Source organism: Microchirus variegatus, assembly GCF_963457635.1.
Source record: "Microchirus variegatus genome assembly, chromosome: 10".
Classification (NCBI taxonomy): domain Eukaryota; kingdom Metazoa; phylum Chordata; class Actinopteri; order Pleuronectiformes; family Soleidae; genus Microchirus; species Microchirus variegatus.
The window spans coordinates 12378669-12503884 of record NC_139811.1 but is presented as its reverse complement, the minus strand read 5'-3'; the positions used below and the strand labels follow the sequence as shown (position 1 = coordinate 12503884).

Genomic DNA, 125216 nt, shown 5'->3' with positions numbered 1-125216 from the left:
AACATGTAGTCAAATCTAATTTTCTGGCAAACCATGGTTTTAGTTCAGGCATTGACACACACAAACAAGTAGGAGCATGAAAAAAGATAATTACTTTCAGTTGTGTTTTAAAGGTTAGTTTTTGGCACTTAAACTTAGATTATATACTACTTAATATAGACGAATATCCTGATTTTTGTTCATTAGCCGAGAGTGAACTTTGACCCTTGATTACTCCAAAAGAACTCAGTAAAAGTACCGACTTGTGCACAAGGTAGAAGAAGTGTTAAGTCCAATAAAATTGGAACCATAAACTACTAATAAAATTTCAATTTTCAACATAAATATGAGACGGGATAAGACGTTAATGTATTCGTCCCACGCGGGGGAATTGTGCAGTGTTACAGCAACCAAACATCACAAGGTAGAAGTAGAAGGAAATAAGATTTGTTATGGTTTGTTGTTTGGTAATGTGCCTTATCATCACCTAACGTCAAGGTAGAAGATGCAAGACATAATAGACTTTGCGTTTGTTTTTCATTGGAACTTGTTTTTCAAGATGCAAGAAACTGATAAGCCAAACAAAACAAAAGTTCTGGCAGACCTTACATTTGTTTTTCAGTGGAACTTGTTTTTCAGCTGAAACAATTGAAACAAACAACAACAGTGACTACAGTAACAAACACAGAAAAGCACTGTTCTAAAAAGGCTTGTTAATGTTTTTCTAATAAAAATGTAAAAAAAGTGCTGCTGTAAAAGTACCTCAGTTTTTGTCCTATATACTGTATATCCTCAAAGCAAATATGTGTCGTGAAAAACATTTTTATTCTGCTAAATTAAATGTAAGCATGAGTCAATGTCGACCTGATTCTGTACTTGGATCAACATATACTAAGTATTAGTACTTAGTTGTGGCAGAAAGAAGTAAAAGGTATACTAAAGTACAAGTATAAACTTTAGTATTAAAGGGGACATATTATGCAAAATCAACTTTTTATTCATTTAAAGGTACAATATGTAGTATTTATGGGTTTATATAACCCAAAATCCACTTTTTTATACATATTATGTGCTCCTGCATTGTCTAGTCGCTGTATAATAGTTTTTGTTTCATTTTCGTAGTGTTTCAATAAGTCATGTTAAATAACATGACCGCGGACGGCGGTTGCATAGCCACTGTTAGCAGCGAGACGCCATGTTTCTACCGGAGCCTGTAAGGACAAACGCGAGAGAACAAAACAAGCGTCTCTTTACTTGTAGCGGAAGTCCCGCCTCCTCTCTCTCCGCTTCGTCTGCTACGGCCGTGGTAGTTCGCCCTCTCCCTCACCTCACGAACCTCATCTGCTGACACGGAGAAAGACGACGAGGACGACATTTGACCAGCTGCGGACACCGTAGCGCTCAGGGAAGGGAGGGGGTGAGCAGAGCAGCAGGTCTTTGTTGTAAATTTCAGCCTCTCCTCTAGATGGCACTATAAACTACTTATTTCCCCTTTAAATCCTTATATTTGGGACTATGGGGGTTCTATCAGTCGGCAAAGTGTTAAAAAAAAGACCACTCACTCATGTTTTTGTGGTCATCCTCAGTCTAAGTACAGGAGATAAAACATGCAATGTTGACTTCAGCATTCACTGGGACGTCACAATGCGCTAAATTCCTGGAATTGTTGATCCATTCTTGGCTCCACAGTGCAGCACAGAGTTCTACACAAACTTACAGCCTCAGAGGATTTATCTGTCCAGTGGATACATGTTATATATGACAGCAATGTGCCTGCTAGAGCCTGCAAATGATCACTTTTCCAAATGCCAACTGCTGTTAGCTCCCAGTAGCCTCTGTGGCTGATGTCATTTCCTGTCCCTTAAGTTTCATTTTACTTTTTTTTTTTTTTTTAAGGTGGACCTAAAGAGATATTACTAAACCGAGCGTTCTGAACAGGGCTGTTTTGGCAGGGTGATTGAACTGCTGTGGTGCTTCATTCTTAAAGGTGCATTATGTCATAAATATAAAGCAGCTGGCCATAAAATCCTCCTAATATGTCACAGAGACTCAGGAATAATGTACATATAACAAACTGAAGTCACCAACAACGGTAGAGCCAAACTATTTGCATTTAAAAAAATCTTTGCAGACTGCAAATAATGTTTTGAAATCATGTTTTGGCATGTGGCGCCACCTACCGCCGTCTACCAATCATTGCAGTCAGTAGAGTCTCAGGTGCCGAGCAACCACGTGTTGCCAGTTACGTCAGAAAACGAAACCTAAAAGACCTCGGTATTTTGAATTTGAATGTAGTAACCGTTTTTGGCCACATTCTTACATATGGCACCTTTAAGGTATTTTGACCTAAGCATGTCACAGACATGTTCATTAGGACACCAGGGAACTATTAACTTGGAGAAATAGGGTATAATATTACCCCTTTAGTATAAGTGTGTCTTAGTATTAATGTACTTAGTCTTAGTCTTTTGTTTATACTTTTCAGTATAAACCAAGTATACTTCACTATACTATTCTTAAGAGTCATTGCACGAGAAAAAACCAGGCAAAACCAGGCAGAGGTGGGAAGATGGGGGTCAGCCAAATCGGCCCATACTTTGTATGTGAGATAGGTATGTGGAACTATGAACAGCCATATAATTAAAACCCTCCAGCTATTTTTCGTTATGGAGATCTGGGACCCCCCTCCGAGACCCTCCGAAATCAGGTTATTTACGGCTGAAAAATACTGAAGTTTTGATGGCTACCGTTAGAATTCTGATAAAGATATGGATATAAGTTTTATATTTCCACATAGCATAGGTTTCATTGTTTTACAGACCAAAAGATGAAGAGGAAGCATTGAAGTTAAGAGGGTGTGCTAGGGCGTTACCGAAACCAATTAAGGCAGAATTTTCATACCTATGAATATGAGTCATTTTCAAGGCGCATTATCTGCCCTGGGCAGTGGCTTTGGAGAATGGTTTTACTGTTGCTGGAGAGAGGAACATCTACTGATTCAAAAGCAAGCGTCGTAAATCTGGGCCACACATAACGCGTGCCGTGACTGGGGGGTCTTTATGGGGATTTTGGGGGGTTTGGACTATAGTAAATCTAGTAATGACGTCTCGCTACAGGGTATGTTAGGCCCAGTTTTTTGTGACAATGTGTGAAAATCATTAAACAATTGTTTTAAAAAGTCTAATTAATTAGTAGTATTGATTTGGGCTCTACATGTGGGATATAACGATACTTTAAATGAATTAATTGGTTAAAATGTAATTAATTTGGGTCAGACATTGCAGGCCTCGGGAGTTTGGAGCTTGTAGCTTGTAGCCAGTCTTATTTATTGCAAAATGCACTACCGTTCAAAAGTTTGGGGTCGCCTATACAATTTTTTCCATTAAAGGTGCATTATGTAATAAATCTAAAGCAACTGTCCATAAAATCCTCCTAATATGTCACAGAGACTCAGGAATAATGTTCATATAACAAACTGAACTCACCAACAACAACAGTACAGACAAAATATTTGCATAAAAATAAATATTTTGCAAACTGCAAATCATGTTTTGGCATGCGGCGCCACCTACCGCCATACCAATCATTACAGTCAGTAGAGTCTAAGGTGCCGAGCAACCACGGGTTGCCAGTTACATCAGAAAACGAAACCTAAAAGACCTCGGTGTTTTGAATTTGAGTCTAGTTTCCCAACATTTTTGTGGTTTCTAGCTACACGCTGAGAAACTAAGACAACGAATCGAGCTCCAGTCACTGGTGATTCAAAGTATGGTTCCGAGTGAAATGCCATTATGTACAAATTACCTCTGCTTCCATGTGGCATGTGTGTTAAACGGAAGCTCCGAGTCCTGGTAACCCTTTATGGGGGTCTTTATGGGGATATGGGGGGTTTGGACTATAGTAAATCTAGTAATGACGTCTCGCTACAGGGTAAGTTAGGCCCAGTTTTTTTGTGTTGATGTGTGAAAATTACTAAACAATTGACGAAGAAGCTTTAATGAATAAGGAATGTTGATTTGGGCTCTACATGGGGGATATGGGGATACCTGTAAATGATTTAGGCTAATTTTACACATTTTATTGATGTTCTCTTAGCTGCAGACAGCTAAATTATTGTGTACATTTACTTTGAGGTAGATGATAAAAAGGCTCTGCATGGGGGTTACCAGGACTCGGAGCTTCCGTTTAATACACATGCCACATGGAAGCAGAGGTAATTTGTACATAATGGCATTTCACTCGGAAACAAAAATGTTGGGAAACTAGACTCAAATTCAAAACACCGAGGTCTTTTAGGTTTCGTTTTCTGACGTAACTGGCAACCCGTGGTTGCTCGGCACCTTAGACTCTGACTGTAATGATTGGTACGGCGGTAGGTGGCGCCACATGCCAAAACATGATTTGCAGTTTGCAAAATATTTTTTTTTATGCAAATATTTTGTCTGTACTGTTGTTGTTGGTGAGTTCAGTTTGTTATATGAACATTATTCCTGAGTCTCTGTGACATATTAGGAGGATTTTATGGACAGTTGCTTTAGATTTATTACATAATGCACCTTTAATGGAAAAAATTGTATGGGCGACCCCAAACTTTTGAACGGTAGTGCATTTTGCAATAAATAAGACTGGCTACAAGCTACAAGCTCCAAACTCCCGAGGCCTGCAATGTCTGACCCAAATTAATTACATTTTAACCAATTAATTCATTTAAAGTATCGTTATATCCCACATGTAGAGCCCAAATCAATACTACTAATTAATTAGACTTTTTAAAACAATTGTTTAATGATTTTCACACATTGTCACAAAAAACTGGGCCTAACATACCCTGTAGCGAGACGTCATTACTAGATTTACTATAGTCCAAACCCCCCAAAATCCCCATAAAGACCCCCCAGTCACGGCCCGCGTTATGTGTGGCCCAAATTTACGACGCTTGTTTTTGAATCAGTAGATGTTCCTCTCTCCAGCAACAGTAAAACCATTCTCCAAAGCCACTGCCCAGGGCAGATAATGCGCCTTGAAAATGACTCATATTCATACTCCCTAAAAACTGCTGGGTTATTTCATCAACCCAACCGCTGGGTTATGAAATGTTTTACCCATTATGGGTTATTTTAACTCATGCGCTGGGTCAAAATCCATCAACCCAGGCGCTGGGTTGTTGTTTGTGCGTCGAACGTCATCACGTCGGCAGAATGTGACGCACACACCTACCTCTGAAAACCTCGAATCACCACCGGCGGGAGAACCTGACGAGGAACGAAAACGGGAACAAAAGGTTTGTACACACTCAGTGTTGCCAGGTGTACGATAATTATCGTATTTGTACGATAATTTTGCCCTCTGTACGATGTACGATCAATAATCCCAAAAAAGGCCAAATATACGATAATTTGACCATTCCGTGAATGTGTGGTTATAATCGGTTGTATTTAGCGTCGCAACTGTCTGTCGGAGTTTTTTTGTGAACCCTGAAGGCATCTGTTTCCATGTGACAAGCTTCCAGCCAATCGTGCTTTTCTAAATGTGAGCTACGAGTGACGTGCATTCGTTTGCCTCAGAACAACGGCCATGATTGGCTGAATAGTCCGCTGCGCACGCCCCATGAGTGAGGAAAAGAAGAAAAAAAAGAAATGAAGGAGAAGCAGAATTGGTTTGGAAGAGGCGCGGAAAATGAGAGAACCTGTGGAAGGGGGAGGAAGAGGTGGAGAGGTTATGAAGACTGCGGGGCAGTCGAAGTAGGTTACATTTGCACTTTATTTTAAGTTATAACCTGGTAGCAGGCACTTTTAAATTTGCATAAGTGCTGTTTTTGTTTATTTTATTAGTTGTTGTCATTTTTGAGGACAGAGACATGTTGTTGCTCTGAAAATAAAATGTTAATATGTGAAGCCAGATCTTTATTTTCTTGTCAGTTATCATGAATACTGTTTCTCTTTGTCAAAAAAGTAAACCTGGTGCCATGTCTATTTCCTAACAGTAGGTGGCCTCCACCTCATGATTTGGTCTCATTAGTTTATGGGGGACACTTTAGCCTAACGCAACTGTGGGGCTGCTGATGAATCCATTCTGTACTGACGCCACAAAGCTGCGAGTGCCTGTTAGACGCTATTCAACACTAGAGTGACTATAGCGCATCAATAGATTTGTTATTTTGGTTATGACGGGTGTACGATAATTTCCCTCAAAATACGATAATTTTATGTCTCTGGTACGATAATCCTACATTTCTCACCTGGCAACACTGTACACACTACATATCTAATTCACACTCTGTGTTGCGTTTCATATTAAGGAAATATAAAGACAATTATATGTAAGCAATACAAAGACACTATCGTTATGTTGTCGAGGCTAGTTGATTTAGATAACAACGTAGCTAGCCATTTAGCCGCTATCATGGAAGCACACAAGGATGGAGGCAAAAAATGGTATCGGAACGTCTATCCCTAAGTCATGTAAAGTTTATCACTCACAAAAATACACATACTCGCGCACACACACATACGCGCGCTCGCGCACACACACACATACGCGCGCTCGCGAACACACATACACGCGCTCGCGAACACACATACACGCGCTCGCGCACACACACATACGCGCGCTCGCGAACATACACACACACAGGACTCTCGAGTTTTGAAGTGAGTTCGGAGTGAGATTTCGGGGATGTAGGGTCGTGGGTTTAGGCATTGATGACAGATTTTTCAGGATATAAAATAAAAAAATAAATATTACAACCAAACTGTACTGTATTGAGAAGCGCAGCGTTGGGCAGGCTGTATCTGTCTATCTATCTATCTATCTATCTTTACACTGTGTTCACTGTACACCCACAAACAAGCTTGTTACCTCCACATGGATTACATTCTGCTGCTTCAATGCATTGCTTTTGGCATGGTGATATAAATTGTATTTTTTTTTCAGAATCCTGGGCATAAGGATTGGCATGTGAAGTTGCTGCCAACCCATGTATCCAAGGCCTCAGTGTGGCGTCAATACATGAGGTCGGCTAAGGCTCTTGGTTTGTGTATAAATTGATTTCTATACAATAGCCAAATGCTTATATAGACTGCTATATGTAATCTGTAAAATGTGATTTTTTTTGGGGAAAAGTAAAATAATTATTTTCATTGTGGTTCTTGCTGTCAACAGGTAGTGGAACACAGCTCTCCTGAAAGTCGCCTCAATATTCCGCAGCTTGTTGGAACGGCAGATGGCAGAGTGATAGTAAAGACCATCGACTGGCAGACACATCTGAGTCCCTACTTTCGGAAGCTCCCACAGATCAAGAGTTATCAGAACTTTAGGTATTTATATTCAAAATTCTGCATTTTATGAATAAAAAAATCACGAATGGACATGATAGTGTTCCATGTGAACAGTGAGCCATGTTTTAAATATCCTGTTGTGTGCTTCTATTCTGTCACAGCTTTGATGCCAACAGACCAGGTGTGATGCTTGCTCAAACTCACAGTGATGCAGAGCCTATCGAGTTTCAGCTACTGCGCAACCCAGGAGTTCTGCCCCCTGTTGACAGTCTTCCCGTCCTGGCCCCACCTGGACTGACCATGGACAGGCAGACATATCTTTTTGAAAAAATCAGGCCTTTCTGTTCTGATGAGGCAAAGTACTTCACATGCCCAGCACCAAAGGTTACAGCACAGAAGAGTAAGCAGAAGAGGGTGCGTTTGTGATGTCATCATTTAGTCCGCATATCAACTGTGATGGACAGAGTGGGTACAGCCACATTGTGGGGGAGGAACTGGTATTGAAGATGATAATATAGTCCATGGTCTGGAAAAACTCTCCTTCACACACTTAGATATATTTTATTTGATATTTGAAGTATGTATCTATCTTTCACCTTTCTTGTTTCTCATTTTTATTCAAGTGTTTTTTGTAACAGAAGAATTTCCCTCTGGGGATCAATAAAGTAAATTCTGATTCTTATCAGTCCACTGAAGTACTTACAGCAAATAAGACTACATTGACATGAACTACATTCATTCCTTTGTTTTCAAACTGCTACACTGTTAAGGCCACATTATACTTCTCCGACTGCGTATGCGTTATCCGTCTGCGTCACCACGTAGACGCCTCGAGCATTTATACTTCTGCGTCGTGGTGACGGACACTCGCTGCAATTTCCCGCCCGATCAGTAGGGGTCGCTGCGCAAGGTTGTTGTGCTTCTGGCTACAGTTAGTAATGGCGTCCGAGAAAGAAAGAGAGAGAAAGACTGTTGTTGTTGAAACAGTGGCCGTTTCTCACTTTTCTGTGTGACGGAACGCAGTTTTAAGATAATTTGAGGCGAGAAATTGGCCATTTAGAGTCTAAACATGTGTTGTGTGTGTATAGATATGACGTATTTATAGTTCGGCAGCGGCGTTATCGGCGGGGATCAGCTCCGCCTCTGTCAGGACGCCCGGAGCGCACTGAGAGCCGGCACAGAGCAACTTCGCTCAGCCTTTCCTGAGGACCAATCGCAGCTCTGTCTCCGTTGTCCCTTGACGGAGTGACGGACACTTAAAAAATATTTTGTGCAGACGGAGACGACGCAGAGGCTCTTCGACAGTCTCTGCGTCGACGCAGAGTCTCTACGTAGCCTACGCAGAGCACTTTACGCAGAAGTATAAATTGGGCTTTACTGTCCTGTGGGCTAACAGACATCAGATGTCACTGACAGCTAGACTGGGTGGGGGGTTGTGACCATGTTAATGTGATGCAAATGAGCAGCTATTGGCCTGGCTCCTCAAGAAGGTCGAAATCTTTCAGGCTGAATTTCTCCCTAAAGCAGTTTGAGGAGTGCCTACATTCAAATGGCCACATCTTCTTCAAAAATTATCAGATGGACATGTGTTTGACATTGTTGGAAAGCTTAGAAATCACACTTTCGGAACTAAATAAGTAAATAACTCTAAATGTCCCAAAGTAGACTTGCGAACGCTTTTGCCATGGCTGGACACATATATGTAGTTGAAACAACCCATTATTGTAGTTAATTTGACCCAGCATTTGGGCAGAGTATATAACAAATATATGTAGTTGAAACAACCCATTATTGTAGTTAATTTGACCCAGCATGTGGGTAAAATATTTAACTCATGTGTTGGGTTAAAATGGACCAACCCGTCTTGCTGGGTCAAATCAACTACTGTTGGGCCGGTGCAATAGTGACCCAGCACTGGGTTACTTACAACCCAAGTTGGGTTATTTTTCTGTGTGTAGGTATGAAAATTCTGCCTTAATGGTTTCGGTAACGCCCTAGCACACCCTCTTAACTCCATAACGAAAAATAGCTGGAGGGTTTTAATTATATGGCTGTTCATAGTTCCACATACCTATCTCACATACAAAGTATGGGCCGATTTGGCTGACCCCCATCTTCCCACCTCTGCCTGGTTTTCTCGTGCAATGACTCTTAAGTATATAAAATATAGTTTATAAAAAGTAAACTTCAAGTATACTGCCTCAGTTTTAGTATGAAATAAGTACAATTGTAGTACACTTGAATAAATTACTTTTTGCTCAGGGAGTATCTGCGCCTCGACATCAACTCTTCAAGAAAAGGACAGACCATAATGTCTGCCACTGCCTTCAGTCTGCTGGCTTTAACTTAAGAGCAGGAGAAACTCAGGTTTAGTTGAAGAAAACCTGCCAGCGAGCAGGTTAGGTTCACGGAGTATCAGAATTAGGCTGAACTGGCTTTTTGAAACCGAAAAACAAGCGTTTCCCACAGAGTTTTCACTAAAACTTGCTTTCTGAAACGGGCCCCTGGTCTTCACCAACCAAACGTATGAGTGTCACCGGAAACCACCATCTGTATTGTGAGTTTCAAGCTGAAGATACATTCTGCCATGATACCTCGTCTGTGCTCCAGGAGGTGCACTGTAAGATATAATAAGTTGGCTTTACTCAAAAAAAATGTGCAAACTTATTGCCTTAAACTAACTGAGTTAAGTAAACTTGATTAAGTAAGTACATGTAACTTATCAAATATAAGTGTGCAGTACTTCCAAGAACTTATTTATAATGAGTTTACTATACTAAACTAAACATGGGTATTTTGAGTTCACAGCTATTGAATTAACTTGTTTGTTATGATTGTATTTTACTAAAATAACTAATTTATTGTAACTTTACTGTACTGAAATAAACTTGTCAATTCTGAGTCTACAGTACTTAAAATAACTTTATCATCACCTAATTTTAAAAGAAAAAAAATACTGTGAAAAAGAATTTCATCTGCATTGAATTTATTTCAAATGGGCACAGAACAGTATGCAGATTTAGTGCTCACATTTTTTTATGTTGTGAAACATCACATTTCTTTTCATAACATTTAACACCTGCATCACAAAATGCAGTTTAATAAAAGCGTCAAACCTCTCTTTGTCATAACATCAACAGTATGCAGATTTAGTGTGAAAACACAGAATGTATGCTGGATTACCGGTATTTTCTGGCCACATTAGCCAATACATCACGTTTAACAATAAAGCTGTACCTATGCAGCTCTTAAAATGGTTCAAATAAAAGCATCAAACCGCTGTCATAAAAACATTAACAGTATGCAGTTTTAGTGTGACTCTTAACATCCTGGATTCCTGGTATCCAACATATCACACTTCTTTTTTACACTTACAAGTCCACTGCATTTGAAGGTTTTATGCTGAGCCAGTAGGAGAAGCAATACTCCAGACGTGTCCACTGCAGGGGAACTGAAGGTCAGGCTGGGGTTTGATAAATCTGAAATGAAAGAAAATTTGAAAATTATTAGAACATGTAATTGTAGCCTGAGAAATAAACACAGAAAGGAAGAAAAAAAAGAGAGAGAGAGAGAATCCTCACCTTGGATCAAGCTGGTTCAAAGCAGATCCTGAAATACTCCCCTCTTCAGAAAAGGAGGGAAACTGCAGATTCAACGTCAGGACTGAGTGAGAGAGAAAGAGAGAGAGCAAGAGAGAGTGTTTGGTGAGATGATTATTTATCCATAAGTGCAATCATTGTATTATTTGGGACACAAAATAGGTACTATGGATTCCATTAGATTTATTTAATTTGCTTTCCTTTTTATGATCATAAAATTTACAAAAATGCAATTAGATATTAATTACTGCACAAGAAGAATCATGAGAAAATACCTTTTACTGCTGAGATTGTACAATGTGTGGACTCCTCATTAGTTTGAGCCTGTGTTAGATACAGTTAAAAAGAATAAAACAACTCAACTGTTACTACTCAATATTTAAGCATACACAGTATTGCAGCCATCTTCAAATAATGACCAGCCTTTACAACATCGTTGGTCAAACACAAGTGAATGCTAAAACTATGACAAACACATTAGTCACAAGACAGTTCTAAGGCTGACATATATGCAGCTTATGATTTTAACAGTGATCCTGTTATCCTTAAAACATTACTGTTTGTCAGTCTTGGTGTTAACTAGGTAATAATGGATTTAATTTCAGACACACACACACACACACACACACACACACACACACACACACACTATGTGTGAAAACAAGTTCACATTTCAAGTGCTTAACATTAAAATACAATTACTATGACTACTATACTGAAATAAATACCATGTACATAATGTCAAAAAAAGTCTCTGGTATATCACAATGCAAACTCATGTCAGGTAGTAAGGCAAAACTATCATGTAAGCAAAAAAAAAACTTGTTTAACTCAATAATTATTTACACATGGATTGTAACATACAGTCAAATACAATATAGTAATAGTTTACTGGAGCTTCATCATTAGGAGCAGTCGAGTCATTATAGTGTTCAGTAACTTTTGTAGAAAAAAGAAAAAAAAAGAACGGCATGCATTCACGTTTCAAACAAGGCAGCGCCCGCTCTAACTTGTAACCGAACATAAAAAATCATCATCGATCGTCATATTTGCACTGACACGACTCCCAATCAACATACTCGACTTATAATGTCGAAAGTTTAAATACAGCGGGGAAGTTTCCCATCTTCTTCTCTGTTTTTCAATGTGTGGCAGCGTCACAGCGTCACAACAGCCTGTTATATGCACTACAGCGTGTACAACGTGTTTCACCTTAAGTATGTCAGCGATAACAACAAACGCACCTCCACTGACGTCGTGGGTTGCGAGTACGTTCTCGCATCTCCAAGCTAACCTCTAAGCAAATAACCCCCCTAATCTATTGTTTATAGCGGATAAGACTACACAGAGACACACGGCGTAACATCGTACATGATAGATAATGTTATCCATATCTCTATCGATTGTTTTCTCGCCGATTTAATCGAAAAAAATGCATTGGAGGACACTTGGCGAAACAGCAGAAAAGCGTGGTTAGCGAAACAGCAGAAAAGCGAACAGACTTTCATAGTTCCCCTTTTACTCAAGCATGGACTCACCAAATCAATGTTCCCAACAGCAGCAGAATGGTGACTCCCAGAATTGTGATGATGGCGATTGCTGCGGTGTCGAAGTCCAACATCATGTCTGCAGCGCGCCAAGAGGCAGGTGGTTGAAGACCCGTGTCAGTGCGCATGCGCAAAATTTTAAACGTTTGGGGTAAGGGGGAGGGGGGAGCAGTGGCACAATGTGGTTCCCAGGACTTGGTTTTTCTAAATGAATACAACTTGAGCATACTGAGTTTGGAAGGTTTTTCAACCCCAAAGTACAAGTAACTTATTCAAAATGAGTGTTAGCAACATGTTAATAAAAATTGAGTTAAGTACACTTAATATCTTTTATTAAAGCCAATGTTTAGATTTACAGTGTGGGAGTCAGGTATCAGACATTGTTGTTGCTGTTTTCCGGGAGTCAACCTCAGTCAGGTTTCTGTGCCACATGACTGAAACGTCTTCTATGAAGACTGAAGACAGTCTTGATCGTTACAATGGCAGTGCACACACAATTGTGATTTGTATTTATTTCATGTTTTTTTACTGCTGGCTGTCAATCAAATAGTTTATGTTCATTGTAACTGTCTGTGAGACAAATTTCATTGTTATAAACTAGAGTTCATTAAGTGTTAAAATGTATAAATAGGAGACCAAAAGGGCAGTACATTTATGCATAACTGAATTAAAACATGTTGGTATAATACCTTTAATTTCACTTAATTACATTGATGTGGGATCATTTTATTTTGAAGTGAATTATCACATGACTGGGGTCAGTTTGAGGTTGAACTGAGGGATTGTGGGTCAGAAGCGGGACCACTGTCATGGAGGCAAGAGGTTATGAGTTCTGAAGTTTTCTGCACTGTGTTCAAGAGGCGCACACGGTAATTGTACTTGTAAAATTGTCATTTGTATGTAATTTTCGATTGTTAAAATAAGCCTCAATGGACTCATATGGACTTTTATGTTTTGTATTTATAGTTTTCACGGTGTCTTATGATTTATTGGTGACGACGGCGAAGGAGCAACTGGCTACATTCATGTTCCTGCATCTTTACTTCCTTGTGAATGGGAGTAAACCTCAGTCAGGCTTTTGTGGAATTCAAGCCCAACTGTTGTCATCCTATATAAAGGGCTGTTACCTTTGAGCTGTCAGAAGAGAACAGACACCTGCTTGCAGCAACACAGGTGGGATTTTCATTTTAAACATTTTACTTCAGACCAGTATCATGTATATATACATTTATTCATGTCATCTTTTAAATCCAGGGGTTACCAATTGTAGGAGCCAAATATTGAGTTTATTTAGTTTAGGGTTAGTTATGGGTAAGTCATCAAAGCACAGTCGTGATTATTTTGTTATTATGTTTGAATATGTTTGTTTTCCTTTCTTTTAACTGTAACTGATCGTCAGAACCCCGTTCCCTTGGTAGGTTAACAACCTGTTTGTTAGTTTGTTAGTTAAGTAGTGTGTGGAATAAAACTTTGTGAAAATGGACAAACCCTTCACATAACTCTTTCTTGCCTTGGTGATTGATGATCGAGCCCCAGAGGAACCACTTTCAGTGGCTTTGGAATTAACTCTACTTTCGCCGTTACACCAATTTTTATTATTATTATTATTGTAATTTTTTTTTTTTTTTTTTTTAATAGAAGATGGCATCACAGAAGAAGACGGAGCCGATGCGTGTCCTGGTGACAGGTGCATCTGGATTGATCGGCAAAGCCATCGAGCACGTGGTGTTTAAGGAAGGTGGCAAACTTGGGGGAGAAGAATGGTTCTTCATCTCCTCTAAGGACGGAGATCTGACGTAAGTTACTTTTCATGATGAAAACCGCTGCAAATTTGCAAAATGCTGTTTGTTGACTGGCAAGTTAATTTTGTAAGGGTCATTTTAGTAGTGGTATAACATAACAATGGTTGTGCTGAAGTAGACTGTTTATTTGTTTTTTTTCCATATATGCAAATAGTGCAAGGCTTCCTGGTTACTACTAAGCAAATTATTTAGTATAGAAATGAAAGTTGAGGAAGCAAAATAATACATCATACATTGCACATTCTTTTATACCCTCTGCATACACTATGGGCCTGATTTACTAAGATTCCAAATAGCGAGCGCTAAATTGCTTGCGCGAGCAGAAAGACTGCGCCCGCTACTGGGTTACGTTTTGCGGGTGAACTACTAAGATTGCGGCCGCAATTGACTACAGGCGCAGAAGTGGTTAAGACCGCCCTATTTAAATGAGGATTTTGCGCGAGTCAAGAGTTGTCCACATGGAGAAAGAGCAGACTCAACGGAAGCGCTGAATTAAATTTGAAGCGACTGAACAGAAAGTGGACATATTGTTCCCCGGGTCCATAGGACCTTTTTATATTATTATTATTATTATTATTATTATAATCCTGCGTCGGTATTTTGGACAGCTCCATCATTACCTGACGTATCAAACAAAGAAAACTATGGACTATGGATGTTGCCGTAAAAAAAAAAAAAAGAAGGTGCTGCGCTCTCCTCCTGACAACGGCTTTTTAGTCCCAGTCCGTCCCTGGTTTCATCTGTGTTAATTCAGTCTGAGTTTCCATTACGCGTGCCAACAGCCTTTGATCTGACGTCAGAGGCGACGGGACAATCGATATAGATGATATATCTATAGCTGATTCAGATAATTACATTAAAAAGTGATTGTTGTGATTATTTATTGCATTTATATATGCCTGGAACTGTAAGGGTTAGGGTTAGGGTAACCTGCCTGTGAGGTTTTGGTGACGTGTGCGCACTGTGCCGCCTGCGCTTCGCCGTGTAGACCAGGTTAGAGCTGGACCCGTTAAGGTAAAGCGGTTCCCCGTTCCTCCGGTCTTAACCGGGGACATAGGTACGACCCCTCCTTGAACCACAAACTGCAGACCAAGGTAAGCCCATACCAGTACAAACACGCATTTCTCCTCTGGATATCTATGTTTAATTTATTCAGATATACCAAATAAGAAATGAATGTGCGTCATCGTAGTTGAACATGCTCTGGAAAAGTGTAATCTCCTGATTTACAAATATATATAACTATAAATAACAAAAAGAGGGATGCGCTCCTCGTTGCGCACTGTTAGTAGATCAGCATCAACGCTAATCTGCGTGTGCAATCCAGTTTGCACACGTTTTTGCACGCGCAAAGCTTTAGTAAATCAGGCCCTATATGTTTAAATATAGTAATGAAAATAAGCAGCCAGAATGCTCTGTGTTCTAAGGGTTAAAACCATCAGTGCAGCAATTCAGAGTCGGATTGATTGCTTGAACAAACAGGAAGTCAAACTGAGATATATTTTTTTGGGGGTCTCTGCTCAGAGTGATCTTTATTAAACAATTTATTCAAATAAAAAACAGGGATGTTGAGCAGACCAGAGCTGTGTTCGAGAAGTATCATCCCACTCATGTCATCCACCTTGCTGCCAAAGTGGGAGGACTCTTCATACACTTGAAGGAAAACCTGCAGTTTTTGGTGAGTTCATGTTGACGTGACATAATTATATTCCTATGAACCCTGCTGTAAAAGTGGAGTCTTGTATCTCTTTGGACTGTAATGGCCTGTGAGTGACAAGTCTGACTTCTTTACAGAGAGACAACCTAAAGATCAACGACAACGTCCTGCATACTGCCCATGAGACGGGTGTTGCCAAAGTCGTGTCTTGCCTGTCCAGTTGTATCTTTCCGGACAAAACTACATATCCCATTGATGAGACAATGGTAAATATTCACATTTATTCACAAGTGGAGCTACAAGTGTGGTGTTTTTCTTTTAAAGGAACATTTAAAGTAATTTACAAACACCTAAAAATAAAAAATACTAATACTAATAAAAAGCCTTATTCTCATTCTCCAAGATACACGATGGGCAACCTCATGAATCAAATTACGGATACTCGTATGCTAAAAGGATGATTGATATCCAGAACAGGTAAGCAGCTTTGTCGGTTTGTGTGTGTGTCTAATGCGTACATTCATCTGAGACTGAAGACAAATGACTGGAGGATTAGTGCTTGACCAGACAAACCAGATCACTTCCACATGTTGCCTTTTGTTACCTTTATTTAAAGGTGCCATATGTAAGTATGTGGCCAAAAAAACGGGTTACTACATTCAAATTCAAAATACAGAGGTCTTTTAGGTTTCGTTTTCTGACGTAACTGGCAACCCTTGGCTGCTCGGCAGCTGAGACTCTACTGACTGCAATGATTGGTAGACGGCGGTAGGTGGCGCCACATGCCAAAACATGATTTCAAAACATAAACATGATTTGCAGTCTGCAAAAGATTTTTTTTAAATGCAAGTTCCTCTGTTTTAATCCTATAGAGCAATGTCATGATCAACCAAAATATGGCTTTTACCGTTTTATTTCTGTAATTTAAAGTTTTTTCTCTTACATAATCCACTAAGATACAGTATTAGGTACCAGATACATGATACCTTTAATCTGCTAGTGGCTCAGTAAAGTTATTAGAATGAATACAGTGGGCAACATGTAGTCAAATCTAATTTTCTGGCAAACCATGGTTTTAGTTCAGGCATTGACACACACAAACAAGTAGGAGCATGAAAAAAGATAATTACTTTCAGTTGTGTTTTAAAGGTTAGTTTTTGGCACTTAAACTTAGATTATATACTACTTAATATAGACGAATATCCTGATTTTTGTTCATTAGCCGAGAGTGAACTTTGACCCTTGATTACTCCAAAAGAACTCAGTAAAAGTACCGACTTGTGCACAAGGTAGAAGAAGTGTTAAGTCCAATAAAATTGGAACCATAAACTACTAATAACATTTCAATTATTTTCAACAGAAAAATGAGACGGGATAAGACGTTAATGTATTCGTCCCACGCGGGGGAATAGTGCAGTGTTACAGCAACCAAACATCACAAGGTAGAAGTAGAAGGAAATAAGATTTGTTATGGTTTGTTGTTTGGTAATGTGCCTTATCATCACCTAACGTCAAGGTAGAAGATGCAAGAAACTGATAAGCCAAACAAAACAAAAGTTCATTCACAGGACATAATAGACTTTGCGTTTGTTTTTCATTGGAACTTGTTTTTCAGCTGAAACAAGTTCAGTGGAACCAGAATGTGGCCAAAAAAAACGGGTTACTACAAAAAATTCAAAATACCAAGGTCTTTTAGGTTTCGTTTTCTGACGAAACTGGCAACCCTTGGCTGCTCGGCAGCTGAGACTCTACTGACTGCAATGATTGGTAGACGGCGGTAGGTGGCGCCACATGCCAAAACATGATTTCTAAACATTAACATCATATGCAGTCTGCAAAATGTTTTTTTAATGCAAATATTTTGTCTGTACTGTTGTTGTTGGTGAGTTCAGTTTGTTATATGAACATTATTCCTGAGTCTCTGTGACATATTAGGAGGATTTTATGGCCAGTTGCTTTATATTTATTACATTATGCACCTTTAACCTATATCACCTTCATTTACCTTTTGTATTCCCTTAATTTAACTTCCTTAAAGCTTCAGCTGAATGCATGTCTGCTTCATTCTCTCGCTCTCTCTCTTTGTGTTGACAGGGCATACTTTCAGCAGCATAAGCGTTGTTACACATCAGTCATCCCAACCAATGTCTTTGGTCCCTTTGACGACTTCAGTGCAGAAAACGGCCACGTGCTGTCAGCAGTCATTGGCAAGACATACAAAGCCAAACGTGCGTAACAAATCCACAAATCCACATTCTATAGACAACGATCTATAGGAAACACGCAATAACTGTAAAGGGTTGGTTTTCTCCTTTGTCTCTCACAGGAGACGGAACCCACGTGAAGGTGTGTGGCACTGGAAATCCACGAAGACAGTTCACCTACTCTCTGGTAAAATCTGTGTGCTATTGTCTGATAGTTCACAGTATATGATTCATAATAATAATAATAATAATAATAATAATAAATGTATTAGACCACCACCCAAATGCACAGCATTGGGAATCATAAAAGTCATTTTGTATCTCTCTGTAGTTAATATATAATTATTCATGAATTTTCAAATGGACTGTTTTACAAAAAACTGGAGTTTTAGAGCCCCACCCTCTCAGAGACCACATACCAGCACGACGAGCGCCCCGTGTAGACAAAAAGAGAGAAAAAGCTGGAAAGGCACACTTACGCAGCCCCCCCCACCAAAATACTCTGCGTTCTAAAGGGTTAAACAGTTTTTGGAAAGATTTCTAAAATCTTTGTGTTCTCTGGCTTCTATGACAGGTGGTCTAATACATGTGTGCATTGCTATTTCAATGTCTTACAACAGTATAAACACACATCAGCATGTTGACACAAACTGATTCCCATTGTTGTGTTTAATCTCAGGACTTAGGCCGCATACTTGTCTGGGCCCTGAGGGAGTACGACGACGTGGAGCCACTTATCACGTCCAGTGAGTACACGTCTCGCTCTCAATACAATGTGAGAAAGTTGATGAACTGTTTAGTTCATTATTAGCGTTTGCCTAAGTTCATTTATTTCAATTTCAGTTGGGCCGGAGGAGGAAGTTTCCATCAAAGAGGCAGTGGGAATAATCACAAAGGCTTTGGACTTCAAGGGTGAAATAGTCGTATCCTTCGAACATGTCCCAGTAATCCAGACACCAACACCTGCTCCCACAGGCTGGATGCATAAATTGAGTGTTTTATTTTGAGCTAAAAACAATGATTGTTAACCTGTTAACTTACAATCAAAACAACACATCACAATGTTTGCCCTTGACACTTCACACTAGTATGACACCACTTTGTCCGATGGTCAGATGAGGAAGACGGCGAGCATTGAGAAGCTGAAACGCTACCTTCCCGACTTCACCTTCACACCTCTCGAAGAAGGTCAGAGTTCATAGTACAAGTGAATGAATTTGCATGAATAATTGCCTGCGGTTTTAACGTAACAGCTTCCTTTTATTTTATCTGTCCTTCCAGCCGTCAAGTTGACCTGTGACTGGCTTGTGGCCAATTACGACATTGCCAGAAAATGACGTGATGAAGCACTGAGCTGAAAACACTGCTTGTTCTTGCTGGTGTTGTTGTTGTTTTTCTTCCTCTGTGGTTTGGAGTTAATATCTGCAATACGAGCCAACATACGGGGGCCAACTTACGCTGTTGATGCAAATGTGTTCTTCCTATTTCCTGGTTAACTTCTTTCTTGATATTTATTAAATGATTTTATGGTGCAGGGAGGGGCAATATGATATAATATTTTTACAGTGATTATGTTTACATGTTAAATATCAAATGAAAGGAATCCTCTACTCAAAATATGGTGATATTTCACTTATTTCATTAAAATAAAATATGTGAACTTATGACTTGGTATTATCTCATAATACATTACTTATTATTTCATATATATGATTTTTTTTTTTTTTTTAAGTAACACGAACAGGCTTCCATAATTTGGAGCCTGTTGCAATCATGTAGATTCTCATGTAGATTCAGATAATAGCTTCACCCTGAATGAAAATACAGGATTTTTTTTCTCAGAAATAATAGACATACTGTCTTTGGCAGAACAGATTACACTATTGAAATGTTTCAATAAAGCACTAATAAAGGAGGATCCCCCAAAACATGGTATGGAGCATAAAGAAAAGACACAACTCAGTGTGAGGCATATAGTCCAGTTAGTTGATTATGTAATGATCTGAAAATATACAAATATAGTGGCTCAAATAACCAAATAAATGAGGATACTTCCATCAGGAAGGGCATTTGGTTGTGGTTCTTGTGACATTTTACAACAAAAGGTGGTTTTATGCAGCATACAGGACAGTCCTGTTGTTGGGTCCAGTCATCAGCATGTTATTGAGTAACAGCGCCACCCTATGGCTCCCGCGTGAACCCGCATCAGGATGAATCATCTCTCAACACTGTGTACGTCAGAAGTCGTACATATTTGAACTCTAACCGTGACGGGCGGGGGCAAACTTAAATCTGATTATGATGGTTCATGAAGTCTTGCTAATCCCCAAATCTGCCTGTTTTTTGAACTGCGGGAAGAAACCGGAGAACGTGCAAAGTACCGTTTTGATCCACACTCCATACCAGATGGTGGCGGTAATGCGCCAAATCGTGGTTTGCGGAACCCCCACAATACATTGCGCTTCCATCATGGCGTCTCTCAAATCTTCGTGACAACAACATCCGCCAACAAGACCTCGCCGCAACTCAATGAAGAGGGGGTGATACATAACCTTTCAGACACGAGGATGAGACTGTTGACGCTGTTAAAACGAATCCATAAACCGTCCGTTTACACCTGCGCTCAGCTTTGTCTGAGCTCACATGCTAGCAGCGGCCCGCTAGCTTCCGGAGGTCAGGCTTTAATCTCGGGCTCCAGCCGGGAGTTGGTGCAGAGTCTCGTCTCAGTCTCACAGGTGGAGGTGAGGACGGCCTTCATCTCAGAGGAAGAGGAGGCGGCTTTCCTACGAGAGCTGGAGCCGGGCCTGAAGAAGAAACGCTACGAATACGACCATTGGGACGATGTAAGTCACGGTTCTATACAAGGGCATGATCTGTCTGTATACATTTATGGCAAGTTTTCAGTAAAGTTACAAATATTTTCACAGATTCGAACTTTGAAACACATATTTTGAATCTTAATAATGAGATTAGACAGCAAGCTAATTCTGGGCAAGCGCAGGGACCATCTACAAAGTGCAACACACGAAAAAGATATATTTTAGTACATAACTTCAAGAAAGATACTTTCAATGAATTGGCAGTCACTCACTTGAATATGACAGACTGTAATTTCTATATATTTAAGTCTCTGACCACAACAGCCTTCGCTACAGGCTGTGACAAACCCAGTGATCCAGATGGATCCTGGCATTTAAAGAATTTACTTCCTATTCTTTGTCATTGTGTATTGTATGTTTTGGGAAACATCTACTGCACGTCTGTCCGTCCAGGGAGTGGATCCCTCAGCTGTGGTTCTCCTTAAGGTTTCTACCCTTCGTCTCTGTTGTAAGGGTTTTTTCCCTGGTAGTTTTTCCCTTACCCTGGTCGAAGGTCTAAGGACAGAGGATGTTACCAACCCTGTGAAGTCCTGTGAGACAAACTATGTTTTGTAAACTGTGGGCTATGCAAATAAAGATTGATTGATTGAAGTAATTGTCTTTTTAAAAGTTGCACACTACAGCTGTATCGCAGCCTGGTCTTCCTCAGAACAGTCACGTGATGTTACATGTGACATGTCTTGCCTCCCGTTTTATATAAGTTTGTCAGACAGCAGGGGGCTTGTTAACTTTACTTCTGGTCACTAACAATGACCACATCAATATCTGTGATCGATATACATGAATGGATTGATTTTAGACGTGATTTCATCTTGAAATACAGTTACATATTCAGATGTCAAATGTAGTTAAAGTAGCAGTGATGCTAACTTTGCTTTTCTATTACTTCTCGACATTTAGGCCATTCACGGTTTCAGAGAGACGGAGCGCCTGAAGTGGACAGCGACGTGTGAGGAGGTCTTGAATCGTGTCCGATCTGTAGCGTTTCCCGAGGGACGTCCACTCCTCGGACCTGTACATGTTCTAGATCTCGACGAGAAGGGCTTCATCAAGCCTCACATCGACAGTGTTAAGGTAGTTCATTTCTGTCTCTGCACAACATCTTCTGATAAAAGATTTCTCAAGAAAAACATGACAATTACAAATGATAAAAATGGATGCCGCTCTTCAGGAAAACATGCATGGTTAATGCTGTTGTCTGAGCTCTTGTCATTTTGTCTTTTTCAGTTTTGTGGCTGCACTATTGCTGGGTTGAGTCTTCTGTCAGACAGTATCATGCGTTTGGTGAAGGAGGACGCTAACAATGAATGGCTGGACCTGATGCTGCCTCGACGCTCCCTATATATACTGAGGTACCCACTGCAGTTAATAAATAGAATATCTTGATGTTTCTTAATTACTGTAGATGTGCCATACTCTCACAGAAAGTTCAGTAATGTTTTTATCTAAGCTCCAGTGTGGAGTATTTACTAAAACAATGTGGTCTCCACGACCTACTTTTTGTCTTCCCTTCTGTCCCCAACGCTGACACATATACACACGTGTTGTGTGTCTTTCAATGTAGAGTTACTATTCCAGGCTGCATCCAGGAACCTTGGAGTTGCAGGTTTGGGAACAAAATGATTAAAATATGATTGTGGAGCCCTACTGAATGTCCAGGTTTATGTTCAGCAGAGGAAGAAAAAAATTAAACTTTTACAGGCACTTCTTGGCAACTTCAGCCACAGTCCAACAAGCTGTCTCACTCCACTGGTGCTCTGTAGCTACTGCACTTCTGCCTTGCGTCGTGTGAAGCTGATCGGATCCTTCAGCATTGTGTGAACTAATTTGACAATGGTTTGAATGTAGCGGACATGTGTTTGTATCTAAAAGTTACGCACTGCAGTTGTAATGTTTGTGTTTTTCTCTGACAGGGACCAGGCCAGATATAACTTCACTCATGAGATCCTGAAAGATGAGGACTCTGTTTTCAACGGAGAGAGAGTGCCTCGGCAGCGTCGCATCTCGGTCATCTGTCGAAATCTCCCAGGCTAATGCCCTCTCTTTGTCGGATAATATAACTTGAATGTAAAGGACTGTGTCGGGGATCTTCATTGTCGAAGAAATCACTAAAAGACATGTTGGGAAGTAAGTTGTAGTGGGCTGTTCTGACCACTGTGAGACTGAGGAGGTCAGTAACACATGAGTGCTTGAATCCAAAGACAAAGTTGTGTATTGATTTAAGTCATTTCTAATAGTCATGTGTATGACTGTTTTATTAAATTAAAAACATTAATTTATTTAAAAAACTGTTTACTTCTGCAGTACTGTGTTAAAGCCACTGTTTGATTTGTTGTCTTAGCAATTCACCATACGGTATAATATATGGGGAAACATGTATGTAGTTTTAAGAGAACACATTTTTCAGAAGAAAAAAATCTGCTTAAGTGTCAAGTATTTAGTGTGAGCTACCGTCACACTTCAACAATAGCTTGACCCTGGCTCGCTGGAAACGTAACTGGAACCCCAATTAATCTTATTGGTAAAATCCTTTCTTTGCTACTATATCTGCTGCTAAAATATCTGCTGTGAGGTCTATTCCTCTGTCCTATTCTGTTTATTACTCTGCTTGAGCATTGCATACACAAAATGTATGAGATGAACTCATGCACAGCTTGCTATTATATAAGACCAACTTAATCATTCATCATTCATTTCAAATGCTAATGATCTTAGAATTTGATAGTTATCGCTGCCTACTCGGAACTTTCTCTGAGAGGATGACCCTGGTGCAGTCAATTGAGATCGGAGAGAAATGCAGGGAAATAAATCTAAAATGAAGTAAATAATAATGTAGACATCTGGAATTAAAACACCAAACATGCTTTCGTACGTAGCTAGTTTGCATTTGTGGTCCCTGGGCAGGAAAGTTAATCTTATCGATCATGGCAAAAAGGTTGCAAAGTATTGTTCATGTACTTATTAATAATCTCAGAAAACTTTTGATGTTTCCTCTTGAGTAGCGAAGACTTTGTTTGGAGGTGGTCCTTAACATCAACAGAAGGAATGTGTGCTCACATGAGCTCACCAAAATACTGCAGGTTCTGCTTCAAGTGTATAAAGAGTCCTCCCACTTTGGCAGCAGGGTGACATGACATGAGTGGGATGATTCTTAGAAAAAACACAGCTCTGGTCTGCTCAACATCTTCTGTTTGTATTTGAATACATTGTTTAAAGATCACTCTGAACTGAGACCAAACAAAAACGGAACTGTTTGACTTCCTGTTTGTCCGAGCAGGTGAATTTGCCAGTCAAATAGACTGAAGTTGAGTATAGATTTACATGCTCATGCTCACCACTCTTTCCCAATTCAAATTTTATTTAACACAGCACTTAAGATAAGATAATGTTAAAATATAGACGGACTGTGACGAGGAAGCTGAAGACAGATTTCCCGAATTTGTCCTAATGCTAATACTGAAAAACTGTGGCAACCATACGGTATATGTTTAGAATTTGGCTTGCAGTAACCCTTTTAAACACCGCAGGGCACTGTTGTACATGTTTTACATTGCATTCCCCCTTTGAAGCTTGTTTCAGTTGATATAGTGTGATGTCCTATTCATATATGAATTCTATTTAATTAATCATGTGGTATATCAAACCCACCTCTTTATTTATTTATTTACACTGCCTGCTATGCCCCCCCCCCCCTCTTTCACGTTTTTTGATTATGTTCAAATTGAATTGCCAGGAAACCATTTTTCAAACTGCCTGTTTCATTTTGTCTTGACGTCCAGCATTTGACCCAGTTTTTATTTTATTTTTCTTTAAGGCTGGGCAAAGGAATCATCACCCTTCCCTCCCTATAAAGGTGCACATTTCTGCAGCAGTAAAATAACACAGTCGACCAATTGTTTAATACGTCGGTAGCTTCTGTTTGATACTGAACCACAGTCGGGCTCTTTATTGTGCATATGTATCGACTGATCTTGCAGAGGTTTCACATATATAATAAGTCTGCAATGGCTTGGTGGAGGATGGAGTTCAGCAGGGGTGGAGTGCTCTACATGCATCCAGCCATTGAATTATTCAGTCTTATGAATCATTGAGTCACGAAACTCCTTTTTAGGTCCTCGCCTCAGAGCTCCTGCCTCATAGCTAACCACTGTTTATACATCAGTCAGACAAACAATCCTGATACAATTATTCATGTTTTTTTTCCCCACCAGGTTAAAAGAAACTGCATGTAGAAATGGATTTCATTTTACAGAACATGGGTATTTTTTAAAGTCTTTCCATATCAATTGTGACCCTAACCCAAGTCGGTATGACTCATTTGTTTGCTGTCCCTTTTTCAATCGAGTTCTAAAAGTTTAATTATCTTCATGTAGCTGTACGTAATCATGACGTAATTATAGGAGGTTGCCATCACTACTGCTTTCTCACAGTTTCAAGCACCCAGGCAGAACCTACTCAACATTACTTGGTTCCAAAATCTGCCAATGACCTCCACAATGCGAGCAAAATGCATGGGCATCGTGGGATTTTCTCTGTATCATGATTAGGATTGTAAAGGGGAAAGACAGAAGAAAGTAAAGTTACAGTTTGCTGGATTCAAACGTATGATATTATGGTTGTTAATTCTACATTATCAACTTTAAGTTTGGGTGTGATTTGCTATATTTGTATCACGCGTTGTCCTTCTCTCAGCTGATGCAGAGAGGGATATTATTTCAGTCAATGACAAATGTAGGACAGTTAACACAAAAAGACACCGCCGTATAGGACAAAGATGCCTTATCATGATGCATGTACACCATGTTTATCGTGTATTTCTATCTACAGAATGTGTGCGCAATGTTTTATGCATGACTTGCTCTCCGCCGCTTCTTGTGCTGGCTGTGTGGAAGATCAGGCTGCTGCTGCTGCTGCTGCTCCTCCTCAAAGGCTCCAGCTCTTCAGGGTAATGGCATCATCACACCCAAGTGTAAAAACATACATTTGTGAACACACACATATGGGGATCTTTTTGGTCAGTTTCGCAACAATCTCCACTGTCTTGGCATTTTGACACGCCAGTTGTAAAACATTGCACATGGCTGAACTGTGAGAAGTGTCTCCCCTTAAAACTCTCCTGAACACTCCTTCCTTCAGTATTTGCAGCTCATAGTCGTAATTTTACACGACACGATTTAGTCAAGCACCAGCTGTAGTACTTGTGGTTCTCATTTGGATGAAAAAAAGCTACATATGATGAGTGTTGTATTACAAGATTATATCTTCTGTTGAAGAGTTGTCCATGATCCTGACATTATAGCACAGTTTATTCTTGGTCGCTGTCCATGGTCCTGAAACAATGTCACTGAGGTTTCCCATGCTGCCTGATTTCGGATTTAACCCCTCCTCCCCCCCTTACGATTAATTCACTGTTCTAGGTCTTTGGAAAACCTGTGGAATTCAAATGTGTGTTGGACTCATTCTCCGGAAGCATTGCTTAAGTGGACACAAAGCAAAAAAAACGATCCCGTTCTGACATGTCAGATAGACATTTAAGGGTTTTGCTGTTCGATCGATTTGGCGTTTGCGTTCATGCAGGGTTTCTCTCCTGGCTCAAGTCTCGTGGAGAGGTGAATCAACTCTCGTGGTCACCCCTTAAATCTGTATGCTGTGTATGTGAATGATCACTTCCCATTCACGGAGACTGCTATTGCTGGACCGTCAATTAAATCACATAATAGATTAAGACAATGTCCTGTGATGTGTTCGATCCTTCGGGTGTTGAACAAAACTATTGTGTACACCCCCCCCCCTCTTTGTCCGCCTTACCTACAGTAGCCTGTGTTCAGTTATGTAAATAAAAATACGTATTTTGCCCGTGATTAAGTACATGATCGCACCTTGAACAGGCGTCGCTGTTTTGGTGGAACGAGGAGAGGAGAGAGGAGAAGAGTTAGGAAATAGGAGAGGAGGAAAAACGACTCGTCTTCGGGGAGGGAGGGAAGGAAGGAAGGATGGAAGAGTGAGTTCTCTTCGTCCATTAATTTCCAAATGACTGTTGCTAAGAATAGCCTCCCCCTCCACCTTCCCTAACAAATACAGACAGAGTCGCGCGCGTCCACTCTGACGCGCGTATACTCACGCCCCTGTGCGAGCGCAGTTATTGTCAGACCTGGGCTGCAGTTTTGTCTCCCCCCCCCCCCCCCCCACACACCTGGCTGAACACACGAAGTCTTCCTGAAATGGAAGGGAATAACAAACCACACATTGGCACAGCAGCCGTGTACATGTGACTCCATCGTCCTCTCTGCGCCAGCAGGCTGTTTTTACGCATTACGTGAAAGTGATTTGCGGTTGGACGGCTCCATAAGGTCCAGTCCAACTGGGGCAGGGCCGTAGCCCGAAGCGCCCTAAAATAAACAGGCGGATAGACGGGTGCCTCCATGCATCCGTGAACTGTGCGGTCTGGAAGTTGGACTCGCCTCGTGCGTCATGTGAAGCGCTGCAGCCGCAGAACCCGCCAAGCACGCGAGCTGGAAAGGCGACGGTTTCGCGCGCAGTGCGATTTTATTTTTCATTTGTTGACATATTTATTTGTCTTCTTGTCTCCATCCATTCACGGATCGATCCATCCTTTCGTCCGTCCGTCTGTTTGTCCCTCCCCTCCTCCCCCTGAGGCTGCCGGAGGAAGAGAGAGGAGAGAGGAGGCCGTGAAGAGCGCGCTACCGTACTCCAAAGAGAGAGAGGGAGAGAGGGGGGAGAGTGAGATAGTGTGTGTGTGTGTGTGAGAGAGAGAGAGAGAGAGAGAGAGAGAGAGAGAGAGAGAGAGAGAGAGAGAGAGAGAGAGAGAGAGAGAGAGAGAGAGAGAGAGAGAGAGTGAGTGAGTGTGTGTGTGAGAGAAGGACGCGTTATTGCGGACGTAGGTAGACCTTTCGGGGCGGGGATGGTGAGGGACTTTCTCGGCACAGCTGCACCTCGAACAGCCAAACCAAGACCATGAGAGGGTGTAAGACGGCGGAGAAGCGGCCGTTAAACCCTTGTCTTTGACGACACCGTCCGTGTGTCCCTTCCTCTTCTCCTGGATGGCGGCGCAGCAGCCAGGTGACGGACAGAAGATTGCGGTCGCAGCAGCGAAGGAGGATGCAGCAGAAATCGTCTGAGGCAATTATTTCATCCACGGCGCGAGACAACAATGACACCGAGATTGCAAAGGGAAACGGTATATTTTTTTTCTCCCCCTCTCTCTCTCCTCTCTTTTTCTTGTCGACTCGACGTTGTTGCGTTCCGAAAATTGCACTCGTTATTGTCGGATGAATGAATGAATGAATGAATGCAGAACACTGTTCCTGCTCTCGGGGCTCGTCAGAGCGCGCTGGTAAGAACGGCAACGCCGAAGAGCCACATTATTCCCACGTACTGTAGCAAACATTGCGGATATTTTCAAAAAAATAAATAATTAAATAAATATCAGTAGTCGCCCCCCTCCCACCCCCACCTCTTCATTTTCTCGATGCCTTTTAAGTCTTTGGGAACGCGGCTTGTTTCCCCCAAAACGCCAACTTGATCGTCAGCACTAATGGCTGTGTATGTATAGGCTGTTAATTATATTCAGTTTAATTTCTCACAATCTGATCGACTGAGGCCCGCGTGATATTTACATTGCCGTTACGCACGCCATCATGACAGTAAAGGAATAAATCGTTGACTGAGGTGGAGGAGGAGGAGGAGGCTGTGGTGCGCTCTGATACAGGCATGAACCCCGGAGAGAACATGGAACATTCATGTTAACTCACCACGGTCTCCCCGTGATTTCATGTTGGGGGCGAACCTTGTGTACGGACACGCGAACGGACCAGGACTGAGAGACACCGCACACATCCCCGTAGTGCGCCCTGACAGCCGAGCCAATCACACATTTAATTTCCTCACACCCACAATTTGGCCGTTGGGCTGAGGCGCACAGAGAAGAAGAAGAAGAAGAAGAAGAAGAAGACGGTTACATGGGCGTCCTCGTCTGCTGACACCGAGAGCTGCGGAACTGTGTTCAGCACACATCTCACAAGACAACAACCCCCCGTTTGTGCATATGAGACGTTCCGATCCGGATGGGATGTAATGTTGTGTGGCTGCACAGCTGAGCATTGGTCTTCTTCTCCGCTGCTTCGTGAAGATTGGCTTTCGGTGTCCAGAGAATGGCGCGGTTCGGAGACGAGGTACCGTCCAGGTATGGCGGAGGCCCCGGCGGAGGGGGCCCGGGTGGCCGCGGCGGTAGTCGGCAAGGAGGCGCACACGGACACGGACATGGCCACGGACATGGCCACGGGCACGGCCACGGTCCACCCGGTGGGCCCGGGGCCCAGAGAATGTATAAGCAGTCGATGGCGCAGAGAGCCCGGACTATGGCCCTCTACAACCCCATCCCCGTGCGGCAGAACTGCTTCACTGTCAACCGCTCGCTGTTCATCTTCAGTGAGGATAACTTCGTGAGAAAATACGCCAAAAAGATCACCGAATGGCCATATCCTTTTTTCCCCCCTGACATTGTACAGTGAGTACACAGTGAGTACACCGAGGATCAGGTAGGATTAAAGTGCAGACGGATGTCTGACTAAATGCTTCTGTAATTCTATACATTGATGCAAAATGACTAAGGTGTAAGATGCATCAACACAAAGCCTATATATGAGTCAGAGGGTGACAGGGAATGCTTTTCATGTCAGCTAATTTATAGTTAATTAAGAGGAAGGGGACATGGAGGAGGGGGGGGGGGGGTCTCTCTTTATGAGGCTGTGGATCACTGTTTGTTAGTAATTTAATGTCACAGTCGTTTGGCTCTTGCCTGATATACATTCCCCTTGATTGTGGTGGTGGTGGTGTGTGTGCATGTTTGTGTGTGTTTGTGTGCTGCTGATGTCAGCAAGTAGGCTACACTAGGTTAAAGGCCTCTTGCTGGTACTTGAGGCATTAGCAGGCTGCAGGTACAATGGCGTGTGTGTGGTGCTCTTCCACGTAAGCCTGGTGCAGGTTTCTTTCTAGAGCAGATCAGATCAACGCACATTTTATTCAAACAGCCCAAATTCACAAATTCCATTTTTTACCTCAGTTCACATAAGGACATCCTCTGTCCTTAGACCTGTAGTTCAGGTAAGGTCAGAACAACCTTAAGAACACAATGTTGTGTGTGTGTGTGTGTGTGTGTGTGAGGATATAAGAAAAGCTTTACTGTCATTGTATAAAATATAACAAGATAACAGAGTGCTGCTCCACTGGTCAGTGCGTTTTCTTTCTTTTTTCAAAAACGTGCTGTAAAACTCCTCTATAAAAGCACCACAATAGAGACAGCCATACATCCATTGGCCATGGCTACAAACACAATTCTGCCATCTACTGCAGAAGTTATGGCAGGATTAATTGAGTAATAACACCATATACATTTCGGTTAGTATTGCACATATCTTGAAATGTCACTGGTTGGTTTGCTGTTTATTGTTTGTGAGTGTTTTCTACAGCCTTAAGTCCAAAGGCAAGAAACTGTTTTTTAGTTTTGTGGTGCCAGTTTTAATGGAGAGGACCTTTTATTTTTAACACAATAATAGGTTATTTAATTTCTATTCCCTTCTTAGATTATATTAGTATGTGTGTATGTGTGTGTGTGGGTGTGGACAGTGTAAACCGTACAGCAGTTTTCATAACGCACCAATTTGGGGTGACCATTATGGAGGATTTTGTGTGCGTGTGTGTGTTTATCTGACACCACGAAGGTAAGTTTCCGCGTGCTAATGGCGGGAGCGGAAATTGGAGGAAACGATTGTATTGATCCATTGTGATGCTTGAGTCGTGACATAACTACACGCACTAATTGGGCTGATGGGGAGAAAATACAGGAGCTATTTAAACTGCCCTTGAATCACATCTAGTCACCGTTCTAAATGGCGAGGTTTGCGTTACTGAGCGAGCGCATGTTGTGTGTATTCATATTCACTCGAAATACTGTCTCTAAAGTGACTCCAGCTGGACCCAGTGTGGTTCATTTTCACATGAAGGGGTGAATTTATGGGGAATGTTACTGAATGAAAAGCACGTGTGTGTAATGACGGACGAATTCCATTTAGCTGCATGCGATTCAGGGTTCTATTAATGTGCAATCTGGCTCTTCTGTCATGCATGTTAAAAGTCCGATTTTAGTCAGACTAATACAATAATTTGGTTTTCTTAATGTCATGTAAATACATTAGTCGGACTACAATCGAGCCTTAGTCGGACTAACATACCTGGATTCATAGTCTGATTACTCCTGCTTAGTCGGACTGGACATCATATGGCGCCGTCTTTCTTTGGACAACACAGCAGTCTAATTTGTATCACGATTCGCCGTTCGCTGTTTGTTTTTCTGTGACGTAAAGGTCTACAGGAAACTGATTCAACACGCACTGGCTAATAGAGCGATACGGCGCCACCTACAGAGGTGGAGTCGGACATACACACGGCCAATAAATGGATTTTCTCCTCCCCATGTATACAAGTTGTCCAATTGCCTGTGTTAGTCAGACTACAGCCTTAGCTTGATTAAACTGTGCTGATTGTTACTGTTCTTTGTTACAAATGTGAAAAATTTCTTGCAGTAAAAAAAAGAAAAGAAAAAAAATCTGAATCTTAACATCTTCACTTGAGATTTTTGCTCTGGATATTCGGTGAGATGGGGAATGTCCACAATGGAAAGCATGAAAGCAGACAAGACCAAAGACTAGGGTGAATGAATGAATGAATCGTGTCTTTAAAATACTGGCATTCATTTCACAGTACGTGAACTGTAACTGAATGAGAAAGATGACAGTAATTGAGAGAAAGAGAGACATGAGGGAAGATGGTGGTGAAGATACCAGTCAGACATAGACCCAGAACACCAGGACACCACATCCTCCAGTGTTTGTGTGAAAAATAACTGTGAACACAAGTAGAGACGCATGTGTTGTCTGTATTGTGTAAAAGTGTGGAATGAATAAGCTAAGCAGTGTTGATCTTTAATTAGCTTCTTTCTTCTTTTTTTTATATCATAACTGTACGTAGTTCATTGTAAGATTTCAGAGTGACTGTTACGTGTGAATGAGTGGGACTAGTTTGGTTGTTCCTGATTTGGAAAGCAGCTGCTGTTGAGGACGGTTTCATGTTATAGGCAATTTATGTTTTCCTAAAATGTGGAATCATCATTTTGTATGCACAGTATGTGGGACATTTGTGCAGTCTTTACGATGCACACCGCTGGCATTTCATACACACATATATATAAAATATATATATATATATATGTATATATATGTGTATGTATATGTAATATCCCCTATTCCCTAAGTAATATATATATACATGTTATATACTGTCCATATTCTCTATAATGTGCTGTGTGTTAAACATTTATGTATATATATATGTGTGTATGTGTATATATATACATATGTATGTGTATATATATATATGTGTGTATGTGTATATATATATACATATGTATGTGTATATATATATATTATCTCCCCTATTCCCTAAGTAATATATATACATGTTATATACTGTCCATATTCTCTATAACGTGCTGTCTGTTGAAGCCTAACTAAGTTTGTCATAAAGATGATATTATAATATATATACATATGTGTGTATATATATATACGTATATATGTATATATATATACATATATATGTATATATATATATACACACATAACATAATAATAATAATAATTATTATATATGTATGTATGTATGTATATATATATATATACACATATATAATAATAATAATATTACTAATAGCAATTAGTATTATTATTATGTGTGTGTGTGCGCGTGTATATATATATATATATATACATACACACACACACACTACTGTAGATCACAATCACAGTCATACAGTATGTGCTGTGCTTTGGTGTCGATTTTCCTCTAAACGCAGAAATAATTTACAACATTGACATCTTGTTCTATTGATGAAAACCTGTAACGAGAGATTAGGACATGGAAATGTTTGCTGTTTGTTAAAAACCAAGTAATCAAGTAGTGGCCCCTTTCTTTTATTTTCCCAGAGACTTCCTTTGATTCATTCCTACTCATTTTTAATTGTAAGTGTTTTGTTGTTGTTTCTGACTGTTTAACAGTCGTTTAACTATTAATCTTATTGCTCAGAACGGCGACATGGCTCATTAAAAAAAAATAAAAAAATGAAGGAACTGTGATTGATTCATTTGCTCCTACAGGCACCTAGATAGAGAGAGCGTTACCAGGTGCACGGGCGATTTAGTGGACTCAGCTGAAAGTGTTGTTTGTTTCGCCGGATGTGTGAGTCTCAGTGGAATCACTGTTCAGCAGAATTATGACCCGCAGCTTTATTTAGTTGTGTTCAGACCCCCGGACCCATGGGAATAACATATAAATGTAACTGTTTGCTTACATCCACTTTTAGACACGGCAGATGGATATTTCATTATTTAATTGGGATTACCACACTGCATGGTTCAGGCCTTTTTTTTTTTTTTTACTTGAGTTGATAAATGGTGCACTCTTAAATATAATATCCATCATTTTTGTCCTCATTCTTGTGTTTTAACTTTATATCTGAGTGAGTCTGACGGACATTGTATATGTGCTGTGGCCAGATAGGTTGGCATTTTGAGGTTTTTCACCAGTTTAGTAAAATATTTAGTAGTATAGGTATTTTGAAGAGTATTAGTGTGATTTTATGTAGTAATTACTATGTCACTGTGTTATCCCTTGACTGTGTGACCTTCCTTTCCCCTGAAAACAAATCTGCTATATGCATTCTGCATAGGACAGTCTGCATTAATCAGATTAAGAGGGAGAGGGAAAATAATACCCAAATGTTACTAGTACCAATTTCATTCAGTTCTGACTAAAGTAAAGTGAGTAAAACTATACTGTTAGCATCAACTGAGCCACTGAGGACATGTGTTGTTCAGATGGACGAGCAGAGTCTGTGACTATACACTCTTAGAAATAAAAGTGCTAAGTAGAACCATATAAGGTTCTTCGGCTTGTCCTCATAGGAGAACCCTTTTTGGCTCCAGGTAGAACCTTTTTATAAGGGTTCCACCTAGAACCCTTTTAAAACCCTTTATTCAGGAAAGGGGTTTTCAAGGGTTCTCTGGATCAAAATGGTTCTTACTGGAGGCGATAGGTGCGGGTCTGTTCAGTTCTAACTAAATCAAAGTTTAAGATGCAGCGTGTAACTTTTGGTGATTTTTGTTGTTGATGTTATTATTCCGCCTCTGTCAGAGCAGATTGAGGGAGCCTTTGTTTGTATGCAGCAGCAGCACCGCAGTGGCTGGCCTTTCAAACGGCTGAAAGACTGTGTTTTGGAGCAGTAGAATTCACTTATGGACCTTTTTTTTAATGAGCATTTCATTCCAATAATATTAGTAATACATGTTTGCAGCTGGCTCACACTATCTTCACAACGCTGCCGCTGTCACTTCCTGTGCGCATCATGTGAATGCCACTTGACTGAGAGTCACAGGGAGCGTCCCGACAGACTGAATCAGCGTTTTGTCAACTCGTTTGACATGAATTTGAATGTAACAGACATTTATTTACATTTAAATCATTTTTGAAATCACCATGTTACCTTCTTATCCGAGAAAGAGCCAAACGCACAGTGCTGCAGTATTACTGAGCTCTGGTGACAGCTATTGCACAGTGTGTGCAGCATATGTAGCGATTGTGCTCCCGGTGTCTATATGATGTTCTTGGACACGTATCATGTTACATACAAGCGGAAAGCTGAGACTAAAAGTGTTATCTCAAAGGGGCCTAAGAAATGAAATCCTTATCGGCCGTTTTTTTTACCTTTGACCCCAAAATGTCCATTTGACCTTGCCAAATCCATACGTGCTACCGTAAACCCGACAGATTCTGTGTAAATATATAGGGACCATCTCCAAATGTCGTAGCGTGTAACTCTGCAGGACAGAGTGTGTAGCTCCTTTGAGCGTGGACATAGACGCACAAACGCACGTACGCAACGTCGTGTGTGTGTTTTGCACATGACGGTGAAGATGCCTCGTATCTTCTGCTGTTGAAAAAGGAGAGTAAGTCAATATAGGCTCCAGCTATCTATAATAAGAAAGTGTTCAATATGAAACACAATATAAGGCATTTATTATTTTTCTTTGTTTTTGTAATTAAATACATTTTTTATGAATGACATTATGTGGAGGATGTTCAGTTACCGAAGGCCTTCAGAATATTCTTGATTTGCAAGAGAAACGTGTCAAGAAGTGAATGTTGCACAAGCCACATTTACAGTAATGTTGGGTGTGAATTTCCGTCCTTGTCTGATGCTATTTTACCCAGAATCAATGAGAGAACGAATGACCTGGTCAAGACTTTTGAGATTAATCTCTTGGCGCAGCCGTTTCACTGAGCCGTCAAACCCCTCAATTCCATTGTATATGTATATATATCTATATATCTATATAGATATATATGTATAAACGTTATCAAAATAGACAAATAGAGAGAAAGCAAAGGGGAAACAGAGTTAGATGAAGAGACACAGAGGGTGTTTTTCAGGTGGTTGTGGGGAGTCCACATTCACTGCAGAATCTAAATTATTTAGAATTAATATCACCTGTGTGTTTATGTGTGTGTGTGTGTGTGTGTGTGTGCGCACTTGTATGTGTTACCTCTCTAGGAGATTTTCTGGCATAATCACTGACCATGCCAGGACCACTACTCCTCATGGAGACCAAAAACCTGAATGCAGAACCTAATTTTCTGTTCCGGGGAATTGGTTTAAGATTTAGGTTAGGTTTAGGCACGGTTTACTGACTTATTACATATTCTCTTATGCTATGTATTACATACAGTGAAGCCTATTGGTTTACTACTATTTTTCACTTTCAATGATAGATAGATAGATAGATAGATAGATAGATAGATAGATAGATAGATAGATAGATAGATAGATAGATAGATAGATAGATAGATAGATAGATAGATAGTGGTGGATGTAGAGATAGAAAAAAAAGAAGGTGGGGGGGGGTTGAGTCAGTATATCAGAGACATTATACAGAGGGATAGACTAATGAGAAACAATGGAGAGGAAGAGAGAATAAAACTGCCTGTCTGCTTATAAATCATTAAACACAAGGCGGTGCAGAAACAAACTCTCAGGTTTGTTGCAGCTTTGCTGCAGCCAGAGGACACACACACACACACACACACGCACACACACACAAACCTGCTTTTGTCACGGTATTCATGATTTCTAACCCTATGTCACAACAGCGACAGGTTTGGGTTTTGTGTGGGAACAGATTCTCAGAACCGCACACATACATGCACAGTATGTGCAATATGAGCCAGTGTTACGTACTCGCCCAAATATATATATAATTATTACACTGCATCGTGTCCTGCCTGTATTTGGCCTTTTTAGTATTTACTATTGTTAAGACACAAATTTTCCGACATTTCGGGGGAATATCTTGACAACTTCATGTCTTCCATTTAGTTTACTCAGAATGTCTGGAGAAGTGCATGTGTCAGTGTGTCTGCACATGTGCTATGATTCTTGTTCTGTGTGTGTGTGTGTGTGTGTGTGTGTGTGAGAGGGAGAGAAAGAAAGAGAGCGAGAGCCCTCTGGGCTCAATCTGCCTACCTCATACCTTTGACTGTCTGGTAATAAATGTGTGAATTGATCCGTATCCTGAGACCCTACAGGCAGCCTCAACGGGTTTGCATGCGAGCACACGCACACGCACACACACACACGTTAACACTCAAATTTGAACTTATAAGAAAACTTAATCCATTTAGATTGTTTCGTGTTTTCCCCCTACATTCCAATTTTTTCCCCAATCCTCATCGACAAAAGTAACCCATTCATACCTGTATTTTTGTTTGTTTTAGAATATAAAGTCTGATATTTTCCATTCAAACGGTGACATCTTTGTATATATATATATATATATATATATACATATATATATGTATATATATATAATTATTATGGCTGTATTTTGTGGTATTTATCCACTATAAGGAAGAAAGTGTACTTAAAATAAACTTAGCGAGCGGTAACATTCTGCCATGTGAATGAATGTGTAAGTGATTAAATGCTATTTAATGAAGGAGAGGTGGAAAGGGGGGTTCAAAAATGCAAAGCTACACTGTTCTCAGATTGTAAATTGAGCCTCTGAAAATCTGATAAATGCATTGCGTTTGCCTTTTTTTTTTTTTTTTTTATATATACTGCCCCTGTAACATACATGGCAATTGAGCCATGGAGGCAAAAATCAATATGGAAACATGCTGCTGTGTAGCAACTAGGGCATAAATCTCAGCAGGAATATACTGGTACCAGTTGTTACTGGCAAAATCTGCTGACTGGCTGAGTCAAACCGTGTGTGTGTGTGTGTGTGTGTGTGTGTGTGTGTGTTTCAGTCTTAGTGCATTGTTGCACTTTTATGGACTTCGAAATCTAAAACACTGATGGTGTCAGACGTTACCATAACATAGAAAACCCAGTTACAGTGAGGATGGAGAGTCCGTTCAAATGTATACAATTTAAATGATGATGCATGTAAGCAAACATTCACATTACTAGTGTTGCAACCCTTTAACCTGTCGTAGTCACAGGTAATATTTGCTCATCTGTGCAGATTGTATTTTTCTCTCTGTCCCTCCCTCTCTCTCTTCTTTCCATCTTTCCATTTTTTCTTTCTCATTCCATTTTCTCTTAGCTGTGCATTCTGGCTCTTTATGAATAATTCAGTTTCAGTTGCAGGCTAGTTTGGACTTGGGGGCAGAGCTATTTCTGGCATATGGGATATGAGGATAGAGAGAGGAAGAAAATGTAAAAGTGATTTTGATTGTGTGTGTGTGTGTTCTTAAGTCAGGTGTTGCAACTAGATAAACACTCATGTACACATGCACTTTAATCAGTAAGTACCGACAGGTGTAATAAACATTTATAGCAACACACCTGCACCACGTTCCTGTACTAAAATGTCACATGTGTTACACCGATACACACACACACACACACACCAGAAGCAGCATCTCGCACACATGACAGCTTAGCTGTGTATGTGGGTGAAGAGCGAGAGGCTGTGGCAGAGGTGAGATAGAGACACAACATATGCCATATGGAATAAGCAGTGAGGAGGAGGAGAGAGTGACTGTATACACTCTGACCGATGATGAATCAGAATGAGGGAGGCCAAACAGGGCTAAACTGGCCTTCAGGGCAACTCCCATTTGTTGGGTGGCGCAGCCCAACATGACGCTTAGGTCGTACAATTTGTTTTCAGAGCAATATTGAGACTTTTAAGAGCCTGTATTAGAGGTCAATCTGATAACAAATAATGATCTATGACCAATGTTGCTCTTAAGAACTCTCCATCTGGTATACTATAAGGGTTTAAATCTATATCGCATGCGCTATAATATAAAATAATGTGTGCTGTATTTGAACCATTTACTCTCTCTGTGATTCTTAGTAGGCATGGCACGACTTTAAACACTTTACGTCACAATTATCCTGACCAAAATATGTGCGATTAACGGTAGTTTAGCGCTGACTGAAAGCAAATGTTTACATTTTTTTTTCATACAAAGTATCGCACCAGTAAAAGACAGATAAGCAACTCATAACTCACCAAAGTTCTTAGCAAAAACCCAGACAACTCTCCCTCTCTCTCTCTCTCTCTCTGTTTGTGTGTGAGAGAGAGTGAAACTCGGGAAGGGAGGGGTAGGGGGTGAAAAAAACTAGGTCATGGAGAGCGCAATGTTATGCTAATTACTCTGAAGTCCTCAGGGGGGCGATAGAGGTTCTGCCCTGGAGATCTAATTATAAGAATGATATTTAACTTATATAAAATATATACACGGTCTCTCCAACGCACGTTTTGCGTCTGCATTGCAGCGCACTTGTAATGTGTGTAATATTTTTATCTTTTACGCTGGAGCAATTGTAATAAAACCAATTTCACCTTGGTGGAATCACTTAAGTATTTCTGATACTCATCCGATAATAGGAAGGGAAACCTTAACAGGAATATCCTTTGACTGCTCACCTTTGTAATGTTTCCTTTAGCGTCTTTCATTGAGAGAGGTGTTATTCCCTGACCTAAAACAAGAACACAGCATTCGCAGAGACAAAGTCCAGAGCCGCTGTGACGTTTGAAGTTTATAATATTCGCTATTATCGATCCACCATTTTCTTTGCAAACATTACAAGGGAACACTCCATTATACAGTAATTTCTGTTTATTAGAAAGAAACCAAGTAGTTAGCGAGTGCCGGAGGGAGAAAGGCCTGGGCCATCATGCTTTTTTTTTTCTTCACATAATAGCGTGTGTACATACTGCTTTTGAGGTGTTGTGGTGGTTCACCATGTTTTTTTGTGTGTCGCATTCAAACCTGTATGTATGAGACGATGAAGAACATTTCGCACGTGTAGCAGCGCTGATGTGATGGGACTGGAACCGTGTGTTTCAGTTGTCGGTCCGTACGGTAGAAGGCAGTATGTGACAGTATGATGTATGGTCTCCCACACGTTTCGCCTACCCCCCCCCCATCCCTTTACAGTATGTGGTGTATATATGTGCATTCTTCCACTAACCTACTTTTGACAAAGAGCATATGGAGGGTATATATCACAGGAGGAGAAACTAAAGAAACAAACGCGTTTCTTTCTCAACACTCTGTCAATCTCGGAGTTTATCCCTCATTCAGCACTCCTGCTCCTCCCCTCTTCCCCACGTCTGCTGTCCTCCTCCATCTCTTTTTTTATTCTTCAACACTCACTCTATTCAATCATTTTGTGCCCACAGGAAATTGTCCTTCCTTCTGTCCACCCCCCCCCCCCCTCTCTTTCTGCTTCTCCGTATATTACCCACTATGCAACCTTATTTTTTCCATCCCCCGCCCCCATACTCTTGCATCTTGCTGTGAGCATCCTCATGCATTTGCTGACATGGCATCTCTGGCTCCGTCTCTCTCTCTCTCTCTCTCTCTCTCTCTCTCTCTCTCTCTCTCTCTCTCTCTCTCTCTCTCTCTCTCTCTCACATTCCTTTTTATCAAATGGCGATGGCGTAATGCAGGTCTACGGGCCAGGAGAGAGAGACGTACTGTAAGAGAAGAGTGGGGACAAAGAAAACGCGAGCGGTGAGAAATGAAGAGCCACATCTCGCTCTCTCAAACCGCAGATTATTCCCGTTTTATCTTATGTGACTCAGTCTAACTAAAAAGCAGATTTGTTTGCGTGACGGAAGTGTTTCCATCGTCAACCATTAACTGTGCAGATCACTCAAGGGAAGACGGCCAGGATATGAGAGAGTGGATACAGACCAATGGGTTGGATTCTTTTTTATTTCTTTTTTTATTTCTACCAATGAGGTACCATGAATGTGCCGCCACATACACATACATCCAGTCTTTGTTACCAGTTAGTGCTTACTAATAGATTTAGCTCCACTCAGCCCCCTGTGCCAAAAATGGCATCAGCACAGCTCCTATATCGCTGTAGCAATGAAAGATTAGCAAGGGTCAGTCGAGGAATTATAAAACTTGGTCGGTTCTTTAAAAGAAAAGATATGTTTTTTGGCATTTTTGCGTTCGATTAACAGGGCAGAGTAAGAGTGTAAGGCCAAGGACTGCAAGCTGGAATCAAAGTTAGTCTGCTTCCCCAAACACTCATATATGTAAAATATGCACAACGGAAACGGTTACTTCCAAATCCAAAACATTGTAGAGCGTAGGCTGCCACCCCCACAGAAAGATTCTGAAACACAGAAGGACCCGTCTTTATACCTTGTGTTACAATAGCCGTGTTTCCACCAAGAGAAATACTTCGGTTTGGTACATATTTTTCCATTTTCCGGTACCAGAGTAATGGTATGCTATGGGTGGAGCTAGACCCATGACAGCCAGCTAATTGGGCAACAGAAACAGTCCGTTCTCATACAAAGCTTGACATCTTGTCGATACCGAAACAAACACAAAAACGAGCTGCTGGATATACTCCATTGTTGTCTGTTGTGTCGCGTTCAATGTCGTCACACTACATGTCTCGTTGACACGGTCGAAGCTACTGTTCTCAGTCAAAATGCACGCCTGACTGAGGGCCTTTACTGTTCCAAATCGCTCCGTATTGTACCAAACCGAACTGCACCACGACGGAAACACGGCTTTTGTGTTCATGCGCGCATAAATAACTGTCCCACTCGCTGTTTTATAGAAACATTGAACCTATTTGGTTCATTTCCACGTGTCAGCAACAGGCAAAGATAAAAAGTGAAAGCAACAGGATAATCACGTGATGAGAGGAGATAACAGCTAGCTGTAAAAAACATTACATACATTAAATGTCCACCACGATGAGAGAGACACAGCGAAAGAGCACGATGTAGTCCGAAGCTTTCTTCTGTTTTGCTTTCCTGCACGGAAGAAATGTATTCACAATGGCATATCTGTCTTTCTTAAATTGCCTCATCAATTTCAGCTATTTTAACACATCTCCACGACAGACACTCTTTTTTTTTTTTTTTTTTTACCCCTCTCCTCTGGTCGAGTGGAAAAAAAATCCCAAAACAAAAAAGACAAATTTACTGACCCGTAGCTGCAGTTTACTCTGCTGGCAACGTAGGTATCAAAGTGCTACAAGGTGTGTTGTTGGGTGGTGGCGCAAAACAAAACATGAACAGAATTTGTGGCATTCAGATACATAATATCATGGTCATTTAAAAAAAAAAAAAAAAAATCCATTAAATATTAATACTATATATTTAAATAAATATATATATATATATATATATATATATATATATATATATATATATATATATATATATATGCAAGCTTAGTGAAGTAGTATTATGCCATGGTGAAATATATATTATAAATATATATAAATTAAATATATATATATATATATATATGAAAGCTTAGTGAAGTAGTATTATGCCATGGTGAAAGACCTTGGGAATTTCATTTGCAGACATACAATATCTTTCTATTCACATATGCTAGATGGTTGGTGTAAAGCCAAACACACACACATACACACACATGCACACACTCACACTTCAATACACACATGGGGCTGGGGGCAAGTGTGCTTGCCTGGGGTGTGTGCTCTCGTATTGTGTGTCCTTATAGGAGATGCCCACACAAACACCCGCTCACATTGTCGGGTGGGGCGGGGGTCAGGCAGGCCTGAGTGACATCGTGACTATAGACAAAAAAAAAAACAACAACAAAAAAAAAAATAGCACTGCGTTTAAGAAAGGCAGACATGTGCATGATGAAATAGACACAGTGTACACACACACCCCCTACACACACACACACACGGTGAATGTATCCATAAATAACTCTGCTCTTTCACCATTCAATCTGTCCCCCTCCTCCCCCACTGTCGTGGGAATGGTTGCTCCCAGAGGAGGCAAGCAAGTAGGAAAAAGGAGACGAGGAGGAGGCAGAGTGGCAACAAAGTGCCTCCTTTGTGTGCTGTCAGTATACATACTACATGGTAATAATTCATTATGATGTCCTCACCTTTTTTTTTTTTTCTTCTTCTTTTCTCCTTCCTCTCTCCACTCCACCCCCGAGCCCTCGTTCATCATCATTCCCACTCGGTCTCTATCTCTCTGTCCACTCGCTTTGACTCCTCTGTTAAATGTAGCTCCTTATCTTAGACAGATGGATTGATTTAAAAAAAGACACTAGTGTTTGTGTGTGTGTAAGAGAGAGAGAGAGAGAGAGAGAGACTGCATGTGCATGGTAGGGAATGCGATAAACAAAATTAGATATACAATGAGATACTTCCTCCTCTGTCTCTACAGAGCTCAGTTAGCCCTCAGACATTATGTATATAGAGCCAAACGGTGATGTCACAACAAATCTCACTCGGGCTCCAGGCACATTATCACACACTAGCACGTTAATATAGCCTGTGCTTCTGTTTTGTGTTACTTTTAGTGGGTGGTGTGTGTGTGTGTGTGACCAGAAAATATTTAACTGAGTCATTGTGATGGCTCATGTGTGTGTGTGTGTGTGTGTGTACTTGTAGTTCTATTTAGGACAAGGTATGTATGCGTAAAAAGGCGCATAATGCAGTGTGAGGCCATTCTGCAGTCTCCTTGAGCTCCTGTCCCAGCCCACAGCTTGCACCTTGATATTACCATCGTTGTTATTTGACGTTAAACGCTTGTTTTGTCAGAAAGCCCAATGGGAATTCTCGTGGAGGCGCACTTGACACCTGACCCTTATTGTTGATATTTGATTGTTGAAATGATGTCACTTTTAAAGTGGACCTAGACCGGAAGTTCCAATTAACGCTGTTTTTTTGGTGTGTATCTGCGACATTACCTCGTTTATGAAGCCCTGAAGGTTCGAAACAAACAGTTCAGCCACTGCTGAGAACGCTGTGTTGTAATGTATTGTAATCTCGGGCTCAGCGAGATTTCTCAAACAGCATTTCTCACAGCGGATCCTCCACGTCCGGGCACATCCGGTTGCGTACATTGTACCGCAGAAGAAGAACGTCCATTGTGGAGGTGTTTCACGAGTGACAGTGTCTTCGGTGTGTCCGACTCCGGGTCAAAGTCGTAAAAGGGACTGCGGCATGGAGTCGTGACGAAGCCATTTTTAAACACAGTTAAAACAATGTTTTGATAATGAGTAGCAGTGCATCCACCGTTCCAGAGGGGGGAGCTGGGCTTCTGACAGCTGGTGTGCTGATTACGTCACTTCCAGGTATTGGCCAATCAGAAGACAGTTGGGAAAGCTCTCGCTGGCTGGCCAATCACAACACAGTTCTGTCTTCTGAGGGTGAGATTTCAGTCTGAAACAGCACGACTGACGAGAGCTTCAGTGAGGAGAGATTTTTATCGGCTCGTTTCCAGCAATTCTGAGGTTTTTACCATAAAAACAAGTTAATGTATGTAAATAGACCTCTATAACTCGCATATATGTGCGATAGGACCACTCTATGGCTGATTTAGTTCCTGACGCTATTTCAAAATGGTGTTCAAGTTCAAAGGTGTACTTTTGGTTTCAGGGACACACACTGGAGCAAATGTGTATTTGTTGGTTGTATTTAGCTTAGTCACTGAATGTATTATAAGTTGTTGGAAAAAACGAAAGTTGACGCACATTGTGTCCCGATTAAGTACATTACTCATCATGATGAGCAGTATTTTACCACCTGTGTAGATTTATGTGTATACGTGACGTGTATTTAATCCTTGACTGACCTTCCTCACTCCATTTGAGTGGATGATTCTCGCCACCATCATTGCCAACTGCATCGTCCTGGCTCTGGAACAACATTTACCCGACGGAGACAAGACGCCGCTGTCTGAACGCCTGGTAAGTGTTCAAAAGCACAACAGTGTGTGTGGGTTTTTACGTAAAAACATGGTGAAGTTCAGAGTCTAACGACACAAATGTTCTGCAACAAAAAACATACTAATGTAAGGTTTAAAAAATAGTGATTAACAAATCGAATTTCCAGTCTTGTCAAATTAACTGTAGTTTTACCCTAGAATAAATGTGATTTCTTAGGGGTTTTATTGCAACTCAAGTTGAGCTGCAGTTTTCTGGTCTAATTTATCCTCAGCAGAAACACACAAGGTTGTCTGAATCATCTTTTTTGGGAGGGGGAGAGAGAGAGAAATGAACAGGTTTCTTTTTTCCAGTGTCAACAAAATAAGAGCAAAAGCCGACAGGTGGACCAGACACAGGTGGATGACATCTGCCGCAGCACTGTTCACACACACGGGGGCATCATAGTGTAATTAATATGTGCTCCTTCTTGACACTTTATTGTATAATACATTGAATTATTATTATTATTTTAATGTAGAATGGTGTACGGAGTTCAAAAATGTATATGAAAATGCATTTTGTGAAGCCAAACAAACTTTTCCTTCCACTCCTCCTTCACTTGCTGTGCTCTCTCTGTCTCTCTCTCTCGACCTCAGGATGATACTGAGCCGTACTTCATTGGGATCTTCTGTTTTGAGTCTGGAATTAAAATCCTGGCACTCGGTTTTGCTTTCCACAAGAATTCCTACCTACGGAACGGATGGAACGTCATGGACTTTGTGGTGGTACTCACAGGGTAAGTCGACTGATGTGTGTGTGTGTACACTCTTAGAAATAAGGGTTCCAAAAGGGTTCTTCTACAAGGGCTGAGGTTCTACCTGGAACCATTTGCTTCTGAAATACCCTGAAGAAAGGGTTTTTCAAGGGTTCTTGGTAACACTAAGGGTTCCAGTAAGAACCATTTTTCCTGAATTAAGGGTTTTAAAAGGGTTCTTGGTGGAACCCTCCAAAAGGGTTCCAGGTGGAACCTTTATAAAAAGGTTCTACCTGGAGCCAAAAAGGGTTCTTCTATGAGAACCCTGAATAACCTTCAGGGTTCTATTTAGCACTTTTAGAGTGTATAAGAATGTGCAATACAGGCATACACAACATATAGGTGATGATTTATTTTTTTTTAATTTTCACCAAATATATAAACACACCGGAGCAAAAAAAGTACTCAAAATGTATCAGTTAGGGTGTTAGCGTTAGGGAAAAACGAAATGAATTATAACTTTGACTCAACAACCCATAAGAAGACAACAAACCCCTGCATTTTTTAAAGCCTGAATATGTGGTCTATAAACACACACACACACACACAGGACGTCCATATAAGGAGTTGTGTATTATCCCCACAGCAATTTACCGTGGTTGCACTTGCAGCACAGATCTGTATAGCATGAGCACTAAGGGTTAAGGGCTAACATTTGTATTACAGATATGTTAAGGATAACACTTCTTTTAGGCTGTCTAAAACAATGGAAATCAAAGCGAGTCTTTAAAAGGACAGCTGTGCGAACCTGTCTCTCTGTGTGTGTCTGTGCACGCACAGTCATTCCCTGCTCCTATGCTCTAATGAATGGCCCCCATTCTGGGCGAGGCAGCAGCGAGATCACACAGCAGAACTACAGGCAGCCAGCAACCTGGGCAGTGAACAAATGTCACCACAATATTCACAGAGACGGGGGGTGGAGGGGGCCACACGGGGAACAGGAAGTAGCGAGGAGGTCGGAAAAGATGACGTAAGAAAGAAACTGGCGTTGGGGGGAAAAAGTTGGAGAAATCTGTTGTTTATCAGACTTATTACCTGGAACAGCTTTAAGAGTTTGTCTAGTTGTACTATGTCTGTAACCAGGGCGCATTATTTACAATCGCTTTGTTTTTCCTTGCATGCGCTCTGCGTACACATTTTCTTTTTTTAAATAAAGCTTTATTCAAACACGTATACCTTACAACAGGGGTTCTCAAAGTTTTGATACCTGAGGGCCAATTTAGGAACCCAACATTGGACGGAGGGCCGCCAAAGGAAAAAAACCAGAAATAAATCCCATTTGTAATCATTTTAATGACCAGATTGCAGTTCTACAGTTTAGCTATAAGTAATATAAGCGCTAATATAATAACATATAATAATAACACTTTATAATTTACTGGGCAATTACCCAATATTTTGGCCATTGTTCTTACCTTCTAATTACAGGTTAATACCAAGTAACACATTTATAGAAAATACAGCCCCCAAATAGAAATTGGGGGCTGTAGCTACCTGCTTAGTAACAGCTTATAACCCAATAATACACTAAAATTCACCATATAGAAAACATTTAAATACTCTATTTTTGTTTGCACTTATTGGTCTGTATCCAGTAATGTCCAATAAACATTTAACAAGCTTAGTACCTCCTGGATTAAAACTATCAACTGTAATTCACCGCTGGCCGCCAGAAATGTTTCTGCGGGCCGCCATTGGCCCCCGGGCCGCACTTTGAGAACCAATGCCTTACAATGTAGACAATCACAGAAACGGACACAGAATGAACCATGTTAGGGTCGAGTAAGGAAAGACACGAGTTAAGTTAACGTGAAGCAAATTGAACGATGGCGAAGTTAGCGACAGCAAATGCAAGTGCAATAGAGACAGAGAGGACTATGACATCGTTGTCAAGTAGCAAATTGGTTGTGTTCGCAAAAATGCAAGGGTGGCGTTTTGAGATTCCTCCGCTCGGCCCGTGAGTCATTATTTCCAAAAATAGTGTTCCAGTGCTCCCGAAACGCCGTTTCTGTGTGGATAAAAAGTTATATGATAAAAGAAAAAACAATTATACGGTAAGATATGACATATCTTAAGATATGATAAAAAAACAATTCATATACAAATATGTATTGTTATTACTACTAACACATTAACAGCAGCATGTTTGTACGTTATTGTACCGACATTTTATTGTACACCACTGACAGAAGACTGAAGGCAACATAGCCACAGGGCACTATAGAAAGTGACCATTAATTATTATGTGCATGTTCCATGATAAGGTGAAGTTGAGACCAGTGAGATGAAGTCTGAGGACTGGTGTCAACAGGGTGACTTGCATGATGGCATTAGCACGCTACGGTAATAGCATTACTGATGAATGCATTCTCACACAGCCTATACAGTCCCTGTGGACAATTTCAGGAAAAATGTCTCGATTTCACTTCGTCATATATAAAAGCTACTTTATGAAAATGGCTTTCCTTCCTTAAGGCCCTAGAATGTGCGTGTGCAGTATATCGCTGTGCAAAAGACTCAGGGCACCGCCAGCTTTGTTCTGCTTCTGTCTGTCAAATTCAGTGATCGTTGACATTTGGATTGGAACGATGTGACTGGAAGTTGGTCATCGCGTGTGTGTGTGTGCGTGCGTGTGTGATACTCAAGCATGTGTTGAATAAACCGGAAGTAACGGACCGTTTTTAAAGCAGATATTTGCCGCCATGAAATAGTAGGATAAACTATAATAGCACTAAAAACCTTTGATAGTTTCATATTTGAATACTTCATTCATGTTTCCCAAATTTTCTGGACGTGTTCCAATAAAGTGACTGAGAAATAAGTAAACTCTATGGTCATCATAGTGCTTCTTAAAGGCGCCATATGTACACTCTTAGAAATTAGGGTTCCAAAAGGGTCCTTCTACGAGGGCTGAGGTTCTACCTGGAACCAATTGCTTCTGAAAAACCCTTTCCTGAAGAAAGGGTTTTTGTTAACACTAATGGTTCCAGTAAGAACCATTTTGATCCAGAGAACCCTTTAAAACCTATTTCCCCAAGAAAGGGTTTTTCAATTCACTTTTATTTCTTAGAGTGTAAGAATGTGGCCAAAAACGGTTACTACACTCAATTTCAAAACACCGAGGTCTTTTATGTTTCGTTTTCTCCGCCATTGTAGCTCAGACGTACTGTAACTGGCAACCCGTGGTTGCTCTGCAGCTGAGACTCTACTGACTGCAATGATTGGTAGACGGCGGTAGTTGGCGCCACATGCACAAAACATGATTTCAAAGCATAAACATGATTTGCAGTCTGCAAAATATTTTTTTTAATGCAAATATTTTGGCTGTACTGTTGTTGTTGGTGAGTTCAGTTTGTTATATGAACATTATTCCTGAGTCTCTGTGACATATTAGGAGGATTTTATGGCCAGTTGCTTTAGATTTATTACATAATGCCCCTTTAATTAAATGCCTGTAAAATGTGTAATGTTGACATACACAAAGCTGATTTCCCCCTTGAAACTGTAAAAAAAAAAAGGGGGCAAAAATTCAGTTGACATCGATTCTGTCTCTTAAAACTGTGACAGGAAATGAATACATCTTTAAAGCATGTTTTTTTTATCTTATAATTTGGTAGTACAAGTACAAGTAGTACAACAGTTAAACAGTGTGAAATTGAATTTTTTTGTTGTTGTTGTTTTTAGGTCATTGCATGTATGTGCAAGCATGTGACGATTTAATGGTTAACATAGGAACTTAACAAACCTTGTGCATCTTTGCTGACAAAGCTCCAGTTAAACTCATGATTGCCCACACACACACACACGCACGCGCACACGCACACACACACACACACACACACACACACACACACACACACACACACACACACACACACACACACACACACACAGTCTGGTATATCCCGATGCTTTAATAAGAGCAATCATGAAGTCAAGTTTATCTCAGCGAGCCACAACAGAGTGACTGTAAAAGAGAAAATGAACGTTGGGTGGGGTGGGGGGGAGCCTAAGCAAGGGAAGCCATCTTTGAAACTTTTAGCGCTCATATAATCTTTTAGAATGGGAAATGTCCTACGTTTTGAAAATGTAAGCCTCTGAGCAAGCATGACGCAGCAGTTAAGTAATCTGCTCTAGGCACAGGAGGCATTACTGGAGATGTTGTAGTGGAGATGTTGCTACATCGTTTTTTTTTTTTCTCTCAGTTAATGTGTTGACCACATTAAAGCGTACATGTTTCCTGGAACTACAGAGGAACCCTATGAATATTGTCAGTGTAAGCTACTTAAAAAAAAAAAGAAGAAGATTTGCTATGTGGAGACTCTTTAACCATCTCTGCAGGCTGAATTCAGGTTTGCAATTGCAGTAATTTGACATTCCAGTTCAGACAATAGCTTGACTTTAGTGTTTAAATCTCACAATTATATTTTTTACTTATTATATATACATTTTTTTTTACACCTGTCCTGTCCAGTAGAACAGATTTAGAATAAATACATAAACTAATCATAAAATAAATAGCAACTGTTGAATAAGAAGCAAGAGGAGTTGACAATATCAACAAAGAACATACTGTAAAGATAAAATGCTAATTCAAAGGTTTTTTTGGTGCAAACAATGCATTTATTTGTGTTTACATATATAATATGTATATGTATAAGCAACAGACATAAAACATACTGTAAAGTCTTTTTCAAATTCAAATTCAAATTTTTTCACCTGAAAAAACAGTTGTTCAGACAAAGATGCACTCTGCATTTCTCACAGTACACATGGGCAAAGTGGCCTATGCAGCGCTTGCATCTCGGGTTTTTCAGGTGAAAAATTGTCACACTGCTCATGTGGAGGGCTCAAAATCTCATGTATCACATACGATACATTTGGCGTTATAGGGTTAATATGCAAAAGGAAAGACTTACTGTATATATTGGTTGTTGTCCTATAAGCACATATCGGCAACAATCGTGCATCCGTACTGTTTTTGCCGGAACAACTTGATTTAGTCATGCATGCGTGCATGTGACATGTTCAGTGGTTGAGTGCCACCTGAAAATAGGGCTCCCCCAAATGTCACATTGTGCTTGTTATTATTTATAGTCTTGTTTTCTTCTTTAAAGCTGCGTTAAGACACGTGCTGTGCATTCCCATGGTGCATTTTTATACATTACATACACTGTAAAGTCAGCACACACACACACACACACACACACACACACACACACACACACACACACACACACACACACACACACACACACACACACACACACACACACACACACACACACACACACACACACAGCTGGTGGCCTCCCTGATGTGGCATTTCTACCTTCATCATCATCATCTCTTCTTCTTCATCTGCTTCCTCCTCCTCTTCTAAGTATTGTCGTCCTGTATGTACCCAGGCATGAATGGTGGTTGTGTTTTCAGCTGAACCGCTCTTTGAAGATCAAAAGGCTACTTGGCCTTTCTACCCACCTCTGGCTGAAGCCTTTGATAGCACACACGCACACACACACACACACACACACACACACACACACACACACACACACACACACACACACACACACACACACACACACACACACACACACACACACACACACACACAGCCCCCTCCTTAAAAAAACACACACAATGACATTTAACATGTCTGTAAAGATTAACTATTCACTCTACAACCTGTGTGTGTGTGTGTGTGTGTGTGTGTGTGTGTGTGTGTGTGTGTTTTGGCTTATTTGTTGTAGTAAATCCTGAGACTTGGCTCTGGGAATAAACAAGTTCTTTTTTATGCTCACTATTGATTATTAGTCCAATTACCCTTAGTTTACAGATATTCTTGCGCGGAATCCTCCCCTCCCTCTCCTCTGTCTCCGTGTGCACTTGCTCATTCGATTGCGTTGAGCTATATTTGGGAGTGATGTGTCGTTGACGTCTAATGACTGATCTCCAACCTAAAAAAAACCGCGAGAGAGCGTTTGGAATTATGCAGACACGTTTACGCCTGAAATGGTTGAATCAGGCTCGCGAAGGGAAGCACAGAGGCAGGAAAAGCTGAGAGTCTGGAGAAATGAAGCAGGTTGGCCAGTGATGCGGACAAAGATAATTAGCTACATTGAGCTGAAGTCAGCAGGAAAGCAGACGGAGGGCGGGAACAGAAAAGATTGTGTTTGTATAATGTGTTGAATTCCCAAGAGAAGGGGTCAGTGAGAGATTGTGTAATAACAATATTGCTTAACCCTTTAGCACCTAAGCCTCAAAATGTCCGTCTGGCCTTTTTTGTTGTTGTTGTTGTTGCTTATTGTACCCATAAAAGGGCCAGAAAATATCCTTTGAGTAAGTGCTTTCCATTCACGGCAGTAATTTACAATTTACTCACAGTCAGGAAAAAACTAAACAAATTAGATTTTACTTTTATTTCGTGGAAAAAACAGTCGGTCAGTATTTTCATTTTGAAATGTCAACGGTATAAAACGTAATTACAGTAGAATTTGTCTAAAAATGTGATATTTGATTAAATTGGCCGATCTCTGCTCCATTTCTCCGCCACTCTGAGTGTGGGGGACAAAGGCGCTGATTCGCTGGCTTCCTGCATTACCGTAATAACCGCGGGTTGGTGATTCCACTTAATCATTTGTGTTCCTCAGGATAAAGTGCATGTTCTAAGTCTCATATGTCTCCGACAAGGGGGGGAAAAAAATTGCTTTCTATTAGTCATGACCTATACTGTGAATGTGCAAAGAGAATTTTTCCTCTCTCAATACGTTTGATCTCCAACCAGAAACCTTTAGTGTGTGTTCTCTGTCACCAGCGCGCACGTCTGTCTGTGCGAGTTGTGATACATTACCATTAAAGAGAGAAGAGCAAAGGGATGAAAACAATCAATCAGGCTCCTCCCTATTACCAAGGTGATGCAGAGATTCTATCAATGAGCCAAGGTCCCTGTTGCCATGGAAACCCTTATGAATGAGAGAGGGCCCCGTCACCGTGGAGACAGTTTGAATGAGGAACTGCCCTAATCGGAATGACACTGTTTGTGACAGCGGATGCTATTAAAAAAAAAAAAAAAAAAAAAAATCTTCATTACTACCATCGTCGTCTTTATTGACCTCATCATTCTTACGTGAGGGATTAACTCGAATGGATACAAACGACACACTATGTGTGTATGTGACATGCACATGAAGAGATCATTTATATACATATATATATATATATATATATGTATATAAATATATAACCGATTCATACGATTCTCGATTCAAAAATTGATACAATGCATAGTGTGTTAAGGCAAATTATGGCATCAAAACAATACAGTTTGTATAAGATAATGTGATAATGTGATCACACAAAGGCAAACTTAAGACAAAAGTTGACATTTATTCATTCAAAACAAATAAAAACTTGCTAACTGTACAACAAAAATAAGTTAAATACATAAATAAAAGCTGAGGCTAGCTGCCTTTTTCTCCCAGAAGTTGCAAAAATAAACTGTACACAAATAACACAAACTGGTGTTTTGTGTGTTTTTTCAAAATAGAAACTTTGAAAAAAAAAAAAACCCGATCAGCGTACAAGCACTGTACCTTTAAAATGTGTACTTGTACCTCTAAAGAAACATTTCTGCACCCCTAGTGTCAAAAAAACGTACCTTTATGTCCTGGTACAAAAATTTACTGATTGGTACACACTGAGAAAGGTACAGTGCTTGTACCCTGTACAACTGGAGTGACAGCATTGGTACCTTTTTAGGCACAGTCTCGTACTTTGATTTCTTAGTGTGCAGGTATCGGATGTTATTCTGGAAATATGGGCAAAAGCACTTAGTCACAGGACATTTTCTGGCCCTTTCATGGTTAAAATAAGCAAAACTGTCCAGATGGCCCAATTTGAGGCTTAGGTGTTAAAGGTTTCAAATAAATAAAGCTCCCTCTTGGCAACAATCGGCCATTTTCCGTGCCACTTTTCCTTTCAGGTGTCACATGGAGAGCTGTAGCCAGTGCCAGGCCAGCATTTGTAGATAAATGTCTATACGTTGCATTTACTTTAAAATGAAAAGGTCTGGCTCATTAACATTGATATTTGGGGCCAATTCCTATTCCTATCTTAACCCTCAATCTTAACCCTCAATCTTAACCCTCAAGCTCAACCCTTATCTTAACTAACCCTCAAAACCAAGTGCTAAGGGTTATTTTGTCACTTAGAAATGGGACAACCCTTAAATGCAGATATGTCTTCAGACTGAAGGGGCAGAATACCGGGAAAGCTGCGTCCAGTCTGTCAACTCCAAAAAAGAAGAAGAACGCATTTACGTCACGATTATTCATTACGATCCGTTTGTCAGTCAAGTTATTAGGTTGTCAGTTAGTTATAAGATGATACTCATAAAAATACCACAACCACGGACATATTCACCTGACAGTTACCACACACCACGGCTTATTGAAAAGTAAACGATAGCAAAAGATCACTTATCCGCACCGGCCAGCTATTGACAAAAGATCGTAAAATTCAAAATTAATGTTACGCCAAAATGACGTCAGTAATCCATAATATGGGCCTAAACTAAGATAATACAATGGTTTTCATAATTTTTTATATCTCTATTAACAAAGAAAATACTTAATTTGTAGCGTGCTCGTTTTGCTGCTTTCGACGCCATCTTTGTTATGTCAAAACACGCAATGCATTCTGGGTAGCCCTTGCTCCCAAGGGTGGTCTCGGAAAATCTCAATATTGAGGGCGATACAGCCCTTAAACTTAATTTTTCTGTGAATCGGGACAGCACTTGCACTTGCACTAGCGGGAGTGCGCATTTTTGAGATTGAGGGTTAATATCGAGGGTCAAGCAAGGAATTGGAATTCACCCTTATACTTCTTTAATGGCAGAATGTATTGTATATAATACGACACACTTTTTGCCACATTATTTACATACAGCTGAAATACAGTAACGCCTTGTGACCAAACCAATACCCTCTCGTTTCTAAGTCAGCCTCTGATCAGGCATTTGATATCATGCAATGTCATTACAAGGACCCCTGGCCTACACACGTGATGGAGCACCTGCCACTGGGGGGCGTTTGCTGGTAATGCAATGCTGCACTCAAAACCACAACCGAGTATATATCTTCATCCATAGATCCTGGGCCGGTATTACGTTTCGCTTCTCGTCAATTTTTGTGGGTTTCCAAGCAAAGTAGGCCGACTCCAAACCTACGATTAAGGTTGTGCTGTGTCACTGGGCCTCTTTAGCTGAACAGTGGAAAGTAGAAATGTGTCAGAGATGGGATGGAGGGGGGTGGGGGGAGATGATTCACGGCCGTGCGTCAGACCATTGGACTGACTGGAAGTCTGGTGGCGCATGGGAACATCTTAACCCTCACAGGTACACACACACACACACACACACACACACACACTCTGGCTGTTTACAGCTCTCTGTGCGTGTGACGAGCAGCCGTACAGGTGCTGCTGTGGCACGGAACACAGCGCGTTTACTCGGTGGTCTGACAGCTATGTGTCGTGGAATAACTTAAACGTACCGAGATTAAAAATAAGCAGAAAAAACAGGCAAGTCAGCATCTCTGATACTCCCCATCTGCCACTGCTCTCTCTCTCTCTCTCTCTCTCTCTCTCTCTCTCTCTCTCTCTCTCTCTCTCTCTCTCTCTCTTTGTCCTTCTTTTTCCTCTCGCTCTGTTTCTCCTTGCCTCGAACTTTCTCTCCCATCTCCCTCTTTGTCCTCCCCTTTTCAGTTTATTGCCCCTCTCTCATCCTGATTCCCTGCGGTATTGATCAGGGATCTTCTGGGATTTACATACAGTGCTCGCTTGTAATGACCTGACACAGGTTGGTTGGTGTTAACATGTCAGCGTGTGTGTGTGTGTGTGTGTGTGTGTGTGTGTGTGTGTGTGTGTGTGTGTGTGTGTGTGTGTGTGTGTGTGTGTGTGTGTGTGTGTGTGTGTGTGTGAACCTATTATGACCTTGTGAGGACATTTTGGCTGGTCCTCAGGGTCATGGTTAGACGTGTAGTTGTGATGTTAATATAAGGGGGCTGGGGAATATATTATGTCAGGTTGTCCTCTCTAAAAATCCTGTACACTGTGTGTGTTTACTTGTATTTATGTCTTTGTGAGGTCCAAAAAAACATAAAAAAAACTATCTTTGTGAGGACATTTGACCTTGTGGAGAGCTTTCTTAGGGTTAAGACGTGGTTTTAGGGTTAGGGCAAACTTGATTATCTTAAATGTTGATTCTCTCTGCACACTTTTGTGTGATTTGTCTCTTTCCCTCCAGGATCCTGTCCACTGTGGGTTCAGACTTCGACTTGCGGACCCTCAGGGCGGTGCGTGTATTGAGGCCCCTCAAACTGGTATCTGGAATTCCCAGTAAGTACACGCTCTTTCTTTGAAGTATGGCGAACAATTCCTTTTTCTTTTTCTTTTTTTTGCTATGTCCCAAACAGCTCACTGTATTTCTTTATTAAATTACTCTTCTTAAGTGCAGAGCAGGTTCAGGTTTGATTTAAGAATCAAAATAGCACGGCGAAGCAGTTTGTGTTTGATGCAGCTTCGGTGTTTTCTGCATAATGCACCCAAAGTGTTCCAACCGAAGCGATCCTTCGATGCACTCTGCCCATTTTTTAACTGTAATAGTGCGTTCCAGCACCACTGCAGTGTTATTAATATCTCTGACTCCTCTACAGGTCTGAACAGGCAAACCAACAAGCTTACTCGTCATAAAAGTCACTTAGCCTCCTGTGAAAACCAAATTAGGGGTCTATTACAATATGTGATGTATAATTCAAATATTATTTGAAGGGGGTGGCCATTTTCTACAAAGCAGTGTAGAATGAAAACTCACTGCAGACTTTTTACTCTCAAGCTTTTATTTGTTAGAAAGAACCCTAACCCCTGGTAACAGGAAGTCATGGTGAAAGATTGTGATGTCATCACAAAGTAATGGTCTTTGTCTTGTCTTATATTGATGACACACAATGTGATGATGATTCTTAAGATGCCAATACTGTGTCAACCGTTTCCTCCAGGCTTACAGGTGGTGCTTAAATCCATCATGAAGGCCATGATTCCTTTGCTGCAAATCGGCCTGCTGCTTTTCTTTGCCATCCTCATGTTTGCCATCATCGGCCTGGAGTTCTACATGGGCAAATTCCACACCACCTGCTTTGACAATCACACAGGTACAGGATTGAGTTTCCGGGGTCTGTGTTAGAATAACACATTTGGTCTTAAATGTGCACGTTTATATACCCTCAATCTTGCGTCATTACACCAAAACGTGTGATTCCAGAGGGTAAAATACTGCATTATTTTGACTCTACGCATGATTTCAATTTCCTTTCTGCTCAAACTCAGGTGAGATCAGAGAGGAGTTTCCATGTGGGAAGGAGCCTCCGTCACGGCTGTGTCCAGAAGGCACCACGTGTAAACAGTACTGGCTAGGACCAAACTATGGCATCACCCAGTTTGACAACATCCTGTTTGCTATCCTCACCGTCTTCCAGTGTATCACCATGGAGGGCTGGACTGAACTGCTTTACTATGTATGTACTGCATCACATTCGCACACTCAGTGACCGTCTCACGATCCAGCTCATTATGAGCTTCAGAAAACAGTGTTTGTAATATAGCAGTTAGCCATCAGGGAGTGAATCCGTCGGGTTTTTATTCCATTGCAAACTTTGAATGGAATGGAATTGAGCCTCTATTATACATAATGGCAGCTGTGAAGGAGTTGAGTCTCAATTGCTTCTTTCCGGTCTGTTTCAAATAGACAGTGACATATTGCCTCTGCTTGTATATACAGTCTATGACCAGACCAGTCTTCCAGTTGAAAGCTGGTTCTGCACCAGTGGTGGTTGCTGGTCATCGAATGAGGGAAAGCTTAGGTCCAGTCGTTCATACACAAATTCTTACCTAAATTCCACAACTGGGACAAGGAAATTCAATAATTATGTCAAACTGAAATGCTATAATAGGGTTTTTTATTTTATTTACAAATGAAAATGGTTGACAAGTCCTCCTGTCACTCCCAGACAAGCTGAGCTTCCCTGGAAGTGACGTTTTTGCCACATTTGTCCAATCACCGTCCAAACTCACCACAGTGAGAACAAAACCCTATTATATGCTGTCCCATAAAGAACAGTTGAAGCTGAGCTTCAGGCGGTTTAAATGCGGCGACTGCTACGGGAATATAAAGATCACCTAAGACGATCCGTCATCCATGACAAACAGCTGATTCTGAACGTTCTAAGCGCACGTTTATTATTCAAATGTAAATACAACACAGTTCATATTTGACAACGTTTTAGAGGAAGCTGAACTTGGCTGTGCCTATCTCAGCTGAAAAGGACAGCCTGGACAGGTCGCCAGAGACAAACAACCATCCATTCTCATAATCACACCTACTGTCAATTTAGAGTGTCCAGTTTACCTAATCCCCACATTGCATGTTTTCGGACTGTGGGAGGAAACCGGAGAACCCGTAGAAATCCCACGCACACACAGGGAGAACATGCAAACTCCATGCAGAAAGGCTGCCATTAACATGCTAGTGTTAATTTGAATTGTTACAACAAATTGACTGAGCTTCATGGAAGTCCTTGTACCTTTCATAACTCTCATCAAAGAGTTCTTCTCCAGAACTGAAGAAGCCTCTTTTAACAGAACTCCTGCGTGTGTGAGGCCTGTATCTACACGTGAAGGTGACCTGGACCTTCGCTTTACATCTTACCTAATGAATAATAGCCTTCACTCATTTGCCACGCAGTTAAAAATGCATCAACATGTTCCCTCTTATTTCTTCCTGTTGACTGATACAACATGCGCTGCACTTGTCCTCTTAAAAGAGCACTCGCTGTCAATGTGACAGATGCTAATGTAACTCATTTAGAATCAGCTTTGTTGTTTCCACTTTCAACTGTTTACCCTTTTGAACTAGAGTAACCGTTGCTCATTTGTCGCCACAGCTGCGAACATCATTTGCTGTCACCCTGTGCTCTCGGAGTCTGACCTCTGCTCGCCGAACCTGCGTCTCTTAGTTAATCGTGTCCCTGTTGTTTTTTTAATTGTTGTCTCATCGTTTATTTTATATTCTGCACTTTTCTTGTTCTTATTTTTTTTTGACTTATTTTAATTCTGTGCACAGCACTGTTTAAATAGTGCTATATAATTAAAGCTGGATTGGATTGGATTGTATCTCCTGAGCAGGAGCACACACTTGTTTACCATGCCTCTGGCAACCTTTGCTTTGTGGCTCTTTTCCAACAGACAGTGGAAGTTCCCACGACATCAAAATCATCAAGTCAAGTTTCCAAATGCACTGTAACATTTATCACTAGTAAACCAATACAGCCTATATCACAATAGTGTATTTACATATTCATTAATTTACTTATTGAGATACTCAAGTGATAACCTCCACATTAAAGGTCCGATATTATGCAAAATCAACTTTTTAATCATTTAAATCCTTATATTTGGGACTCTGGAGGCCCTATCACGCTAAAGTCTGAAAAAAGATGACTCACTCATGTTTTTTCTGGTCCTCCTCAGTCTAAGTACAGGAGATGAAACACGTGATGTTGACTTCCGCGCTCCTTGGGACGTCACAAGGTGCAAAATACCTGGAATTGTTGTTTCGCGAAGCTCCGCTTTGTCCGTAAAAAGCACCCGCGAGTGCTGGCGGAGGGCAATGGCATCCGAAAACAGGAAGTCTGCGAAGTCCACGAAAAGTTCTATTCTTGGCTCCGCAGTGCAGCACAGAGTTCTACACAAACTTTTGGCCTCAGAGGATTAATCTGTTAAATATGACGACAATGTGCCTGCTAGAGCCTGAAAGTGATCACTTTTCCAAATGCTAACTGCTGTTAGCTCCCAGGAGAACTCTGTGGCTGATGTCATTTCCTGTCCCTTAAGTTTTTTTTTTTTTTTTTTTTTTTTTTTTTTAAAGAGATACTACTAAACAAAGCATTCTGAACAGAGCTGTTGGCAGGGTGATTGAACTGCTGTGGTGCTTCATCCTTAAGGTATTTTGACCAAAGCATGTCACAGACATGTTCATTAGGACACCAGGGAACTAGTTTAACTTGGAGAAATAGGGTATAAAATGAATTTAAAATGAAAAAAAAAACAGTTTAAGCCCAGTTTGTATAAACCATCATTACCTACAGACTCTTCATTTACTATCTTATATGAGTTACAAGTTACAGAAATATAACTCCTAATATTATTGTAACATATATTATTTTAGGTAAATTGAATGCTTGTGGTGTTCAATAAATCTCAGGAAAAATGCTACAAAATAAAATCAGCACAGTTGTTTGGTGACCAGACCCTGAACAAGGGCCTTTCTGCATGGTTTTATCCCGGTTTCCTCCCACAGTCCAAAAACATGCAGATTTGGGGATTAGGTAAAATCTAAATTCACCGTAGGTGTGAGAGTGGATGGTTGTTTGTCTCTATGCGTACAGGCTGTTCCCCACCCTGAAAACCTTAGAATTCCATGTTTCTATGACAGAAGATCAGGGATCAAGCAGTGCAGATGATAACTGTATGGACTGCAGCCCCCAAACACCTAAACCAGAGAGTCAATAGCTAATCCATTTTTGTACAAATCACTGCCATTCAATGTCTGAAAGAAATTCAATAACGGTTGTCACTTTTTTTTGCACAAAATCACTACCACTTTTACCCCAGATTTATTCAAATCAAATGTGCACATAGTGTAGCATCAGAATTTGAATAGTGTCATTGCTCATGCCCAGCACTATATCATTCCCTGCTGTCTCTGGCAATGGTTGCCATGGAGACCAGAGGTAGATGAGGGTTGTTCAGTATTACTGTAGTCATCTTTTTTTTTTCCTCTTCCCCCCTCCTTCCAATCAATGCAATTCATCCCATTGCTCTTTTTCTTCCTTCATTCCTCTTTCAAATCCCTTCTCCCCTTTTCCGTCTCCATTTCTTCCTCTCTGTCCTTCTCTCTCTCTCTCGCTGTCTCTCCACCCATGTACCCTTCTTCCTGGTGCTGCTCTATATTTAAAAAGGGCCTGTTCAGCCCAAGTTATTCTTACAGCTGGTGCGGAGGGGAGCGATAAAAGTTTAATGGTTGAAAAAAAAAAAAGGGTCTGTGATACGCTGGGCACAGAGCAGCAATGCCAGCTTGCATGTAGGACAAAGGAAAGATGGAGGAACGGAAAGAAAATGTGGCGGCTCTGAGAGAATCAGGAGGTGAGAAAATGGCAAATGGGGAATCAATGTCTGTGCAGTGAGTGGGGAGAAATGCAGAGGTTGCACAAAGGACGGGAGCGATTGGTGAGAGGGAAGAAATGAATGGAAAAATAAAATTAATTAAAAAAAGATTCAGCAAGAATCGAAATGAATGAATAAGGTTGGTAAAAGCAGGGAAAAGGGTTGCGAAGGAGACGCACGGAAAGAGCGTAAACAATGATCGAATAAAGAAAATGGAAAGAGTGTCTGGGCAGGAGGATGGTAGAGACTGAGAGGAAGGGAGCAAAGCATTCGTTATACATTATTTACTCTGTGCTGAGCAGCGAAATAGAGTGGCAGATATGCATTTACTTATTGAGATGAGCAAAGTCACGTCAGTCCTGCTGTTGTTTATATTTCTAACACCAGTGGACAGCACTTCCTGCAAGCGCCGACCTTCCACTCTCCGCTGCTCTTACTGGACACTTGATGGCAAATTTGCATTTGATGGTCGCTCCAAATGTGAATGAGCATTAAGGAGACTGTACAGACTGTCTGGAGATACAAATACTGTGAATGCATCTTAAAGGTGCATTATGTAATAAATCTAAAGCAACTGGCCATAAAATCCTCCTAATATGTCACAGAGACTCAGGAATAATGTTCATATAACAAACTGAACTCACCAACAACAACAGTACAGACAAAATATTTGCATTAAAAAAATATTTTGCAGACTGCAAATCATGTTTTGGCATGTGGCGCCACCTACCCCCGTCTACCAATCATTGCAGTCAGTAGAATCTCAGCTGCCGAGCAACCACGGGTTGCCAGTTACGTCAGAAAACGAAACCTAAAAGACCTCGGTATTTTGATTTTGAATGTAGTAACCGTTTTTGGCCACATTCTTACATATGGCACCTTTAATTCGACCCCTCGGGTTAATTAATGACAGATATTTTCTGCAGCAGGGACTGACTTTAACATTCCTGTAACATAGGGGGTTCAAAACATCACAGTTGATTCATGTAGTAGCAGTTGTTTTGCGCAATATTATAGTTCACTAATTTATTATATGTTATATACATGTGTGTGTGTGTGTTTCCAGAGCAACGATGCCTCAGGGAGCGCATGGAACTGGATGTATTTCATTCCCCTCATCATCATCGGCTCCTTCTTCATGCTAAACCTGGTGCTGGGTGTCTTGTCAGGGTAAGTGTCTCTTTTTTTTTTTTAAGAGTGTAGGTTTCAACCGTTCGAAAGCGTTTGAATCCGCTGTGCAACGTTTGCGTTTCATCGTATGCGGCACTGTGTCTTTGCAGGGAGTTTGCCAAAGAGAGGGAGCGTGTGGAGAACAGGAGTGAGTTCCTGAAGCTCAGACGACAACAGCAGATTGAACGGGAACTCAACGGTTACCTCGAGTGGATCTGCAAAGCTGGTACATGCAAATTAAGATCGCAATGCACTGCTGTATCATGGTACAGTTTCTCTGTATTTAACAAGAAAGAGCGATACAATCTGAATCATTATCAGATATTAGCACTCTACATTGGTTTATTTATCAATAATAGAATAGATAATAGAACCTTTGCAGCTTCAGATCCAGAAACCGATGGAAACAATTTTACCTCTCACAGTAACAGCGTATCTCACCTTTTAGTTTAGATTTAAACCGCTGTTTCACCCATTTTTTCCCCTCCTTAGATCCTTGTGATGTCACTGTGTGTGTTTATTTCACATTCTCTGTCAGTGCTGGAATATTATTTATGTATTCCCTAATTGAAGATCCTTTACTCATAACACTTGTTATAATTGAGCAGCGTAGGGCTTTTATTGTCTTTAAAGGAAGTGCCTTTTTGGGGTGAAGTGTCCTTTTAACTCTTTAAAACAAACATATTCGTGACTGGGCACTTGTGCAGTAACAGTTAGCTAAATGAAGATGCAGTGCTGATTAAAATGACTCTTGGTTGATGCTTGAGACTCAGCCTGTGCCCTTAGTTCTCCAGGCAGTTCTCTGCTTTTTCTTTGACTGTGTCCTGTGAGTGACCGATACAGAGAGGATGGGAGGAATGGAGAGGTCAGTGTTGGATGTTGGATGCTGGAAGGAGTGTATAACGTGGCAGATAGAAGATCTTTGATCTTCTGGAAATGATAATCTGCATAAAAATAAAGAAGCTAAAAACAAAGGACGGGTATTTATGAGTAAGAAGCACAGGTGCAGGGCTAAAGACGTTTTCTGGTCCTGCTTTGATTAAAATGAGAGAAACAAAGGATTGAATTGCATTTTGGAAGTCATCAAACGTGCGTTAAAACCTTTAAAGTACGCACCAAGAAAAAAGTAAAGGATAAATAATTTCTTTGCATGTTTTATTCACTTATGATAACAATAATGACAATCAATAAATATATATATTTTTTAAATTAGACTACAATATTCTAATATTATATATTCAGATACAGTCCTCTACCAAACGGTTGAGACGTCTGTTCATAATAAAAGTACAACATTCAGAGAAGTCACATTAAGTGCAATTTCTTGATCAATCTTGAAGTAATCATTTTAACAACACTAAACCTCCCCCCCCCCCCCCAATCTTACCAACACCTTTACCATAAAATGACAAGTCAACTGTTTGGTAGAGCATGTTTTGAAAAAAATATTAAAATTAAAGTGTGTTCGACCAAATAGTTGAGTAGTACCTTAAAGGGTTAATGCAGCTTTTACTCCACATTGACATGTTTTTGTTTGTGTGTGTGTGTTTTGCAGAAGAGGTCATCTTGGCGGACGATGAGAATGAAAATGACTATGATGGTATGAAGTTGCGCCTCTTGTGGCGTTGTTTGTGCGTGCACATTTTTTTTTTTTTTACAAATGTATTTTTGCACAATAATTATTGAATGTTTTGTTTCATTATTATTTTTTTTCGAACACAGGATCCCGCAGGAGAGCCACCAAGAACCATAAGAGCAAAGCCGAGCTTCTAAACCCAGAGGAAGGAGAGAGTGATCTGGCTGTTGGTAAGAGAGCTTCACGCACGCACACACACACGCACACACACACACACACACTAGAAGGCAAACCACAGGTACAAACAGATGCTATCTAATCTTGCATATCAGCATTACTTGACCCTGCTCCACTCCGCCCTCCCTCTCCTCTCCTCTGCTGCTCTGCACTTCTCTGCTCATGTTACAATTTTTTTCCTCCTCGTCTTCAATCTCCCTCATCTTTTCACTTTCTCTTGTCCAAACTGCCTCCTCCCTTTTTCCTCTCCTGCAAACCCCTCTTTCTCCAGCGTTTTAGATACTGGTCTGCATGTCCACATGCATGTACATAGTTCCGTTCATACTAAAATGTAAATCCATATCAGTCTAGCGTTCCACTAGTTGTCTCTTTTGGTGCTTGTTGTCATCCATGTTGGTCCAGAAAGTACGACCTGATCCTTAAACAACACATCAGAATGTATAATCTAGAACAATATCTATTTCATAATGGTTACCATTCTGTGTCTCCACTAGTGTCAAGTAAAATAGCTTTCAGTCATGAAGCAGGAGGCATTTTCTTTGATGCACACAGATAATTGTACACCGTGTACCTTGCTTGCCCTTCCAGGTTCACCGTTTGCCCGCGCCAGCTTGAAGAGCTCCAAGCTCGAGGGATCGACTTTCAAGCGGCGGGAGCGGCGTCTGCGCTTTTTAATTCGACGCATCGTGAAATCCCAGGCCTTCTATTGGACGGTGCTGTGTCTGGTGGGCCTCAACACGATGTGCGTGGCCGTCGTGCACTACGACCAGCCGGATCCACTTTCTGACTTTCTGTGTGAGTAGGAGGGGGCGGAGGGATACGTAATGCAAAGGGTAAACGAATTGTTAATGGGAACGACATCAAACCACTTAGCACAAGCACATCCTAACATGCAAAGCTGTGTTTCGCTCTCATACTGCAGTATCTGCACTATATACTGTGCATATAAAATAGATGTAAGAAACAGGATATGCAGTATAGTATGCAAAAGAACACATTTAATTTCTATTGGAGAGTAAACCACTTTGTGATTCAGACCTGTTTTGAATATTAGATGAGAAAGATTGGGTCGCAGTTTCATGCTTCACTCAGCCACAAAACAAGGCCGTGCAAAGGTTGAGCTCAGAAGATGATGTGAAAAATACCTTTAACTTAAATCCATATGTATAACCCAGGAAGAATGGTGGAAGTAGCAGTTTAACCACCCAAAAACTTACGAAAACTTAAGTTCCGGTTCAAATTTGTCTTTCAAGATACATACAAAAATATGTCAAATCCATAATCAAAAGCACTGCTCTTTTGTGGATGGATGGATGGTTTGCAGGTTGAAGCAAACTGATGTCTCCCCTCTACTTTCTCCTCCTTCTCCTCCTCACCTCTCATCTTCCTCCTTCCGTGTAGATTTCGCCGAGTTCACCTTCCTCGGGATATTCTTGACTGAGATGTGCGTAAAGATGTATGGACTGGGCAAACAGTCCTACCTCAACTCCTCCTTCAACTGTTTCGACTGCATTGTGAGTCTCGCACTCGCGCACAAAAACACGCAAGAACACACTTTGCACATAACGTGCTCACAGCAATCAATAATAAACCACGTGTTTGCATTTTCATCAGGTGATTTGTGGCAGTATATTTGAAGTGCTGTGGTCCATCATCCAGCCAGGCACGTCATTTGGCATCAGCGTGCTCCGAGCTCTCAGGTTATTGAGGATCTTCAAAGTGACCAAGTGAGTTAGGTTGAATTCAGTTTTAAAGAGTTAAAATAATGTCTCTTTTTTTATATATAAAAGGACTAAACACACGCCGTCTCTTTGTGTTTGTCAGGTATTGGGCATCTTTACGTAACCTTGTCGTGTCTCTGCTCAACTCCATGAAGTCCATCATCAGCTTGCTCTTCCTGCTCTTCCTCTTCATAGTTGTCTTCGCCCTGCTGGGCATGCAGCTCTTCGGAGGACAGTCAGTGATGTTTTCCTTTACTGCTACAAAGCATTCATCTCTGTTAATTGCCCTTTTGACGGCTGTTTCATGTACTTGCAAGATGCTTTCTGTTCTCTTTTCTCCCTCCTTTCCTTTCCTTTCCTCCTCTCTGCATATGTCCTCACACCTGTCCTTTCGAACTCTCTTGTTCTTGTTTTTTTTTTCCTGTTAGGTTTAATTTTGAAAGTGGCACTCCTCCAACCAACTTCGATACATTCCCTGCAGCAATAATGACAGTGTTCCAGGTGAGGACGATGTACAGTAACGGGGGAGGGAGTAGGAGAATTAGGATTAGGACTATATGATTAAATGACAAAAGATGATTTAATTCTCTGTAGAATTATCTGTAGAATGTGTCAGAAGATTATTCTTATCTACATTTTCAAGGTGTGTGTCTGTGAGAGAGTCAAGGTGATGAATGTGTATCGTTACTGAGTGTGCAGTTAAGTTAAAGCACCAATCGGTCATCATATCACTAAATAACCTTGGGGCGGGTGTGGTTTTGTGTTACCACGTGTGTGTGTGTGTGTGTGTGTGTGTGTGCGTGCGTGTGCGTGTCTCAGATCCTGACCGGCGAGGACTGGAACATGGTGATGTACGACGGCATCCAGTCTCAGGGCGGAGTCAACAAGGGCATGGCCTTCTCTGTCTTCTTCATTGTCCTCACACTTTTTGGCAACTGTATCCCTTGACAGCGGCAATGAGAACACCAAGCACTCACCCATGCACTTACGATGCAGACAGACACTCTTAGGCCCCGTCCCATTTCTCCCCCTTAAAATTTCCACTTGGTTTGGAGTGCCCTCAGCTGTAAATTCCCCTCGGCTTCCCTATGGAATCGGGACACCACTATATGCAAATTAGCTTAGTGAATGTAACAGACGTGCTAACCTAAGTCACATGTTGACCATTCTACCGGTGGAGCGTGCTACTATTTTCAGTCGGGAAAAATGCCAGTGGATCCAGCTGTTGGGTTGCCTGTTGCGTTGGCTGTGTTTTTCTCCGCCAACGCCGTTTTTTTTCTCCGTCCTCGTAAACGCTACATCACGAATGGGATTGAAATCTGACAAGTTCAGGGTATTTGTGTTCAAATACGCCGGTACGCGCATCCAAAACACTGACAAAACTACCCAGATGTAGCACGTAGAGCTACACGTAGGGCAAACTCTCTCGAAGCACTCGGCAAATAGCAGCTAGCTAGCTAGTTAGCTATCTGCTCTCATAAATCAGTGTTCAAAGCTCAACGGTCCTTTGGATGTATATCAAACCAACATATTCTAACACATTTCGACATTGTAACATGGTTATTTGCAAAAAAAACTTATTACAACGAAATTGTTCCTTTGCAGATTTGACCGCCATCTTTGTTGAAAAAAAAAAAAAATCAGCTGGCTCACTGAATTCACAAAGCATCATGGATAATTTCATTGTCCACTTCGTTTTAAGCTTGCATCAGAGCTCACTACATTTTGAGGGTTGATTCATGGGTAATTTTCTCGGATGTGGTAGCCGCTTCTCAGGCTCCCTCCCTGGAATAGAACCCTGATTCCCCGTTACACGTGGTCACCATGGTAGGCACAGAAAGTACCATTGAAAATTGATAGGGCAGACATTCGAATGAGACGTCGCCGCCAACGGAGGGCCAGCGAACCCCGAGGAGCATGGGTTTTGGGTCTGAGAGCCAGCGCTGGTTGGCATGTATTAGCTCGAGAATTGCCACAGTTATCCAAGTAAACTTGGGAGCGATCAAAGGAACCATAACTGATTTAATGAGCCATTCGCAGTTTAACTGTACCGGCCGTGTGTACTTTGACTTGCATGGCTTAGTCTTTGAGAAGCATATGCTACTGGCAGGATCAACCAGGTAGCCCCCCTACTGCCGTGGGGGTCCACACGGGGCCCAGAGGCTCACCGGCGGGACTGGAGGGGTTGGGCGGGTACGAGGGACCGCGTAGGGCTGCCAACGGCCAGAGCCGGCGTTGGCCGAGGCTTCCTTCTGGTGAGTGAGCCCCTGCGGTGCATTCTCAGGCCACCGCGGAGCTCGGTTCATGCGTTAGAGTTCAAGAAAATGTGCCTCGGGATCACCCGCTGCGTGTGCTCGCATCCCCCTGCATCAATCAAACAAAATCGCGCTCCCGCTTCCTCCGCCCTACACAAGAACGCTCAAAATGTATGGTTAGGGCAAAAATGTAGGGTTAGGGGAGGTATAGGGACGGGGCCTTTCTCTTTACAGTTAAGCCTCCGGTTGCTCACATTTGACTGAATACACAGATGCACAGATACTTTTGCAACACAAACAATGAATATGTGGTTGTGTGTGTGTGTGTGTGTGTGAATTGTACACATTATGTTCAAACAAACACCCACATGCTGGATTTTCCTTTGACTCTTTGTTCAGACACTTTGCTAAATGTGTTCTTGGCTATCGCTGTGGACAATCTGGCCAACGCACAGGAGCTGACCAAGGTTCACTGCAGTCCAGTTTCACTCGCCATCTCAATATTGTTTTTTTATTTTTATTTTTTTTGCAAAATTCTCTTTCTTTAATTTCTTTGATTGCCTCCCTCATCCATTACCGTCTCTCTGCAGGACGAACAGGAGGAGGAGGAGGCTGCCAGTCAGAAGATTGCCATGCAAAAAGCCAAGGAGGTGGCTGACGTCAGCCCACTGTCTGCCGCCAACCTCTCCATTGCAGCGTGAGTTCCTGACTCACATGCTCGTATTTGTATTATTATTATTATTATTATTATTTTTTTACACATGGCAGGAATTTCATGTCACAAATCTTTGAAGAACCTCACTCGTTGACGAAGAGTCAAGACCATAATCAGGATTTAAAACCACACGTAGACACAGACCTGGAAAGTTGTCACTCAAAGTTTGCCATCTGTCACTTTAGCACATTCATCGGGCATCAGACTGATATTAGGGATGCTGTTGTACACAGTGATGTAACGTGCAAGCAATACATCTACTATAAGAATTCAGTCCTTTAAAACATTGTCTTATTTCCTCTTTTTCATTTGTTGCCTCCTTTTACACACACACACACACACTTACACACACTCATACACATAGTGTTGGTTTGATGTGGGCTCTTCCCTGGCCAGGAGAGTCCGAGACTTTGATCCTTTTCCTCTGTAAACACGAGGGTCTTTCCTTTCACTCCCGGTAAAGTTCACACACTCGCGCTCGTAGGGACACACACAATCCACACTGAAAAAAAAAAAAAAAAAAAACTCAAGACAGGTCTGACCTTTTGCCTCCTTCACATATCACACATACACACACAGTGCTACACAATCGCGCACAGATGCAACGAACCATCGTAAAATCATCATCTTCATCATGTTGTGAATCATACTTGTTGTTACTATCTCTGCTGTAAGTTCACTATGTTGTGTCTGTGTCTCAGTAAGCATTAGTTTAGATGGCAGCACTTATTAAGGTTAAATATTTTCAATGCAGTGCAGGTGTTTGTGTGTTTGTGTTTGTGTGTGTATTAAGGGTTGCATTCCAAAATGCTGAATCTTCTTGGCTAAAATTGTTCCCGTTTATTTAGTATCTGTTCAGTTTCTGCCTGTCAGGAATGTATTTTCTTTTGCTTAGTTGAGTGTGTCAGTGAACGCAGCACGTTTATTTTGAATAGCAACCTTCGTCAGGTCAGAGAGAGAGATTTTTTTTTATTTTTATGGTGGATGGATAGCCCATTTTGGAATGAAATCCTCCCTCTGTTCTCTCGTGCCATCTCACTCACCAGCTGTTTCCCTCCTCAGCAACAAAGTACACAGTGAGTGTCAGAACGCTACCGACCCCTTTCTGGACTGGTATTTATTTATTTGTTTATTAATTTCTGAAACCCTTCTGTTTAATGACTTTACAACCATTTCCTCGCTTTCTTTTGTGTTTTCAAAACACCCCGCCCTTTTTTTTTCCCTTGTTCCGTTGTTTTTGAAAGTCTTTTTTACAAATCACACACACACTTGGCTTTCTTTAGCTCTTCTTTGTGTTTGGCTCATCTTTTTTTCCAAGTATATTTTCTGTTGCCTGCACCTCGCAGTATGGCTGTTGCTTTACTGTGGTTGACTGTTGGCCGTGAGCGAAGGGGGAAGTTAAAACGTGATAACTCATAGATGTTTTGGAGATCGGGGGGAAAAAAAAGAAAAAGAAAAAAGGAGGTGATCACAGGCAGTTCCTGTGCATTTGTGTACCACGTAGGTTCAATGGCAACTTGCCAATAACAGACATCCAGTAAGGCTCAGAGGGGTTGGGGTTGGGGTGGGGGTGGTTGGGTGCCCTTTTGGCCATCTGTCCCATGTATTAGACATGTATAATGTAAATATTAAGGTGAATTAAATTAGTTATAGATTATTATTACAAATTTTGGCCTTGCCTCAGTCTCAGTGTTATCCTCCATTTTGTGTCCCTTCATGGTTTTCCAAAGCGAGGCTTTGGCAAGCTGTGTAGACACCCATAATCTTGTTTCATTCACCTGGGTCCAGCCAAATAACCCGTTACATGTCTGTGGTCCCCAGTGTCTCTCTATGTCCTCGCTATTTTACATATTATACTTTGATGATGGTTTTCACATCCTTCTCATGTATTTCTTTGTACAGTATTTTGCGCAGTATAGTGTACATCTCTGACCCGGTCTGTAACGCTTGCCAACCCCCCCCCCCCCACCCCCTCCTCCTCCTCCCTCTCCACCCTGTTACATTTTGCAGTAAGGAGCAACAGAAGAACAACATTAAGGGAATCAATAAGTCAGTGTGGGAACAACGTACCAAGGAGCTGAGGAAGCAGACTCTGGTGACGAGCCGCGAGGCCCTGTACAACGAGCTGGACTCTGACGACCGCTGGAAGGCAAGGACAGGGAGGGAGGAGCAAAACAATGTAAAGGACAAGGCAAACAAAAGCCACTAGACTTGTGGTATCAGTGTACACAAGTGAAGGCAACGACTGCATGATGAAAAATTATGTTACACGTTCCTAACCGTGCTCATGTATTAAGAACTATACATTGCCAGATGTGTTTATAATAATACAAGGTTTCACACGTTTCATTCAGCTACAAAGACGCACAGTTTAACTTCACATAACTCCTCCTCCTCCCTCTTTTTCTGTATCTTCATTCTCCCCTGGCTTCCTCTCCGTCTTCTCCTCTCCTCGCAGGTGAACTTTGCTCGGAACGTCCGTCCAGACATGAAGACCCACCTGGACCGGCCCTTGGTGGTCGACCCCCATGAGAATCGCAACAACAACACCAACAAAACCACTGCCAACAACGCCGATCTCTGCTTCAGCCAGCGCCATCCTGCTAATGAGCTCCACAGGCAAACGCACCTCCACGAACACAGCGGAGACGTAGGCGGTGGAGGTGGAGGGGGCTCGGGGCCAGTCAGGCCTCCCATGGAGAAGGGCGAGTCCACAGAGAGCAAGCGGAGCCGTAAAGGTGAGCACCACCACCACCACCACTCCTCTCACATCCGACTGGATGCTACAGTGATACCTGGGCCGGGGTCCGAGGAGAGGCCGCCCAGGCGCCATCATCACACTCGCAGCGGCAGTCGAGGGGGAGGGCAGTCGGAGCACAGGAAGCCCAGGTCACATCGGAAGAACGCAGAAGACGGTGAGGACGGTCGCTGTGGTGGGAAAACGGGGAGACACAAGAGCAAAGTAGTCGATGGAGGTGGAGAAGGAGGAGAACAGGAGGGAGCTGGTGATGGCCGTGAGAGGAGGTCAAGGAGAAATCGCCATGGCAATCAAACGGACGGTGAAGGGAAGAGAATGTGCCAGAAAAGAAGAAAGTAAGTCTGACGCACGTGGCTTTAGATATGATGCAAATAAGATATCTCTTCCCTCCTCTATATGATCTTTGTTCTGTTCTGAATATCTTTCGTCTGCTTCTTTCCCCCGTTTTTTCTTTGACTGTCCATCTGTCTAGAGATTGCAGCGCCCCTAACCTCTCTACCACACGACCCATCCAAAAGAGCCTCTCGAGGCAGGACAGCCAATACAGCGAGGACATGGACAACCTCATGAATACCAAACTGGTCTCTGGCTCGACCCAACTGAGCGAGGGTCACCCCAATCCAATTGCGGGTCACACAGTTGTTCCCAGCTATGGATCTGCCCTCCACCTTGCCAACAATGGCACTCGCGGGAGTTTGGTCACATTAGATAGCCACGGAAACATCGGACATCACCGTGCCAACAGTGTCGTCGGGCTGCACCACCCTGACTACACAGCTCTAGATATGCCAATTTTTCCATCCACAAACGCCATACTGCAGGGTAATATGTGTTTCTTTTTTTTTTTTTTGACCTGACTTGACTTATTTTGGTAAAATGTGTCCATGCACATACATGAGCGGTGATTGCTTTGAGACAGCAAGGGAAACGGCTTCCTCCAAAAAAAAAAAAAGGTGTATTTACATTTCAACACTAAACGTGTGCGAGAACGCGATTGGAGCGTGTCACTATTTCGTTCAGAATCAACGGTTTTATCACAGATGACGGATCGTCTTACGTGATTTTCGCATTCCCGTAGCAACTGTTCTCTTGGCCTAACCCTAACCCAGAAGCCCGGCGCAGACTCTGGATGATGATTGGAGGAGCTTTCTGAAAGGCGGAACCAGTTTTTTGATTGACAGCGTTGCAGAAACATACAGTATAGGACAGCAGAGCCTTTTCTGCTGCAGTCGTCCTGTGTGGATTCTGCGAGGGAAATCTGTAGACAAACAGCTGGAGGTTGGGTGTTATTGGCTCGGCGATATAGCCCATTTTCATTCATAAGTATACACTGTAATCAAAAGACACTATTATAGCATTTCAGTTTTACATAATTACCGCGTTTTCCTTGTTCTAGATGTCCGTTTGCAGAGTTTATGTTTAGATAACTGGGCCTGAAATGAGCTTCCCCTGTTTCAAAGACCAGCAACCGCCACTGACATACACAAACGCAACGGTCCTACCGGAAAGTGTGTCTGCTCCAAGCAGCGCCATCGTCACAGCGGCATACAATTCCATCTATAAAATATAATATATATACAGTATATGTTAAATATCAACTGATAAGTGTATGAGAGAGAAAGCAGTGGCTAACCTTTTTTAATTTTGCCTCCCTGATTTGGAGAAAATGATCCTCAGCAGCAGGTCTGCCTAAATCTCCACTGCAGACCCTTGATTTGTTTATTCTCTCATTAAGATTTTTTTTTTTTTTTTTTAAAAGGATTAGAGAGGCTTTCCAGGTTTAATGACAGTCTGCATTTCCAACCCATAGCATCAGGTCGCTGTTCTGTTCGCAACCAGGGCTGTTGAATTGCGACATGCTGCATTATTGGGCAGGTGGCCATGGGTGTTGCAATAGACCGAAACAGGGTTAGAGGAAACTACTCAGAGCATTTCTTGATTTTAAATTGACATGTTTCCTTTATCTCCGATGACATTATGACATATTTTATACATTGTTACACATACTTTAATCTTTAACTAAATAAGTCTAATTTTCCTCACCCAAATCCAGTCAATAAAAATGCCAACACAGAGCCTCTGCCTGCAAAAGAGGATAAAGATGACGATGATGATGAGAAGGGAGGTGAAGGAGGACCCAGGCCCATGCCTCCCTTTAGTTCCATGTTCATCCTATCAACCACCAACCCGTAAGTGGAAGGATAACAAACAAGACTTTGTTGTTAACCTATGGATTCAGAGCTAAATCTGAGATGAAATCAATCTACTATAAAGTGTAAAACAGCCTGAGATCCATAGCAGAAACATAAGAGGCAATAATAATAATAATAATAATGATGTGTTTGCTTCTAGGTTTCGACGGGCGTGTCACTACATCTGCACCCTGCGTTATTTTGAGATGTGTATCCTGCTGGTTATCGCCATGAGCAGTATGGCCCTGGCTGCTGAGGACCCTGTGTGGCCTGATTCCCCGCGCAACAATGTAAGACATTTAGCAAATGTTATGCATCGGTGCTTTTGCCATCCAATACTTACATGCTGCCGCTTATACCTATATTTTTATTGTCATCGTTGTGGTTTTGCTGTAAAAAGAAAATCACACTCCAATGTGAAATGTAACATCAGAACTGTAGCTCTTTTCCATGCGTAAATCATTCCCTTTTTTCTCTTCTTGCAGGTTCTACGCTATTTTGACTATGTTTTCACAGGGGTTTTCACATTTGAGATGCTCATAAAGGTAAAAAGAGAAGTTTAAATGTTGAAACCTCAGGTCAAATCACTCACTTTGTCTTAGATACCGTGCTTAGAATGTCCCCCTGTGCTCGCGTCTCATAATCATGCTTTCATCTCCTCTTACAGATGGTGGATCTAGGGTTGGTCTTGCACCAGGGTTCTTATTTCCGCGACTTGTGGAACATCCTTGACTTTATTGTGGTTAGTGGTGCTCTGGTGGCCTTCGCCTTCACGTAAGTCTCCCTCCTGCTTTGGCCCAGTCCTCTCCTCTTATGTTTCTTCTCGCTCCCCCCTCTGTCTTGCCTGTCTTCTACCTCACTGGCACCTTGGAGTAACAGCCCCTCCTCTTCTCCATTGACCATTGCTCAATTTTTCCTCTCTCTATGCTCTCTGGTCTGGCTTGTCACTCGTTTTCTTTGTTTTTGCTGAGCATTTCTTCATCCTCTTGGCTTCTCCTCCAACAAACTCTTTCTTACATACTATGCTTACAGATGGCCAACCCTCTATAGCTGGCCATTTTAGTAGCTTCTCTCTCTCTCGTTCAGCTTTAGTCCCACCATTTCTAGTCCCTGCCATTTCTAAGCCCCAACCGCTACCAACCCCCTATCCCAGCATTCCCCTCTTCCCTCTGTGAGACGTGAGGACCACCCTTTGCACTCGTAACCCTTTAGTGCCCAGGGTGTTCTAAAATTAAAGGCCCCATGCAAAGCCTGGCCAGGTCATGCTGGTCAACCTTTTCCACGACAACTCAGGTACTATAAATACCCCGCAAATACTTGTATAAAAAATATAAATAATTTGCATGCTTGTTGTGCTTATTACAGTTTATAATGTTAAGTTACGGCATAGATCAGTACTGTGCAATGTGCAACGCATGCGTTCAGTCTTAGTATTTGCTGTGCGTCTCCTGCACAGTTGAAAGGATTGAAGCAGACCCGCAGTGTTAAATGCAATGCAATACTGTGAATGTATGAAGATGCAATAAGTCTATATTAATACTGCATAATCAGTTCAGCCATAACATACAAATGTATTGATGTATGTATAGACATGTTTATGAAGGGGCCTGGCACACATTTAAGTAAGGTTAAAGGACATGGTCTCTAACATCTGGACTTTGAAGAACAAAAAGGATAAAGTGGTAGAAGATGGATGGATGGATGAGAACGTAACCATGAGGAGAACAAGAGTGATGCAGTGAGGTTTTTCAAGATAAGGGCCTCAAAATTAGATTGTTTGTTTGAAAATTGCTCACCATGAACACAAGCTCTGGAGGAAGCTGATAAAATCATACAGACAGGACACATAATGTATAGCTTTGTGTAACTTTCTAGCAGCGTTTTGAAAATCTAAGTCTTTTAGAGGCATAGTTGTAGTATCTGAGACAGGGTGAGCAAAATCAGGACCTCAGAGGTTTAGTGCATTAAAAGCTTTGTCTGATACCATCTATCTTTGTTTGATGCACAACTAAAGACAGACAAAGTAGCTGTACGCTCTGAGTAAACTTTGTTCATCTTGACCCTGAGTAAAACAGGAATGTCGCATCAAAAAGGAGACTGTCCTTGCTTTGTATGGAAGGTGGAAAGTTTTGTTTCCCCCCTCCATTGTGACAGCTCATAAGTCCATTTATCTGCATATTTAGCCCGTGAAAGACGAGGAGATGTAGCTGGGAAGAATCCATTCATCTGATTTAGATGACCCTTTCCAAAAAGACCAGCAACAAGTGAAGCATTGGAGGCCATAGGTCAATTTGACACAAAACCTTTGGACCCCACCATTTCAGTGCCAGTTGCTCTTAGAATCCATGGAAATTGTCAATGGAGCTCATTATTTTTGAGCAGTGCATACAGAGGAATTGTTTTATTGCCTCTCCATTTTCATGTGTAATCAGAAAAAAAAGCCATCTTCTTGAAGGGGTGTGGCATTTTGCAGGACTAGAATTCTTATATAGAACACTTGTTACTCAGTGTAGCAAGGGTTAAGAGATGGTTGGCACACTTGGCAGTGGGTGGACTGTATTGCTTAGTCTTATTATGATCAACAGACGTCTCGTCAGTCTTCATTTGCTCGTCTGGCGCCACAGTCTGCTGTGATTCCATCCTTTGTGATAATCTGATGTTAACTTTAGCAGCTTTAATAGACTTGCTGTTCACCCCCCCCCCCCTCTCATTTGGTACATTTCCATGCAAGGTTAAGTATGCCGTCGGACGACTGTCCAACATGACTATGCTAATGGACTACTGTCCTTGTCCAAGTATACAAGTACAAGTGGGGAATCAATTTATGACTAAATGAAGTGCATCCACCTTCATGAGGCCATAGGTGGCAACACGCCCATTTCAGCTTGTTAGTATGGGGTGATTTCTCGTTTAGCTGGCGGCTAGTTGTTAGCATATCGAGTGCCATTCCGAGTCTACCTACCATCCATGAGGTGTAGAATATTTCACTCTTTAAGCTGACAGAGCATTAAATATGTCTTCTCGTTAGTCTACCAAATGTACCATGTATCAGCTTCTTCTCTTTATGCAATTTATGGGTGATTAGTCCTACTTAGGGTTCCGGTTAATTTGATTTAGTACGATTTCAGTTGCACTAACATGTTAATATATATATATTTTTTTTAGTCCAGTCTCGAGCCATACACATATTCCTCAGCTTTAAACATCACAGTCTGTGCTTTTTGTGCAAATGTAATCTGAATGACTAGGAAACGACATCTGTGCAATTTCTGTCTCCCCAATGTTAAGATTTGGACGACTTGTGTGTGCGTTTCACTTGAAGGTAGTTGCGCAACGTTAGTTGTATTTGGACAGGAAACAGCAGAGCGTGCCTTTTTAATCACAAACGAGGAAAAGGAGAAACGTATAATTGCATAGGTGACCAGCAGGGATTCTTCTTAAAAGCAAATGTGCTATATTGTGAGCCTAGCGGCTGTAAATATCAATATTCAGAAGTGTATTCAGAACTTCAGTGCAACACAGTATGCTATGATGATATTGTCTGTATTTCAGTCATGGATTTTAACATTCTGTGGTTTTCACTTGTTCAAAGATTTCCAGAAACGTGAACGTCCACAGGCCAGAGTCGTGTTTTCAGTGTGGTTTCTGTTGCATTGATAATGGCCGAACACAGTTAATGTCTGTTTGGTAAGATTGGACCTGTGGACCTGTTCAGAGGGAACATTAACACATCTAGACATTAGTTTGCTTTTCATAGTGTTACAGTTTATCAAGGTGTTGACTATTATAATAGCATCTACTGCTGCTTTGTGTCGTCGTGCACTTTTATTGATCCCAGGCCAGCTTGAATAAATGAAGCACAAACACGGCAGGCGCTCCAGGGTTCTAGTGATGGTGCCACATCCACAGAACGAGCTCTTGCCCCTGTCTTCCTTTACAAATCATCTCTATGTGTCCCCTTTTTCACTAACTCTCTTCCCCCTTATTTTGAATATATATATGTGGTACACAACGTGTGTGTGTTTCTGTTTACATGTGTGTATATTAGCTCTGTGCCTGTCCTTCTCTCTGGGCCCTCTGAGCTCTTTGTGTTCAACAATCATCGGTGGGTCAGCGATAAAAAAAAAAAAAGTGACTGTAGCTCTCGCTTTGACTTCTGCACTGGCCAAAGAACGTATATATATAGACCAAAACATAGATTTATGCAGTGACATCATAAAAATGACTGAAGAAAAACAATAAAACTTGAAGTAACTAAATTCAAAACCAAAACATACACGTTTACACAACTGTATAATAAGTACAACTATCAATTTAATCGACCGTGTGGTAGTGTAAGTATAAATTCACAAGCAATCAATTAATCCATGTTTAACCAATACAATCTGATTTCTCTACAATGGGGGATTAATGACTAATCCATGACTGGGGAGACCAAAGCCAGTCAGAACGGTCCCGTCCAGATACCACCGTAATTCAATTGTTGTGAATCAAACAGCATTTCAAAAGGGATCAGTAGTCTCATTGGAGATGTTTATCGCTCCTTAAATCTAATTAGTCTGATCTGTGGGCTGCTGCTGGTGTCTGGAACCACTGTCCTGCACATTACTGCAGTTGCACGGAGATTTATGTCCACACAGACACGCTGGCTACATGGTAACTGACAATAATGTGTGGTTAGCTTGAAGGGATTGCTTTGACATTTTGAAATGTCTTTTCACCAGGCTGTTTGTCTGAGTTTGTATATTATGTGTGTTATAAAAAACACGGGGTCATACGTGACCACACTGCTCTGGCATTTCCACAGGTCCTTCCATGTGAAGCTCACACTTTTGAACACAGCATTCATTTCCAGATATTAAAGGTTATACTTAAAAGTCCCATATTATGCAAAATCAACTTTTTCAATCATTTTTAATACTTACATTTGGGACTCTGGAGGCCCTACCAGTCGGCAAAGTGTGATAAAAGATGACTCACTCATGTTTTTGTGGTCCTCCTCAGTCTAAGTACAGGAGATAAAACACGTGATGTTGACTTCCGCGCTCACTGCGACGTCACAAGACGCTAAATTCCTGGAAATGTTGTCTCGCGGAGTCCGCGAAAAGTTCTATTCTTGGCTCCACAGTGCAGCACAGAGTTCTACACAAACTTCCAGCCTCAGAGGATTTATCTGTCCAGTGGATACATGTTATATATGACGGCAATGTGCCTGCTAGAGCCTGAAAATGATCGCTTTTCCAAATGCTAACTGCTGTTAGCTCCCAGTAGCCTCTATGGCTGATGTCATTTCCTGTCCCTTAAGTTTTGTTTTACTTTTTTTTAAGGTGGACCTAAAGAGATACTACTAAACAGAGCTTTACTCGCGCTTATTTTTTAAATTGTGCGTACAAATGTTTATTTGCATGTGTATACTTGAGTTGGTATCAGTAGTTTGTGGGTGGGAGGGTTGATTTAACAAAAAAAGCAGGCCTTGTGTTCTCTTTTTTTTTCTCTCTCTTTCTCTCTCTGTCTTTCATGTGGATGTTTTCTCTTGAAGTCCCTCCTTTCTCTGTGTCCCATTCCGTTTCTGTGTCTTTTTTGTGTCTCTCTTTGTCTCACTGTCTCTCACCTCTTTCTCATCTCTCCGTTTGGATCACCAACAGCGGCGGAGGGTAAAGTTTCTCTTTCTATTTCCTCCTCATTTCTCCTGTCCCCGCCCTCTGTGCCCGTTTTCTGACCTCACATCTATTCCCTTCTCATCCGAGTTGACTCCTTGTACTTACCTCTGTTCATTGTTCGCCATGGAACCATAAACCTGCAGCGTTAACCTGCATCGGGTTCTGAACTGAATCTCACCTTATGTTAGATGCTGTGGAATTTTGGGTCGCGTCATTACAGACACAACCACACACCTACTTCTTGAATTCAAGACAAAGCCTACTTACACACAAACACCAGCAGTCTACCATCTGCTATTAACAGCTGTAGACACATGCAGCGCTACACACAGCTGCCTTGTCTCCAAAGGAACACTTTGTGACCTTTAACCGTAATGAATTATGAAAAAAAACCACACACACAACTATGTTAGATATATATATATATTACATTAGATTTAGTACAGCCTTCTTTACAGTTGATTTTTTAGTGTTCATTGCAGCTTAAGTATAGTATCACTTCCACTTTCCTCTTATTCACATACCCAGAAATCTAAAAATAAGAATGAGGTTTGGCTCAGCATTTTGGTAAGAAATGCTTGCCAAAAAAAAAAAAGAAAAAAAACATTTTTGTCTTTGCTGAAACAATCAACAAGACAAGATTCCATGCTGTCAGAACAATGCTGTGAAAAGCAGCCAGTCCCAGCTGTAGGATAGAGTTCACACTAATTATCCGGTTGAGTCATCAAAAGAGAGAGTTTGGCAGTTCACTCGAGTATTTTCTAGTCACATTTTGACTTAAATGTAAATTTCTTTTGGACTTTAAGGATTTACTTTTTTTATTTTTTTATTTTTTTATTTTTTTTTAAACAATCTACAAGAATTGTTGTTATTTTAACTGCCACTCCGCTGCAGACAGATAAATATGTTTGTGTGTTCAAGTGAGACCTCGGACTAAACTCTCTCTGTAAATGTCTCTGTGTAGAATAGTTGTTCATCATTCAAACTGCTGATTAACAAAACAAATAAAATAAATTGATTATTTGCAGCATGGAGAGCAAGGTTTCAATGCAGCATGAATATATTTCTGGGCATGTGCAAGACAAGGCTTTAACTGTCTTTGCAAAGCATTGAAATACATTGCAAAGTATTTTTTTTAAAAAGTGTGTAGCTACCAGGAATAATTCAGACAGGAATGGTATGAGTTGTTCCTATAGCATGTACTATGGCAATACACCATTTAACTCTAGCATGTAGCTACAGTGCTAATCTCACACATAGAAAACAAGGCTATACTGTAATATGATAGCAATGCCGCATGCGTTGCTATATGTATTCAACCCAGACGCAGTTACTCGTTTTGAGTTAACGTGGACACCTTCATGTAATGGCTGCCCACTGCCGTTGTGGAATCCGGGGGACGACGTCTGACAATGATCCTGCTGACTCATTTAATTTGTCTGTGTGACCTTTTTTTGTTTTGTTTATTTATTTGTTTGTTTGTTTGTTTTTGTGTCGGTGCGCGCGCGTGCGTACACGTGCAGGGGGAGCAGTAAGGGGAAGGACATCAGCACAATCAAATCTCTGAGGGTTCTGCGAGTGCTTAGACCTCTGAAGACGATCAAACGTCTTCCCAAACTCAAGGTAGGTGACCTCAGATTAGAGTTCTTTTTTCTGTCGTTAACATCACGGCGAATCGTTTGCCTTACACAGGGAGTCCGCGGGGTCTTAAAAAGTATTAAAAAGTCTTAATCACGATTTCATGAGATATTATATTATTAAAAACAACAATGTGCATGCATGCTCGCCCCATCGGCTCGGGGGCCGTGCACGTGACTTTGCGCATCTTACGACAGCGAACGCGAAATAATATCCGAAATTGCACGAAATAAACTCCTTTAAAATCGCCAGACATGGGAAAATGTAAGTTTATTGCAAACTAAAACTGTTGTAAGTTAAATATTTGTTGCTGATTACAGCTTGAAGGTCTTAAAATATTTTGAAAAGGTCTTGAAAAAGTTTTAACTTAACTTAACTTCAGGATTCCTGCATATGCCCTAAGTTTATCGTTTAATAGCATTTGATGCCACAATTTGCGGGAATAAGAGTGTTTCTTTAAGTGTTTATTTACAGTCTGTGCCTTTCCCTCTCTTTCAATACTCAGGCTGTGTTTGACTGTGTGGTGAACTCCCTGAAGAATGTGTTAAACATCCTGATCGTGTACCTGCTCTTCATGTTCATCTTCGCCGTGGTGGCTGTGCAGCTCTTTAAGGGACGCTTTTTTTTCTGCACCGATGAATCCAAAGAGTTTGAGCGCGACTGCAGGTGAGGTGGTGCAAAGAAGGTTGAGTGAAGAAACCTTCATGCATATATAGCAAATTCAAGGGTATCCCTTACTGAGCGTCTTTAGCTATCTGCTCAGAAACACGAACATGTTTGAACTTAAATGTGCATTTCAGGGGCGAATATCTTGTGTATGAACGTGATAACGAAGTGAAGGCGCAGAAGCGGGAATGGAAGAAGTACGATTTCCACTACGACAATGTGGCTTGGGCCCTTCTCACCCTCTTCACGGTGTCTACTGGAGAGGGGTGGCCGCAGTGAGTGATTATATGAATAAACACAGCCACATGCAGCATGCATGATTTTCCCACAGCAACCCATAAAAAACCTCATTCCTTCCCACCTTTTTCTGTCAACAGGGTGCTGAAACATTCAGTCGATGCGACTTACGAGAACCAGGGCCCGAGCCCCGGATACAGGATGGAAATGTCCATCTTTTACGTGGTGTACTTCGTGGTCTTCCCCTTCTTCTTCGTCAACATCTTTGTGGCTCTAATCATCATCACCTTCCAGGAGCAGGGAGACAAGATGATGGAGGATTACAGTTTAGAAAAGAATGAGGTGAAGGGTCACGGAGATATTGGGGATGGAAGACGATGGAGGTTTTAACTGCTGGGATAGAAAGACAAGCGAGAGAATGATATGACGAGACACTGTAAACCAAACCGTTTGTTTTTGCTTTGTGTTTTTTTTTTTTTTTTTTTTGCAGAGAGCCTGCATTGACTTTGCCATCAATGCCAGACCTCTGACGCGACACATGCCCCAGAACAAGCTGAGCTTCCAATACCGGATGTGGGAGTTTGTGGTGTCGCCGCCATTTGAATATACTATAATGGCGATGATCGCGCTCAACACAGTCGTGCTGATGATGAAGGTAAGCTGCATCTGCAAAACTAGCAGTTGTTGAGTTGCATTTTGCACTATTTCCTCTGATTAAAACCCGGGATCCCGGGTTTGAGCCCAGGTTGGAACAAGGGCCTTTCTGCAAGGAGTTTGCATGTTCTCCCTGTGTGTGCGTGGGTTTTCTCCGGGTTCTCCGGCTTCTTCCCACAGTCCAAAAACATGCGATATGGGGATTAGGTGAATTGGACACTCTAAATTGACCGTAGGTGTGAGAGTGTGAGTGAATGGTTGTTTTGTCTCTATATGTGTCCCTGTGATGGACTGTCGAACTGTCCAGGGTGTACCCCGCCTATCGCCCCAATGTCAGCTGAGATAGGCACAGCGACCCGCCGCGACCCTCCAGTGGAGGATAAAGCGGTAGATGATGGATGGATGGATGGATGTTTAACTTGGAATAGGGTGCGGTGAACTGTGCGTCTCTTTCTATGTCTTTATACTCACTTTCCTTTCTGTACCTGGTGGTGTGTGTGTGTGTGTGTGTGTGTGCATTTTTGTTTCTAGTATGATGGAGCATCTGACACCTATGAAGCTGTGTTAGGAAACCTAAACATAGTGTTTACCTCCCTCTTCTCCATGGAGTGTGTACTCAAGATCATCGCCTTTGGAGCACTGGTGAGTGTTTGTGTGTGGGTTAGATTCTTCTTATTATTATTATTAGTCAGAGAGTAAAGGCTGCTGCGGCCACAATGACCAACCAGGGCCTCGGTTTCACACAAAAAAATAATTATGGTTGTATTTTGGTCGAAAGCACGTGTGTCTGATGAAAGATCCAGGCAAGGCATGTCGGGGGACAACAGCTCTAAGTGAACCACTCACTTCACTTTTTATGAATACGGCCAGTGATGAGACAAGCTCCCTGACATATTACCTTGGTTCAGAGATTTGAGTGATGCACCGCAGCTCTATTGCTTGAGACTGTGATTTTAAAGATCAAAGTTCACCAAAGGCCATGCTGCACATTATTTTTTTTTACTCCGCCATAGGAAGCATATTATGTTTTATTTGCCTCCTTGCCTGCACAGAATGGAAGTGGATGGTAGTTTTGAACTGATGCCTTTGCATATGTGTGTGACAGTGCCGTAGATGAAGAATACACTGGAGTAAAGGGAAAGGGAGAACGTGTGGAGAAATGATGAGCAGGAGGAATACTTTTACAGCTAACGAGTAAAAAAAAAAAAAAGCCAGGATGAATGAATGAGCTCTTTGAAAGCACAACGATCTTGTCCATGCTTTTAATCATTTTAAAGTAAATTATTGTTATATGCTGCATATTTTATGCTCCATTTAGATTTTTTTGGTACTCTATTTCCACTGTAATTCTCTGTGCTGTAATTGTCCCCGACCATACGAGTAAACAAAAAAATGGTGGTCGAGTGCATTAATGGATGTAATGCAGGGATTTTTTTTTTTTTTTTTTACTTTTAGATTTGTTTATGATATACATTACAAATATATACAGTGTGCAATATTTAATGGCTGCTTTATTCTTCTGATGCAGAACAATTTGTCCTCAGTCTGCCTGCTGGCATCCGTCCAACATGGCCTCACTGACGGTCCATTTGTCTCATCTGATTTCTTTCCTGTTCCTGTCGAATACTGATATGTCTTCTTCTCTCACTTCATTTTCTTCTCTTCCTCTCTCTCTCTCTCTCTCTCTCTCTCTCTCTCTCTCTCTCTCTCTCTCTCTCTCTCTCTCTCCCTGTCTCATTTGCTCACTCTCAATTGCGTTGTTTGTTTCCCACTTTTGTATTTTTGTTTATGCTCGAACGCTGCTATATCCTTTTTCCTCGTTGTTTTAATGTTGTCTATACGTTCGCTCATTTGTCTGTCAATGTTTCTCAAACGGTTTCCTGTGTTGTGGTTAATCCACGTCAACTCATCACCACAACATCCTCCCCCCCCGTGTTGTTTATTCCTCTCCCTCTTTTCTGTCTCTGTCTCTGTCTCTCTCTCTTGCCTTGACGACAGAATTATTTCAAAGATGCCTGGAATATCTTTGACTGTGTGACAGTTCTGGGCAGCATCACTGACATTCTGGTTACAGAGCTTGGGGTAAGTAACAGGATCTGAACCATGGGTTTGTGTGTAATGTTAGAAAGATCTGGGGGGTTTAAATAACATAGATATTTTCCAGTTGAGTGTATGTTTGGTGAACAAGTAGGACTGTCTGTGTTCTTGCATATCTGCCACACTGTCTGAAAAACATACCGTAGACGAGACGAGGAGGAAAGCGAGAGCATAAGTTAGAGGCCACTGTTGAGGCTTGCATTGCTCAGTCATGCGTGAACGTCTTTTGAAAGTCTTATATAATCGTCCCAGTTGGGAGGTGGAACGGGATAAAATGACTGGACTACCACTGAGCCGCTGCCGGAAAAGGCAGGAGGCGTGTTCTGCGGCAACTTCTTGCAAGAAATATAATCTAATATTTAGATTATAGGTTATATCTCTCACGTGGTCAGTAGAGTGCATCAGATTTGTTAAAAGCTGAAGTAGTGAAAGGCCGTAACACACACACCTGAAAGAAATGTTATACCCTCTTAGAAATAAGGGTTCCAAAAGGGTCCTTCTACAAGGGCTGAGGTTCTACCTGGAACCATTTGCTTCTGAAAAACCCTTTCCTGAAGAAAGGGTTTTTCAAGGGTGTTCTTGGTAACACTAATGGTTCCAATAAGAACCATTTTGACCCAGAGAACCCTTTAAAACCCTTTTCCTAAATAAAGGAATTTTAAAGGGTTCCTGGTGGAACCTTTATAAAAAGGTTCTACCTGGAGCCAAAAAGGGTTCTCCTATGAGGACAAGCCGAAGAACCTTATATGGTTCTACTAAGCACTTTTATTTCTAAGAGTGTAGATCTTTCTTTTAACTGAATGGATTAGGTGCTTTTGCCTACATTGCTTTAATCTAGTGACGGTAAGATGGTCATGCAGTTTGAGTCGTGAATAAGTGAATAAGTTGCAATACTTACAGTCAGTCGCTTGAGGTTTCTCATGCACTCTTAGAAATAAAAGTGCTAAGTAGAAAAAATATAAGGTTCTTCGGCTAGGGTTCTCTGGATCAAAATGGTTCTTACAGGAACCCTTGAAAAACCCTTTCTTCAGGAAAGGGTTTTTCGAAAGCAAATGGTTCCAGGTAGAACCTCAGCCCTTGTATAAGGACCCTTTTAGAACCCTTATTTCTTAGAGTGTGGGACAAAACAACAATAACAGAGGTGATTTCACATAAGGAGCCTCTAATATGAATGCTAAGTGTTGACGTTTGTATGTCTCTATGTGTTATGTCCGAGAATATTTAAAGGTGCATTATGTAATAAATCTAAAGCAACTGGCCATAAAATCCTCCTAATATGTCACAGAGACTCAGGAATAATGTTCATATAACAAACTGAACTCACCAACAACAACAGTACAGACAAGATATTTGCATTAAAAATATATATTTTGACTGCAAATCATGTTTATGTTTTGAAATCATGTTTTGGCATGTGGCGCCACCTACCGCCGTCTACCAATCATTGCAGTCAGTAGAGTCTCAGCTGCCGAGCAACCCACGGGTTGCCAGTTACGTCAGAAAACGAAGCCTAGAAGAGTTCGGTATTTTGAATTTGAATGTAGTAACCGTTTTTGGCCACATTCTTACACATGGCACCTTTAAGTTTAACTAGTGCATCACTGTGACGTTTTATCGAGCAGGACTGTCTGAGGAATCAATGACTCAAAGCTTAGATGTATGCTCCTCACCAGCCAGGTTGTAATAAACATGTTTGTGGGGTCATCATATACTGTTATGTTAATTATTATTTGATTTGGAACATTTTGTCTTGACCGTTGGTATCAGTGCTGTGTGGATGTATGGACAGATTATGCAGTCAGACACGTGCTGCTGTGCTGAATTACCTCTGTAATGTCTCTTTTCTGATTCCTTTCTTGTTTTTTATCTTTTCACATGCTTTCTTTAAATCGTCTACAAACTTAACGACGATCCACTGTAATCTACTTCGCCCCGCCCCCCTTTCTCCCCAACCAACATCTACTACTTCCTGCGATTCCACCCAATCAAAATGCACTATGAATCCTCTGTGTCCACCCATGACAACCGGATTGGTCAATCTCTCTGGTTGTTCTTCGAACCAACCAAAAATCCAAACATTTGCTGCTATAAACCATATGTCTGCAACATCCACATGTAGATGGTTTGTAATTTTTTTTTTTTTTTGGAGATCTTATTTTACTGCATCTGTTTTAAATGCATCCCAGCCAATGTTATGGTTGTGAAAAATGCATGTGTTGCTTGAGCCCCCACCTCCCAGAACTTCAACTCAAAATATATGGAATTTTTTTTAATTTGTCATGTTTTTATGTTTTTATTTTTTTTAACAAACCTCTCTTCCAGTCACTGTATACTGTATTTAATCTTATATGTTATTCAGCCATAAGTTATCCTGCCCATAATGTACATCCTTTATAGTGAACTAGTGTTGAGTTTGTAAGGAATTAGAAATCCCAGTGTACGCACATACAGTAAACATCGCCATACATCAGACAGTGACTGGGAGAACGTTTTCGGCGATGATGGAGCGAGTCCAAAGCTGCGCCCCTGGCAGAGAGAACAAGTGATGCATGAGGAACCTTGCATGTCATTGACAGGAACCCTTTATTTTCACACAACACCAACCCCCCCCCCCCCCCAGCCCCAGCCCCCAACCCCCAACACACAGAGCAAATGTAAGACATGCTGTATTGTGACCTGCACGTGCCTGCTGCCAGATCCTTTTAAGCACTTTGAGTCCGCAACTGCTGTGATTTTACATTTTACTGTGGTAAATGGTTGCGTATTAAAATACCGATTTCATTACGCCTTATATCTTGGCATTATTGTGTCTCAACCCAACTTTCACATTCTAATAATGATGAGAGTAGAAGTACACGATGGTCCATCGGGCCACCCCTTAAGTGCTTATTTGACTGTGACATCACTATAGTATGTCACGTGACTTTGTTAGCCAATCCTGTTGGATTGCCCGTTGTATTAGTGCCCCATCTGCATGCTTAGGTGCTTGCTTTATTTTTGAGATATTGCATATTCTGCCTTGAGAGAATTAGTGCATTTGGTTGTCCTAAGAAAATGTCCTGACGTCCCTGCACACAAACTACTCACTACTCCTGCCACAAATAATCCTCCATAAACCAATTGGATGAAACTAGATTTGGATGAATTCCCTTCCCTGTGTTGTTGGTTTGGTTTTGTCTAACCTAATGATATGAGACGCTTGTTGGAGCCTTGCTGATTTGAGTTTGGTTTGCTTTGACTTGTTTGGCTCCTGACTTTTCTGTTTGTGTTTGAGTTTGAATCTCATTCAGTTTTTTTTTTTTTTTTCCTTTTTCATTTTGTCATTTTTAGTTTGTTTAACGCGAGTGCACTTTGCACTTGGACTAACTTTCCTTTTGTTCTGACCCTCAAACCCCAACTCACTACTCCTTCCCCCTTTCACCTGCCCTTAATTCCTTCCTTCCTTCCTATTTGCTTCCCCTTTCAATCCTAATCCTTCCTACACCCCCTCCCTTCCCTCCCCCTCTCTCTCTCTCTGGCTCTCTTTCTCTTCTTATATTGTTGCTCTTCTGTAGAATAATTTCATCAACCTAAGTTTCCTGAGGCTGTTCAGGGCAGCTCGACTCATCAAGCTGCTGAGGCAGGGAGAAACCATTCGCATCTTGCTTTGGACCTTCGTTCAGTCCTTCAAGGTTTACACCTAATTATTCCCCATATCACACTGTACTCTGTGCTTTCATCTGTCTGAATTTGACTCACATAAAACATGTCATCATGTTTTATATATATAGAGGATGCCTCGTTCCGTGCACAGAGCTCTCATATGAATAATGTGTCTCTTCTCAGGCACTGCCTTATGTCTGCCTCCTCATTGCCATGCTGTTCTTCATCTACGCCATCATTGGGATGCAGGTAGGAGAGCCTCATGTTCAAACATGCTATAGTGCTTATGGGATGCAGGAAATATACTTTATAGGATAATGATCCTGAGTAGGACAAGGAGAGTGAAGATGATGAAAGCCTTGAGATCCGTTGCATGTCGGGATTTTGCAGCCAGAAGTTCTAGTCTCCTACTGGATGATACCATCTGTCATCAGACTGGTGTCCACTCATCAGTGTCAAGCTTTATCTTCTGTTTTTTCTCTAAATGGGAACATAATTCACTCAGTTGAAGGACGTAACATTCTGAAACTGTAGCGAGTGAGTTATGAATCAAGTGAGAAAGTAAGTTGGCTCAAATCTCACATTGACTTCCATCCAGAGCCTGTTAAACATCCTTATTCCCTTCGTTTGCTTCAAGAGGAAAGCGTACGACGTCGAATCAAGACGTCCATTTTCCCAACAGCTCTGTGTTCACCGTGTGATTGTGTTTCACAGCTCTTTGGGAACATTGCTATTGAAGAAGACGGAGAGAGTGCCATCACCCAGCACAACAACTTCAGGACCTTCATACAGGCTCTCATGCTTCTCTTCAGGTGTGTATGAGTGTGGAAATACACGTGTCCAAGTATAAACGTAGCTATAAGTACTTCGTACGTCAAAGACTCTGTGCTTGTGTTTTCGTTGTAGGAGTGCAACGGGGGAGGCATGGCACGACATCATGCTGTCATGTCTGGGGGGTAAGGAGTGTGACCCTCTGTCAGGGAATCCAGAGCCGGAGTGTGGCAGCCAGGTTGCCTACCTCTACTTTGTCTCCTTCATCTTCTTCTGTTCGTTCTTGGTGAGCACACATTCAAACGCCTGGAAACAGATCAGATAGAATGAGTTTATTATTTAACTATATATATATATAGGGCCAATTCCAATTCCTATCTTAACCCTCAATCTTAACCCTCAAGCTCAACCCTTAACTGGCCCTCAAAACCAAGTGTTGAGGGTTATTTTGTCACTTAGAAATGGGACACCCCTTAAATGCAGATACGTCTTCAGACTGTGGGGGGCAGAATAACGCGAAAGCTGCGTCCAGTCTGTCAACTCCAAAAAAGAAGAAGAACACATTTACTATTTATTACGATCCGTTTGTCAGTCAAGTTATTAGGTTGTCAGTTAGTTATAAGATGATACTCATACAAATACAACAACCACGGACATATTCAGCTGACAGTTACCACACACCACGGCTTATTGAAAAGTAAACAATAGCAAACGATCGCTTGTCCGCACTGGCTGGCTATTGACAAACATTAAATTAATGTTACGCAACAATGATGTCAGTAATCTATAAAATGGGCCTAAACTAAGATAATACAATGGTTTTCATAATTTTTATATCTCTATTAACAAAGAAAATACTTAATTTGTATCGCACTCGTTTCGCTGCTTTCGGCGCCATCTTTGTTATGTCAAAACACGCAATGCATTCTGGGTAGCCCTTGCTCCCAAGGGTGGTCTCGGAAAATCTCAATATTGAGGGCGATACAGCCCTTAAACTTGCCCCTCAACTTAATTTTTATGAGAATTGGGACAGCACTTGCACTAGAGGGAGCGCGCATTTTTGAGATTGAGGGTTAAGCAACGAATTGGAATTCACCCATAGTTTTTTTTATTCCAGCAAAATCAGCTGTATTACCTTTAACTCGGGCCTGTGATCACGTGTAGATGCTGAATCTGTTCGTGGCCGTCATCATGGACAATTTTGAGTATCTGACGAGAGATTCATCCATACTGGGACCTCACCACCTGGATGAGTATGTCAGGATATGGGCCGAGTATGATCCTGCTGCCTGGTGCGTAATAACGTGCATCGTCTCGGGTGCACACACACACACACACACACACACACACACACACACACACACACACACACACACACACACACACACACACACACAGAAATATTATGGTTCACATTTTTTTTTTTTTTATAATCCTCATACAACCACAAACACGTTAAATGCTATCATTTTCCTGTAATGCTTATCCACACAGACTTTTCTTTGTGTTCTTAGTCTTATTTGGTAACTTTGTCGAAGAATAACAATCAGTTATCTCTGTCATGTCATACTCGACGTACCCCTCCCTCAACGTCACCCTTTTCTGTAAACACTCTCACCCACCCTCAACCTTAACTATGTCCCTCTTCTGGAATCTGCATACTGCCAAAACTTAACGTAGCAAACGTCTACAATCCAAATACCCCCCCCCCCCCCACCTCCTTGTCTGTTTAAATATACTGTAGACATGCTAAGTTTCACGGTATCTGTATTCCAGTGCCTGTGTGTTGCCCTCATGCTCTCCTGCAGACACAAAGGATATTACAAACATTACCAATTGGAATGAAAAGGAGGAAAGGGTAACGATAGAAGGAGTTAAATCGGCCTTTGCCCCGCCCCCTGTCATAGTGTTGCCTTCATGGAAACTGCATAATTGTGGAGACATTCAGTATGTTTCCAATGAAATGGAGTTTCTGCGTCCACTAAACTAGCTGCTGATAAGCCTCCTTTTAGCTCATGAGTGCTGTTTGGCTTCCAGAACACGTTGTTTTCCAGCACCATTTCCCGGCCAGTCTCCCTGTCGGTCACTGAGGCTTGATTTTGCGATGTTTCTTATATTCCTCCATTATTTTTGGGTGACTCTGGTCAAACTGAATGCATATATTATGCAATAATTCCCAATTGCATTGGATTCAAATTTGATTTAGTGCCATTTTAGTGCCAGACTGACATGTCTGCACGTGTTTTAAAAGTCTGCGGGTATAAAAAACGGTAATTCCCTTCTTTCTTCCCCCCCCCCCTAATGTCGTAAATACAGTAATTGCCTTTCGAGAAACGTGCACTCTGTTTTTAACCTTCTGCATAACTGACACACACACACACACACACACATGCACACACACAAAGCTGACACTGAACACATATTTAAGAGGGAGGTGATCTGCACAACACAAGCAGCTATTAAGCATTTGACTGTTTACCAAAGTATATGCTTTTCTATTCTGTTAGGGATTCCTTAATTATATTGTGCAGATAATCAATGACGGGTGTAAAGAGGACAGAAGTGTGTGTGTGTGTGTGTGTGTGTGGGGGGGGGGAACAGAATAAAGGGAAGTGTGTGTAGTGTATGCATAGCTGCACAAAGTCTGTTATTTAAAGGAAACATATTGTTTATTTAGATACTGTGTGTATACTTGTCAATCTTGTGCTTTTCCTCCCAGTGTTCTCTCTTTTTTTTCTGGATGTGTTTGTGTGTGTGTGTTTTTTTCCTGTTTGTGTGTGTGTGTGTGTGTGTATATCTGTGTCTCTTAACTCCCTGTATTCTTCTTGCAGCGGGCGCATTCATTATAAGGACATGTACAGTTTATTGCGAGTTATCGACCCGCCTCTCGGCTTAGGCAAGAAATGCCCTCATAGGGTGGCCTGCAAGGTTTGACTTCCATTCAAACAAAATCTCTCAAGCACACTTGCTAGCCACAGCATCCAGGAATGGAATGAATGCTGCTTTATTTATTTTTAGTTTTTTCTTTGATTTTTTTTTTTTTAAACTTGTTTTCCACCATTTTCGACTTGCATTCTGAACTGCTGAGAGAATGTGTGGGACAATGCAGACACCCAGAGAAGCATGTCAAATGCAGTAAATGAAATTAAAAAAAGAAATAAATACACATTAAGACGTTTTACCACGCTGTAAAATAAGTCTTTTTTTTTTGATGAAACGTTATTTTATTTTGCTTGCTGTGGAGCCATGGCTATAATGTAGCAAGCTACGGTTGCCCACTGTAGTGTTGCATTGTTCTTGGTTTTTTGGGGGTTGGGGGAAAGACAGAAACTGCATTGACACCCCTACCTCTTCCTCCCTTCTTTCTTCGTCTGAGCAGGAGCAGCTTGGCGTGTGCTGTCAAGCTCTGCCTTGCTCTTCTTCTCACATACACACACACGCACACACGCACGCACTCACGCACGCACAACTTCTTTTCAGAACATTAACTTCTCAAATTCCAGTCCTTATCTTCCTCCTGTTGTCTCCCTCCCCCCTGTCATTTGCTCCCTCTCTGTCTTTGACATGGATGTTACAGTACTGTCGCTCGTAGAGGAGCCACATGGTCACATTTTGTCCAAATCAGCCCAATAACCTTGTCTTTCTGTTTTGTTCTTTTACTTTTGTTTTGTTCTGGTCTTTCCCCCCTTTCTATCCCTTCCAATCCTCCTTTGAAACTCCATCCTCTAACCAATCATCTCCTCCACGTTTCTTCCATTGCATCTGCCTTCTCCTTACTCCTTATACCCTTCCCCCCCTCCCCCCCTCCCCTTATCAATATTTCTGTCTCTCCCTCTTTTCTGTGCTCTTGTTAACGGGTTGGTGACACTGGCTGATGATGCAGTGGCAGGATCAGTTGCAGGGAAATGTATGACATGCTGAGGCACATAAGTCCTCCTCTAGGCCTTGGGAAGAGGTGTCCAGCTCGGGTGGCCTACAAGGTCAGAAAGGACCCCATCTAACGCCATCGAGTCTCTTACGGGTGTTGGGAGGGTTTTTGGGGGTCGGCCCGGGACTTAAGCGCTCAACGTGGTGTAAACTTTAGTGTCGTTGTTTCTTTTGGTTCTGTTCCTGTTTCTGTTTCTTTTTCGTGGTAAAGTGGGGGTGGGCTTTATTGGTGTTGTGGCGTTGTGTGGTGGTGTGGGTTTTGACGGGTGGAGGTGAGCAAGACGATTAATCAGTGTGAAGGGTTCAGGCAGGTTGTGTATCCACAGGAGGGGACGAGAAGAGGGACCTTCTCAGCTCGTTTGCACTGTGTATCATGGACACTCGTTAAGATATATACAGTATACACAGTATATAGTGAGTGTGTAGAGAAAAAAAACAATTATTTAAACATCCAAGCACAAAAAAAAAAAAAAAAAATTCCCACACATGAAGACAATACTGAATACACGTACTAAATATGCATGTGCAGCAGGGCTTGGAAGGTCCGCCAGACTTATGTCCTCTGACTCTTTCTGTCCTGTGGATGGGGGCAAACTCATACACGTTTACACACATGAGCATAACACAGAATGAGGTCACATCAAACCTACACATAGACATTTTTGCTGTTACTTCTCATGGTAGAGAGAGCAGAAGGCCTTGTGTCAGTGATGTGTTTTCCCTCAGAGAGCCTCTGGTTGCCATACAGAGGCCGCTCTTTTTCTGTCACCCTTCATGTAGCAGCTCCAAGCCCCCGAGCAGGCTTTTCTATCTGCAAGTCCAATCTTCTCTTTGTCCTTTGGTTCTGTCGTCAATGCAGTTCTATTCTGTTTCCAGCCCCCCCCCCCCTTCATCTCTGCATATTTCTTCCGTCCACACTCCATTTTGCCCTCTGCATGGCCGTCAACCACCACGACCACCTCCCACCTCCCACCTGCACATGCCCCCCTGCCTGTCAGATCAGTCAACGCAGGCATACGTTGTTATCAGAATGGAAATAACGCAATGTGATAACAAAAACACCTCTTTACACATCACAAAATCATGGCAAATCATTGGCGGATCACTGTGAGCCTCAGGGGACAGTCGGCCAAACAGCCTGTAGGCACAGGAGATCTTTGCTTCATCCGTCCTCTTTTTCCTCTTTTTCCAACAGACCTGGAATAAATAGTGCTCATATTTTGTACTCCTTATACTTTTTTAATTGGAGAGTAATTTATAATGTAACAGCCACAATTTAACCCAGGTTCTTACACCTTCTTAATAATCAACCTCATCCATCCTTTCATCGGGTGCTCTCTTTCTTCCTTTATCTTCCTTTAGTTTAACCCCACCCTGTTTTCTTAAAAGCCTCCTCCCTGGAGTTCAAACTCCTAAAGTTTCCTCTGCTCTAAAAACCCTCCCCAACATGCATGGTTTTGGCAAAACTTCCAAAACATCTTTATCTGCTCCTCGATATATGTTAAACCCCCCCCCCCCCTCTCCCTGCCTCCACTTTCCCTCCCTCAGCATCTTGCCAATGAGAGAAACCAAAGCTTTACATTCAACCTTGCCACCAGTCCACAGAACAATGACCCATCTAGCTCCACTGCTTTTAAACTCCTCTCTGTGCTGAAGCGAGGCAGCAGAGCCTACAGGCAGGACTGCTTTTATTAATACTCAGCCAACAAAGTATGGCGTATTGTTTTTCCCCTCTTCCCCCTTGTCTTTTTTTTGTTTCGTCTATTTTAGGCACCTGTTCTCTTTACATGCTCTAGCTCTTATAAGCTATTGACTTTTTTTTTTTTTTTTCTATCATCTGTTTCCCCCCCTCAAACTTTCCCTGTCAACTTTTATTATATCTATTGTCTGGCAGAATCAATGTTTTCATTCTATCGCCACATATTACACTTGGATGACGGTCACCTGAACGATCATGCAGCACAGCACCAAAACAACACATCCATGATGCTTGTTTCTTTAGTTTCCTTCTGTCTTTTTTTCCCCCCCACAGAATGCTGCTCTCTCTCACCTAATAACCTTTAAGTCTGTGCCCATTTCCCCCCCCCCCCCCACACATCGGACATCTATGGATAATTAGTGATAGAGCTCGGTGCTCTATTGTTACAGCTCAGCCTCATCGTCTATAAATTTTCCCAGCCAAGAGCAGCCACGTTAAAACAAACTCACAAACTCATTTTTAATGTTGTCAACAGGGGATGCTTTCTGTGTTCAGCTGCGCAGCTGCTTGTCCTGTGAGGCATATTGTGTGCGCATTGCATGCCGCATGAGGTCGGGATGGGCGGTAATTGACTGGGGGGACTGGAGATCTCTTTGAGAAGAGAGAAAGCTGATGCAAACAAAACAAACCGGGATAAGATGGGAAGCATGAATTCGCTGCACGTCTGGGTTGTCGCCGTCTTCTGTCATCAAACACACACAAACGTCACTCTGTCATCTGTGAGTTGGTGTGTGTGTGTGTGTCTGTGTTTCTTCTGTCTCTGTTGTAAACCAACAAGACCAATAGAGTTTCAAACCAATAAGCAAAAACCACAGTGTCCCTCCTCCTTAGATCAGAGTTGTTTTTGGTTCATTGGTTTCACCATCTGGTCTCTGTTGTCTTCACTGTGAACCTCCAAACCCCTAGAGGGAGTTGTGGATCATAGTAGCTGCCGCTCAGCCTGTTCTCCTGATTTCTCAGATTCAACCAACCTGTGAGATCTTCAAAAAAACACACCATCATAACACTTTTTTTTTTAAATAAAATAAAGTAATATATAAGAGACAATTCTGGATATTCACTATCATCCTACACCTTGATACTCACAGGTTCTTTCACGTCAAAAACAACCCAAAATTCTGCATGTGAATTTGACGTCACTGAAGCGCTGCGTTCACTTACACGCAGCCTCGCCCTTTATCGAAGCGAAAGTGCGTCATTACAGGCAGACAGACGCAATCAGAGCACATTTGCAGATACTAAGCACAGCTCCTTCAACCGCCTTTACCCTAAACCCTCCCCCCTCCTCTTCCTCCTCCTCACTCCCTCTCCCCTTCCTGCCATAAACCTCAATTCCCCTCCCTCCCCCCTCCCCTCTGTCACCTGGAGGTTTCACTGTACATGCCGTCTGAATTACGTCCCGGTTTTCTCACTCCTCGCCCCGTGATTGGCTCTCCCACAGAGACTGCTTCGTATGGATCTGCCCGTGGCAGACGACAACACGGTCCACTTCAACTCCACTCTCATGGCCTTGATCCGCACCGCCCTCGACATCAAGATCGCCAAGGGTACGGAAGGTTTGGAATCCCGCTTTCCCTCTAATCTACTTATTTCCAGTGCAGCGCAGGCCCTTCGACTGTATCTTAGGACACCAGATCATGTGCATGTAGGATGTGTGTGTGTGTGTGAAGCTGAAGTTTGGTATCCTGTGGAATTCCTCAGCATGTCTACAGCTTCCACTGAAGTTATTACTTGATCTGTATTTCGACGCCGTAATAACGTATTCTCTCTTTTGTTTTCATGTTTCTATGTTTTCTCCAATATCTCTCTGTGTCAATGTGAATGGGTGTGACTGATTGGTGTGTTTGAGCGATATCCTTTGTGGTGTGTGTTTATGTCCTGTGGGTCTGAATTGTGTGTGTGTGCTTGGGCATGGGCGTGTCTGCGTGTGTGCATGCGCGTGTGTGTGTGTTTGTCAACTATGCCTATAGGTGGTATTGACAAGCATCAGATGGACGCAGAGCTGAGGAAAGAGATGATGGCGATCTGGCCCAACCTCTCCCAGAAGGCTCTGGATTTGCTGGTTACGCCGCACAAGTGTAAGTTGCAGAGTGTGGGTGCAGGCGCAGCGACGCGGCTCGGACGCAGCCACCGCGCGCCACCCTGTGCTCCAACAGTGTTTCTCTTCACACCACCTGAGGACCGCTTCTCTCAGTCAGACTCTCTCTCTCTTTCTCTCTCTTTCTCTCTCTTTCTCTCTCTTCCTCTGCTGCACCCTCTGAATCAGCTGGCACATCACTTCACTCATGCAACACCCACACGCCTCCTATCCGTGACGACACATTGCACACATTGCGAACACAGAACACAAACAGAGGCACGAGAAGTGTAAAGTAAAGGCACAGTCGGCACGTTAGGCACGACACAACTATGCACACAAACATGCAACACATACATACACCATCTGTTACTCCACACTCACCAGAAAAAAAAAAAAAAAAAGATGCGCCACCAGTTCTTGTCTGTGCCTGAGATCAGAGGGTGTCCTACTATAGATCAACTTTCTATAGATGTCTTTTCACTCCAGCTTTGTGCACCAAAGTCACTGGCTACACCTGTGATAGGAAAAATACTGTACACAGTATATTAACTATGAGAACACTTGCACAGATATTCTCACAGCTAGAAAATGGAATTGAGTAGCACGTGCTAATCAGATATCACAGATCCTTTTGCTATCATTCTCTTGTTTAATGACTTTGTTGTTGGTTAAATTTGTGTTATTTACAAATTCCTGTAGCAACAAGATGCATTACTTATTTATTGTTTGGTAATCTTTACTGAGCGTTGCCTGTTTTGGAGATGAGGTGCTTCGATGCAATATTGTACCTGTGACGCCATATGTTATTATAAAGTTAAACAAAAGAAAAGAAAAAAAGAAAGAAAGAAAAAAAAGGAAAATGTGATTTTTATTTAAAAAATATAATAAAAAAAAAAAAATCTGTTTGTGAAAAGACCATTTGCTTTGATGTTCATGTGTGCATGAGATCTGTGTGTGAGTGTGTTTTTTTCACATCACACCTCTCTGCCATCCCTTGCGCTCAGGGTCCATACCAACGGGTCTAATCTTGCAGGGTAACTTGTCATTCTCTCAGCAGCGACAGACCTGACAGTGGGGAAAATCTACGCCGCCATGATGATCATGGAGTACTACCGCCAGAGCAAGATCAAGCGCTCGCAGGCTCTTCGTGACGAGCAGGTATTGTTGTCTCAGCCAGAAAAAAAAAAGACCTCTATTCAGCCTGCATCTGCGCCTTTTTCAAGGCAGATTGACGCACTGGCATCAAGCCTGCAGGCCCCATTCATGCAAGTTTGGGCTGTGACAACTGTTGTGCTGGTGTCCATGAGGACGCCACAACAGCATGGCCCATATCCAAAATTGTCAAAGTACTGATATCAAATATCATTATTGATATTTGTATTTAAATTTGCAGCTTTTGCTTACTTGTTATGAGTGACAATGATTAATGGCAAAATGATCATGTAGAGGTGGCCAAAACACTGATGTCTTCATTCAGTGTCCCACAGGGGGGGGGGGGGAATATTAATTCAGCAGTCTTTTGCAATCTGCCATCTCCTACATGAATGTTGTTTCTTCGCTAACAACACTGCTGCCACCTGCTGGGCAAACCTTGTCACTTATTGTTTGACAGTATGTGGCATTGTGCAGAAAGAAAATAGAGGTAATGTTATTTTTGTTCATGTTTATATGCTTTGTGACTGCAGGATTTAGTTGTAGGCTGGAATGTTGTCACAGCGCCAAAAGGTGCCTTTACCTCGGCGTCATGGGAGCCTTTATTTTACCTCATTTTGCTGAGCTGGACCCTTTTTCCTGCAGCGACTGCTTGTACAAAACATTCACTGCCCGTCCCCGTCACCCATGCCTTTAGCCAAGGACTGTTAGACTACCGTCATTATAGCACTGCATCCCCGTCCTCTAGTTCACCCCCTTGGTAGAGGAGATTCAGTGACAGAGGTCATCACCTGTTACATTTTCGTATTTGGTGAACAGGTTTGTGTGAAAGAACAGGTTTGTGGTTTTTTTTACCATGTACACGTGCATGTTCTCGCAGTCACTCATCGGACAGTTTTATTACACATGTGAAGATAGTCACATGTCCCCCTCCATCCCCATTTGTTCTCTATTTTTTTCATCTCCACCAACGCATGTCTTCACCTGTGTGGAAATAGGGGCTTCTGCGTGTCGTAGGAACAAAAACATGCGGATGTAATAGTGGCATTACATTACATTGTATTAAGGGCTTATACATAATGGCTAGGAGACTGATGTGAGAGGATGTTTATCCTTCTGCATGTGTAGAAGTTGAATGGCTGCAATGAGATAGGAAATGTGGTTATTTAGCAGCACAGTTACATGGTAAGTGTATGTCTCCAAGATGAATGGCTGAATGGAGCATTTCATTCATTTAACCAGAGGTGGGAAGAGTACTGAAATATTCGGCTCAAGTAAAAGTACCACTATTTTGATAAAGTTTTACTGAAGTACAAGTAAAAGTACTGGTCTGAAAATGTATGCGAGTTTAAGTAAAAAAAAAAATTAGCTTGTTTAAAATGTGCTGTTAATTAATAAAGGCAAACCTTTACAAATGAAAGTGCTGGCAATATAAAATATGTAAACACACAAGGTATCAGTCAAAATGGGTCAAAGGTCACCAACGCTTTAACTTTTTCACTCAGTGCGTGAGTGGTGCGTGAATCTTTTATTTTATTTTTAAATTCAGGGCCAACATATTATTTTTTTTTAACTGTGATTTAAAACATAGCAAAGGACAGTACTTCCAAAAAAACATACTTAAAGGTGCCATATGTAAGAATGTGGCCAAAAACGGTTACTACATTCAAATTCAAAATACCGAGGTCTTTTAGGTTTCGTTTTCTGACGTAACTGGCAACCCGTGGTTGCTCGGCAGCTGAGACTCTACTGACTGCAATGATTGGTAGATGGCGCTACGTGGCGCCACATGCCAAAACATGATTTCAAAACATAAACATGATTTGCAGTCTGCAAAATATTTTTTTTAACGCAAATATTTTGGCTGTACTGTTGTTGTTGGTGAGTTCAGTTTGTTATATGAACATTATTCCTGAGTCTCTGTGACATATTAGGAGGATTTTATGGCCAGTTGATTTAGATTTATTACATAATGCACCTTTAAGTAAAAAAAATGTTTTCAAAAGTACAAGCAGACAAAAAAAAACTACTCAATTACAGTAATGCAAGTAAATGTAATTCATGACTTTCCACCTCTGTGTTTAACTTGCCATATGTGGCCCTCCACCGCAGTGTTCATCATCCATGATGTAATCAATCCCTCTTTTGAATCCACTTTCTGTTAAAATGTATTGTCTTACTCCATTAATATTACACTATATACATCCATTATCACATGTAATTCAGAATGAGTACTGATTACTGACCATTCCTCCAACCTGAAGCCGTGGACTCTAAATCCCAGAATGCACCCCCCGCTATTTCTTCAACCAGCCCCGCTCCTTAACGTCCCTTTACATCCCCGCTGTTGTCTTGCCTCAAAAATGCTCTGCTCCTGCTCTGCCACTTTTCCCCTCCATTTTCATTTGCCTGATAGCTGGCGACGGCCATGTCGTATTATCTCAAACAGAATCGAACGCCATTACTGTTTCAGCGCGTGGAGCCGCCTTCCCCTGCTCAGGATGGGGGCCCGGGACTTAACAACGCCCTTCCACCACCGGAGATGACAGACACTGTTAACAGTCTGTAAGTTGGAGGTCGTTGTAATGACTGAGGTTTTGCAGGAAGTGCTGGGTTTTTTTTAAGTTAAAGGGATGTGTGTGTGTGTGTGTGTGTGTGTCTCATAGGCCAGTGGAGGGGGGGATCCCGGAGAGCCATTCTTGGGTGACTGCCCGTGCCCAGGAGATGTCTCAGAAAGTTGGCAGCTGGAGTCCAGAGGGACACCCTGAGGACGGCCTCGGAAGCATGACCAACTCTCAGGTAGAAGAACGTTCATACTGAGGAACACGTAAACACACACACACACACACACACACACACGCGCGCGCACACACATTTCATCGCATACATCTGTCTATACGTCATACATCAGGTTTGTGTCAACAACCTACACTGGTAGCGTTTTACATTATAGTACAGTAACAATATGGTCATTGTATGGTAATATTTTTGTAATAGGGAAGTACAATTGTGCGAATACAATCTTGCTTTTGGCAATAGATTCGCAACAATAAGGGACAATATTGTGAGACATGTACGAGGCTGAATTCTAACTTTATAATTATGTGAAGGGGTCACAACTCATGGAAGTTTTAATCTTGACATCACTTTGGAAATGAAACAGTTTATCTTTCCTGTCACCCATGGTATTACCATACTATTATCGTGTTATTATTGTAATTTAATATAAAGTGTCACCCAAACACTTCCATATTCATTTGTTTTGACTCTCATGTCATTGCTACCAAATAAACTGAAACCAAAGACGTTTTGAAAGCTGCACAGATAAAGAAATCCACTGGGCTATTACATCATGCCTGTCATCTTGGATCTTGTTCCTTGTTTCTTCTTAGTGTTATGCATCGGGATACCCAGGTTACCTGGTCAACAATTATGAAAATTACTAATTAAGTTGTACTTTTACCTTTGTAATAGAGCCTCTAACAAAGGCTCAGTTCTCATAGAGTCTCTCTTTACTTAGATCAGTCTGTCTTATCTCAGGGACCCGGTGCTGATCTTTCTTTGGCTGCTCCTCACCTCAAACCCATTTCTTATGCCATTTTCTCTCCTAATTGAAGTTTTCCTTCACTGCACATTTGCACCTTTCATTCAGAGTTTTATCGCTGTCCTATGAATGCTCCATGTCTCTCTCTCTTCATGCTGTACCTCCATGAGGGGCTGACACATTTGTGTTTCACTTCCTCCATGTTAGTCAACATGGTGGTGCACAGAATGAATTGATTAGATACAAGATCAATGGGTGGAGAAGTGATTGAGCATGTTTTTTTTGTCCTTTAAAGAGTCATTTTAAATAGCCTGCTGATATAGTCAGTACTGCATCTCAAATAACGTTTTAAATGGAGGTGCAAAATACACAAGCCCCCGCTGCCAGATTCAGCTACACTTCTTAAGGTATGCAGCTACAACTGGTCCACCTCATGTGATCAGTTGTGTTGTTTTCCCACATATCCTTTGGGGCTGCATATGATCGTCCTCTCAAATCCATCACCTTCCAGTGAGCACGCCAGCATTTGCCTGCTGCATTAAAGTTTTGACGGTAACCTCTGCAAATATGAAATAACATTTTGTCGATAGCGGCGATATCTTTGATCGTGGCTCCTACGTGGTGGTACTCAGGGTTCGTACGGTCATGGAAAAACCTGGAAAAGTTTTGGAAATTGAAAATGCATTTTCTAGGTCCTTGAAAAGTTAATAAAAAAAACAAAATTTCCTGTAAAGTTTTGGAAAAGTCATGGAAATATTGCACGGATAATATTTTGGATGCGTAAAACATAAATAAAATGATGTAATGTGCAATTAAAATTGAAATCGGAAACAAGCAGATCACTGTGCTACCGCCGTGCTTCTGCGACCCTCCAGTCCTCACATTTGAGATGCTCTCTTCCACGACAAAATGCCAGGAAAGTGTAGTTTCAACGAGTGTGATATGATTTAACTGCATCAATGCACATAAGGCGTACGGAGACGATCACTCAGTCCTGGCGTGTGGGTTTCGCTGGCTAACACACAAAAGCTAACGGAGAAGCTAAAAACACAAGACAACACACTTCAGGGGGCGTTCTTACTCGGAGGTAAAAAAAAAAGAAAAGTGTACGAACCCTGGGTACTACTTGTTGTACTGTGACAGTGTCCAGTGCAACATGAAATCCAACAAGGTAGAACATCGGAATGCCGCTATGTGGCACTGACGGGGCCGTATCTATGTTCCCCGCTTTGTATGTGACCGGGGAACATAGGACCCTTTCTCTACAAAGGGTTCTATGTTCCCCGCTGTTCACCCAAAAGGACCCGGGGAACATAGGACCCCTTACCCTTCCCCTAACCCTTTACCCTGGAGCTCCACACCCAGGCTTCCACAAAGTGGGGAACATAGGGCCCTTCTTTTAAAAAAAGGTCAGATGCTCCCCGATCGGGGAACATAGGACCCGGGGAACATAGGTACGACCCCGCACTGACTGCCTCCTCTTTTAAGTTTTCCCTCCGAACCATAAACATAACAATTGCCAGATTCATCCTCCTCCGCTGTTTACCAAAGGCGCATGCTAACCACGTTGCCAGCTTGCATTGCCGCTGATGAGAGAGCGGTGATGTCTTGCCTTGTAGCTTGCAATTGAATTAGGTGTCAGCACCGGTACAGTCTGCATGCCTCATACGTGATGTCTTAAGCCGAGGTTTTTAGATCCATGTTGCACCGTGTGATTCATAAAGATCTTTATAAGCCTGCAGACGTCTGTAGGACGGTTCACTTTTGTCCATTCATCCCACAATTTGAAGCTGAGACAACAAAGAAAGGAAAAAGAAGGAAAAAGTCACTCACCATCCGTTCTCTGCTTTCTTTGGATAACAACCTTTCCCACCACCCCCACCCCACCCCTATATCATAGCAGCCAGTCACACCATCTCCTGCTCTCCTGCTCTGTTTGCAGACGGTAGAGATGAGAGAGATGGGGCAGGATGGTTACTCGGATACTGAGCACTTTCCACCAATGGAAGGCCACGGCAGGGCCGCTTCCATGCCCCGCCTCCCAGGCGACAACCAAGTGAGCAGCATTCTCACTTTTCCATTCTCGTTCTCTTTCCTCATTCATTTGTGTGTGTCCTTCATCTTCCCTTGTGTGATCATGATCAGATTCATGAAGGTCTGACTCATTGCTGAAAGACTTGTTGCTGTGGTTATTTGAATGCACAGTGGGGAGAACATTTTATTGGTGTGAGACAAAGGCCACACGGAGATATATTTCACACCAGGTTTACATGATACATGTTGAGGCCGACACTATTCATCCATCTTCAACGCCAGTCCATCACAGGGACACATCGAGACAAACAACCATTTACTCCCACACCTACGGAGTGTCCGATTTGCCGAACCTCCATATTGCATGTTTTTGGGCTGCGGGAGGAAACCGGAGAGAAAACCCACGCACACACGGGGAGAACATGCAAAACTCCACGCAGAAAGGCCCTTGTTTTTACGGTCTTCTTGCTGCAAAGGCATCATGACACTATTTCAAAGCAAAAAAAATATGGAGATGCTGAAATGCTGACATCCAAACTTAAATTCACAAGAACCACAGCAAAACAAAGTTTGTTTTCTTTTCTTCTCCTGTTCTCCTCTTGTCTGCCTTTCATTCTCCCACCTGCATGGACGACTACCCCCATTTTCTTGTTTTCTTTTTAACCACCCACACTCATTCATTCTATTTTTTCATATCCCAATGAGTGTTCGTCATATGCACACAAATGATCTATGTAAGAACACTTTCACACACACACACACACACACACACACACACACACACACATGCACTTTAAGCGCTTCCATTGTTCCCTTATTTGTCAAAACCCTGGTTTGTTTTATACTAAACTGTCTCTTCCTTCCTGTCAAAGGTTTTGACTCAACCAAACTCTTAATTCATTACTTTTTTGGGGGAGGGGCAGATTTTTTGAACCAGGACTGGAACCAGCATGCTACAAGTGTGATTGTGCTCGTGCGTTTCACATGATTGCGTTCATGCGTGCGTGTGCGCGTGTGTGATTGTGTGCGTGTAGTTGCTCTGCGCTCTCACTGTTCTCTGTGCCCTGAAACTCACACTGTTCCCGTCTCAAATTGTCGTCCCGTCCGTGTGAGTCCAATCTAGTCGTGCGCGTGACCTGTTTTTTTTTGTTTTTTGTGTGTGTGTGTGTGTGTGTGTGTGTGTGCGTCTCTTGCTGATTGCCGTTGTTGTCATTTGCTGTTGTGACCGTGGTGCTGTTGATTGAGCAATTTCATGGTGACCTTGTCTGTAAAACAGTGTTTTTGACGCCCCCCCCAAAACCACCTTGCAGTGTCTGTGGTAAGTGTTTCTCTTCCACCTTCACTGCTGCTTCAGTGTCTAATTAGACTCTCTTTCTCTGTCCCTCCTTCTCTTTCTGTTGTCCTCTTTCCACTGTCACACCTCATCTCTTTTTTGGGTTAAACCTCCAACTAACACTCTTTGTGTTTTTTGTTTTTTTTTACTTGTATTCCTTTGTACCCCCCTTTTCTTTGTCCTTGTGTACCAATCCATCCTTGTTTCCCTTACTTATTTTCCTCTCCACCTTCCCTTCCTGGTTCTCGACGTATGCTTCATGTGTGACCACACCTCCCGTGTATTTGTGGCCCTGCGTGTGTGTGTGTGTGTGTCTTCTCTGTGCTCATACAGCAGCGAAGGAGAGGGAAACAACGTGGCAGTAACCTCAGTGTATGTACACTGTCTTCCCGGTCTCATCTCTCTCTTTCTCTGTTTCTCTCCTCACATGCTCTGTACACATATAGCTTTTCCTGTTTTTTAGCTGTTTTTTTCCTCTATCATCAGGATAATATTTTTCAGCATGAACAAATGCAATGTAAGCCCAGCTCCCAAACCCATCTCAGTTTTGTAAGCCATGTCTGTCATGCACTTATAACATAGTGGGTTTGTAACTGGCCTGCATTCTGCATGTGCCCTCTTATCAACTATAGTCTTTTTCCCCCCCTCTCTCTCTCTCTCTCTCTCCCTCTCTCTCTGTGTCTCACCCGCTACTGTTGCTTCGTTGTCTTCATGCCTGCGTGCTCATCTATGACGATGTTGTCAATGTTTCCCCGTCTATGTCCATGTCTCCATGTGCACCTGCCTCCCTGCATGCATGCAAGTGTCTGTGAGAGAGAGAGAGAGAGAGAAACAGAGCGAGAGGGAGAGAGAGTTGTGCAGACAGAGGAATGGTTGTGTATCTGCGTGCATGAATGTTGATATGTTCCCAGTGCTACTCCTATTAGGCCAGATCTATCACACCTGCCAACCTGACACCCGTCACTGAATGTGACTAATACACAAACACAAAATTGCCAGGTCAAGCTGCCTGAAGGATCTAGCACTGAAGTAGCCCCGATACAGTTTTTCATACAGCGCCCAGGTCAGTTTCAGTTTCCCACGGCGCCATAGGCTCTGTCCTGCTGTCCCGCCTCAGCGCTGCAGAAGGACGTGCGGCGCTCTAGTTGCGGGGTAGAGGACTCAGGACAACACCTATGAACCTGCATGGCTGGAGGAAAAGCACGCTGAGAGGAAAACAGGAGGAATGGTTCAGCCTGGAATGTGCCATGATTGGGGGCTTTTTTTTAGGTCAAAGATAGAGCAGTGTTTGCTGCAAGTCGTACTGACCCTGACACCCTGACTCTTTTCTTTTACACAACACAGCATACAGAAGCATGGACGGCATGGACATTTGCCATCGTCTCTTTTATTTTCCTGTTTTCTTTTTGTCTTATACGCTTTTAATTCTTTGACTAAGGGGTCGGCAGTTCCTGTGATTTTCTTTGCGGTGTACATTAGCACAGATTTACAGGTGCAGTGGAGAGATGCCTGATCGCAGTCTCAGTCCAGCTGTAGCTACTAACTACTACTATTCTACTACTAATTGAATATAAGGCCCTCAAATAAGGACTTAAAGTTCTCGATTCATGAGTTTACTCAATAAGCCAAGCCAGTGAAACCACGTATTTTGAAGACGTTTATGAATTTACGTAACTATTACACAGTTTGCTGATAACTGCAAATCAGTGTGGGTGTGTTTTTAGGTTGAAGTGAATATGCAATTAGCTATTAGTGTGTTTCAGTTTAGGTTATGTATCTAGTAAAATGCAAAAATGTAAAAAAAAAAAAAAAAAAAAGAACAAATACTTTTTTGATTTTTGCCGACCCCTGTCTTTTAATCTGTACACAGTGTCCTTTGAAACAGCAGTGGTTTGAGAATGGAGTGTGGGGGGGTGGGGTGTTAAAATTCACACATACATTATCACACAGCTCACTGAAGACACATACCTGACAATCAAAAGTCAACACGTCTTGTCTTCCTTTCTCTTCTCTTCTTCTGTCCCTTTTTTTTTTTTTTTTTTTTGCTCTTCCTCTTTTGCTCTTAGACCATCAGCGACAACAGTCCCATGAAGCGCTCGGCGTCGTCGCTGGGCCACAGCAGGTCTGGGCGTGGCCACAGAGACAGAGGAGGAGCGAACGACCACCACATGGACCGCCTCATACCGGAGGAGGGCAGAACGTCCAGACATGGACACCGGCGAAAAGACCGAAGCCATCGCGCGTCTGAGCGCTCCCTCTGTCGTTACACGGAGGCTGACACGGGTAGGAAAAGACGACATAAACAACCATATAACGTAATAGGGCCACAGTTCAAGTTGTAATAATCTCTGCTGTAAGAAGGATTGAAAAATGTAAAGGTCCAGTTTATAGTTTAAAAGATACTTTTCCATGTAAAGTGATATCACTTCAGACTTTGTCAGCCGACAGGAAAATGTGTTAGTAACCATCTTACCAACTCTGAGTGATTAGAAAAAAGTGTTTTAAAAGAGTTTTTATATCAACACTGTCTTTGGGGTGGAGTTATGCTCACTATGGCTCCTGTGTGTCATGAAGCCATATTTTTTAGACACGCCTTAAAAAATGATTTTCTGTTTTAATTATCTTTACTCTACACATCTCTCAGCCACTATTTTAGAACATATGTGTGAAGATACGAAATGCTGAATTTGCTTCACAGCTCCTTCACAGGAGCGTCACAGTTAGCAGAATATACTACCCATATTATGTATGTTTCTATAATTGCTTTAGAATAAAATGAAAACAAATGTTTGTTTTCAGTAGCCTTTTACAAAACTCCCCATCTTACACCACCACGTTTCCACAGCAGCCTGAATGAACAAACCAGGCCAAGTATTCAATTCAGTTAAATTGTATTTGTGTAGTGCCAAATCCCAGCATAGAATATCTCAGGGCACTGTACATAGTAAGACATAAACCTTTACAATAATAGAGAAGAGAAACCCAACAGTTCACACAGTTAGCAAAGACTCGAATATGTGCGGCCATCTGCCTCGACCGGTTGAGGTGAAAGGAAAAATGGGGGACAGGGGAGAGAAAGTGAAAGAGGTAGAAACATGTGTTTCCCAGAATAAAAATGTCACACCACACATTTTTTAAATATTTTTCTATAATATAATGCCACTAATTCGATGTCGTCTCCTACAAACTCCCCCCCATCAGGCCTGGGCACAGACCTGAGCACAACCACTCAGTCGGGCGACCTCACGTCCAAAGAAAGGGATCGTGACCGAGATCGCGGCCGGTCCAAAGACCGCAAACATCACCATCATCATCACCACCACCACGGCTCCGTGGACAAGGAGCGCTACGTAGCAGAGCGAGGGGGCGAGTACGGGCACAAGCACTCCCGCGACAGAGAGCACGACCGCGAGCACGACCGAGATCACGACCGCGAGCACGACCGAGAGCACGACCGAGAGCACGACCGAGAGAGGGAGAGAGAAAGGGACCGGCGCTGGTCACGGTCGCCCAGCGAGGGTCGCGAGTGCATGACGCACAGACAGGTGGGATTCCGGGTTACTCATGTGCATGCGGCGTCTTTACCGTCTACGGAAATGGAACACAGCAGCCTCTAGTTTGACGGTCGTTAAAAATGCCAATAAAGCGCCAACAATGACTGCAAAGTCATTATTGCTTAACTATTTGTTGCCGCCCTCAGGTTAGAGGTCAAGAGTTGTGTTCAAGAAGATGATAAAGATAGCGCCGTGTGAACCTTATATGTTCATATACATGTATATATACTGTATGTTTGACCACATGCACATAACACACACATTATTGTGGGGTTATTGGTGTGAGTATGTTCACCATTAACTCAGTGCTTACTAACATGCATATAAGTAGCATAGTAGCCCTTTATTAGTAAATATTAAGCACGTATTAACACCTTATGTTGGAAAAATCATAATAGAGGTAGAATGAGGTTATGTAGTCTAAGGTGTTAATACGTGCTTAATAGTTACTAATACTGGGCTAGTATATGCATGTTAGTAACCTAGTTAATAGTGAATATGTGTTCCCTAAAGTGTTCCCAAGTCACTGTTCCAATGGTCCAACAACCAGACAAATATACATAAAAATGTATATTTGCACACGTGATTGTTGTCCCTATATCTGCCCTGCCTCAATGTTTTTTAATTGCTCCGCCCATTACCTTTACTTTTACAACACCCTCAACTGTTCATTAAAATAGGAAAGTACTAAGTGCTAAGGTATGATTTTAACACGTTTACATTCCAGTGATGCACAGAGTTTGTTTTATTAATTTTAATGTGTAGAATAAATCAATGCATCAAAGCAAATGACTCACAGTAGTCCCTGAGGTAAAGCTTGGTATAGGTTTGACACGTCTGTGCAAGGACTCCACAGATGTAACAATCACTTGTGGCTGCAGGGGGCACTGTTGCTTACTAAACATTACATAGTGCTGCTTTAAATGCAAACGCATTTCCTGTTTGTTTAGTGACCATATTGACCCTATAGTCCACATTTGTTGCTCTAGAAATCAACCCTTTACCCTTTTTTTCCTCCTGTCATTTTTTTTGTTTTCTTTCCTCTGCGTGACATGTTGCTTCTCTATGTATGGTGCTGTTTGAAATCTCATCTCTTTTATCCACATCTGCTCTGTTACACTTTGATGCCTTTCATTTCTACCTCTCTCTCTCTCTCTCCTCCACTTATGTCATGACTGGTGCTTTTATTCTTATCGTCGCTGTGCTTATTGTTGTCTTTTCTTGCTGGAATCTCCTGCTTTCTCTCTTTTTCTTTCCTCTTCCGTTTGTTCACTCTCTCTTTCCCATCCTCTCTTCTACTCAACACGTTCCATCATTGAATTCGTGGTTCGTTCTTTTTATTTGCTTTATTTCACTTTTTGTGTAGGGCAGTAGTTCGGTCAGCGGAAGTCCTGTCCCCTCGACCTCGGGGACCAGTACGCCACGTCGAGGGCGTCGACAGCTGCCTCAGACACCTGCAACACCCAGGCCCCATGTAACTTACTCCCCAGTGGTCCGTAAGGCCATACCCACACCACCTGGGGGGCCACAGAGCAGACCCCAAGCCCCTCGCCGCTTTTCTCCTGAGCCTCCCCAAGGCCAGGGCCCTCCCCATTCCGCTCCACCTCCGGCCCACCACGGCAATGTCCGCCAGGGTCATCACCCCCCACCTCGTTGGGGAGACACAGGTGGTGGAGGGGGCTCCGTAGAAGGGGACGGCTGCTTCCACAACCAGGACTATCAGGAGTACGATCCCCACCATGAACCACCTGCCTATGAGCAGAGCGCCATACAGGGTGGCAACCCTCATCCGCACGCACTGATAAACCACCCACTGCCGCCGCCCCAACAGCCACATAACCCCCAGGCCCTCCCACCACCGCAGACACACCCTGTAAACAACCACCCCCCTCATCCCGCACCACACCCACAGCCCAGTCGCACCTCTCCTAGGACTGCCCACCATGCCCCTCCTCCCACCACTGCCCTCACTGGGCCCATACAGGGCCAGGTGCAACCAGCTGCCCAGCGTCGCCTTCCCAACGGCTACCGCTCCTCATCACCTTCGACGCATCTACATGGACCCCCACATACTGGGCCTCACAAGGTCCCCCCTCCAGCTGGGCATCCCAGGGGCCCCCGCAAGGGCCTGCATGAACCCTACAGCGAGACGGAGGATGATGACTGGTGCTAGCCTCTAGGTATGGGGGAGGGACATAAGGAGTAAAAAAAAAAAAAAGCGAACTAATAGATGTTCCGAAAGATGGTAATGGAAAGCTCTCAGCCAGAGCACAGACTGCCATGGGACACCATGACTTTTACATTATTCTCTATTCAATTTTTCCTCCACTGCTTGGCTTGTCCCGGGGATGGTGGGGCCTAGATAAGGAGATAGGTGTCAAGATGAAGGGATGGAACAAGAATGCTGAGGCAGGATCTGGAGAAACGTGGTGTCAGAGAGCGGAGGTCACAAACCACCTCCATGTTCTGCTTGTGTTGTTGTTGCATTCATCTCTTGATGCCAAATAAGAACGACCTCAAAGTAGTCTTTTAAGGATGCAAGCAGAAAGGGGGGAGGGGGGGTGATGAACACTTGTCTCTGTGTGTCTTAAATTATGCCTCTGGCAATGAGCTACAGCCACTTACAAGATGTCAAGAGTTGCGACTCGACAAAAGACACTTTACAGTCAGAGACGAGAACAAAGTTTTGTTGTTGTTTTTTTTTTCCTCAAAGCTAACGTCAGTTCAGTTAGCTGCAAAAAAAAAGAAAAAAAGAATCAAATCCAACCCTCTCAGCCACCAGTCGAATATTGATGAGTTTTATCATCTGTGTTTTTAAGTAAGAACAAAACTGACAATGAGCCTTCCACCTGTATGAGGTGAGAAGGCCGAGTGGGTGGGAGAGTTGGGGATTGCTGCGCCGGGGGGTTGACGAGTCCTTCAGTCAAAATCTAGTAGACGGGACCGGGTGTTTTAGGGATGTTCACCCCCTGTCCTTGGAGAACACTCTCCTCCCAGAATCCATTTAACCAATGACCAATAAGAGAAGAAAAAAAAATGTTGTGGTGGTCAGAAACAAAAAAACAAAAACCAACAACTTTTTTTCTGCAGTATTTCTTCTAATTCCTGCAGCTGCTTCTTCTTCCTCCTCCTCCTCCTCCTCCTCCTCCTCCTCCTCCTCCTCCTCTTCTACTTCTTCAAAACATTGAAGCTTGAATCTTCTGTTGCACCCCACACACGCTTCGTTTTTTAGACTTGCAGAGTTGTACACCCTGTGGAATACTGCATGAATGGTACAAAATATATATATATTAATAGCAACAATGAAAATCTACTGTATGTGGGGCGGGCGGTGGGTGGGCGGGGGTTTCCTCAGTCCTTTCTGTTGTGCTCTGTTGGGTTTCTCTTTGTTTTTAAATTTAAAAAAAAAAAAAGAAGAAAAAGAAAAAAGCCTTTCTGTTTCTCTCTCTTTCTCTCTCTCTGTCTCATCTGTACGACATTCCTCTCTATACTTTCATATCAAGTGACAGAAGCATATGGGGCGATTGGATGGAAACTATATGCATCTATAGGCAGAACAAATGATACTTTTTGCTCGCTTGTCTGTATGTTCTGTGCCAAAATGCTTGCCACTGATACAGCAGTAATTGCACATATTTTTGTGGAAGTAACTTTTTTGTAAAACTAAGGTGGTAAACTCTACAACGATATACTGGAAAGCAGGGTAAAGCTGGAAAAAAACAACAAAAACAAAAAAACGTGATGTGGTATCAGAGTTGGTGAGCCAGTGTGACAAATTAGTAACATCTCTCACGTCTTCCAGGGTTTTTGGGGATAAAATAGAAAGAAAAAAAAACAACATTAGAGAGAAAGAGACGAATAGAAAGGTGGAGAAAGGAGAGAAACTCTTCAGCGTTGTTTTCTTTGTCACTGACCATCGGAAAAAACGGATACAAACAGATTATAAAATAACTTGTAACGATCACGACGATTGTGATAACGAGGCATAGTTTCCATGTTTATTTGTTTGTGTTCAGCAAATCATTGTTTTCCAAACCACCGATGCATTGTGTTTGTTTTTTGGGAGGGCAGAACGTGAATGTATGTCGGATTTTGAAGAAAAGAAACGAATGGTAAATGCAACCACTTCATTATTGAGGAGTATGTTAGAGATGAGCCTATATATTATAGCCCACAGCCGCTATAGTGACGTTCCCACCACAGCCGCATGCGACCATTAGGTGGCAGTATGGGACAGACAAAACAAAACTCTGCTTTTCTTTTTTTTTTATGTATTTCCCTCTTTATTTCTGAGTCAGAGCTGTTCACACATGACTCATCTGTGTACACCATGCATAAAGGCAGGTGACTGAGATGCACAGTGCAGTGATGGGTTGGAAAAAAAGATTTGCAGGCCTTGTTATGATCCTGGGGGGGAGGGGGGGGGGGATATGTTGTGCGTGTATCACTCGTGTATTATCTTTATTTCCAACTGTGTGTTTCTCAGTGTGCCTCAAACTAACACTTACTATTACTAACACACACCACTGTCAGCCCCAATGTTATTATTATTAGTATTAGTATTATTAGCGTTATTATTATTTGAACAATTTGACCAATGTTTTACCTGGAGGCCTAAAACGCACCAAAAAACAGAAAAGAGAAAAAAAACGGGGGGAAAAAAGAAAAAAAAAACTGCCTATTAGTGTCTTTCCAACCTCAGTGGAATGTCACAGACCAGTGTTTTTCACATCACTACACTTAAAAATCAGAAAGCACACTAGGTATGTAGCTCCTGGTTGTGGTGTGTGTGTGCGTGCGCGTGTGTGTGTGTGTGAGTATCTTTGTGAGGACCAAACTTATATAAACCTAATGAAGTGAGGACATTTTTTGGGGGGGAAAGTGGGGATACTTTGGCTGGTCCTCACATTCTGTCACCCCCTAAAAAGGGCTTTTTCAGGGTTAAGACCTGGTTCTAGGGTTGGGGTTAGAATTGGGTTTAGTGTTAGGGTTAACGTTGTGATGGTTAAGGTTAAGGTTAGGGTAAGGGGTGGGGCACGGGGGGAGCGTCTATGTCTGAGTGTCCTCACTGTGAATGCTGTGCAAACGTGTGTGTGCGCGTGTGTGTCTTTTCTTTGTGTTCCATGTCTTCAGAAAATTTTTAGAAATTTATAAACGTTTGAATCAAAATCATTGTTACAATCTTCGACTCTGTGTTTGTGCGTGTGTGTGTGTGTGTGTGCGCGTGCGCGAATGTGTGTTTCACTAACCCCCAAACATTCATCCATCCACATCCATCTGTGTCTATGCTGCAGTGAAATCCACTAACACGCTGATTAACCACACAGAGTCTTCAAAAGCAATGTAAAGCCGCTACTGAAAAAAAAAAAGAAAAAAGAAAAGTTTTTTTAAGTACAAAACGTTGAAAAAAAAAAAATAATAATAAAAAATATCTAGTTTCAGAAATGCATGTGCTATGTGCATGCCACACCGTGGGTTAACAGTCATCTTCAAGACATAAAAGAAAAAGCAGATTAAATGAATTCAGAGGAATAAAAAGATATAAATAGATAGATGTTTTTAAAAAGCAACGTTTCCTTTTTTTTCCTTCTATTTTTGAGAACAAAAAGGGTTTAAAAGTAAAAAAAAAAAAAAAAAAAAAAAAAATCTAAAGAATAAAAACACAAAAGAGACTTTGGTGAGAGTCTCGTTTTTTTTCCCCTTCTGTTACATGGGTTTGAGGCACAACACAACCATGTTCGGGACACCAGTAAAAAAAAAAAAGAAAGAACTGTTTTTAATGAAAAAAAAATGAAAAAAGATATATATACAAAGAAAAGAAAGTGCAGTTCAGAAAATGGTGTATCCTCCCTTTTCCTTTTGTTTGTCGGGGTCAGAGGATGCAGGAGCGAGCCACATCTGATGATGTACTCATTATAACTGCCTATGGAACCTTTGACCTCTTTCTCTCTTTCTCTCTCTCTCTCTAACTCTCTCTCTCTCTCTCTCTCTAACTCTCACACACTCTTTTCTGTCGCACTCTGAACCTGTTTCACTGCTATTTCTACCAGTGCATTTTGTAATTCCAAACAGAACTCTTCCTAAAGAATAAAATCCAGAGAGAATGCACACTGTTTTTGCCTCGTTTCTTATCTTCAGTAATTGCTCCAGTGTTTATTTTAAGTGTGTGTGTGTGTGTGTGTTCCTGTGAGGGTTACGGCACGGTTAGGAACGTTGCCTCACACCAAGAAGGTGTCTGGGACCTGTTTCCTCTGGGCTCTCCGGTGTTATCCCACCATCAGCTCGGTCAGCTTGGTCCCTCGTGGTGCAATTTTAGTTGTATAATGACAATAAAGACGATCTCCTTTCCTTTCTGTACTTTTCCTACATGCATACATTAATAAATAAATCCCGCTTCAGAGAAGGGTTTTAGCTCCGTAGCAAAGCAAAGAAAGCAGATTTTGCTACTAAATTGTAGATGTTTAGAAATGTACAATCACCTGATTGCGTGAATTTATAATTTCGTTACCCCTGATGGATGCTACCAATTTGGACCACCATATTTCTACAGGAGCCCACAACGGACAAACTATTGAGTTTTGATACTAAGTGAGGGGCCACAGGTGGAAGGGATGCGGGGGATAAGGGATAATAACTATTTTCAAGATGTATCTAATCACACACACGTAAAAATGATGTTGTGATTCGTTTCAAACACATATACAGTATCCCGGCAAAGAAAAAGGTACTTTGGGACCCACTCATATAAAAGTCGGGGAAGAGTTTTTTTTCAAAAGTGTTTTAAAAAAATGGTCTGTGTTTCTACCAACGCTCAGGCGCTACATTCAGATTCCCAGCTACATTGCGTTCCTATTTAAATCTGATTCATTACAGATCAGATTGGACACTTCACATTCATACGTTTTGTATCTGACGTTCACGAGAACCTGACTGTCCTGTCCTGTTGAAGCGGGAGATGCTTTTATGGATCCCCATATTGGAGTAATTCAGAAATAGAGGCTATGGATCGCTGCATATTTGAGCTGTAGCTCTATAGAGCAGGACTATTCCATTACAAACTCAGAACTTGGGCCACAACCAAGAAATCGAGCTGGGCCTGGACACTTTCTGCATCAAAAAGTGCATTAAAAATATCATGAAAGAACAAGCAATAAAATGATTTTGGTCCTTTGAACAACTCGAAGTGTGTACTATCTAACGATTTTAAATTAAAATAAACTCTCACGTGCAACTCAAAGTGCATGAAATCAAACATTTTAATTGTTTGTTTCTCTTTGAAATAAGATAAACGTGTAATTTAAGACACAAAGTGCCTTTAACAGAATATAAAAGAACTGACTCAAGAATCAAACCTATCAGACTACTGTAGGAGTCTTTTCTCCAGTTATTTGTCAGTGTTCCTGGTGGAACCACAGGTTTGGGCCAAAACAATGTTGAGTAAGATTGTGTGGGTGTGTCTATAGTCTGCCAATCTCAATCTCTCAGGTTGGATCACAGCAACCAGGTGTCACTGTGAGTTGCTAATTGGAAGAAGATTGGTTCACCATGAGTGGTTGAAGAGAAGAAGCCAGGACTAGAAAAAAGTCTCCCTAACCTGCACTCTGGTTTCCTCCTCACCTTTTCAAACGAAACCTGTGTTGGTGAACTTTAGTAGAAGATTGCTGTAGTGTGTGTATTTTGGGTACAGTGTTGAGTTAATTCTGAGGTAACTAGATTCTTTGGTTTGTTATTTTGGCATCGATCCTCTCTGAGCTGCACTTTTGAACAAACGTTGGATGTTTTATGTTGGATTTCTTTTAAAAGATGAGGTGGAGGAATCGCACACGTTACCCATGGTTTCCCTAAGCCAGGGCCGTAACATGATTTGGGGGCTCGTCCAATTCATCTCGTCGGGTAAGTTTATTTAATTGGAAATCTCTTCTTGTCTGGTTGGCAGTAGTTCTTTATAAAGGTGGCTAAACAGAGTTCAAGGTGACTTTGCTTTTACAACAAAAAATAGACAAACTAAATGCGTGTACATTATTTTATTTTTTTTAAACTGACTTTTTTTTATGATGCCAATAATCCCTCGAAAAGAAGAAATATAAAATACATTTATAAATAAAACTCTTTTTTCGCCCATTTCTGATCCATTAGTTGTACAAAACTATCACTACCCCACTGTTGATGTCTTAATTGTTATGAAATAACACGCACGGGTCTGTCTGAAGTGTTTTCCTATTCTAAATGACACAGTAAAAATTAGGGCTGAACCATTTAATCGAATTTTAATCGAAATCGCAATACAGCCTGCTGCAGGGGGCGCAATATGTGTCAAAATATCATTTTAGATTAATAATTTTCTTGATCAATACATCATTATATTCTTCAAACTGCGGGGAACGTCTTTGTTTCTCACAGATCTGCACAAATATCACACAGTAAATCATTTAAAATGTGTTTCACGAATCAAAAATAATCGCAAGTAGATATTTATTCAAAATGGTTCAGCCCTAGTAAAAAAAAATAGCGAGGAATGTTGTGCTCCAGTTTGCACTCGTGCTGATATACAGTACGCTGGTGAATTAGGTCGCAGTTGTCTTTAAATAGTGTGTTTTTTTTTAAATTCTCCTGCAGAGGACATGCGCGTGTCAGCGTATTGCAGGTGTGTGATGATGTGTGTGTATTTTCACAGGCATGTCCAGACAGTTCCAGGCACTCCTCTCAGCTCTGTGTACACAGGCTAGGACAGGCTAGGTGATCTGGTTTCAGCCGGAGGGCCTCACATGGGCACTTCCTCCCCCAACATTCCTTGCTCTGTTTCCTAGGTCCGCTCCCTTCCCCCAACACAAACACACACACAGAGACTGTCACTACACCGCTTCACTGTATTGCTCTATCTGTTCTGGGTCACAGTGGAGGAATACATAACGGAAAATTTGAGTGCAAATCTATTTAAGAATTATTAAGCAATAAATTAATTTTTATATGGAGTTTCAGAAAATAAACCTTTATAATAAGTGGCTGTGCAGTGCAGAATAGCTGGAAATCATATTACAGCTGTTTAAAACTTAAAATAAATAAATAAAGTAGTTTAGTATCACTTAAATGTATACGTTTACTCTCTCCTGCAGAAGTCAATTATTTTCTTCAACTCCTGCACTCCAGCTGCAGGTCTGACCCGTACGGCCCTGCTGCCACCAAACAATTCAGACCCCCATCGTGAGAAAAGCCAGACCTCAATTGTCCTGAGAATAAAAAGCTGAAGTGTCCCTGCTTTTGTTGTGCAAATCAGTATGGGGGGAAGGAAGCAAACTTCACACCCGGGCCGAGCTCCAGTCACTCTCACCCCCGCTGTATCCCACTGTCGAGTGTGATTTTTCTGCCCTCCAGATTCCGCACAATCATATCATGATTTTTCTTTAAATGTCAGCTCACATGCAAGCCTCATTATCCTTATAAAACCCATAATAAATAGCATTTAATAGCTATTCCTGACATGTATTACTGATATCCATGCGTCAAATATTTCTATCTGAAAAGACACCGTGGGTGTCTGAAATGTTCTTCTTCCCATTCTTACTGACACAATAGTGTCACAAAATGTGTTATAGTATGTGTGTATTGTTTTACCATCAATTGTGTGTTTTAATATCGGCAATCCATATCCAAAGAGATGACCACAATTCACGATTCTGACCGGTCATACTTCCAGTTGACATTGATTCTTAAATGTCTTCATAATTATGAATTAATGTAAATCATGGATATCAAGTATAGATTATATTGTTATTTGTCTTTGAAGTGGAATAAAGTTAAGGATTCTCACTGATCATAACTTCCGTTCAAGACATGTATAACTCGTAAAGAAGGGTGAAGCTGAAAAAGACCTGATAAATACCCATGACTTGATTTTAAAAACAACACAGACTCAAATATTTACTGAAGTACAAAAAGGTTTAATAAATACTGAGGTAGTTATTGTCTTTGTACGTTTACACTTGAATTCAGCACATATCTTCCATCTTCAGTCAGGATTTACACACTCGCACAAACAAACATTCACAGTTTAGAACACTGATTTGTCCATTAAAGCCTGGTTCAGGTGGGTGTAGTGCTCTGTAGTGCAGCACGGTCCGGCTCGGCTCAGCTCGCTCAGTCCCTCCGTCCACAGCTGCAGCACTTTTTTTCCAGGCCTAAAGTCACTGGCGCTTTCTCGCGTCCACTTCCGCCATCCGTCCTTTGAAAAGCAACGGCTGGGACTCTTCCGGACTCCGTGTCCTCCCCCGGGGGCGCTTGGTTCCTCCAGTTGCCTCGAGGGTCAGGCTCCACGGGCCGTGTCTCAAAGTTTATTACCCCGTAGTTTTGTTGCTACGCTTCTTATTGTTTTTTTTTTCCGAGTTTCAACAACACGCTGCTACCGCTCTGTGTAGAGACATGGGGGAGGGACGTGCTCCCAGTCCGCCGCCGCAGTTCACGTAGTCCACCAACACTGGAGTGACGAGAAGCTGCTGGTGGCAGTTTCCCTGCTCCAGTTTAGCTTTCTTACACGGCAAGAAGTCCGGTTCAGCGGCCGCTTTGCCTCGTCTCTTCCTGGACGGTTGAGAACGACGACTGGGACACTGGTTCTCCTTGTTTCTCTTTGTGGAGGGACCCACGACTACCTCGTCCTTTCGGGGTAAAGTGTGGGGCTTTCCGTGACCCTGGGGCTCCACATGACTGGTCTCTGTGGTCAACTCATTCTCTTGTTGTTGTTGTTGTTGTTTACATTCGGGTGCAACAGTTTCTGTCGTCGTCGTCTGGGCCTCATGGTAAATATCCCGGGCGGATTTCATCACCAGGGTGAGCAGTAGACTGCGGTGTAGGCGCAGACCTCCTCGCTGACTGCGGGAGCTGTACAGTTTCCCCAGAGCCACCACCATGATCCTCTTGGCCTCGGCGCTGACCTCCATGTTCCTGCTTGTTTTTAAAAGGGAGTCCGCGGGTAAACAGTCGGTTATTTGTGACTTCGGCGGTTCTCTCTCTCTCTCCTCAGGGACGTGCCTTCACCTCACACGCAGACTCAATACGAACTGCGTGGCCCGCCGACACGTACTTATCACCTCGCTGACGTCATTCATCCTGCGTCATACCGCAGCCCCGCCCACTGGCCTTACACCCGCTGTTTCTGTAACAACTGGTCAACACAACTGTGGCTGTTTATCTTATGTCAGAAACAGGGTATCTGTGGGGTTTAAAGGTGCATCATGTAATAAATCTAAAGCAACTGGCCATAAAATCCTCCTAATTTGTCACAGGGACTCAGGAATAATGTTCATATAACAAACTCACCAGCAACAACAGTTCAGCCAAAATATTTGCATTAAAAAAAATATTTTGCAGACTGCAAATCATGTTTATGTTTTGAAATCATGCTTCAGCATGTGGCAGTTACATCAGAAAACGAAACCTAAAAGACCTCTGTATTTTGAATTTGAATGTAGTAACCGTTGTTGGCCACATTCTTACATATGGCACCTTTAATGAAAGCCCACAGCTAAGCCGAATTGCAAATTCAACGATATGTTGCTCCAATTTTTCTTCATGTCTTTTGTACTTTTTTGCCAGTATATATTTGAAATGGGTCTTAAATTGTATTGATTGTGGTCTTAAATTTGACTTGTTGAAACCTGCAGAGACCCTGAAAAAGCCAATGGCACAGCCATTACATTAAAACTGAAGTGAATAACTTTTAGGGCTGGGCAATACAGACGAATGCATTATCAAAAATGTTTAAAAAATGAACACGATTTCCACTTTTCTTTGGACGGAAAAGGGCAAACTTAGAAAGAGAAACCGTTCACATGCACGCATTTGAGGAAATATCAATTACAGGATACATGCTATCTGCACACCCCTGCACTGTCACTGCCACTGTATACTACCGCTGAACAATTAATCGAAATGATGTGTCAACATATACATTTAGATATTCTGCAAAAAAATATCAGACAATAATCATCAGAGTGTTTTCACCCAAACTGCCACACACTGCATATTTACTCACAGTAAAGAGAGATGGTCATGCGTGGGAAAATCCCATGAGATCCGCAGTTTATATAAATACTCGGAGCCACTGGTCTGGCACCAGCAACCATTCTGATCAAACTGCAGTCTAACTAAATCAAATTAGAGTTTGCAAAACCCATTTGCAGCTGTTTAGTAGATGATTGGTGTGTCTTTATTGATAAACCAGGTGTACAAAAGTCAAGTTTAATCTGTCTGGTGTCACTTAAACCAAGTAAATAAATGTCTATTTCTAAAATGTGATTGTGTCAGACACGAGCAGGAACAATGTGTCCAGGCACAGATATTTATGTCCAGCCTCTTCTGCCAGGAATGCAGAACCCCAGTCCCCAGCTATGTGAAGCAGCCTCTCTTCCAGTCTCACCCATCCCCCCACTGTCTTACTTCCTTTTGCAGGAGCAAAAAAAAAGAAAAGAAAAAAGAGGGGTGGAGGAGGTGGAAGACGGATGCCCATATTCAGCACATCCTGTTGCTGAGGTACAGTCAGAGGAAAACCCATGACGTGAGTGGGAGCCCTTGTTTCCTGAAGCCATTTAAAGTCACAGCAGCAGGATTGCGTCAGGGCGTGCCACTTCCCTGAGACCAAATATGGTCAATAAATATCATCACTCCGGACTATTGTGATCAGACAGCAGCACAGGATTTTACAGTTTGAAACAGCTCTACAGTATAAAGGTGCATTGCTTGTACAGATTCCAGAGTCTGTCCTGCTATGATGGAAGTCTATATCTATATATGCTATATTTTAGTTTGGCTGTTTTATCAAAACATGAGCGCTGCACAGGAGAGAAGCTTTTTTGAATATGATTCATCTCTTAAAAAAAAAAGAGTTGCAGGAATGCATCAAAATCAACAGGAAAGCGAGCTTCTTAGTTTCCGCAGACACATTCTCTAGTTACAGTGAGCTCAGCCGTGGTTACTCACTTCATCATTATTTCATCTCTGTGATGCAGCGCCCCCCTGTGGTTCATTAACGCCACTAAAGCAGACGAGGAGCCCCTGCAGTGGAATGAACTCCAAAACAAGTGTTATGTAACAAAGAACACATACTTTGTGACTGTACTTTAAGCACAAAATTCACATACTTTACTTTATTTACATTTACTCCACTACATTTCCTCAAAATTATATATATATTTATATTATATATATATATAATCTTTGTTACTACCAAATAAAATCAGAGTTGGTAATGGTCTGTATTTATATGGAGCTTTTCTAGTCTTGATGAGCTGTGTTACACTACTGTGTTTTGCCCTTTCACACAGATCCAGGAATTGAACACAAAACCTTCCATTTGCACTTGTCCGATCTGAACTGTGCATATTTTTAAGTAAACTCAGTTTGAAGACAAGAAATACAGTTTTATGACAACAACTGTGATTCATGTTCGCTCATGCCCATGCAAAATCTTGTACTGATATAACAGAATTGTGTCTGAATTGCTGAGATGGCCATACTCCACACCTCAGTGCCGGTCCAAGCCTTTATCGGGCCCTAAGCTGAAGCTGCTTTATCACTTTATCGCGGGGGGGCGCTGTGCCACACATAGAGACAAACTCTCATACTCAATTTAGAGTGACCATGGGGGAAGCCGGAGCAAACCCACACACGGGGAGAACATGCAAACTCCTTGCAGAAAGGGCCTTGTTCTGAAGTTGTTCCAAACGGGGCTCGAACCCAGGAACCTGGGTCTTCTTGCTGCAAAGGCAAGAGTGCTAACCACTACAACCGTGGGGCCCCCTGCTTGACTATTATTAATACAAATGTAAATTAACAAAACAAAATAAATAACAAAACTCATTCATTATATTTGTGTTATTTACACCAATGCTAAGAGGCAATGCAAAGACACACTTTGTGGCAAACATCTGAACATGCTAGTTGGGTGTAATGTTACACATGAAAGCTGAACAGTTTCATACATTTTTTATATACCTCAGGTTTTTAAATGTATTTAACCAGGTAAAAACCCACTGAAATCAAACCCCAAGAGGTCACTCTCTTGGAAAATATTATATTAGATATAGGCGACCATTGACAAACAATAATTTTGACAAAAACAGTAATGTGTACTGTCATTTAATTAATGTTTTATGCACTTTGAGTTGCACCTGGGCTAAATATGACAAACTCATTTGTTTTAAATTTTAAAGAGGATTTTTCATGCATTTGCACTGGTTTTAAATTTTGAATTCGGTTTGAAAATGTGGCCTGTAATTGAAGAGCCCTGCTTGACAATGTTGATTTATGTCCCTCCACTGGGGGGCAGTAAAATACTACGATAAGCATTTACTTCTCCCTTACTGATATCCTGTAAAGACTGACACAACTATTTTAGCTCTGTTCAAAGAGATTGATAGATAGATAGATGGAGAGAGAGACGGAATAAATTGCTGTTCATCATCATTATATTTATTTAAAATTTGTATTTTTTATATTTTAAACTGATGTTTTTACTCTGCTTTAATTCATCTGTTGGACTGTTCCATAATTTAACCCCCGGAAATGACCTGACACACTGCAATTTAAATGGTATCCCCCCGTGTCTCTCTGAAAACAGCATCTTTATTTTATTTGGTGGTAAATTATTTCTTGCTTATTCTTTCCACAAAGTGTTTCCTCACAACTCAGACAGATGTGTGGCCTAACTGCATTATGTCCCCTTCAGTCCAAATGAGCATCAACAACAGGCTAAAGTGTGATTTGTGGAGCCGGTGGCTGTGCAGTCTTCATTTACATGATGTTCATGGCAGCTTCTCGACACTGGGTGGTGCAATAGCATAAACAATGAAAAAAAAAGGATTACTGCACATTCTACAAAAGAAAAGGAAGAGACTGATTACACAGCATTATTCTGACAGTGACATCTGACATTTACAGTGTGACATGACACAAAGAAAGCACTGGAACCGAGTAGTTTTTTGTGTGTACTTTAAAATTAGGTAAAAAAAATTCAGGTGAATGGGTTAGGGTGAATGTTGAGGAAAGGTGTAGATGTGAACATGTGAATGATGAGGACAAGTGAGGACAGGTGAATGTTGAGGACAGGTGTAGATGTGGACATGTGAATGATGAGGACAAGTGAGTACAGGTGAATGCTGAGGACAGGTGTAGATGTGGACATGTGGATGATGACAGGTGAATGTTCAGGACAGGTGAATGATGAGGACAGGTGAATGATGAGGACAACTGAGGAGAGGTGAATGTTGAGGACTGGTAAATGATAAGGAACGTCAGGTGAATGTTGAGGACAGGTGAATGATTAGGACAACTGAGGACAGGTGAATGATGTGGACAGGTGAATGATGAGGACAACTGACGACAGGTGAATGTTGAGGACAGGTAAATGATAAGGAAAGTCAGGTGAATGTTGAGGACAGGTGAATGTTGAGGACAGGTGAATGATGAGGAAGGACAGGTGAATGATGTGGACAGGTGAATGATTAGGACAACTGAGGACAGGTGAATGATGTGGACAGGTGAATGATGAGGACAACTGAGGAGAGGTGAATGTTGAGGACTGGTAAATGATAAGGAAAGTCAGGTGAATGTTGAGGACAGGTGAATGTTGAGGACAGGTGAATGATTAGGACAACTGAGGACAGGTGAATGATGTGGACAGGTGAATGATGAGGACAACTGAGGACAGGTGAATGTTGAGGACAGGTAAATGATAAGGAAAGTCAGGTGAATGTTGAGGACAGTTGAATGTTGAGGACAGGTGAATGATGAGGACAACTGAGGACAGGAGAATGTTTTTATTGTTTTTGTCACATTGTTTTTATATAGTTTGTCAGCACTTTTTGTAATCTGTTAAAGTTTGCTTTTAATTGAAAACAATTAATGTGAGACACAATAAAGAACCCCAACCTTGTTATTAATCTAACTAAGCAACTTTTACTCTGAGTAAACTTTGAACAAGCTCCTTTTTGACTTTAACTTGAGTACATTTTTAGACCAGTACTTTTACTTGTACTTCGCCTTGATGGTAAAAGTTCATATTCAGATCACAGAGGATGCAGTGGATCTGCTGTAATCGAGCAGGTCAAATAGATGTCAGACAGATTTGTTATTCTGCCCATGCACTGAATAAATAATGTTGTCAATACACTCTGAATGGGCGTTTTCTTATAATAAAATCTTCAAAATTGTCCTTGCATATTATATATATTTTACCATCTCTTTTTCTGTTTCTATTCAGGTCTAACGATGCTTCAGTGAGGCCGCTTTTCCTTTAAGCATGCAAAAGCACTTTTAATCGTTAATGCGCGGCGCACATGCGAAAGCAAAACTTTCACGCAAATTGAGGCCGAAACAACCGAGTGGGTTGAAACCATGAAGAAAACGGTTCATACATGGCAGCCTCCAGCCAGGTGGGAGCAGTGAAGTGTGGCAAGATTCAAGAATGAGCGGCTCTTGAAAGTAATGTCCAGTAAATAAACCAGTTCTTCTCATTCTCATAATACTTCAAATATTACCTAAAATGTAATGGAAGTAGTGGTAGTATGGAAATGATTCTATAACACTGTTTTAATGTATTCATTTGGCAGTTAAAATGTGTTATATTTGCAAATTCTTATTCATATATTCACTTAAAATTATTTTTATATCAATTCAGTTAGGTGGAGGTTACGAGAGTTTCTTGTCTATAAACTATATATGAAAATTAATATTGTCAGTTTAATGTAACACGACAAAAGACACGCACAACACAAACCAAATGCAACTCGGAGGGAAATTGTTACAAATCTTTTATTAAGATATTCATTATTGAATCCATTTGTCGACACTTTAACTAGGATTTGTACTTATTTTACAGTCGTTAATGTGCAATTACCTTTTGACAATGTTGGGTCACAGTTACAGGGCTTTCACAAAGTTATTGGCACTTGGAACACAGAAAGAATAGAATGAGCAGAACAGGAGGGAAAACTGGCGCTACGGGGTTACAGAGGGAAAGGCGCAGGGGGGGGGGGGGGGGGCAGAGACATGAGCAGACCGGTTACGGCGCAGCTTTGTGGAGAAGCGCTGTTTCTAGGTAAATATATACCTCATGCTGTGAGTGCACAACGAACAATCTGACCTCTATGTGTGTGTCTATATATAATATACAGTATTTATCTATACATGTATATAATCGTATTTATATATGTACTGTTTAGTGACAAAAAAAAGGTTCCCCATGCCGCGCCACACCTTATCCATTCAAGTGTGTAGGTCTACATGTTTTTTTTTTTTTTGTGAAGTGTAAACACAGAAGCTGTCAAGTACCAAATTTACATTTTTACTCTAGCAAGAAATTAAAATGAAAAGAAAAGTTTAAAGAATGAAATCCTTACGCAGTAAAACCACACTCGCGTCATGTCTATTGCAGATAATGAACAGTGCAAGTAGGTTGTGAGTGAGCAACTTGCTGTGTATATATATATGT

At 41.7% G+C, this 125216-nt stretch overlaps 4 protein-coding genes across 5 annotated transcripts; 3 read left to right on the top strand and 1 right to left on the bottom strand.

Annotated features, from left to right (window-relative positions):
• Nucleotides 1–14043: 14043 nt before the first annotated feature.
• On the top strand, nucleotides 14044–19402 carry LOC310933183 (GDP-L-fucose synthase-like; the record flags this gene model as incomplete). Its single annotated transcript, XM_083896608.1, has 10 exons — nucleotides 14044–14198; nucleotides 15768–15882; nucleotides 15999–16127; nucleotides 16265–16338; nucleotides 17956–18089; nucleotides 18188–18252; nucleotides 18745–18811; nucleotides 18909–18988; nucleotides 19154–19253; nucleotides 19347–19402. 10 exons carry the CDS (start codon nucleotides 14044–14046, stop codon nucleotides 19400–19402), a joined length of 975 nt encoding a protein of 324 aa, XP_083752734.1.
• Nucleotides 19403–20549: 1147 nt separating this feature from the next.
• alkbh7 (alkB homolog 7) lies at nucleotides 20550–23219 on the top strand. Of its 2 annotated transcripts, XM_083896606.1 has the most exons (4): nucleotides 20550–20908; nucleotides 21845–22018; nucleotides 22172–22296; nucleotides 22858–23219. In XM_083896606.1, the coding sequence occupies exons 1-4, from the start codon at nucleotides 20633–20635 to the stop codon at nucleotides 22976–22978; spliced, it is 696 nt and encodes a 231-aa protein (XP_083752732.1). In that variant the 5' UTR covers nucleotides 20550–20632; the 3' UTR covers nucleotides 22979–23219. The 2 variants fall into 2 exon arrangements, with proteins under 2 accessions (XP_083752732.1, XP_083752731.1); XM_083896605.1 differs by having other exon boundaries at nucleotides 21845–22296.
• A 5896-nt stretch (nucleotides 23220–29115) lies between these two features.
• Nucleotides 29116–109910, top strand: LOC310932930 (voltage-dependent P/Q-type calcium channel subunit alpha-1A-like; the record flags this gene model as incomplete). Its single annotated transcript, XM_083896336.1, has 49 exons — nucleotides 29116–29466; nucleotides 44219–44314; nucleotides 44929–45068; nucleotides 55393–55484; nucleotides 56144–56296; nucleotides 56472–56659; nucleotides 61432–61535; nucleotides 61646–61761; nucleotides 63091–63135; nucleotides 63258–63341; nucleotides 63937–64143; nucleotides 64750–64862; nucleotides 64963–65075; nucleotides 65173–65304; nucleotides 65498–65570; nucleotides 65889–66006; nucleotides 67724–67791; nucleotides 67915–68021; nucleotides 69102–69152; nucleotides 70050–70218; nucleotides 70498–71132; nucleotides 71270–71619; nucleotides 72851–72986; nucleotides 73150–73279; nucleotides 73475–73534; nucleotides 73657–73763; nucleotides 80173–80272; nucleotides 80793–80953; nucleotides 81088–81228; nucleotides 81331–81532; nucleotides 81681–81845; nucleotides 82376–82486; nucleotides 83843–83926; nucleotides 87496–87612; nucleotides 87767–87832; nucleotides 88298–88395; nucleotides 88490–88640; nucleotides 89519–89646; nucleotides 91186–91282; nucleotides 95482–95596; nucleotides 96011–96118; nucleotides 97175–97278; nucleotides 99722–99837; nucleotides 99939–100071; nucleotides 102759–102872; nucleotides 104517–104555; nucleotides 106250–106466; nucleotides 107385–107728; nucleotides 109104–109910. 49 exons carry the CDS (start codon nucleotides 29116–29118, stop codon nucleotides 109908–109910), a joined length of 7656 nt encoding a protein of 2551 aa, XP_083752462.1.
• Nucleotides 109911–117733: 7823 nt separating this feature from the next.
• On the bottom strand, nucleotides 117734–118753 carry ier2a (immediate early response 2a). The gene has a single exon (XM_083897067.1). The coding sequence runs from the start codon at nucleotides 118666–118668 to the stop codon at nucleotides 118120–118122; it is 549 nt and encodes a 182-aa protein (XP_083753193.1). The 5' UTR covers nucleotides 118669–118753; the 3' UTR covers nucleotides 117734–118119.
• Between the last annotated feature and the right edge of the window lie 6463 nt (nucleotides 118754–125216).

Coding starts and splice junctions, on each gene's coding strand:
- ier2a (XM_083897067.1), bottom strand. CDS start 118,668: ATGGAGGTCAGCGCCGAGGCCAAGAGGATCATGGTGGTGGCTCTGGGG.
- alkbh7 (XM_083896605.1), top strand. CDS start 20,633: ATGAGACTGTTGACGCTGTTAAAACGAATCCATAAACCGTCCGTTTAC. Junction 20,909..21,844: donor AATACGACCATTGGGACGAT/GTAAGTCACGGT, acceptor CTCGACATTTAG/GCCATTCACGGTTTCAGAGA. Junction 22,297..22,857: donor CGCTCCCTATATATACTGAG/GTACCCACTGCA, acceptor TTTCTCTGACAG/GGACCAGGCCAGATATAACT.